This window comes from Python bivittatus, unplaced genomic scaffold (genome assembly GCF_059951505.1).
Source record: "Python bivittatus isolate LINGU-HERP-01145 unplaced genomic scaffold, Pbiv_v1 ctg000700_np1212, whole genome shotgun sequence".
NCBI classification, from domain to species: Eukaryota; Metazoa; Chordata; class Lepidosauria; order Squamata; family Pythonidae; genus Python; species Python bivittatus.
This window is the reverse complement of record NW_028277098.1, coordinates 59,230,652-59,361,641: the sequence shown is the minus strand read 5'-3', so window position 1 is coordinate 59,361,641 and position 130,990 is coordinate 59,230,652. Positions and strand designations below refer to the sequence as shown.

The following is a 130,990-nucleotide window of genomic DNA, read 5'->3' as shown; positions in this document are numbered from 1 at the left end:
TGGTGAAACAGTACTTGCCTGGATTTATTAGTTTATAAGGAAGTCCCTGAAAAAATATGGATTTAAAAAGATGTTTTGAAATGTAGAACATTTACTGTATAAATTGAAGCAAACAATATATCACCCCTGAAATGTGAAGAATAGTTACTCTAATAAGGAAAAAAATGGACTACATCTGCACCATTAATTGTTTGTTGTTTTCCTAGTATTCTTTAATACCTTTCCACCTTGCATATTTGTTATTTGTAGATACTATTAAAATAAGGTACAGTAATATTTGCAAGAAGATCCACAAGAATCTACACATCTACATATCTATGATTTAATGCTCATTTTTTCTCCTCCTATTGTTATATGTAGAAGAAGCTGTCCACAAAACATTGTGTTTCCAGCAAGATCACCAATTTCTCAAAGGCAAAACTCTGCCTTGATAGTAGGATAGCTACTAAGCAAACAGTATTCTATCCTGAAGGATTTTCTTAGGATTTAACTAAAGTGTTGGAAGCCAAAGAGGCTACAGGAGAAATTATGTACAATGTAAGACACAAACCTTTTGGCCACCTTATAACTACATAAATACAAAAATACCACATTGACTTGGATTTGAGTCTAGGTGTGCTGGGCATATAGCATTTCTCAAAGTATTTATTTTATTTGTTGCCTTCCAATTTTATTAAAGAGATTATTATACCATAGTCCTCATGTCTGGAAGTCAGTTCATACCTAGTGTGATATTCAGGGTATAACAGTTTAAGATTAACATAGTATGAGGTTTTGTGCATGTTGTGCATAATCAGAGCATTCAAACTAGATTTCACTCTGTGCACTGATCCCACATGTTCAACAAAACTGACATCCTTAGGAAAGATAATTTTTTTGAATGGATAGGATCAGATTACAAGCCTGAATACTATTGCATGCCATAGACTCTCTGTGCAATTTTAGGTTGGGCAATGGCTTCATTCATTCATTCATTCATTCATTCATTCATTCATTCATTCGTTTGTTTGTTCGTTCATTCACTCATTCATTGCAATTTCCTAAAAAGAGTAAAACTGTAAATAATAAATTAAACAATCTAAACAACAAATTAAGATGCCACAGAACAAAAGCAAATTATAGCCAACAGCATAAGGAAGTTAAAATAAGTCAATGGCAGAGCACTTCTGCTGAGAAAACTTCATGGACAGATTCACCAGAAGTTGAGTTCTGCCTGAGGGCATCTTTATTTTAAAACCAATAGTATATGAAAGCAACAATATATGAGAAAGTGTAAACACATTTTAAAAAGTGAAATGTGTTGAAAGGGCTACAGAAAGACAAGTCTTTCTGGTAAAGATATTCAAAAACTAAGTGTTACTACAGAAAGAGTACTCTCTCTAGAAGTTATCTGCCTCACATCATTTATCTGAAGAACAACTTTATAAGATGGAGAGCTAGGGAGATACATACAGAATATGATCTATATGTACAAGGCCACTCTTGGGCAGGTTTGTATGGCAAAAGTTTCCAAAACATTTTCATCCCTAGTTATTTAAAGATTTGGGGTTATCTGTTCTTGGATTTAGTTAAGTGATGGTAAGCAATATGATTTGTTGTTAATGTAGCCTAAGATCAGGATCATTAACAATAAACTTGTTCACTGGCTTCCCACTAGTACATAACTGACACACTGTACTGATTAGTTTTTATCTTAAATATTTTATACTGCTCTTCATTATATCAGGTTTCAGAGAACTGTATTATGTGTATACAGTGTAACTAATACAGTTATATATTGGTTAAATATTAATAGGTAAGAAATCCATAACATACAAATGAAAAGTTTGGAGGTCACAGTGGAGATTGGGGAGTTGAATCAGCATAAACTTGACTCAATAACTATGATTCACTCTATATTAAGAGAGTAGGTTTAGTTCCACAATACTGAGTCACTTTATAGAATTCCAGGGGTTAGATAATCTGCAAGGTGAAGTCTGTACATGGCCCTAATCTTACTTTCAAAAGTGGTCTGCAAGAAATTAGTTCAGATCCCTGGGAAGAACAATCTGTTCCGGTGGTGGTGATGGTGGTAGTGGTGAGATAGATAGATGATAGATAGATAGATAGATAGATAGATAGATAGATAGATAGATAGATAGATAGATAGATAGATAGATAGATAGATAGATAGATAGATAGATAGATAGATAGATAAAAAAAGAGGGGAAAGAATTTAAAAAGGAAGTCCTACCAAAATTTGTCTCTGTTCATACTGTGTCAGCTTTATGCATGCCTGCTGTAGCATCTGCTCCCACCTTGACATCTCAGCAGAACCAAGTTTCTTATTCCTGGGTTAGGTGGAAGGATTTTGAGTCATGTGTAACAGTGATTTCAGGCAAAATTAAACCCTAACTAAAGATGTAAAAGAATTCCTCACAGATTCTGTTGAGCATTCTGCTCCCAATGTTCTTTACATTGGTATGAACACTAACCTCAAATAAAGTTCACTAATGTTTGCCTTTTCTCAAAAGTCTGCAAAAAATTAAAATTAAAATTAAAGTAAACAAATCCATATCTGAAAAGAAGATATGCAATGGTTCCATATAAATAGGGGCAGTGCTTACTCTGGAGAAATAACATTTAAAAAGATCACATTTAAGATATTTCTATGTCAAAGAATGCAGGCAAAGTAATTTGCATTTTAGAAAAGGTATATACATAAATACCTTTCAAACTATTCCATAGAAGAAGAAATGTGAGATGTAGTGGACAAAAGAAATTAAAGACAAAAGAAAAGCATAAAGAAAATCTAAATAAATCTAGTTTACACCAACACCTTTCTCTATACTGTACCTTTAAAATTTTTCTGTCTTTGCAAACCAGTCCTTAATTCTACCATATCCATACACTTATTCATACATTGCCTTCACCTCTTTTTTCGAGGATCTCATCAACTCCATCTAACCACAACTTTCTCAGCCTTTTCCTTTTTTTGCCTTCATATATTTGTTTTCTGATTTCATCTTCATTTATTTTTTCTGGATGACCAAACTTCACTGTACTTCTTTGATACTGGTAACTCACTTTTGTATTCAATCCATTTAATCCATTACATATTCATTCCTAACTCTATCTTTTTGGTTTCATTCATTCATTCATTCATTCATTTTTCAAATTTGGACACCACCCATCTCATGAGGAGTGTATACGCTTTTTTAAAATGACTGATTCTCATTGCAATCAACTTATTTTTTTGTTTGTTTCTGCTGACATATCCAACCTTCATTTCTCATTACTGCTTTCTCTGAATCAATAAATGGGCAAGAAACTTTCTGTCTCACATTCATACATTTCTCAGTAACTTGATGGAAAGCAAAAATTGGGTCTACAAATCTTCTGATCAACATAAAGCTGCAGTGCAACTCCCAAATTTTACTCCTTGACACCTCTCAAATCCTTTGGTACAGAATTCTGTGAAATGTCTCTCAGGCATACATATCAACCAAATTCTCCTATAGATTTTGCATCTGTTCATTCCTTATGTATAGGGCAACAATAATGGCATTCTTCCAGTTGTCAGGCAAGCATGTTGTCTTACATACTTAACATACATAGTGTTAATATACATAATTAAGCAAGTTGCACAGTCACTCCATAAACAAATCATATTAATATTTTAACATTTCTCCAATTACATCTTCAGCATTACCATTTTGCAACATTCTCACAATATTTCTGACTTCCTTTTCATCCATTTCTTTCTTGGACACTAAGAAATATACCATCCATTTCATTTCCAGTCTTGATATATTAATATCATCCCAAAACAAATCTCTAAAATACTCCTTCCTGCATTCTAAACCCTTTATCATTTTACTCGTAATTCCATTCACTCTTCTGGAGGATCCTTGTTTAACACTTTTTACCTACTTTCAAAACAATTTTTTATTTCCATCAAAATTATTTTGCATTTTCTCTGCCTCTTTTAAACTTAATCATTCCTTGCTCTCTTTGATTGCAGTCTTTGCAGCTACCTTTTTTGTTCCACATATATACAGTATTATACAGTATCTTTCTTTCAACCTAATATTTAGTAGCAGCTGTTTTGTTACATGCACTTTTTCTCATCCACAAGCCTTGTCACTTCCTCACTCTACCAGGCATCATTTCTCATATTTCCCTTTCATACAAATTCATATACTTCTGTGGCACTCTGTAACATAGTTGTTTTACTCCACTCTACACAGTCTCATTATGTCCATTTTCCATTCATTCTCTTGGGAGACTAATTTATCTTCTAATAATTTTTTGTACAGAATTCATATTTTCTCTTTCTGCAACCATTCTGCTTTCACTCTAGTTTCTTTCATTCATTTCCTTTTCTTCCATGTCCATTTTTCCTCAAGATTTGTTAAAGATCATCCTAAAATGGTCTGTCTCACATTTCAAAACTTTGGATCCTTCACTAAGTCTCTCAGTCTTTCATCATAAAGAAATCAAGCATATTTTTGGATTTATACTCATTCCAAACTTGCGTTTAAGGCACATATTCAAAACAGACCTTTCCTAAGCAGAAAGCTACCAATCACCATTCTCATTCATTCTTGGATTACTGAAGGGGTAATTGCTTTTTTACTACTCTCCCATCTTGTTCCCACCCAGCAGACTAACCTTTTCCCCTTGGATTACATCCATTTGCATGTTGTGCAGTTTTTCTCAAAACTCACCCACAATTCTTTCATTATCACTGTTTGCCATACTGAAAGATACAGCTGCACCAACCTATGAATTCCCACAAAATCTAGACGGCAGAAATTCATACTTTCAGATAGAGATTTTAGCCCTTTCACTCATAATTAAACTTCCACCTTTACTTCCATACATACAGTCAACTGCACTCTACAAGATGACACTGCCTTCATTTACACGCTTCCCCTTTCTCTTATTTTCACAAAACACTCAACATATTTATTTTTCTTTAATTGTATTTTTAATCCACGTTCTTTAGCATTTACTTCTTTTACATAGCAAGTCACAATCTTCTATATGTCATGTTTGTCAGAAGATGGGAGCACTGATACTGACCTCCGTTGCTCATCATGGCTTTGGTCAATGATGACTTTCATGTAATGCTTTTTAGTAAGACGGAGTGGTAGTAGACTAGGTTACCAGTTTTAGATATACCTATTCCGCATGCAAGGTTCTCTGCTAACACTAAAAACAGTACTGTTCAGTTTGGGAATATTTTGGCACATTTTGGCCAGTATGCCAGAAGCATACCTAACACCCAGTCTTACTCCAAGCATGTTCATGCTATTAGGATCTCTAATCTAGAGACTAGCCTTGTAAGTGAAAATAAAATAAAATAAAATACAGATGCTTTTTAAATGCATAACTGATCAGACTTCCCAGTGAAAGCAAGTTAGCAGAGATGGACAATACTTTGGAAATATACTTATTTCATATTCAGAAGTCTACCTTTCTCCTTAGTCTCAACTCACACACAAAGGTACATGGATTTAAAATGTCTTGGATACTTCTGTATGTTTGCAGCTCCCTTTGTCAGGACTTAGGTGGTAACTTGTAGTCAAGATTAGATAGATGGTTTCTAGAGCTCCCAGTCAAAATGCAACATACAATTATCTCTCTCTCTTTTTTTTTTTTGTAGTAAGAAAAGAATGGAAGAAGCTGGTTGAAAATTAGAGAACTGAAAATGGAAAATAACAATATGTACTAGCTGCAAAATGCCATGATCGAGATAAGGCACCTTGGTAATAAAAGTATTTTCTGGAAGCATGTTTTACTGCAAGGAAAGTTACACAGTATGTTTTGCAATACTGCCACCTAATGGACTTTGGCCCTTTTGTTGGACCAGACGTTTGCATATATTATGTCTATGAACCTTTCCTCACTTGCATCTAATTACAGCACACACGTGCCCCTGCAATCTTTTTTTCCTGCTATGTCTCCATGACATTGCTGTCATCTATTCCCAAGCTCATATCCGGCACAGGCGTAAGTTGTCTTTAACTGTTCTGATGATAAAGTAGGGCTTTCCCTCTTAACCTATCACATATTTTGCCATGGATACTACCTGATACACTTCTTTGTCCATTGGTGGTATGGCCAGATGACATCTAAAGAGTGGGAGTGGTCCAGTTCCTATTGGCCGCCTTAGGCTGGTGCAGGCATGTCCCCTCTTCTCTAGCCCTGCACTCACCAGATGAAGGGGGGGGGGCGGATGCATAGTGGAATGGGACCATGTAACCCCCTCATCCAACTGACCTGTCAGCTGTTAAGTCAAGTTATTTTTAAACATGGGTTTTGAACATGGTTCAAAAGTAGGCCAACTAACAAGTGACAGGCATGGCGATAGTGGATGCAGTGAAGCAGGAATGCTATAGCACCTGTCACTCATTAGTTGGGCTACTTTGGAACTCAAGAGTATGAAACCTGTGCTATTCTGTCAAACCTGGAGTGACTTTTGACAGGTGGCTAAACCGGACACCCCTTCCCAGGCCCAGGATCATTCCACATTAAAGAAAGTAATTGGTGGATGTTTTCATACTGACTGGTAACTTTTGTGGGTTGGGAGAGAAACAAAGCCAAAGGAATCCACCAATCCTTTTCCTTAACATGTTCTGTACCCAGTAAATGAGAACACCACCATTTTCCAGCACTATCCCTATGGTGAGAAAGGGATAAGCAATGAGAACAACAAATGTTGTGCTGGCTCACACATGGGTGAATAGTACTTTAAATGAACAGTGAGGAAACCCCTTTGATGCAGATCCTTCATGATAATAAATATTCAGTATCTTTAAAAAAAATAGTGAAAGACGGGTCTATTGTTCTAATTACAATTGTGAAAATAGGTAGCATCCAAATATTTGCAGTAAATAAAGGGTAAGTTAATTGGCATGGGAGCATCCCTTATTACTTTATATGTTTCAATTATGAACCCTGGAGTTCAAGAGTGTGAGATTTAGCACTGAGAGAAATTAAGCACAAAGAATAATAATTCTTATCAGCTAGATGTTAATCCATTGGCCAGTTTCTGTATTAGACACATGCATCCTTTCCTGCTCCAATTTCTGGTGCTATATTATGGAGCTTCACATAACCCCTCGGGCCTCAGAAAACATAGGAGAGAGTTATAGAGACTCTTGGACTAGTTCTATTCTTCCCCCTTATGTCTGCGATAGAAACAGGTCTCTGTGCGATGAATTGATTTGTCAAATTTAATTTGCTCATTCAGAAAGTCCAACTTGGGTAAAGCAGATTAAAATGTGGACTAAAGGAATTTCTTTCCCATCCCCACCTCTCTGTGTTTCAACATGTCATGGGGCCCTTATGCATAGCTGTATGCATATACAGTATGGCTTTTCTGATCAAGGACAGATCTGGCCCAATAATGCTTCTACTTGTGCAGAGGCTTCATTATGGATGGAATGTCTTTCTTTGGATAAAAGGGATGCATTTTTGTCACAGATGTCACATAGCCATGAGAACAAGCTACCCTATATGTCCCACAGTTGCATTCAAGATTGTGGAGAGGGAGCTGACTCTGTTGAAGAAGTTGACAAGAGAGGCCTCCCATAGTTGCTATCCTGTCTTACACTACAGTATCAGTAAAAATCAATTTAAGAACAAATCTGATAATTGCAAAACAAAGGACAGATGGAAACAAGCCAGCTTGTTCAAAAGAAGGGTCAAATAGCCTAATAACTAGGTCAGAACAAAAAGTAAGAAGGTTTGAACCCATCTTTATAAATAGGACTAGTTCTTGAGTATTTGCAATTGCTGAAATTATTTTGGTAATATTTCTACATTCTTCATTTAATATTACTTATTCTCAGTTCTTTGATTTTCTTATTAGCTTACTTAAGTGGTTCCAGTCTGGCTTCCAGCTGGAGCCTGACACCTCCCATCTATATTTCTGTACATTATTTAAACAATGCCTGTAAAACACAGCAGGTGTGGCAAAATTTCTCCTGTGCTTCAGTAATTGGCACCTAGGAACTTTATGTACCTTAGACATTTTATTACAGACTACATTACTACACCTATTCATTAGCCTTTTGTTGCACTGGTACATGTTTTTGTAAATGGTGTTCAAAACTTTACTGCAATACATATAATAGAGGGCACCTATTAGAACAGCCACAGTACTGAGATATATTTTCATACATTCAACAAACTGCTTAACTGAGATCTTTCTTATTGGATCATCATCAGCTTGCTTATTCTGTTACTTTCCTGAAGTCCCGTGGGTGAATTATATACCAGCATGGTGATGGATGAACACATTTTTTAAATCAAATCATAATTGGTCAATCAGTATATTTTGAGTTAAATATATAACCATAGATCTGCCTATAGATTAAAAATAGTACTTCTGAACAGTGAAAAATATACTTCCCTTTTCTTAGATGATGTACTCATATGATATAGGAAGTGCTATCTCACTAGCATTTCCTCACTAGCAACTTAGAAAATCTTCTAGGGTAAATCCAACCATTGTTATGTCAAAATAATGCAATGAAGAAAGGCTTTCTCTCACTTCAACAACAGCTGGGTGATGCTATGAAAAGAGTACAAGTTTCTAGTTGAGAAATGTCCATTGAAGCAAAAAAAAAAAAATCAGTACATTTAAAACACACACACACACACACATATTATACTTGAAACATTTCTTTTTAATTTGCTGTCCAATTACTTGATGGGCACATTTAATGTTAAAAGATTTTAAAATTAACTGTTTAGCTTTTGCAGTCTAAATTATTGTTACAAATCTCATTTTATTATTGTACAACATATAACATTGGGCTTGATGCAGAGCAACTCATAGTTAAAACTATGAATATTGAAATGAATGGAACATAAGTAAGATTACTGTGCATCTGGATTTCCCTGGATATGATCTAATTTTACCTAAGCTGTGATGCATCTAGCCAGGAAAAAAAATTATTCTGAAATGTCTGGGACTGGAACCTTCAAATAGTGGGAGCATTGAACAGCATGTGCAGCATTGAGGGAGAAATGGAAATAACACTTCCCAGATATAATTCCTGGGAAAGAACATCACCCCTATTTTCCCTGCCTGATACATAAAAGAGAGAGGGAGTGATCAGACAGAGATGCTGCTAATAAGGAAGTGCTAGAAGATGTGATTTTGTTTGGTCTAGGGTTTCTTCTTGCTGTTGTTTCCTTTTAAGAGTGAGACTTGTTGAAAGGAGATTATTTACACTCTAGTTTAAGTGGCAGAGACTTGCTATTTCATATGGGAAACACTGGTTTACAGGTTCAGACTTCTGATTTCATTCCACAAACACTGGCTTAGTGGTTTAGACTTGCATGGTTAAATCGTAATCGTTGAGATTAAAGCAAGATCACCCACATAGTTAATGGAAGGTGTTATGGATTTACACAGTGAGGTTGGTGTACCACCCATGTGTTCTTCTACATGTATAGGTAAATCTTAAGGTAAGGACACTTCTACATAGCCATCAGCCTCATTCTTAGTGGCAAAGCTATCCTCCCATACAACCATGAAGGATGATTCAGATGGTAGCAAGGCATCATACGGCCTTTCCACCTAGCACGAAGGGGGAAATCCCAGGAACCTTGACAAAGCAGCTTCAGAGGAATTGCTGCAGAATAGTCATTGCAGTGTTTCTGCTGGAGCAGGAAGTGAACCAGTAGTTAATCGGCTCAGCTTCCTAAGTCCCCTGGAAGCCTCACAACATCATGGGGCTCAAGGGGTATTCCAAATCTGTTTTTGGCTCTTCCCTTTGCATATTGAAGGGGCTCACAGCAAGATCACCAGTTACTTAGGAGAAGGGGCTCATGATTCACAATGAGGTCATTATATGACCACCCATGTGTATGTAGGCATATTAAATCCCAATCCTCGAGATTAAAGGCTGGATTATTTAAGTGCTTTAGTGAAAGATGCTACTGATTCACAAGGAATTCATAAGCCACCTGCAGATTCAATACCATTTATGTGCATGCAAGTACATGACATGTCATAATAAACAGTTGTTGATAAGCATCAGAGACTTTTCATTCTGAAACACTGTATCAGCTCCCATTAGCTTTGGTGGGAATCATCAAAGGAACTGTTACTGATTTAATGAGCCATATATAGTTTTCCTGTTATAGAGGAACACAAGTAAACAAACAAACTTCTCTAGTGAGTGTAGCATGGTGCATTATATAAACAAGTTTGTCATAATTAATACACCCCATTGATTTCAGTGGGTTTGCTCCGATTACAATCAAAGCCTCAGTAATAACTTTCCCGTGTTACTGCACTAATTCTTATCCTTAACATCCTTGTGGTTAAGACATCCTGTTCCTATTTTTGTTTTGCTCCAATTTATTCTTATTAAAAGGAAAATCATGAGAACAACCCTCCCTTATTTGTTCAGAATCTCTCTTCCTTGATTTATCTAACCCTTAAGGGCTCTATGCCAATTTAGCTGGGAGTAATCCAGTTGAAATCAATGGGCATTTCTTCTGAGCATTCAAGTACAGGATTGCATTGTTAAATTAACCACCTTTTATTAGCTTTGGATCCAACTTATATATCTAGAAATGTTCTTATCTTTGGACCATTTTATGTATCAATATTCAGAATATCAACTTTCTTTCAGCAGCTTACATTCTCTGTCTTATGCCAGCCCCCCCCCCACCAGTTCTCCTTTCCCCGCCACAAGCCATTTCCAGTTTTTCAAACTCCTATCCATAATAAAAATAAGGTAAATATAACATGTAAAAAGTAAGTAATTTGAATATCTTTCTAATCTAAAAGCAAATGCCTAAGTTTGATGCCCCTTTAATCTTGAGGTCCAAGCCAAATAACATTTCTTGCTCCCCAGCCTCCCACATTAGCTCAGTGAACAGCCATTTCTAGTCCAAAGAAAAATATTGTATTTTAAACAATCTTATTTACCCTCTTATTTTAAGAATGCGAGTTTTTCCCGTTAAATAAATAATTACATTATGTTCTTTTAAGAGGGTGAAGACATAACATTTTAGCCTAGTATTTGGAACTGGCTATTTATTTAATTTCATTGTTTGTAAAATTGTGCAAGATGCTATTATTAAGACTATCCCATTATATGCAGAAAAGAACCAATAGTGGAAATTCTGAAAGATGCTTGGGAAACTGAAGAGGTGAATAAAAGAAAGCACACAAAAAATTCGCAATTTCTGTGAACTGTGCAATTTTAAGGCGGGAATTCTCGGAACTACATTTCCCAGCAGCCTATGCAAGAGGGGCGGAGCCAGAAATGGTTGAGTGCTGCCCTCTTTTGGGTATGCCTAGGAAGTTGAAGAACGAGAAGGTGACAGTAAATGAGGGGGACGGAGAGCTGTCTGTCAGGGGTCCCGGGACGGCGGTGAAAGTTGTAGAGGGAAGCTCCTGCAACAGGTGGACTATTGGCTGCCAAGAAGAGCGCCGAGGAGGAAACGACCGGGCAAGCAGGCGAGACCAAAGCCGAACTGAGTTCGCGAAGCGGCTTGGTAGTAGCGCGGGGTTACTTTTCTCCCTTAGAGATTACAGCGGTTTCCTGACCTTCACGGCAGGGTGAGTAAGGAAGGGCTGGAAACATTTTAGACGGGCCGGGCAGAAGTGCTGTAACATTTGCAGTGCCTCGAGCCGGTGCTACCGTGGCCGGCAGAAGTAACAGTAACCCTTGCCGCCCCCGCCCCCAAATCCGCCGGTTGGGGCGGCAGCGGTGGATCCAGCGCCTGGTTTGACCTGAAAGACGTTCGGGGTCCCTAAACCGAGCAGGTGGAAGAGGGCGAAGGGAAAGAAGATGCCGCGCAGGGCACAACCAGAGGCGGTTCGCGAGAGTCAGGGGAAGTCCCGGGGAGGGGGCGGCGGGCGAACCGGCAGACTAAGCGGAAAGGCTCAGCTCGGCGGAGGCGCCAGGCGGCTGGCCCCCTTCTCCCTCTCCTGCGAGGGGTGAGAGCGGCCCTCGAGCACCTTCAGGAAGGGCCGGCGGACCCCGGGCTGATGTCCTACCCCGGAGCACTTGTGATCACACGTGACGAAAGGGAGACGGAGTGGGAAGGAAGCGCGGGGAAGAAAAGTTCCTTGAGCCTGCCCCCGAGGCGGCGAGAGTAGCGCTTCCCAGCCGGTGGCAGAACCCGGAGCCGAGCAGCAGAGCAATTAAGGAGGAGCAAAGCGGCGAGCCGCTGACTTCGCCCGCTGCCAGGCGGAGGGGGCGAAGTGGAGAAAGGAGGAAGCGGGGCTTGGAGGTGGGGCTGGGCGGCCTCGCCTTCTCTGCAGCGCCGCCAGGAGATTACTGGGGATCCAGGGAAGCTTATATAACTCTTACTTCAGAAAGACGGGGAGCTTAAGCGGGGGCTTGTCGGCTCAGGAGGGGCTGGGGTCGGGCTAGTGGGTTCTGGCGGTTTTGCTGTTGATCCAGCAGGGAGGAGTAGGACATTCCTGTCTCCGTTTGCCCCTGGACTTCGTCCCGTTCGCTGCCGAAAGACAAATCCTGAAGAGACGAGTTTGTTTCATACTTGTAAAACGGAAGTTCCCGATGAGAAGTGCTGGAAGTCTCCTCATTAGCTTTAACTGACACTTATTATTGTTGATACAAAGTCTCGGGGAGTTCCCACGTGCGTTGGCATTAGAGGTGCGAAAAAAAATGCCGGCCGCGTCATCCACCGCCCGGCTTGCCTCCGGCGCTCTTTTGTAGTTACGCTACTTAGGTGTAATGTCTCGTGCCGGGGTGGCATCACCACGTGCCCTGCTCCCCAGACCTGTCGGGGATTAGACAGGATATAAATCTTTGCATTTTTGTAAGAAAGATGCCAGTTTCTCTTTTCGGCTCCTCTGCTCTAGTGCTTTTTAGCAGTGGTATCATATTAGAAATGTAGCTGCTGAAGGTTTTGTTTTAGCTTTCCTTGTACAAGGGAGAAAAAAATGATTGGGCTGGTAAACTTCTATCAGAACGCTGTTGTATCAGAAATGTCGCGGTAGGTTCAAAGGTTAGAACTAGGAGTAGCATACCTGGGCTGCAGAAATACAGATAATCACCAGCAAAGAAATACGGTATGCAGCAACTTAACACTTTATTGCCTTCTAGTGGTTTTCTGGATTTATGCAGCTCAGATATAATACATTAAAACCATTTCTACAAACTTAACAGCAGTAAATCTGAAGAGGGTGTGAATGTGTTTGTAGCACTGGTGCTAGTACAAGTTGTAATTCATTATTGATGCAATGCTTTAATGCTCTGCATAATCCTCAGATTTCTGAGAAGTGCTCAGAATATTTTGTTAATGCCTGTTGCTTTGAGGCCTGTATATTTTTTCTTAATGAACATGATAAGGGAAAAAACCCTGAACAGATGGTAGCTCTGTGGACATATCTTACTGTCCTTTGTGCTTTTAATTTCCTGTACCATATTTGTTTAACTTCATGCATGGCTACTTCTACCACCCGTATGGGGGCTGGGAAGACAGGTCTGTGCCTGATTTTTCTTGAGTCTATTGCTTTCCTTTCTGTTTACAGATGCTATATATGCAGGTCACGCTGTGCGGGATAAGCAGATGCAAGCAGCCTGTCCTTTCTTTGGAGAAGAGTTTGGTTTCATGGAATTAAAATGAAACATGGAGTATTGAGGATCCCCAAGGCTTGGTACCAAGTCTTGTGTCATATACACAGCCTCACAGTGGCCATAAAATCACTAGCTGAGGAATAGTAGGGGATTTTATGGCTACTATGGGCTTGTCTCAAGTTATATCTGGCTCAACACATGCAGCAGGAAACATGGTTGATCTGGTTTCTGTACTGGAGTAGGGAATATGACTTATGGGTGGAAGAGTTGAATAATTTTATTCTTGCAGCCATCGTTAATTAGTTTGGACCATAAACAGTCTCAAACCTCTGCAGAGTTGGGATGTTGATTGTTTTGGGCTGTCCCCTGATCGGACATCTTCATCCAGAAAATAAAGCCTCTTGGGGGTTTCCTTGTAGATTTTTCTGAGCAGTTGGCAAGGCTTACACTTAGAAAACATATCTGTTTTGGTCTGGATGGCATAGATTTTCAGAACTGGAGGTGAATATATTCAGTGTCTACTCTTGGTAGATATACTTTTCACCTTTTATAAGCAGGGAATGAAGACAAGTTCTTTCAAGAGCTAAGACCTACAGCCTGTTTTGGAATTGTGGTCTGTGAAATCACCTAGGGTTGGCTTCTCTGTGTGTATATTGGAAGTGATAAATGCTTCACCAAGGAATGAGGCTTTCCAAAGGCACTTTTAAAAAAGGCACTTATAAAACTAATTTTGAAAAAGTTAGGTTTACATTCTCTAGCTTTAGAAAATAATTGGCAGGATCATGATTCTTAAACAAGGTTCTAGTGATGGTTCATTAACATGCAAATTCAGGGATTTTAGATTTGGGTCAAGCATTCAATTAAGTCATAGTTTAACTATGGTTTATTGAATATATCACAGTGGCTGCCATCATGCAACATGTTGAGCCAAACAGCTTGCCAAGATGAACAACTTGCTAAACTGAACAGACTTCAGAAAATCCCATTCCTTAGTGAGGCTTAGCGTGATGTATGAATCCATTCTTAGATAGGTGGAATTGCCAAGTCCTAATATGGCTTTTGTATTTTTAAAACTTTCATTCAATGTACTAAGCAAAAAGCAGCCAAGCTATATTATTATGTAAAATATTAACACTTTAACCATGATTTGACATTGCATTTATTTAGTAAACTGTGTTTAAGCAGACTGTAGCTTAGCATGCTATGCTAACACTGCCCAGTTGTTGCACAGAAGAGAAATCCATCAGGTTTCCCTGTCATTTTGCTATATGACAGAAAAAGCTGCAGATGGTTTAAAACTGAAAGATGACTTATTTTTCCTCTTAGTCACAGTGTCTAGAAAAAGTGGTGCAAAATTGTGACCTTTCCTTTGTGCAGGTTGGAAGCATGTAGCATGAAATACTGCTAGAGTCAGCGTACCTTTCATCAGCTTTGCATTTAAGGTCTACTGAGATCCCCATAGGCAGCTAGGAAGTGTATTCAGCTAAACATGAATTGGATGGTTTAACAAGTAGATAACTGGTTTAAAAATCATGCTCAGTGTGCTCATCAGTTCTTGCTTGCTCATCAAACTGGAGAGAGCTGTCAGATTTGTATATGGCACAACATTGAGGGAAATAGTCAGTAGCTAAACAGTGAGAAATAAATCTCAGTTAGCTAGAAAATAGCAGAATTGAATTAACAGAGAGAAATGCAGAATTCTTCACTTAGGAGACAAAATTTACCTGAATATGGGGCAGAGTATCTTGCTTGGTAATAGCGCTTTTCAAAGGTCTTGGAATAATTAGTTGGTTTGCAAACTGAATATAAGCTAGCAATATGATATGATTACAGAAAAGACAAATGAAATTTTAGGCTGCATCAAGGGAAGTATAGTCTCCAAATTACAAGAAATAATCATATTATTTTATTCTGCATAGGTGAGATCCCATCTTGAGTATTCTGGCATCTCTGGGTAACATACTTTAAAAAATGTTCAGACTGGAACAGGTTCAGAAACAAGCAGTGAGAATGATTAGGAGACCAGAAATCAAATCCCATGAAGATATATTGAAAGAATTGACAAGAAATTTGATAGACCCCTTCAAATATCTAGAAAAATGTGGGTTTGGGTTGCTTTTTTTGGGGGGGGGGCTAGAGTCATATATGGACCAGTTGCAGAGGTTTGAAAAACTTGATTTGTGGCTTATTTCTTTGTTAGATTTATATCCCATCTTTCTTCTAGGAGTTCAAGGTGGCCTACATGAGGATCACTCTCCATTATTATTCCCACAACAGCAAACCTGTGTGGAAGGCTGGGCTGAGAGAGATTGATTGGCCCAAAGTAACCCAATGAATTTCCATGGGTGGGGTAGACTTGAATCTGGACCTTCTCTCCACAGTGGGTCTCTTATTATCTATGAATTGTGGTGTGACCAACAAAATGTTGAGTTGTCCAACAATCTATAGTTCAGGACAGTGTGTGAATTTAGTCATAGTATTGAAATAATTGTTTATAATTAATGTATCTTCCTCTTTTTAAACAATATAAGCAGTATTTCTCATATAACCTAAAATAACATGGGAGAGCTCAGTGGAATTTGAATGGATGCATTAATACGTTCATTTTTCATTATTTGGTGCTATTTCAGAGCTTGATATTGAATCCATACAGATCTTTCACAACAGCTATGAAAATACATATTATTGGACAACCTTGCTATTCTTTCTTGTTGACAGGGCTAATGTATATTTATTTTTATGTATATATAAAAAGCTACATGATTAATTAGCCAGATATTATGCAACTGAAGCAACTATTCATGCTATCTTGGTATCAAAGGAGAGATGCCAAATTATTACAAAGACCAAAAGGAGATGACTCTAAATGTTGACTCACTAAATGATAGGTAATTGGCAGAGCTAATTTGATCTCACAAAATAAAAACTTGCTATTGCTTGTTTTAAAGCTTCACTGTAATATGCCTAGGGGTATATTATCAATCCCAGAAGTATTCATTGTGCCACCAATATAATTTTACACAAGGATTATTCAAACACAGCACAAATGTTGTCACCACATGCTAGAACTTTGACTCATTCTGTCCCTTCTCCTATTATATCCAGTGAATTTCTCTTCCCTTGGTGCCAGGGTTTTTTATATTAGTTAATATTCTCTGCCATAGATATACTGCTTAAACTAATATTTTTAAAAGGAATGATTGAAGAGGTGTACTTATATTAAATTTAATATTACATTCTATTTTCAGAGTTCAGAGGTGAATCTTGCTTTTTATATATCCAAAATAGCACCCACTGACTAGAGAAAAACATTGACAGATTTGCAGGAGCAGATGATCTGAAGAAATAGAAAGAAATATTTAAGCAATAAATGCTGTTGGTGGGCAGGCCAGCCCAATAAGAACTGAACTTTGTCCATGGACAAGGAATACTCTCTGCTGGGGGAGCAGCAAATGGGAAAGAGAATGGAGTATTTTGGGGAAAAAAATTGCCTGATATTAAGTATTTATTACACTTTATTTTATTTTTTATTCTACATTTATGAGGCCTCTCAACTCCAGACAACTTAGAGTAGTGTGCAAGAATAAAAACAGGAAAGAAAACAAGCCAATTAGCAAAAAATGATTAGCCCAGAGGGGGAAACCCCACGTTCTTTTAACACAATGGCATCCTTGAGCCCCCCACCCATCTTAGACCAAAGTCTGGGAAAAGAGCCAGGTCTTAAGGGCTCATCTAAAGGACACAGGATGGGGGGGATATTGTTCCAGAGGGGAGGCACCATAACAGAGGAGGCACACTTTCTGAGTTATATCAGATTTTTGTGGATAGAACCTGGACTGACGACATAGGACAGGGAGAAACCAAAGAACCTATGGAGAACCTATAGTCCCTCAAATAAATGGGCCTTAAGCCACATAGGGCATTTTAGCACTTATATAACTAGCACTTTGAATTGTGCCTGGAAGTTTACTGGTAACCAGCACAGCTCACAGAGCCCAGGTGTTACATAGATATAAAAAGGCATATCCATTACTGCCTGCACTGTGGCATTCAGGACCAGTTGCAGCTTCTGAATAGTCTTCAGGGCAGCACCATGTAGACTGCATTGTAAAGTCTGTACACAAGGTGACCAAGGTGTGAGTGACCAGCTTCCCAATCCAGGAATGGGCTCATCAAGATGGATCTGTGCAAAGACCCTCCTGGCCACAGCTTCCATTGTTTTTTGAGCTGGAGCTGAAAGTTCAGGAGGACCCCCAGGTTATGTACCAGTCCCGAATGGGGAAGTGCAGTCCCATCCAGAATTAAAGTTTGAAAGTTCCAGACCCAAGTGGCCCCAATACCCCCAGCCACTCAGTCTTGCTAGGATTGAGCCTGAGTCTGTTCCTCCCCATCCAGACCTCAGTAGCCTCCTGGCATTGGGACAAGACTTTGACAGCATCACTTGGTCAACTTGGGATTGAGATGCATGGCTAGCTATCATTAGGGTACTGATGATACCTGGCCCTAAATTGACAAATGACCCTGAACTGAAGGGTGACCTCATCTGGTGGTTTTATGTAGATGTTAAGCAGGAGGGATAAGAGCAGATCAGGGGCTTTGGGCTTGATCTCTCCCCTCTTGTCAATACTGACTGCAACCTGTGACAAAGGAGGAGAACCACTGCAGAATAGTGTTCTCCACACCCAGTTCCCATAGACAGTCCAGTAGACAATCCAAAAGGAATAATAATAATAATAATAATAATAATAATAATAATAATAATAATAATTCCACCTGACTCCCAGCAACTCTATAACAAATTACAGTATAAAAAGCCAATAAGAGATCAAAAAGGAGCAGTACAGTTGCGTTACTTCTGTCCTAGCTCCACCAAAGGTTATCAAGAAGAACAATCAATGCCAACTCTACAGTATACTGTGCCCTGGCCTGAAACTCAACTGAAACGGGCTAGATAATCTTTTCTCCAGGGCCCACTGAAGATAAAGTCCAACCACCTTCTTGACAACCCTTCTCCTAAGAGGAGGGGTTGGAGATTTGATGAAAATTGTTGGGTGTGAAGACTTCTTGAGGAGCGGGTGAAGAACTACCTGTCCTTCAAAGAAGTCACTACTTGTATCCTGTCTTTCTGTAAGAGCTCATGGGTTTATCCAGGGTTCTCCTTTCGGTTTATCCCAACTGCAACAAGTTGTAAAATAAGTTGAACTAAGAGAGAATGACTGGCCCAAAGGCTGGCCCAAAGGCATCCAGTCAGTTCAAGGCCAACGGTGGACTTGAACCTGGGTCTCCCTGGTCCTAGTCTAACATCTTCACCACCGCACAAGACTGGCTCTCAACAACAAACAGAAACAATCCACATTGGAATGTTTTGCTGCAGCCCCCACTTTAACTTCTATTCCAGAAATGTACAGTTCCATAAAACACACCAGTCATTTCAGAATATCCTTTCTCTCTATTTTGTGAAACTATTTCCATTGTTTCACTGTAAATGTTGCTGTTTTTTAAAAATCTGATGTGCGTTCCTGGTACGTGCAGATATTTGCCTTCCACTTTCAATATATAGATATTGAGGATACTTTCCAAGTGACACTGGATGGCCCAAATCCAGGAATTCTTATCTGCAGGAAGCTGCAGGAGGGTGCAGATGTAATTTCATTTTCCCCCTTTCATTCCATGTGTCTTTATTTTCAATCTATAGTTATATCTTAATATGTGATGCTTAATATCCAGACTGGTTTCATTCTCCAGTGTGGATTTATGAAATAAATGTTGCTGTTCTCTGGAAACAAAAAGAACAGTCAAATCCTCTCATTTCCTTCCCAAAGGCCAGAGTGATTAGTCATCTGTGTTTGTATGTGAATGATACCCCTGGCTGTATTAACTAAAACTTTTTTTTAAAAATCCAATTTATAACAGTCAGTTGTAATATAAAATAGTACTGAAGAAGGGAGCATGAGATGATTTTCAAGAAGAAAACCTTTTTTTCCCCTCACTTTTGTTTTAAAATTCTCACTTTTGTTTTAACCTCTCCCATCAACACAACTACCATAATACTGTCTGATGGGAAGAAAATTCAAATGTTCCTGTGCAGTCAGGATTCAAGTATTGGATAACTGGCAATTTCCTTCAGTCATCTGACCTGGTGTGGTTTTGATCTCACCTTTGAATTTTGTAACAGATCATTCAGTCAAAAGATGTACAGTATATGTGCATACCAACAGGCCTAAATGGCATATGAGACTTTGTTTAACAAGCTGCTGTTGTCTAAATTTGTACAACTCACTAAGCCATAAATCAGGTTTACAAATTACAGTGCTGTGTTTACAAATGGAGCAAAGTAATTTAAACAGCCTACACAATATTGCTTGATGCAATGGACAATCCAGGATTGTTGTAATCCTATAATGTTGATATTGTAGCAGCATTTCTTAATACAGAATCCTTTTAAAATATCTGGTCAAGAACTAGGATGGCATTGCAATTTTCTCTCATTGCTCAGATTGTACAAACTTTAGAAATCTGTAATGCTGAACAGGCTTTGGTGAAACCTAATGATTTTTGTTCACTGCTTTAATGGCATTAGTTGAGTTTTCCAGAGTTGCCTAGCAGCTGTATAGTGCATTTGGCACAAAGCCTACTGGGTGAACGGCTGACAGAGATATGGACATCATGTTTTGGAGTAATTGACTCTAAGCTCTCTTTTAAATCGGACAGGCAGACTTTTTCTCAGGCAAAGCCTTGAATTGTTTATAGATATGGTAGTGAGGTTCCACCGGTATTTATTTATTTGATGTGATTTGGCACCACTCCATTCAAAAGCAACTTTGGATGGCTCAGAGTATATTTCCTCTGTGTGTGTGTAGGTGGGTCAGGAACAGGGATATTATAGTAATGATTTCTGTGATTTGGGTTTTCCAGTAGATTTTCCAGCTGTTTACTGAGAAACTATCAAAAGGCTTGCTTACAGAATTAAGGTTCAGAGGGAGTTCTTGCTGGATATTTATCCTGAGAAATGACATATGCTTTCCTTCACAGAAAGTTATTTCAGAGTATTTTAATCAGCAGAAAGATATACCTTTCTTAGATTCTACAGATTCTATGAAATGGTATATCTGTAAAATAATGAAAAATAGATACATCTTTCTGGCCAATAGCATGCTTGATTTCTCAACTGAAAAAAATGCAGGAAGGGGAGTAAACTTTCTATGAAAATATTCACATGTCTGAGACTCAGATTTCTTTTCATTTAATTTAAAGCTGTCCATATTTTAACATACAGAAGAGAATGTTTCGCATAGAAGAACAAATGTTTTGGCAGCCAATTTTTAGATGAACTATCAAAACTTAACTATTTTCAACAGATTATCAACTGATTTTAACCACTGTATTAGTTCTCCTTCTAATAGAGTGAGAGAGGGTGGGAAAGCATAGATGAGTAAGACTACTTACCTTCCTGTTTTTTACTGCTAACGTACAAAAGGAGAACTTAAGGATCTCTTGCATGTGAGGCAATCTGTAGAATCAAAATTCAGGAGGGGAATGGGTTTGTCCTACTGAGGAGACATCATCACATTTTCCTATGATTCTGTGTTGTAGATGTACAGTATACCATTTTAAATGAAAAGTATACCATTTTGTATTTTGAGCAGAGAAGAATGTCTTGGCAATTTTTCCCATTCACCATGCTTTTAATTGAGAGCCAGTTTGGTGTAGTGGTGAAAAGCACTGGGCTAGAAACTGGGAGGGGAGACAGTTGAGTTCCAGTCCTGCCTTATGCACAAAGCCAGTGGGTGACTTTGGGCCAGTCACTCTCAGCCCTAGGAAGAAGGCAATGGCTAACCATTTCCAAAAACATTGCCAAGAAAACTGCATGGACTTGTGCCTGACTTGACATACAAAAAAATTCTAATAAGGACCAGATATATATTTTTCCCCATGTGTTGAAAATGTGTTAGGAAATGGAGTTATGTCCACCTCTGGTCATCCTTCTAATCACAGAATTTTTCCTCAATTCTTCCTCCCTTTTTTTTCCTGCCTCCCCCCTCCCCCTGATATCTCTCTGTCTCACAACAAACTCTTCTGCTAACCCTAACCCCCTTTTTTTTGTTTTGGAAAGTTAGAATTGTTTAGCTCTTGCCAGTTGGTTACTTTTCACTCTTTAGCTGTTATATTTAATTTACCCACCTTTTAAAAAACTTCAGAATGTGTTTTAATTGTACTACAATCCCAGCAAGATAGACTAGCTTGAAAGATGATGACTGCTGTAAGTTTCATAGCTGAACACTAATTTGAACTTAGATCTTCCATATCCAGAATATGGCTAACTAATAGCCAAAACTTAAATTTCATTCTCTAATTTTTTCTCTCAATCCTAGTTTTTTTAAAAAAGGGCTGGGAATCCCAGCACAATCTTGAACGTAATTGCTCAGAAGTATGTTTCATTGTATATTGTATTTGGGCTTTCTTCTGGGCAAATATAAATGTATACAATTGCTAACTAGTGCCATTTCCAACCACTGTTGTGATGATATAAAGGTTGTCTGCATTACTGATATGTCAGCAGAGTGATGACTGAATGATACTGTAAGACCATCACCAGTGAGGAAATGGGCTAAATATGAGAACTGCCCCAAACTTTCCTTACTATTTGATAGTTACTCTTTAATATAACAGTGTCTTTCCCTGCAACCCTAATCAGTCCATGGAGGTTTTAAGCAAGTACAACTTAAGGAGTTGGCCATAGAAGTTATGATTATTTTGCTCGGTTGCAGAATTGACTCTGGCACAGGTCAGCAGCTCTGAAACCAGCTGAGTTTTGACGGTGCTTAGTAAGTTCCCCTCTTAAATTGCAGAGCAGGCCTGGGCATCAGTAGGTGGGACAAATGACATCACACAAATTGTGACATTTGCATCATGACATGACTGACACATGTCATGTAATTTGTGTCATTTCCATGATGACATTGTGATATGCATGATGTCATTGTGGATGCCACTAGATGGTATGGGAACTACTGAAACTGTGGGAGGAAGGCATTTTCAAGTTTACTTTTAGTGACTTGGGATATTTTTTGTATGCTCACCACTGAGCTACACTTTATATACAGTATAATACGTAGAAAGGTATATATTATGGTAATAAATGTTTCTGTCTGTCTTTTCAGCTTAAATGTGAACAATATTGATTTGTAATGTGGGCATTTTAAACATTCTTTGTGATTACACACTGCTCAGTCTTATGGTATTGTGCCCTTGTCATTACACTTTAGTGTCTTCCAGATTACTGCAAGCCTCAAATATGTGCAATGGTTGCACAAGATTCTGATACTTTCCTCCCAAGGATGAAGGTCTGTTTGAAACTTGGTATTATTCCATTATTCACATAATCAGTCTTCTACAGTGGCCCTGCTAGGCAATAATAAGTGTTGGAGGATGATACATCTAGAGGATGTACATCAGGTTGGGGAAGATTAATCTTGTATGATTGTAACAACGCATGTTTGACTTTTAAGTCTCCAGGACTGGATTACACCCCAAGGTGCTAAAGGAACTAGCAGGTGTGATCTCAGAAGAACCACTGTCAGTAACCTTTGATAATTCCTGGAGTACAAGGAAATTGCCAAAGATCAAGAAAGAGCTAATGTTGTTTCAATCTTTAAGAAAGGAAAAAAAGTGAACCCAGGAAACTACATACCACTCAGCTTGACATCAGTACCTGGGAAAATCCTAGACAATATCAAGCGATGTGTTTGCAAGCACTTAGAAAGGAACAAGGTGATTAATAGAAGCCAGCATAGGATTGTTAAAAATAGGTCATGCCAGACAACTCGTACTGCTTTTGGGGGGAACAAAGTACTAGATTAGTAGTCCAAGGGAATTCTGTGGGTGTAATGTACTTTGACTTCAGTAAGGCATTTGATAAAGCTGACAGCCTCCTTGATAAAATGGAACAAATGGATTTGCAGTTAGTTGAACAACTGTGCCCAACTCTTTGTCCTTAAATGTCTATATGGAGGGGAGTATGCAGTGGGATACCTTGGGGTTCTGTCCTGAGCCCAGTGCTCTTCAAGATTTTCATAAATGATTTAGATGAGGGGATGCTCATCAGATTTACAGGCAACACAAAACTTGGGAGATTGCTAAAACCTCAGAAGATAGGCAAAAGAATCTTGATAGACTTAAGCATTGGGCCTTATTGTATAATATGCAGGTCAGTAGTAAGAACTGCAAGGTTCAGCACTTAGGTGAGAAAGGCCAGATGCACATGTATGAAATATGGGGTGCCTGGCTCAGCACTACTACTTGTGATAAGGATTTGGTGTCCTGGTAGAACACTGATTAAGCATGAACTAGCAGTGTGCTGCAGCTGATAAAAGAGGCAATGTAATCTTGAGCTTCATCAACAGAGGTATAGTGGGAAGTGATAGTTCTAGGCTACACAGGTTCAGAGCATACCTGGAATATTGCATCCAGTTTCAGTTACCACAATTCAAGAACAATGCTGAGGAAGTGGAAAGAGTGCAGAAAAGAGCGGCAAAGATGATGAGGAGCTTGGAGGGTAAATCCTGTGAAGAACAGTTTAAATTTCTGGGCATGTGTAGCTTAAAGAAGAGAAGACTAAGGGGAGACATGATAGTGGTCTTCCAATACTTGAAGGGCTGTCACAGGGAAGAGGATTTATTCTCCATAGCGCTCAAGGATAGGACTAGAACCGATGAGTGGGAGTTTTACAGAGGGAGATCCAAACTCGAGGAATTTTCTGGCTGTTTGAGCTCTTAAGCAGTGGAACAGCTTACTTCCTGGAATCATGGGTGATCCATTACTTGAGGTTTTCAAGCAAAGAGTGGACAGCCATTTGTCTGTAGAAGGATTCCTGCTGTGGGCAGGGGGCTGTACTAGAAGACCTCCAAAGTCCCTCCCAACCCTATGATTCTGTGATTTCAGATGGCAGAGCCTCAAGCTATGATTCTGTATACTAAGCTAGGATTTAAGCATAATTTATATTAGGTAAGAACTGGGCCTGTGGCTGTTCTTAAAGAAGCACATGGTATGAAAGTATGTCCTTTCCATAGATATTGTTGAAACTCTGAGCCTCTTTCCAGAACACTGGGGTCAGAAAAATAACCAGTTGCCACAAAATAACTACTAGGGCCATTTTCTCACTTGAGACTTATAGCATCTTTCAGAGTTATCCAGCTATCATTGTTCCAATATAATAATAATGAGAAGATTCTTTCTATCACCTCAACAATGGCTAAGGGATGCTGGAAGATGTTATAAGTCACTAGATTTACGAAGTTTAATATAAACTTAGAATGGTGGGATAATAAGAAAAAAGTTAAGCTAAAATTAATGGAAAGGAAATAGAGGGAAGTTGTTTGAAGTTGTGTAGTAGTTCTGTGGTAGTGTTTGGAAAAGAATACAACTTTCTTGCATCTTTGGCCTTGTTTGCTTCACCACACTTTTTACTTGGTAGCATGAATTGGCATTTCACTTCAGAGACATGACTGAGTTTGGCTTTGTATGGTTTGTAGGCAGAGAAAGTGCAACCAAACTGGCTAATATTTTTTCCTGGCTATAATTCACATTGCATTTTGGGGAGTTGCACTTAGATCAGTCCCAACTGTCCTCTGGGGCTGGGAAACTTGTGGGGCACCTTACAGGTGCAGAATATGCCATGTTCATAATGAGATAGCATTATACTGCCGCTTAGGGATCAAGGACAGAACAAAATAGTGAGCTCCCATAACTGGAGTGTAGAGACTGGCAAAAATTAAGCAGGAAACATGATTATTTGCAGACCTAAACAGCTAATGAAGATTAAATAGGCCTTGGCTTTTTAAATTAATCCATATATTACTCTATTGCACTACACTTAGCCCATATTATCTAGATTATAATAATTCACAAGTGCTAAATTCTGTAGTATATAAATGCGTAACATGTAGCTCTTTTGTTGGTTTTTTTGTTCGCAAGTATCAACATATGTGGGTAATCCTGAAAGAGACATTGTGCCCTTAAACGTCCCTGATGCCAGCTGTGCAGGTGACCCTCCAAATGTCCCTTTTTAAAGGAAAGAAAGAAACCCCTGGTCCATCTAGTCCAGCAGTCTGTTCTCGCAGTGGCCAGCCAAGTGCACAAGGAAGCCCACTAGTCTCCTAGCAGATGGACTTCAGAGGCAGTCATGCTGCCATCCAGGCTAATAGCCATTAATTCCCATGACTTCCATGAATTGGTCCAACTCTTTTTTGAAGACAGCCAAGCTGATAGCTAGCACCACAACTTGTGGTAGTACATCCTATGGTCACGTAACACTCTTAACCACATCAACTAAACACCTAGCAGATGTATTTGCATCGCATCCCAAGCTTCATTTGTGTTAAACTTGATTAGGTTTTTTTGTCACTTAGCAGGTAGTGTGAGGCTAGCTTGTTTGTTATGATTAAAAAAAGTGTTAATTTGGTAGCCAGGTTAAGTATACTTTGTAAACACGGCAAGTGTGTAAACAAAATACAAAATTCTGTATAATAAAATACAGAAGAACAGCCACTTGCTTTGTGTTTCATGTAACATGTAGTTTAGCTCTGATATTGCTAACATTCAGGAAAAGCTTTGCTTTAAGTGAGCAACAGTGTAGGAGAAATTATATACACACAGTATATAAATAAGCAGGCCTGGGAATCCCAGATTGATACAGAACTCACCAAGTAGTTTGTTTGAATGTATAGTTGTCACCAGGGAAGTGGGGGTGTAGTGGGTTTGTATTTGTGGTTTTATTTCTGTAAGCTGCCTGGAATCACCGTGAGTGAGTTGGGCGGCCATATAAATTGCTATGAATAAATAAACAAACAGACTGATTTAGGATGAAAAAAATGTTTTCAAGTTGACAGTATCTGTTTTTCCATTTTTCTACCCACTCCTCTTCTTCTGATGTTTTGAACATCACCTGCTTGCTCAAGACTTGAGCATGAGACGATTTTCCTCATTTTGCTTGTGTGTTCCCAAGAAAAACATGCAAAATGCTTTTTTAAATGGTTACCTCCATTCTTTCAATTTTTTTTAAGGGTGTACAACATAGAACTAGAGGATTGCAGTTAGATTGGTAGGTAAACTAGGATACTTGGCTGTAAGTTTCAATAATTTGTCCTGAGAATCTGTGTTTTCAAATCAATTTCATGACATATTATTAGAGATTCCAATCCGGTAAATTTTATAAACCATTGTTTCCAGTTTCACTCTTAATAGAAAACCTGCTTGATTTGTGTTTATTGAACTTTGAATTGGATAAGCCTAAGTTTTCTTTGTCTGTGTTCATGGTACACCTGTGCTGGGAACTGGATTCCCCAAATGTCATGCTAGGTTTTTTTGGCCTCACAGCAGCTTTCAATACCATCAGCCATAGTATCTTTCTGACTGCCTAGTAGGGCTGGAGATTGGTGGCACTGCTTTTCAATGGCTGCAGTCCTTCCTATCAGACTATTTTCAGAAGAAGTTCCCATGGGACTAATATTTAACATCTAAGCCATTGGCCTGTGGTATCCCAGAGGGTCACATCTTGTCCCCTATTGTAGAGAATCAGGGAGATGATCTTGAGGGAAATAGATAAGAACTGTTACATAAGCAAAGAGAGCTGAAACATTCCTTAAGTCCTGGGAAACAAGATAGTCTTTGGAAGAAATTTGGGCAGGCTCCTCCCTGATTCTCTACACCTATGCTTTTCTGTAGCTACATGAAACAGGTGGGAGAAGTCATCCAGAGCTCTTGAGTGAGGTGTCAAGAACATGCTGATGACTCTTAGCATTACTGCTGCTTGCCATCTGACTCCAGAAAAGCAGGCATTTCCCTTGACAATAGCTAAGATGAACAAACTGACATTAAATCCAGACAAATGAAGCTATTATTGGTTGGGAAGCAGAGCTCTGGAATGACTGTTTCAAATAGAGTTGCAGTTTTCTTGAGACAGCAGGTATGGGAACAATCTTTGGCTTGTATTTGTGCATGGATTCCAGACAGCAAGAGTGGCAAGTAGTGCATTTGCCCAATTAAGTTTGGTGCAGCAGATGTGGCTGTCCCTGAGCCAGTTATCCATGCCTAAGTTGCATCCTGACTTTCAAGAAAAGGCATAGATGTCCAGAAACCACAATGTTTGAGGTGTCCTACAAAGCTCTTGGACATGTGCTTTGCATAAAGCTACAGTTGAGGAAAGTCCAGAAACTTAGCAAAATGTGAAAGCCAGGCTGCTAACTGATACAAAATAGTGAGAATACATTACACCTATGCTGAAATGCTCCTATCATTTAACAGTGAAATAAGAGCTGTTTTTAAAGAGGTCATCCAGTAAATATGGCAGCAGAAAAGCATCAAGGTAGGGTGTGAAGTGTTAGCGGCCTATTCTGCTCTGTGTTACTGTCTGCTGGCCTGACATACAGGGGATTTCCCCTTTCAGTCCATCTGTTTCCCCTTCAATCATTTGAGTTGAATGTAAAAGCACAATGAGAAGATGCTTCCGCTCTGCATCTAAGCTTGTGCTGTGAGAAGTAATATATAAATAAAAAGTTTTATTGCTATCATTCTGTTCTTTCCATCACTTCCTTCTGTGCCTCATAAAATTGCAAAATCTGAGGAATTGGTCACCATTTTATATTCTTCACAATATGCCAGTGTGTTTGCTGTTGCTGCCATTGCAGTAGTGACAAAATAAATAAATAAGAATTATGTTAAGTTAAATAAGCACACACAAACAAACAAAAACCCTTTGCTGATTGACCAAGGAATTGTTGAATGGTTCATCCTACCACTGGAGAATTTAGGGCAATTTTTTTTTTCCCTGCACAAGTAGGGTAGAACAATTTAGCATATTGAATAAATCCTAACTACTAATAGATCTTCAGCTCTTTCTGACTTGGCAGTTCTTTCTTATGAACCCAAGACCAGGAATTTCCTTCACAATCTGGAGTAGGGAAAACCAGTTTTGAATACCAAACCATGTAGGATAAATCACATTAATTTAAATATTAATGCATTCTTAAATATTTCTGTATATTCACCATCACCTTTCATTGTAAATTTATAGGAATTATAATTATAGGAAAAGGCATAGATTTCCAGAAACCATGACGTTTGAAGTGTCCTACAAAGCTCTTGGACATGTCCATTTCTGTAGTGTGTGAAACCTGACCTGAGCCATAAAAATATGAAATATTTGAACACTGTTTGCTGAATACTGTTGCAGAAAGAATTATTCTGGGAATGGTGGGCTTAGGCAATATTGTGGAATCCTTGGTGCTCTCTGAGCTTGGTTGTTTGCTTGCAGACATTTCATGACCAGGTAACAGTGCTGATGAGTGCGGGGTTGCCTCTCTGTTTATATACAGTAGCTTGCTCTTCCAGTGTGGGTGTGATTTTCTCCAACACTGACAGGGCAAGCTATTATATATAAACAGGGAGCAAACCCCACACTCACCAGCACTGATGATGTTACCTATTTGGGTAATGAAATGTTTGCAAGCAAACAGCCAAGCTCAGAGAGCACCAAGGACTCCACAGTTCAACCCTGAGCTAAATATATTCTCTTCTATTAGGCAATAATTATTAATAAAACATGAAATTGGGGTACAAAACTAATTTGTAATTTCATTTTCTTTTACGTCAGTTAGAGTGCAGAATCACTGCAGATGTTTTTTGTGATCTACCATTCAACAGAATACAAGCAAATTCAGAAAGCCCAAGGATCCTTTTTTTTTTTTTTTACACAAAGGCCTCAGGCTATTTTCCACAATATTTAAATCAATTACACCCAATTTCAGAATCTCAGGATTGATTTTATAAGTTGAAGAAAAGACTTTGAGAAGCAGATGTGCTCTACCACATTATCTAGCTGCGGGAATATAGACCTTCTCTTCCTCTGCTTCCATTCTCTCCTACAGGGTATTAGAAGACAGTTTTGGGCATCATCAGCAACTGAACCCATTGCCTCTTCTTTCTTTTCATACTTAAACTGGATGTTTGTGATTTGGAGGAGACAGAAGGGTGAAGTATCATACCAATAATAACACATTACACACATCCAGAGACAAAGAAATGCTGTAAGTAAGGCCTCAACCACAAATCCTTGTGGATCTATTTTCCTCCCATCCTTGAGGCAGGAGGAAAGTCTATTAATTTGAGAACTACTGTCTCCACAACATTCCTTTTGCTGCAACTCAGGAACGAGGCCAGTAGAATTGCTGCCTTCGCATTGGTGACATTTCGCTGCGCTGCTGCTGGCAGAGGACGAGTGAAAAGCAGGGAAAGGCTTTTCTTCTCTGCTGTCTGTCCCTCTCCACCTGTGGGGCAAGCATGGATCCTTTGCTTCTCCTGCACTTTCCCTTACCTCTGCACTTGCTGGAAAGCATGACTATGGCCCCAGGAGTAGCAGCAGCAGGTCACCACCACATAGGGGCTAAATGCAGATCCCTCCAAGGCTGGTGACTGACTGTAGCTGCTGCTGTTGAGGGCAATAGTAGCATTCTCCAGCAAGTGCAGAGGTAAGAGAAGCTGCAGTGAAGGGTAGAGGAGCAGGAAAAGCAATGGATCTACCACTGTGTTGGGAGACAGGGAGGCAGAAGAGACTGAGAAGAATCCCCTTCCCTGATCTTTGCTCCCCTGACAGCAGTAGTGGCTTGGCCTGGGTGCTTGTCTGTGGGGGAGAGAGGCAGATAGGCAAGCAGGAGAAGAAGGAGGTGAGATAGGAAGAAGGCTGAGATCGGTGTGGCGGGAGGTAGTGAACTGGGCAGAGGTTACTGAAGATTGCCAACATTGTGGAAGGTATTCTGTGAGGATGGTTTCTGAGCAAAAGAAAAAGAAAAAAGAATGGTTGCCAGAGGGTATTGGCTCTTTGGCAGCCCAGCCAAAAGTGGTTACGGAGGTATAGAGCTGCATGGTGGGATGAGAGGGTAGTATTCATATAGTGAGCCAACTGAAAGCCTGACTGTCCCCATCCTCCCGCCGATGACTCCTCTGCGCAGCACAGAAGGTTCACCTAGTGGGCTGACTTCTGTTTTCTGATGGAAAACACCACTTTCCATATTCTTTAAAAGTCAGTGGGCCATCTTAGAGTTGGGGCAAGGAAGCTGTGAGATGAGTCCTATGTCTAGGTTATGAATAGGAAAAACCAGGTGATGGTAGCAGAAATTAGCAAATTTGAAGCCCGCAGAACATTTTAAAAAGTCATGTGATTTGACTTTGTGCCTAAAAGTGAGTTTTGTGAATATCAAAACCTTGTGTGTGGTCAAAAATGTGCCTAGTATGTATTCATAATTTATTATAGTTTATTTTATTTTTTCACATTAATTGGAAAAAAATAGATCTGGTGATTGAATCATTTTACTGGGTTAAAGAATTGCCCAGCTTCCTAAAGCAATAAGAATAATAATAAAACCTTTTTTTTTCTCATTACTGTGTTGCTTAACTGTTTGGTTCAGGAAAATGGTTGACACAGGATAGGTGAAAGTGTTTTTCATATTGTGGGTGCTGAAAGGAAGCCCATTCTTTTGAAACAGTGTTTCTCAACCTTGGGAGCTTTAAGATGTGTGGACTTCTTGTGAAGTAAGAAGTCCACACATCTTAAAGTTCCCAAGGTTGAGAAACACTGCTTTGGAAGCTGATGCTGGTTTTCCAGTGCAAATGGCAATTGCTGATTGAATATTATCACTAGTAAACACTGAAATTAATAAAAAAAGTGCTATTGCGTTTGGGAAATGCATGTATAGGCAAAAAAGAGCAGGTTTTGTTTGTAAATACCATTACATTGTGGCAGTTTTTCTTTGAACTGCTTTTTTATGCCTTACTCAGTAATGCATTGTTAAGTAAACTATGTCTTTGTGCAGTGAGTAAACCAGATCAGTGAATATAAATGGATCACTCCAGTATTCATATTCCTATGTAGTAGCCTTCCAGCCCTGAAGACTTCCTGATATGTTGAACTCCAAGCCCATAATCCTCAGCCGGAATGACCATTGGCTTCCTAGAGGGTTATGGGAACAATAGTCCAGTATATCAGAGCAGCATGCAGTTGGGGAAAGCTTCTTATGGTATGGCATTAATACAAGGCAAGATTCACACATCGCACTGATCCATAATTTGATTTGTTTTTAATCTAACTTGCTGTGTGAACCCAGCCAATGTGGTTTATAAACCAGGTTTTATGGCTTATCATGATTTAAATCCAGATATAGTTAAAACTGGCTATAGTTTAGTTATATATAAGTCTTTTGCAACAAAAATAATCTTCACTCAGATCTTCACTTCTGTGCTCACATATGCACAAACTGCACCAAATCTTTATGTAACCCTTTGTAAATAGTAATAAATGTCACTTTGATTAACCTCCAGTTGTGTCTGGATCAGTTCCTATCTTTATTCACCCTCTGACATATACCTATAAATTTAGTATGCCATAGACTTTATGGAGCTGAATGTCATGTGAAATAAAGCTTTCCTTGATTTGCTGGGTTAAAATAAACCATTATTTTAGTCTTTGACCTATGTAAGACCCTCTTTCTTTTCCTTGATAAAGGATTATAATATAAATATTAGAAGAGAAAGCTGAGAATGGACTTTAGTTGCTCTGAAGCATGATAGTAACATATCTATAAAACTCACAGGCTTTTCTAGAAGGGCTAAATGTGTCAAAGTACTGATCTACGGAATTTTTCTTATATTGTTTTTATAAACATATTGACAATTGTTACTTGTAAATGTATAAGCATGAGAAGAGGTCATTAAGGGCAAAGGAGAAGCGTGTGAGTTTGATTTGAGCAACAGTTGAGGTCTTATTGGGAAGTTAAGTCACAGTCTGTCCTTTTCACTTGTTTATTATTGGGAATGAAGGACAGCTGCAGCCCCTGTACACAAGAGAGGCTAATACAACCACTGATATAATTATATAATGGTAGCCCTCCCAGCAGAGAACTGTATATTTATAAATATTCTGCCTAGAACTGTGTGGCATACTTGCTAAATAAACAAGGAAAAACAAAGAGACAGTCTATAATTTCAGGGAGACTGATTTCTCCCAAGTTAGGTTTTAAAATTGTTTGTATACTTGTGAATTTAGTATTGCTATAGAACTACTGTGAATGCTCTTTGAAGAAACCGAATGCAAGACAAAATTGTAAGTTGAGGAATATGCTATACTGCTAAACTCTTAAGGAAGTTTACATAGTGGTACATTATAAGAAATGATAATTTCAATTCATTTCTGATTATGATAATTTTGTGATAAGAGATTCTTATATTTTCAGTTCATTTTCTGGCTTGGGATGAGGTTGAAACCTGGAATCATTATTTCTAAATTCTGATGCTGCTTATAACTCCTTATTTTTTTAGCATGAAATAGTAATATCCTATATCTGATGAGTGGACACACATTTCATGGCATATGAATAGCTGGACACTATTTTCTCTTGCAGCTTTGCATACACAGGTAGTCCCCAGTTTAAGAACAAGTTCTGTTCCAAGGTCCATCCTTAAGTCAAATTTGTATGGAAGCCAGAACAATAATATTGTATAATACTGAATAAGTAGTATTGTGTAATGAACTTGAACCGTTGTGTATTTAACTTGAATCATTGTGTATTTAACTCAAATTTTGCTACAGTAGGTTCCATTCTTAACTGTGGGTTGTCTATAACCCAGTTGTTCTTAACCTGGGTACTCCCTGTACAGCAAAATTCAGCTATGCACTTTTGTATTACTTGTAAATTCTAGTCGTTTAAAGAAAGCCTTGTAAGAAAGGAGTTGTGTTTATATTTGAAGTTGCCCTAAAATCAAAAAGATTTTGCATGCAAAAAGAGGATATCAACTGCCAACTCAGTATTTGAATGGTAGCCTGCAAATGTCATTCCTCCCAGTTTTTTTCCTTTGTATTGCCTTTATGTCCTCAATTTTCTATTCCCTTCCTCCTCTAGTCTCCACTGTGACATACAGGTAGTCCCCAGTTTAAGAACAGTTCCATTCCAAAGGTCTGTCCTTAAGTCAAATTTGTATGTAAGCCAGAACAGTATTATTGTACAATACTGTATAAGTAGTATTGTGTAATTAACTTGAACTATTGTGTATATAACTCGAATCATTGTGTATTCTACTTGAATTTTGCTACAGTAGGCTCCGTTCTTAACTATGGATCATCCTTACACTGGGCATTCTTAACCCGGGGACTACCTGTAATTGTGATATTTACTTTCAGTTCCATCAAAACTAGAAGGCAAGGAAAACTTTGCTGCTTTACCACAATGAAAAAACAATATGATCATGCTTTTGCATATATTGATTGCAGAAACAGGAATGTTGAGCTGAATACAGTTCTCCCTGTTTTGCTTTCTTCTCACTGTCTGTATCTGCAAAATGACTTTGAGAACTGGGGGAATAAACAGCATTGTTCATGCTTTCCCAGTACCATCAAGGTCAAGAAGGAAACTAGGACTGAGGATGAAGAAAAATAAATGAACAAGTTCCCCACTCTATTGCATGATGCCACCTCCTCCAATAGGTGATAGCAAGTGTGACTTTGAAGCTGGGTTGATCATTTAACTGTGTCCAGCACCATTCCTGAGGCAACAGGCTAGACTAGTTACAGGGCAAGCTATTTTAGAGGGCACATATCAAGGGGTACTGCTTCCATCAGTAGCATCTATCATTTGAGGTATAGGTAGTCCTTGGGTTAGAACAGTAATTGGGGCTGGGATTGCTATTGCTAAGTGATGTGATCATAAAGTGCGATGTTACATGACTGCATCGCTTAGCAATGACAGTCCCGGTTGCTGTCGTAACCCCAGGACGCTCAGGTATTTTAGTGGGAAGAGGCGGGAGTCCCAAGTAAGGAGCATGGGCTGTGTGTGCAGGTGCTGTGAGGGGGGCAGTGCTGTAGGTGGGCCAGGGAGTGCAGGCAGGTCAGCAGGGGCTGCTGGAGGGCCAGCAGAGGCCTTAGGCAGGTGAGCGGAGGCCACACGAGGGCAAGGGTTGCTGCAAGCGGGGTTGCTACAGAGTATGAGTTGCCTGGGATCTCATACTATGTAGTAGGTTCCTCAGGAAAAAAAATGGTGGGAGTGACTTACGAGCAACTTGTAACCTTCTCTGTAGGCTTCCCCATTGACTTTGCTTGTAGGAAGCCAGCAGGGAAGGTTGCAAATGGCAATCATGTAATGCAGCTGACTGTGATGTGGTAATCATGATGTTGTAATCCCAGGTGACATTGTAATTGCCTGGATTGTTATCACATGACCACAGGGATGCTGTGACAGCTGGAACTTTGAGGAGCCGTCATAATTCCATTTTTTCAGTGTTGCCATAACTTTGAATGGTTGCTGAACGAATGGATGTCAGCTGAGGACTACCTGTAGCCTCTTATTTTGCTAATTGTAGGAACTGTTTCTGACATATAGTAATGCTATATTGCAATTGGATGACAGGAATAGCTAACCACTGTCTTTACTGTATGCAAATCAGAGGTTCTGTGCATGTGCACACACCAAGAAATGTTTTTTGTGTGGACAGGAGTACAAAAAGTTGCTGGAAACAACAGATTAAATCTGACAGGCTTCTGTCGTGTGTGGAAAATAATGTTCTTATGCTTTATCTACTGATTCTTTTTCTTAGATTAATTGTAATTTCTACACGCTGAAAGTAATCTTTAGTTGATGCATTTGCCACAAAGAAAGCATGAATGAATAAGTGAATGAATGAATGAATGAATGAATGAATGAATGAATGAATGAATGAATGAGGCAGTTGTAAAAATAAGCCTTCCATATGGGAAGGAGGAAACAATGTGGAAGTCATACAATTAATTGTACAGCACATTGATTAGAAAGTAAGGAGATATTAGGTTATATGCAGTGCTCAGCCCGATTAACACTACTATGTCACTGGAGGCCACAGGGTGGCTGTTGATAAAGCAGAGTAACCTGTGTAAGTCTGTTGTGGTCACTTCATCTATATACAGAAAATATTTTGTCGTAGTTTGACAGACAGGAAGGTTGTTATGGGCATTCCTGTAGAAATCCAGATGTAGGGTTCATACCCATCTTGTTCAAGGGCTCGCATCTTCATCCGAAATTGTCACCTTAGTGGAACTTTCAAATAAATGTGTGCTTAAAATTGGTTTGTCAGTGTTGATTTATTTATCTAGTTTTAATAATAAATAGAGAGACTTTTGCTACTTGTGCCAGCCTTTGCCAAAGAGGAAGCTAATAATAACTTTCACACACTCTTGTGTGCTTTGTGAGGTCTCAGATAATCTTTTTGTTAAGGATTCTGTCATTCAATTTGCTGAGGTTGCAGTTTACACAGATATTTCTGCACACAAGCTGTTTATTTGTATCACTAGAATAGTTTTAATTTCTGCTGCTAGAAAACTGACTATATTTTGTTTAATTACCTAATTGCTTCTTGAGTAATTTATTTCGTATTTATTGTTCTTTGAATCAGACTTTTGTCTAAATTAGAATTACCAAAGTGGCTAACAATAATGAAGTTAAATGATTAAAAAACATCAACTAAAGCATGTATTTTTTAAAAAAAGTAACAGGTCCTACCATATTTAAATTTATTTCAACAAGTTAACTTAAATGTCAAAAGCTTGCCTATGTAAAAACACCTTTACCTATGAGTAAAAGAACCAAACAGAGATGGAGGTAGTTAGGGTATGTATTCATTCACTCACTCACTCACTCACTCACTCACTCACTCACTCACTCATTCAGTTTATATAGCTGCCCATCTCAAACCAGTGACTCTGAGCAGCTAACAACAATAAAAACAATCAACATTAAAAACAGCACAAAAATTAAATATAATATAAATGCAGCCAAGAGATCTTAAAAACGATTGGTATCAACACAACCATGAAATGGGGCCCTTCACACACTTGGAGCCCCAGGCCCGGGCTTATTGTATTGTACAGTATTGGGGGGAGGATGGGGTTGTCAGAAAGTTCCAAAACCTGGGAGCAGTCATTGAGAAGGTCATCTGTTGGTTTTACCAAACATGGTTGGATAAAAGGAAGGTAATGTTTATAGTGTTGGAATGGTTCCAAGGAGCTGCAGGAAGGGGGTGTACTTCAGCATATGTACAGAGTGAGTTCACAATGAGTCACATTAATTTTTTCGTGTATTGGGGCTTTTGAAAAAGGACTTTGGATTTGGAATATGGGTTCAAGCTTCAGCTCTGGCATGTAAGTAAGCGAGTGTTTGTGTGTATAGGAGCCATACTGTACAGAGCTGCTGAAAGAATGGCTTAAACTGGCCTTCTCCAACCTTGGCACCTTCTAGTTCTGTGGACTAACTCCAAGAAGACTCAGCAATAGCCAGGCTGGCTGAAAAATTCTGGGAGTTGAAGTTTATAAATTGGGAAAACACCCAGGTTGAGAAAGACTATCCCTGAGAAAGGCAGACACTGAAAGTATATCTTATATAGCTAACATTAGTAGCCATTTTGCCCAGGCACCTCTGTTCCTGTGATCCCTCTACTCTCTACTCTGAGCCTTCGTCAACCTCAGTCTACATGTCCTGGCTGTATAATAATCCAAGTTGATCTCTTCTGACTTAGGGACGGTAGAGAAGGCATGGTGCAGGAAGAGATCTCTAGATAACATAGGCATCAAAACATATTTTACATATGTGATATTAAATATATTGCTTAGAAGCATGTCAAGGCATTAAAGAAACCAAATTAATAATAAACATGACAATTATGGGGAGGTGTTATAATTTAAATTAGGGCTGCAGTGTACTAGAAGAAAGGTATCACTGTTCCCTCCTGCAATAAGACAATAAAATAAAATAGAGAAAGGAAATGAATTGTGGCAAAATCCATGCTCTGTGCTAACCTTAGGAAAAACACTGCAGTTGGTGCTAGCTATTCCAATTCTTCGTGGCTTCATTGAACACCTTCCCTTAACACGGTGAGGAATATGAAGAGACACAGCAGTTAATTAAATTAGATTTCTGCTCTGGTAGTACATGTACTTGCATTTTTTAATAAGTGTACACAAGTAATGGGATTTTCCCCAGGTGGGTGATCAATATATGATAGGATTTATATAAACTTGGGATGTCCCCAACAAATCAGAAATAGTGGAACATAAACTCTGGTGCGACTGAGATGGGGGAATGTAAGTTTTTACCCGTTGGATCTCTTGACACCCCTGGTTTGATGAAGAATGTATTGTAGCCAGGATAAAGCTTATGGAATATTATTGGGTAAATAGACCCATATACTTTAGCATCTCTCAGGGCATTGTAGAGGGGCATGACCTGTAGAGATGCCCAGGGATGGACTTACACTGTTATCTGGGAACAGTTTGATCCTGTTGAACCCAAGAAAGTGGACAGGGTCCTATGGATTGTCAATGCCACCACTTGTCTACTAGATCCATGCCCCTCCTGGCTGGTTAAGGCTGCTCGGGAGGTGACACGTGGGTGGGTCCTGGTGATGGTGAATTCATCCTTGAGGGAGGGAGTGTTTCCAGATGTCTTTAAAGAGGCGTTGGTGTATCCCCTCCTCAAGAAACCATTGCTGGATCCCACTGTACTGGACAATTTTTGTCCAGTCTCCCACCTCCCCTTTTTAGGGAAGGTGGTCAAGAAGGTGGTGGTGTTGCAGCTCCAGACGATCCTGGATGAAACGGATTATCTGGACCCTTTTAAGTCAGGTTTCAGGCCCAGATATGGGAAACAACATTGGTCATGCTCATGGATGTTATCTGGTGGGAGCAGGATGGGGATAGTGCATCCATCCTTGCCCTTCTTGACCTCTCAGCGGCTTTGGATACCATTGACCATGGTATCCTTTTGGGTTGACTTGGGGAGTTGGGAGTGGGGGCACAGTTTGGTGCTGGTTCATCTCCTTCCTCAAAGGCTGGTCCCAATCAGTGTTGATTAGGAGTGAAAGGCCCAGCCCTTGGCCCCTCTATTGTGGGGTAGCGCAAAGTTCGGTACTCTCTTTTCTCCCTTATAACACCTACATGAATCTGCTGAGTGAGATCATCCATTACCATTGGATAAGGTATCATCAATATGCAGATGATACCCAGTTATACATCTCCATCCTGGGTGACTTCAGCAATGCTGTGACCACCCTTTCGGGGTGCCTGGAGGCTGTGGGGGTCTGGATGGGGTGCAACAGGCTTCAGTTGAACCCTGGAAGATGAAATGGCTGTGGATTGGAGGTCCCTCTATATCCAGGGGTGTGCCTTCTTTGGTTCTGGACAGAGTTGCACTACCCCAGGCAGACCTGGTGCGTAATCTGGGAGTCCTTCTGGACTCACAATTCCTGCTTGAAGAGCAGGTGGCAATCATGCCAGAAGGGTCTTTGCTCAACTTCATGTTGTGCACCAGTTACACCCCTTCCTGGATCAGGAGGCCTTCTGGTCAGTCACTCACACCCTGGTCATCTCTCATTTAGACTATTGCAATGCAGTCTACATGGGGCTACCCTTGAAGAGTATCTGGAAGCTACAGCTGGTTCAAAATGTAGCCGCATGGGCAATGTTACACCTTTGCTGCGGAAGCTGCTGTGGATGCGAGTTTGCTTCTGGGTCCAATTCAAGGTGTTGGTTATCACCTTTAAAACTTTACATGGCATGGGTCCAGGTTATCTGAGGGACCATCTCACCCCCATCACATCGACCCGTCCCACCCGGTCAGGCAGAGAGGGTACGTTGCAGACCTTGTCGGTGACACAATGTCGACTGGTGGGGCCCAGAAGGAGAACCTTCTCTGCTGTTGCCCCTGCCCTCTGGAATATTCTCCCTCCAGAGGTGAGGCGGGCCCCCACCCTCCCAGTTTTCCAGAAAGAACTGAAGACTTGGCTCTGCCAAGTCGAGTGGGGCGAGAAAAGGTATAACCAACCCAGGGGTGGCTGGTGCCTTATAGACACTCCTTGAGCCTAATAATTTTTAGTTCACCATCAATATCTTGGAAGATATTTATTATTTGTAGGAATATTGTTATAATGTATTTTAATTAATATTTATTCTTGTATTGTAAATTGCCCAGAGTCACTTCCAGTGAGATGGGCGGTGATAAATGTGAAATATAAATAAATAAATAAATTGTTTTTGAGAGGAAGAACCTATAGAAGGTTCTCCTTAAAAAGAAAAAGACTAAAGTTAGAAGGAAATTGTGAAAAACCTGCCTGTTATACAAAAAATTCCTCTGTATTCTGTTATTTTATTTTGATTACTTTCCCTAAAGGTCCTTCTGGAACATCTGTTCCCAACCCCCTTGGGGTATGGGTTGAATATTTTACTGTCTTATTCAGTGATAATGCTAACACCTTGTCAGAATTAGACATCTTTATCAGAATTGGACAATATTGGCCAAACTATACACACGCATTTACTGCATGCTTCAGACCCAAACAAGGGGTGCAATTCTATCACCATTCCATTACTTTCAAAAGAAGATTAAAAATAATCCATCAAATTATTGTCTAGTTCATCTGCTCGGTATTATAAGTAAATTATACACTGGACATCTCTATATTAAATTGATATACTGGAGGATACAAGTTAACTTCCTAGTGAATGAAATCCTAAGCTGGCTGTAAATCAAGTCTTGATCACAGTTTATGTTCCTATGGACAGGAATTCCAGCTTTTAGGAACAATTATATGCTGTTTTCATACATCTGAAGGCAGGTTTTGCCTCAATTCCAGAAATAAGTTATGGAAGAAAATGAACACTTTCTCCATTGATTGGTACCTACTCATTCCGATTATGAAACTTTATGAGAACACCACTAGGCAGGTCTTCTACAGCTCTCAAGGCCTTGCACACCCATCCAATACCAATTCTAAAAGGGGTGAAACAGGGCTTTTCTTATCCCTATTCTTTTCAATAACTATATGAATCCAATAGTACAAGCCATGTCCAGACGAGCCAGGATAGGCCTGCATTGGTTTTGCTTTATGTAGATGATACAGTTATCTTCTCCATGCCCTTAGTAGGTCTGAGAAGAATGATTAAGGCCCTTATCCTTTTCTGTGAACAAAATGAGCTTGTTACCAGCTATGAAAAAGTAATTCTGTTCCCAAGAAGACTTGTTACTCATCTTTGTTCATTAACAGCGTTGATTGGATCAGATCCTTTAAATATCTTGGGATTTCTTTTCATGCTTCAATCCTGGAAAGAACAAATAAAAACTGTACTTGCCAAGGCTCAAAGTCTTGCAAACACCATTTTGCACTACATGAACCAGAACCACAATAAGCATGTTCTAGTTAAGCACATGTTTGGGGCTACCTAATCTATGGATCACAGATATATAAAAACCACTCTACAGCCCTCCTTGAAACTGTTCAATCAGAGTTTCTAATGGCCTTGTGTGGTGCTTCCATTCGTGTTTCTAATTTTCTACTTACGCCAATGTCTAATGCCTCAAACATAGATGAGTCTTTATCCTGGCCAAATATGACATGTTACCATCAGCAGTTGCAATAGCATCTTTATCCGTGCCCGATGGGAGAAATTGAATCTGTTGGCCTTATCCTTTTGCATTGTCCTTTCTGTTCATCTTGGCCTAAGGGTTTAATTACACTGTTTTTATCTAATCACCATGGAAACCTAAATGACACATATTCTGTTCTTCTCCTTGAATATGTCAGTACTGTAATGACTTCTAGCAAATTTGCACAACTCTATGCAATTGGTATAGCAATTGGTTGTGAGATTGTTTAGTTTTGTACTGTGGATTGTGGTCTTTACATTTTCTGTTCATTTTTCATAACAATAGTATGCTAATATATAATTGGTAATTAACTATGATGGGGAGTGCATGCCACATTTTTATAGCTGTTTTGATTGTACAGGTAGTCCTTGTTTAGCCACAGTTGGGACTGGCGACTTGGTCATTAAACAAAGCAGTCTCTAAGTGAAACTGCAACTGTGCTTTCCTTTGCTTTACAGACCTGTAAAGGTTGTAAATGTGAGGATTGGTCATAAAATTACTTTTTCATTACCATCATAATTGCAAGTGGTCACTAAACAAGGACTACCTGTATTGTCCTGATTGTTTTGGTCAAGTCCATCTATTATTATTGTTATTATTGTTATTATTGTTATTATTATTATTCCCCCTCTTCCTCCTCCTCCTCTTCCTTGGCTAGCTATGAGGATTAGAAGTTGTGGGGCATTGTGTTGGAGTGGTTCTTCAGTTCCAATCAAGGAGGGAGAGGTTGAGCCCTTGGACATTCCAGTGTCACCTGTCACAGGTTTAATTCTTTCCCCCTACTGTTCAACATCTACATGAAGCCTCTGTGGGGTATCTTATGTCAGCATGGAGTAACGTCTCATCAATATGTGGATGATACCCAGTTATATATCTTTATCATGGATTTGCAGTACATGCAGTCTTGGTGCCTGGAAACTGTTAGGATAGGGAAAATTAGGCTTAGGCTCACTTGCAGCAAGATGGAATGGCTGTAGATTCAGCTGCTAACTCATTCTAGAGATAGTCTACCTTTAACTTTTGATTGAGTTATACTCCCTTGGATAGAGTTGATTCATAATCTGGGGGTTCTCTCAGACTCACTGTTCTTATTAGCATGGCAGATGGAGATTGTGATCAAATGGGCTTTTTACAATTGTGTTTTGTGCACTAGAATGGGAAGCATTGCTTATGGTCACATATGCCCTTGTCACTTTATGTCTGCTTTATTGCAACTTGAAAGCCATTTGAAAGAAGCAGCTGGCTTAGCATGTTATGGGTATGCCTAGGTTTGTCCATGTGATGCCTCTATCATAGAAGATGCATCTTTTGCCAGTTAGCTTCTAGATCCAGTTCAAGATACCAGTTGTCACTTTTAAAGTCCTATGTTGGTTAAGTCCTGGGGGATCTCTGAAACTGTCTGTTCCATCTGCCAGTCCAGATACACAAGGAAAAAGACTTTTTAAGAGTGTTAACTTAAATGCCTGCTTTTAAGCCTTTTCAATCCCCCCCCCTTCTCTTTAATAACTTCCCCCTGGATATTCAGTCTTCCTATTCTCTATTAAGTTTTTGAAGACCCTGAAACATGACTGTTTTTAACTCTGTTACTATATATAGTAATATATAGTACTATAATATGTAGGATTTTGTAAGCCTCTTAGAATCTTTAGATTGGAATGGCATATAAATTTATGGCATATAAATATAAATAAGTAAATTCTGGCAAGAGGTTGAGAGGTTAAAAACATCAATTGGGTCAAGTTTTTGTTTTTGTTTTAATTCAAGAATATCTTGTAGAATCCTCCTGTGCCATGACAGACATGCCAACATTCCTTAACATGTACAGTTGGAATTTTGGTGCTGGGAGTGGAACACAATGGGTGTCAGGAGACCAAGGGCTGGAGGGGCTGAAATGGTGGTACAGAATGAATACAGCTGGATCACATGTGGGTGAACTCAGGATTTTATGGATTTTGTTTTGTTTTGATTTTGGAACTGGAGTTTTAAATTCTGTTACATCTATTTTAGGTTTACTCTTCAGTTTTCATGCAGTGTATTCAAAGGAGACTCCATGAGCTGTAAAATGGTGTAAGGATAAAGTTTGGGCTTATAATCAGTAATGTAGAATGGTTTTCTTTCACTTCTTCTGTTCTTTCCTCACAGTATTCCCAAATGTTCCCTAGAATTCCCAAGTATTCCCTAGTACTCCAATTAAAAAACATTCATATAACTTGTATTACAGATTTGTTTGTTGTTATTGAAAAGCTCTTAAACTTTTTAAAGTTTGTTTGAAAAAAGCAAAAAAAGCTTTAAGAGAATATTTAGTATTGAACGGATGAAAATCTGATAAACACATGCCATGTAGGTAGTAATCAGGAATGTGCAGGACTTCATAGGATTAACCAATGCATCAGTTGTTTTATGTGGAAAAACATGTTGGAGGCCTCTCAAATAGGTCCTTCTGCTTTATTTGGGATTATCATTCAGGATCTGCCACCTACTCAGACTGGTAATGTTTTCACTGTACTAAATATCTCAGCTTCTTCAAACTCTGGTATTTCAGGCATGGAAGGGAAAACATTTGGCCTCTGACCCAATTACTTGTTAACAACACAACAGCCTACATCGCTGGAATGCCTGGGCCAAAACATTCTCACAATTGAGTTGCTTATGGGCTGTACCGTAGAACTCTTGCCATTATTTGCAGCCATTCTCTGGTCTACAAAACTGCAGAGCTGCTGCAGAATCTATTAATGGCTTTCTTCTCCTCTTTGAGCCACAGGGATCCATTTCTGTAAGTCATTGTTTCTAGTCATTATTGTATATTTCAAACTGGTTGAAACAGCAAGGACAGAATTCTATTGTGTGCTCTTGGACTTCATAAAGATGCCATCTGCCTCAGTTGCTCCATTAACTCTATTACTTTTAGAATGAGCTCTGGGAGAAGAAGATCAGGAACAGCTGAAAAATGCCTGTGAACAAGAATTAGTATGCCACTGCCACTCTCTTCTGCAATGTACAATGACAAGAGGGTTGAGAATGCACTGCATATTCTCCTTTCATGTGAGGTAACAATGAAGCTCAACAGGCTTGTCCAGCAGCTCACATGAATTTAGTGTTGGTTCTAAATCATCCCCCTTATCCTTAATGCTGCAGGCAAGTGAAGGGCAGAAAGTTAAAAAGCCACTGGGTTAATCTGATCCCATAGCTCAGTAGCTGTTCCACCTAAGACCTCACTGTTGTCCATTTTGCTATTTTATAGCAAGAATGGAGAGCAATTCAGAATTGCTCTAACTTACAGTAAACAGTTCTCCTAAAGCTATACTATTTCAGAATAATAGACTGCTTCACATATGGTGAGCCCATTCTCATTACTACCACTATTTTAATCTATTTTATTGAGAAAATTCATAAGATACATTTTAAACTAAACATTACAAATGAAATATAACAAAACATAGTCAAACAATGCCAAAACACTGCCCCCCCCCTAATTGTTAAAGCTACTGCTTTGTTAATAGAACACTTTGATTCAGCTTGCCCTGTTTGCTAATTTGTTAATTTATTACATTTACATCTGACACCTCCAGGTTTATAGGTGATTTCTCCCCTAATTTCTCCCCAGTTGTGGACTAAGAGAAAGTGAACCAAATTCACCCAAGTGAGGTTCATCATGTTCCAAATCTCACGCCTTAAGTGCTATACTGCGCTGATTCTCAATTTCTTTTTTTTCAGGAGGTTTGCATCTCTAACAGAGGAAGAGCTAAATAATTGCTTCAGCTAAGAGTTTGAAAAGAAGTACAGATAGCCCTGTAATGGTGTGCAGTAAGACCTTTAAATAGAAGGAAATTTATTAGTAAATAAAGCTGCATGCTGTTAAAAGGAGAGCTTCTTTTCGTTGTTAAAAATGAAGCAGCATTGGGTTGGTTTTTTATTAAAGTATTTGCTGGATTGAAGTATTCTCTTATCTGCTCCTCATAAGAAGATGAAACTACCATCTACAAGCCTGAAATAATTTGGTAATTCTTACTGTTCAGAGAGAATTCCAATGTGTATTAAGCTACAGTTGCAGTCCACAGGCTTAGTTCCATATCACTACAGCAGGTTTTTTTGTTTGAGGCTAATTTTTGGTAGAAGATTGTAGTTGATCACTCATATGAATTCTTCCAGGGACTAGTGATCTGGTACAATAGCTGCTTTCCATGAGGGAAGTACAGTACATTTTTGTAAATGAAACTGAGGACATAGAGTCCTTACCTAACAGAGTTTCTTTTCCATAAATACTGTATGTGCCTGTCCCAGTCATAAGGTGACATGGAGAAAAGAGAATACTTAGAGCTGCCCCCCATTCTCTCTTTCCCAGCCCCTGCCCACTTAGCCTGGCTAAGCACATCAGAGAAACCAGCCTGCTGTGACTAAATCCTGAGTCTTGGAATTCTTTTCTTGTGATGCAGGCTTCAGCAAGACCTGTCAGCATCTGAAAATAGCCTAAACGTCACCAGAAATCAACTTGGTGCCTTGCCTCTTAGCAAGTACTCATGGGACATTGTTTTCTGTTTGTTCCCCTAAGTAGGATTATGCAAAATCTGGAGTGTTTCAGATCTTTGGTTTCTGAGCATAGTTGTAGATGGTTGTCTGGCCTTTCATTGGTACTTATGCAGTATTAAACTGAAGTTCTCTCACCTTGTGGAGGGGTGACATGTTTGTTGCAATCTAGTACACTATGTAATTGAGTAAATACTGCAGTCTTTGGTCAAACAATGTAGTACTCTCATTATATGCAGATACTCTCATTATGAGTGTGAGCCTATAAAGGTGGCATACTACTACTAGTAGTACTACTACTAATAATAATTTCCCTGCATTTACAGCATAAACAATTCCTTCTTTAAGTGAACAAACAATTGATTCCATGTGGGATATTTAGGTTTGGTCTGTCTGTGGTTGATACTAATGAAAACCAGTTTCAGTATGCTCAAAGTTGGCATTTCAGGGGATGCCTTCTTGCTTAGGGCTGAGCTCTCTGAATTTAGTAACTGAAGCCTTCTGTATTTTCCATGGTTATTTAAAGCCTCCAATAAGGGAAGAGCTAAAGATAGGCTCTTCAGCTGGTCCTTGGAACATGTACAGTGAGAGGCATGTCGTGAGTGTCCTCTGAATCTCAAACACAAAGAAGAAAATGTGAGATGTGGCTAGTAGCTAGTAAATGTACTTCTCCTTGGCACTGGTACCAACCGGGCTAGCTGTTTTACAAATTTCTTGCATTTCTGGTTATGAACACGAGACTTCTGGCTAGTGACAGGAGAGTCCTATCCCATCTCCTTCATGCCAAAACTTTTGCTATCAGTGATTCAGTATATTTATGAGCCATGTACCCAGCACTGATGATTTTTGCAAATATGAGTATCTGGGAGTACATGTCTCTAAGAAACTTCCCCTACTTTGTTTCCTTGTTTACTGTTTCTGTATTTATTTAGAACATAATGTTTTCAAGCAGCAGTGTTATAATTAATCTTTAAAGACATGGCTGTATACCCCATTTTCGTTATATATGATTTACAACATTATTTAAAACATAAAAAGTAAAGTTCTTTGGAAGGGACATCACCCTCCATTGCAGCATATACTCACTTCTTACAAACATGGCTGTAGCTGAATGATCATGTGCCTAAATGGAATCATGTGTGGTTTTTGTACTGATATCTGAATGACAAACAGCACATCTTATACAGCTAACTGTCCAAAATGATTAGCTGTAATGTGGTGAAGCTGATATATCTATGTTATTGTAATTTACACATGAGTGACTAATCATGTTGAAAATTCTTCATGCAGCTGGGATTTTAGGTACCCACCATCTCTTTTGAGATTGAATTTTCTGTTTTTTTCAGCAAAACATCTTTGGAGCAACAGAAACATACACCTATAACTGCTGTTTTGGTACTGCTGGAACCTCACTAAATGTCTTTCCAAACAGAGCCTTCCAGATGCCTTTGATTGTGATTCCAGTCATTCCCAGTATTATGTTTATGAGAGATTTTCAGTGGCTTCAGCGTTAGATGTTTTGTACTACTTTGGAAAAAATAATTATCTCCTATATAAATATTGTTGTAGAAATATTACTATTTCAAAATGGTGGTAGAATATCTATCTTCTGCAACCCAGTGTGCTGTTATTGTTGTATTTGGTCCTGAATTGTTTTGTTTTGATTTGTTTAATGATGTTTTTAACACTTGAGTCATTTCTTCTCGCCTCCATCCTCCAGATGTGGTTTGACTGCATGGTAGTTCCTAATTCTGGGATTGCTGTTCCACCATATCTGGAGCAGGTCAGATTAGGGAAAACTGAGATAAGCAGTTATTGTTTCTATTATTATTCTTTATATATTCTTATTTATTTATGTAAAAGTTTTGTATGGCTGCCCATTTAAGAACTCAACTTTGCACAGCTCATAGATAATTATGCCCATTTGGCTCTTTGTCCTTGAGAGGATGTGTGTGAGACATATGGGACAATAAAAAGGGAGTTGCCAGCTGTATAGTGTGTTGCACAACTTATTTTTATTTTAGTTGTGTTGGAAACCATCTTGGAATAAATGTTAGGAAGGATGAATTATTTTAAAAAGTAGAGAGCAGATATATCAGTTTTGTAACCACTTGAGTATTCACAAACATGATACTTTAGCTGAAGTTGGCATTAGGGTTAGGCAGGTCTTTCAACAGGGAACTGAAAAAGACATATTCATTCTGCAAATAAGGGCCTTGCAGTATTCAAGGAAAGTTCCTGCAAAATAAGAGTCATGTGGTTATATTCCTCACAATATGATAATAATCAAAGTCTTCCTAGGTCGAGGAAAACTCAGAGAGAGAGAGAGAGAGAGAGAGAGAGAGAGAGAGAGTCTTGTGTCTGATAGAGGTGAATTAATATATCAATAAACCATTTGCTTGGATCTCTTCTGGTTGTGTTATTATGTCCTATCTAACTAGTATTCTTATTTTGCTTTTTCACTGTCAGAATATAATAGGATACTCAGAAGATGCTGAAAGTGTAGGCAGGGCAAGGTATTTCCATATAGAGATTTATTTATTGTGTTAAGTGTAAGGATTTGTCCATTCATTTTTAGGAGGAAAGATAAGATTTTGTATCATTCAAAGTCATGTGACTGGCAAATATTGCCACTGGACGCATTAACTCAACTCTGCTTTCTGGACTAGGTGAGAAACAGTGCAGCCCTTTGAAGCAGTATTCAGTTGTTGAATTTTCAGGGGCCTGTTTGCAAATGGAGATGACCTCTTCAGTCAAGGTCCCAAATGCTCGTCAGCTACTAAAGATCACATGGAAGTATGTCAGGGTACTGGTCAAATTCCAACATTGGTACTTACGTAGAAATACCATCAAACACTTAGCCAAGCCATTCACATTTAGGTTGCAGTGCTACCCATATTTACCTGGCAGTATGTCTCACTGAAATCAGCAGAGCTTATTTTGAGTAGATATGCATCAGAGCTGGTATTATTTAAAGTTCTCTTAATGTGAAGATCCAGAATAGTAGCAAATGCTTGACTACATTTGTTAAGTAGCTTCTATATGTTGCATCACTGGGTTAAAAGGAATTCCATCTGTATTAAACTAATGTGTCTTTGCCAGGTGTCTGCCTGAATTTCTTTTGAAAATCTGAAATGAAAAGAATTCCATCCACGTGTAGGTAGACTTTAATTATTCAGAAACCAAAACATACTTTAGGTTAAAATTATGTATTCAGTAGAGATTTTAAAAATATGAGAAGCCTGTTTTCTCAACATCAGAAAAGTTCATGTTTGGAAGGGGAGAGGAAAATGTGGGCAAGGGAGGAGGATTTGTAGGAAAGAAACAATGGGCAGGAGTAGGGGTCTTAATTCATTTCCCCAAGCCAAACATTCCCAAAGTGACAATTTCTCCTGTTGGAAAGGAAGTCTCAGGACTGCTTTACGTGAAGTTTCTAAGTAACTGTTCACTTATTGTAGGCATATGAGCTGTCATTGGGAAATAACTGGACACTGACTTGAATGCATGTTAAAGTGGTGATAATTAAAGTAAGGAGTACAGAAAGAAGTTAAATAATACTCTTATTTAAATTGCCTTTGTACCCTCTACTTAAACTAATGTGTTTCATAATTTAGTCCCAAAGAATAACCTATTTTGTACAAATGAACTCATTGAGTACCGAATAAGGAGACCCTTTTTAGTTGATCTTTATCTTTCCTGTAGTTGTCCCAAATTGATACTGGCATGTTGCTAAACTTCCTTAGGACTTTGGACTTGCTGTATGTTACACTGAGATTTTAAATCATTGTTATATTTAAATCCTTTACACGGTTAGAGTAGCTTTGCTAACCTGTGGAATGGAATGTATTACAATACTGATGGCTGGAACATTATTCCCCAGGACTCAAATGAATTTGCATTTAGTATAGTGCTCTAATTGTTAAAACAGAAAATATTAAAGGGGTGTAATTGAATACCTGAGTCATGCTTTTTTGGCAGAATGTGAGTGGGAGAAAGAATTTTAATAGAATTGTGAGAATCTCAGTTTACGTTCTAAAATGGAAAGTTTCTTGCATTCCATAGAGGCAGACTTGAAAATCTGATTTCAGTATGTTGAATGCTGTACAATTGAAACTATGAAAGTATGTGGAGAACCGCAGGGATAAAAATGGTTGTTTGAGTATTTTTGTTGCACTGACTTACTGAAATAGAGCAAATACAGGGTACCTATCTTCAATAGCGAAATAGAACTTAAATGTTTATTCCTACCTCTATACAGGCAGCATTTGGGAATGAAAGCAGCATTTTTGGCTTTATCTCTGTATTCCCTACAGACATATCAAATCCAGTGTAGCTGTAAGCACACATTTGGTAAGGAGGAAATTGTCTCTCTTCACTGAGTATCTACTGTAGACATTCTGGGGGAGGAGATAAGGAGACTTGCTAGGGACTCCTAACATAGTTTGTGGATGGTGGTTTTTATAGCCTTGTTGGTAATGTTTAGGTCACATTAAGATAATGAGCTAAGTAGCGATGTTGTGTTGCAACTTCCTGTCTCTATGGTTACTAAATTAAAAAAGAGTCCCTAAAAATGAGGAAATGCAGTTCTGGGTGAGAGCTACAGCAAAAGAGCTTGTTTGACGAAGAGGCAATACTACTGAGCCTCCCTTGCTTTGATTTTGTTCCCTTTTCTTTCTGATTACTAAGATAACTGAGTATCTTAAATATTAAATATTTATTTGAATTTGAGATCAGCTTGGGAGATGATCTGTGCTTTTGCTTGTTACTGATGAACTTGATGAGATAATTGTGTGACTACTCCCAAGATGCTTTCATGAAAGTCTAATTTTCCTCATAGAAGCAGTTTTCCTCTTCATTTTGGAAAGTATCAGACAGGAGTAAACTATAAGAGCAAAGCATTAGTTACTACATGTGAGCCATATTTGGCTGTATGAATGCCATTCCAAAACCTCATATCAAATTTTAAATACGCATTAAATAGAGGTTAATTTAATTTGGTCAATGCTGACATCCAAATTTGCAATCTTCAGTCACTTGTGTGGGTCAGGAACTTCAAACCTATTAAAGCCTTCTGTTTTGCTTTCACAAATTATAGTGCATTTGAATTAGTCAGCTAACCAAGAATCTGTACATCACTAATCCAGTCCTGAATTCATACTCCTGTGAATTATTAATTATTAACAATATGTGGAGAACTTCCAAGTACAACATTTGCAAGTGAAACAAGAATTTTGACTTATTATTATTTTATAGTTGAGAAATCATGTAATGTGGAGCAGCTTCTGACTGGTGTTAAAGGCATGAACTCTGCTTATGCCAATATTGCCTGGTAGCTATACTTCCTTTTTGTCCTGAGCTGGAGAACATTTCTCCTAGGGGGTGGAATAAATTCACAATACAGGTAGTCCCCGGGTTAAGAACGCCCAGTTTACAGATGTTCCATGATTAAGAACAAAGCCTATTGTATCAAAATTCAAGTTAAATACACAATGATTTGAGTTAAATACAAAATGGTTCAAGTTAATTGCACAATACTATTTATACAATATTATACAATAATACTATTCCGGCTTACATACAAATTTGGCTTAAGGACAGACATTGGGAATGGAACTTGTTCTTAAGCTGGGGATTTACCTCTATTCATACTGCAAAGCTTTAGGCTCTTTTGCTGTGTTTAAAAACAAAAATCTAAGTTATGCACTGCTAAAATAGCCTATTTGCTGTTATTTGCCAGATACATGACACAGAGTTGAGTGAGAACCTGATGAGTCTAATATTAGACATTCATAGCTGAAGTTATGAGAATTGTAAAAGGATTGGTCTTCCTCTTCCATTTGAAGTTCAATCAGCAGGTTATTCTTAAAGGAAAAGAAGCTCGTGATTGATTCATGCAATATAACTGTTGTGCCCGATAATTTGGCTAAGGTTGTGGAAATACTTCTAACACATCTTTTACTGTCTGTGAATCATGCAGTATGGCTGAAATCCTGTGTCTATATGCCTCGAATGAATCCTGCTGAGCGTAGTGAAGCTTCTTCTCAGTGACTGTATATAAAGTTTGAACTGCCAATTAGGATTTGTTGATTGGTGACGTACTGGCCATATCCTGATTGGAGGAATCTTGTATTTCTCCTAGTAACCCAACCTAGGTTTTTAAAGGTAAAAAAATACCAAGTTCTATATGTAAGGAGGACTCACTCCCAATATTAATAATCTTTTAAGGTTACATATGAATATATGTAGACATACATCTTTATATGTTTTTATGATCTGGAACTCTCTGCTTCAACAAGAAATTAACTTTATTATGCAGCTGGACCACTTATAAGGGAGAGTTACTTTCTCCAGTAATGTGCATTTCTGTGCTCAGACTATTGTTTCAAGTAAGAGAAAATGGATATCTCTCTGCTAAGGATATTCTGGAATCTGGATAGCTTGGCTTTTCTAGTGTTTCTTCACACTGCTTTTCTTGCTTTGAGAAGCTAGAGAATTTATTTATTTAATCACTGGGTTTCCACAGCAGAATTGGTTGTGTGTTGTGTCTGTTGGTTTTGGCATAACATTGGGAACGCTGCCCTCCAGGATGCTTTCTCTCTGCTTGCTTCTTAGTGGCACTTCGAGAAGGAAATATACAACAAAGAAGAAAAAACAACCACATAAGATTCTCTTCCCCAGTCCCCAACAAGTCATTCTTTTCACTCTTCCTTCCTGGGGCATTCTGTAATTACTGGGTTCCTGCTGGACCTTTGTGTTGGCAAAGAATTTTGAAATAGATCTGATTGTGAAATTGATTTTTTTCCATTCATAAAACATCTCTGTCAGCCTCAAAGCAAACACCCTCCAGAATCAGAAGTGTGGGGGAGAGACATGGTGTATGATGAAGTAATATTTTGCAACACTTGTTTTGTCTTGAGCACAAATGTAATAATAGCAACTAAAAGTTGAAGAGCTTCTCTGTAGCTTGGTTGAAATTTCAGTATGAATCCTGGGAATATTAGGACAGGAAGAGGCTATTGGAGAGAACTCTAAGCACATGCTCTCACTTAGACTGGATATCTCATCCTGTTCCTTTATCTGATTGTTTGCTGGACCAGTCTTTGTATAGATAATCATCATCTCATTCTCATCTCTGCTGTAATCAAGGGAATCTAAGAAGTGTAGCCACACATGAGCAATCTCTTGGAATATTGCAAAAGCTTTTCAATCTAGTTGATCCACATCCTCCTAGTCCTCTTAGTTTAGCTTAAGTGAACATCAGCTTGAGCTAAGCAGTATACACTCTTGAAGGGCAGGTAAGAGAGCAGCTGTGTTGCTCCTGCTCCGTCCAAGTTCAGAACTGTGAGGCTTCACTTTTTTTCCTCCAGCAGTTCTGAGCTAATTTTGTAAGCTACTATCTGTATCTGGGATCTCCATCAGCTGGTGAGAAGGGTATCTCTCTCATTTGCACATAGTCATAACTTATTAAATCTGTGGAAGGCAGAAGTCTTTTTTAGCTTCCCTTCACTATTTCCTGCAAAAAAGGAATCCCTTCAGAGCCTCTAACTTTGCATCCACAAAGTTCAGCACACTATTCTTGAGGGTTAGCAATGTATATAACTCTGAATTGAATTTCTCAAAGTGTTAAAATCCATATGCTTTATTATTTGAGATCGATATTGTCATATTGTCATGTGTTTTAACAGCAATGACAAAAAGTGCAATCAGGACAGCAGCTACAAATTATACCTCTTTTCTATCAGCTCCCAAAGAAGAATGATTTAATATCATAAGCCATGTTGCTTTCTTGAGTAGAGCGAGAGCTGTGTAATATAACCCATCCCTGAGTATTTTGAATGTGCTATATATAGTTCCAGTCTTCTTAGAAGTTTATTTTCATCTCTCTTCATAAAGATATTTTTATAGCCATTAGTCACTCCTTTTCCCCCACCTCACATCAAATGTCTGGAGAGTAGAAAATTCAAAATAGGTTTAATTTGGAACTGGTTGAGTTAATTGTTATTTGCTGTGTTGGAAAGAGTAATATGTATATTTATTGTCCTGTATAAATAACCTGTAGATATTACCCTATACAGTAATAGGGTGCAAGGATCTTCTTGAGGTCAGTAATCCTTGAACAAGCGCAACAGTTTCCACCACCAAATCAGCCTTATAAAGCATATTAGTTGCTGCTTTACCATGCAGTCAACCTAAAGCAATGGCAGATAAACTTTGTTGCAAGAGTTATGCATTATAGATAAATATGTTCTGCAAATGGTGGTGGCACTTGCTTCTTTGTGATACACTAATTTTTACTCAGGTAAGAATACAAGGAAAGGGAAACAACAAAGATTGTACTGTATATAACAGATGACCAAGCCAGGCAGAATATTTATTTTTCAGATTTGTTCTTGCACACCCTAGCAAATTCAGCTTAAAGTGGTTGAAAAATGATGTCCTCTTGGAGCATATTACAGAACTTTCAGGAAGAGAAACATACTAATAACGTTTAAACTATCCAGACATCTGTTGGAAAACCAACTCAGCCAAGACTGCAAGATCCCCAAAATTCCTCAGTGCTGTTTCATTTTCCAGAAGAAACAGAACAGTTTCTTGAAGAGACTCTTGAAGAGGAGACAGGAGAATCAACTGTCACTAGATCTGCTCCTAACCAAAGGGGAGAGCTATCTGAAGTATCAAAAGGAGTGGGAATCTTTTTAGGAAGTGACCATGTCATGTTGGAGTTCAAGATACCACAGAAAAAGAGAAATCAGAGTACAGTCATATATGCACTATGCACACTAGACTTCAGGACAGCTATTTTCAACACATTTAGAGAAATATTAGATGGGATCTCATGGACAGAAATTCTCAAAAGGAGCAGAGGAGCATTAGGAACTTCTAAAAAATAAGGTACTGAAAGTTCCTCTGCACATCATTCCAGTGAGAAAAAGAGGGGTGCAATTTAGTGAACCCTTGTGAATGCAACAGGAGCTTTCAGCTGAGATAAGAGTTAAAAGGGGCATGTATAGGGAAATGGATGGTGGCTATAATTTCCAAATAATTCATGCCCTTGGCAGGTTATAAATGCTAAAGCACAAAAGGCTCCAAGTTGGAAGAAATAAAAAGGGCTTTTTGGTTATGTCAATAGAAAAGGGAAGAGGTAGGCCTTAAAAATGGTTAAGCCTCTCTTGAAAAATGTAGACTCCACAACGTGTGATAATGACTGCCAAATAAAAGCAAGGCTCTTGAGACAGTAGTGGCATCTCCAATTCTGACATTCTTGTTGGATTCTGATTATTTTAATCTGTTCCAGTCTGTTTTAGACATGGTTTGTGGACTGAAATGGCTTAGGCCACCTTGGTGATGACTGATATTGGGAAATTCAACTTTCTTAGTTCTCTTGGATTCTCACTGACTTCTGATATCTTTTGCCATGACATTTTGTGGAGGCCTAGCTGGGTTGAGTGTAGGGAACATGGTTTTATGGCAGGTTGAAAGATGGTCTAGTGGATTATTATTCTAGCCAGTGGCCAGTGATTTCAAATGTTCCATTTTGCCTTTCATGGCATTTAACATTATTTTGCTATATTTTGTTATTGCATCTTACTGCATATTGTATTATATTTTGGAGTTGTGTGCTTTTGATTTGAGTGGCATATAAGCCTCAGAAGTTAAAGGAAAATAACTGTTGGGAAAATTTACCTGGAACTTTGGATTGACTGTAATATCAGCAAGATGAAGCTGAAACACATCTTTTTTCAGCTGCGTGTTTCAGTTTTCCAACTACAAATCCAAGGCAGCTGTGGAACTCCTGAGGTAGTTTGGAGGTGAGAAATGAATCAGCTGAAGTTTAATCTAGAGGGAAATCTTAGACAGAAAGATCCAATTGGTGTTTGGTGGGGCTGCGGTTTAGATAAACACCCAAGCATGCACTTCATATTTGTTTTTGGACTCATTACTTTCTGTAAAAATCTGTATGGTGGCAATAGCCAAAAGGGCTTTTCCAACTTTGGTTAGTATACCAGTTTCAATGAGAGGCAGATCTAGCCTCAGTTATGATTGCATTAGTTATCCACAATGTAGCTGCAATATTGTACATACAGTGTGTGTGTCTGGGGGAACTATATTTTAAAATGGCTCTGGAATTTTATCTGTTTGAGAATGAAATTACTCAACTCCTTGTTGAAGCTAGATGGATGGTTTATGTTACACCACTTCTGAATAGCTGATTGCCAATATGGTTTCAGGCCCAGTTCAAAATAATGGTTATTTGGAAGACTGCTGATATGAACTTGCTCTCTGTGTTAAAATCACATGCTAGCCAGTTATGAAAATAAGTGAATAGTACATCCTTTCCTTTTGAGACATATATAGCTGTCTATATTATTGCTGATTATATGTAAGTTCCTAAAACTTGTTTATTTTCTTCAATTTTACTACAAAGTTCCATCTGTTTGAACTGGATTGTTTTGAAATTCGTATAAAATAAATTAATAAATTTGAGTTATTTGTTTTAGATGAGAAGTAAAAACAAAAACAAAGGTGATGGCATTGCCAAGAATATTGCATGGATGTGTCTATGTGGTCACCAGGAATTAAGCTGAACTTGAAGGAATCTTTACTTTTTGTTTTTTTTAACTCAGGAACTGCAGTTTTGAAATTTGGCTTAGAAATGCATTTAAGTAAATAAAACCTACCAGCAAATAAGTACAGGTGAACAAACAGCTGATGGCTCTGTAAAAGCTTATCTCCCTTATTTGATTAGCTCTGTTATGAATATAGTGTGAGAAATCAATTTGCAAGTCAGATATTACAGATTCATGTGTTCTGGAATTACCACTGTTATTCTGACATATAGGTTTTTAATATATAGCATAGATAGAAATCTCTCACTGGATTTCCCTAACCACAAAAATTCCCTCCCATGTCCACTTACACTTCCTAACCATTGCATACATTCATTCTCATTGACTTGTTGCAAAGTTTATTGCTCCTTAGAAGTCAGTTGTATTGTAGTATACATTGATTTCAACTTTTTTTAATGATCGGGTCTAGGGGCAAATACTGCTGATCTTCCATGATTATCATGCTTTTGTAATAGGAAGAATGAATCTCCAGGATAAAGATATAATACTATGATTTCCCTACAGTATATGAATAGATAATAATATAATTTCTAGGTTTTTATACAAGGCTTGTTTCTTAAAAACATGCTGCAATGTGGTCAGCATTAATGATCCTGGTTTTCTCCCTATATGAATGTAGGAAGCCATATTGAAGAGAGATTTGAAGGAAAGAACACATCATCCCATATGTGCCTCCCCAATCCTTGAGGTCATCAGAAGAAGCCCTGTTGCAGGTGCCCCTTCCAACTGAGATTGGTGAGTAACTACTAGGGTGCTCCTCTGCAGGGAAACCTTTTATCTTTGGAGCTAGTGGTTGTCCAGATCTTGGGAATCCAGATGTGATAGTCCTACCAAAGAGGGATAGTCATTTTTCAGGATTTGAAAAAGAATGATAAAATGTTTTCCTTGTTTTTACTAAAGGCAATTTATATGTTACTTTATGGCAAGAACTGGCAAACTGTTTGTATACTGATAGATTCTTAACATAATTTGCTGGGTCCCATTTTTTCTCAAAGCATAAAAATAGCAGAAATCTCAAAGAGATTGTCAAAACCTTGTGAGATTTAATAATCTGACCTCAGATCTCATGCAAGAACACCAAAATCTTGTGATTTTGTATGTATGTATGTGTAAATATGCACACATATATGCACACACACAAAATTAATGGAGTTTCTTTTCTAGGTAAACTTTTCCTGGGCCATTTTTTTCTTTATAAATTTCTCTTTCTGTTGTGACTTACTTTGAAGTCTAATTTGGGAAACAATATAAAATATAAATATCACAGCTGCAGAATATTGACAAATTGTAATGTACTATAAGAGGTATGGCCTCTTGAAACGTGTCCAGAAACTACAACTGCTGTAAAACATTGTTATCTGTGAAGGACTGATGTGAGTGTAACAGTAATAAAGAAGTGATACTGGGGTTAATTTAAAAGCATGAGCTTCACCTTTTAAGGCTGTGGATAGGCAGACAGATCTGGGCATTTGAATGTCTTTTGTTCACACAAACCTGCCTATTACATAATATCTTAATCAGATATCTGCCCCACTTTCTAACCTTAGGCAGGTAGGTGGAGAAGATATTTGTAGTATGGCACCAAATTGTGAAACTTCCTCTTATCTTCACATGGTACCTAGGTTAGTGTGTTTTCAAATGCATATTTATTCATTTATTAAAAGCATTTTTCTATTTATCATTCAGAAAAGCTCTCAGAGTGACTTACATATACTCAGCAAAACAGCACAATACAAAAAGGAAAAGGGATGGGAGGAAAAAAAAATCAGAGGAAGGGGAAGAACAATAAATTCAGTCACTAATACTTCTTAAATAGTCCATATTATGACTATCTTGAATCTGCTCCCCGTTATAAATTATATGTTAATGTATAGCTTTTATTTATAATCTTTTTAATTTTTTTAAAAAATTCTGTTCACTTTGTTAGCTGCTTTGAGATATATGTTTTAAAGCGTTCACAAATAATATATTGCACTGATCACCATTTGCTTGAAATTTAACCCAAATCATTGTTACCTTGAAAGCTGTAAATCACTACTTTTCAAACTTGGCAAATTTATGTGGACTTTAACTCCCAGAATTCCCCAGCCAGCATCTCTAGCCAGCATTCCCCAGCTGGCAGGGGAATTCTGGGAGTTAAAGTCCACATATCTTAAAGTTGCCAAGTTTGAAAAACACTGTTCTAAATGGTTTGATGACTATGGACACCTTGTGAACTATCTCCTGCTATCTTGCACACTGTGTTCAACAAGAGATTCCGGTTTGGAACCCCTACTACAGGAAGACTAGGTAGAAAGCCAAAAACCAGGATCTTTTCAGCATGGTGTGAATGCTCTGAAATATCTTTCCTATGCCCTGTTACTAAGTCTCTTGGTTCCTAAAGATATATTTGGATAAGTTGAAGAAATAATGTATTCTCATCACTGGTTACATTATTATTATATTTTTATGGTTTTCAGTTTGGTCAGGATGACTCCTCAAGATCACTTTAAATCTCATTTCTAACTTTTCATTTTAAAACTTGACAGCTGGTTAATATTATGGTGTCTACTCAATAGGAGGAGATGGTCTAAGAAGTGTAGGGGGCAGAGTTGGGTCATCTTTTCCCTCCTAACTAGTCAGGGGAAGGTTCAAAGAAGGTCTTTATAGGTAACTGTGGTATATGGGCACAACAATATTTTTTTTTACACTGGTTGGTATTGTCTTTATCTAGCTGTTTATAACAGGTATTCTGTTAGCTGTTTAGAATTCTTCTGGAGGACAAAGCAGGATAATGAAATCTCATCTCTGTTTTGACATAGTTAGCTGGCTGTGATGTGAGGAAGAGCAGTATGCACTACTGTTAAGATTCCTGGTCTTAACCCATGCCTTGCTAGTTATATATAGCTACCTTTTATGTATAGCCCAAGGCAGCACACACTGGGTCTCATGGACTTATCTTTTCTTGATGAGTTGTTTTCTTAGTTCATACAAAATAAAATTTACATTTAACATTGATTTACCAAAAGGAAAAAGGCAGTGGCAAACCATGTCTAATACTGCTAAGAAAACTGCATGGAAGCATTCACCTGGAATCGAGGTCACCTTAAAGTTGTCTTTACCTTTACAAAGTCACTGTGTGGGAGAGATGGGCAGCATATAAATTTAATAAACAAACAAATAAATAAATGTGATTGAAACGATGCAGGAAAGAGGGGATAGGAGAGCTCTGTCCTCCTGTAGGTATGAGACTACCACAGAATTCCAGGGCTGTTGGCTAGACTGGAAAGTAGGGAAAAATATTCCAGAAGAAGGCATATGCTATCAAGCTGCTGAGAAATTAGTCATCATGAGCTGAGCTCAGCTCAAGAGTGACTTTACTCTTCATCCTTTCAACCATTTTTTATAAAGATAGAGGAAAAAGGTCACTAAACTGCCATTACTTCAAGAGGAATGGGATGAATTGCCTAGGTCTGCCCTCTCTTGTTGCTGAATGCACATTGATAAAGGAACATACTGCTAGAAATAAGTATATGGGTAGAAGGTGAAATTAACGCAAGCAGGTGACTGAGAGGATGCCATTCTCTGGTTGTCCTTCATAGCTCTGTAGTGCATATACTCACTTGTGAGGACTTTGAAATTCTGGGCAGGGAGTATCCTTGGTTAAAGAAGCTATCTGTTAGAGATACTCATCTCTACACAGGGATGGTGTCAAGAAGAGAACAAGGCTATTAGGACTAGAGATCCTAAGCATACTTACTTAGGAATAAGAGCCTCTGAACCCACTGGATCATTCTACAGAATAAGAGCACATGGGTTTCCTTGTATTTGTAATTCAACATAAAGACTTCAATCAACTCATTTCTTGTTATATACAAAAGGGGGAAAACAGCTCAATATTTAGAATAAATTCTCTAATTTCAATCTCAGTGCACATGGAGTAAGAGGGAAAAAGAGGGAAATGTTAGTCTATATCACTGGCTAATAATAACAATTAAAACATACATGGTGTATGTTATATCAAATGATAACACTGCAGTCAGCATGCAAAGGGAGTTTTTTAAAATTGTGGGAAATCAGCCATCCCTAGCATTTGCCATTATTTTTGGTGTAGATTTTGGTGTAGATTTTTCAAGAAATCTGAAAAAGCAGTAAAAAAATAAACTTCAGCTTCCACTCTCAAAACAGTTCTGTATTACTCTTCCCCAACCTGCAATAATGTAGGGAGAGCGACTCCTAGAATTTCCAACCACCTGCCTTCACTCATAAAGGTAAATATTTAGTTGAGTCCAATTCACCAGATGTCACCCACTTCTAGGATTTTTTTTTTTAACTTCCCAGTCTAATCTACAACCCTGGGATTTCCTGGGTAGTTTCCCACCAAGTACTATTCAGGTTCAACCCTGCTTAGTTTTTTTGTTTTGTTTTGTTTGTTTTTTTGAGATCATCAAAGTTGTCCAGAGACTGTGCCTGCTGTGACAGTTTTTACCCATTCTGTTTGAAAATTATGAGAATTGCAGTCCCATCACATCTAGAGGGTTCCAGAGTTGGGACAGGGTTGTGTACTGACCATTGTGTAAATGGTTGCCTGAATTCACATGTAGTGAAATGTTGAACAGATAGAACATTTCTTCAGACAACAGGGAGCTTCTATTCAAGATTAGAATTGCCAACTTTGATGTTGTACTCAAAGTGATGTTCGTGCAGGGTGTCTTCTTATACAGTGTCAAAAAGAATTGCATTACTAATTAAGGAAACATTTTCATGCAACTTGCACATGCAAATTTATATGTATAAATGCACATCCAAAAATAGTTACTAATTTTAAAGAAATACCTTACCACAGAAGTGCGTGTTCAGCCCAGTGTGGAGAGAGCAGCACTAGAAGATGAAGCAAGTGTATCCTGATGATGAATAGCAGCTACAAGTAGTCTTAGAGCCTCAAGCTGTTTACTTTTTTACTCAAGTCTTAGGGAAAAACAAAGAAACAAAAGCATAAATTCCAGTGTAATTTTTAGAAACCTTCTGAACAACTGTAAATGCCTTACAGGATGTCAGCCAACAGTGCTCTTTAACAATCTCTTATGAGCCTCCAGAAATCAATACAGCAGCGTACTAGGCACATTGATGAAGCAGTATAATAAACTTTAAATCACTCACTAGCTTCCTAATACTATACTTGCATTTAACTGTTTCTAGTATGATTAGCAACAGAATGTTGAAGCTGTATGCAGTTGCCAGATTCTGTTAATGTGTCCTTTTTCCAATTATATTAACATTAAAACCATGGAAAATCTTGGGGTGATTTTGGGCCAATCAGTCTCATACCAACGTTCTTCACAGAATTGCTGTTGTAGTAATAAAATGAGGAGAGATGTCAATGTAAAGGAGCTTGTGTTCTTGGAAGAAAGGCGGGCTATATATCTAAGAAACAAACATACCTAAACCCTGTGTTCTGGGACAAGGTTAGGAATAGGACATTCAGCTGCCTGACACTGTTTGGGAATATAAGAAAATTGATATCCAAAGAGTGCATATTATTTTAAGGGATTTTGGTGAAACTGTGCCTTAGTTTTACAGGTAGTCCTCATTTAGTAACCACAGTTGGGACTGGCAACTTGGTCATTAAATGAAGCGGTTGCTAACTGTGACTGCTTATGATCTTACTTCAGCTTCCCTTTGCTTTACAGACCTGTGAAGATCCTAAATGCAAGGATTGGTTGCAAAGTTACTTTTTCATCACCATGGTAACTGCGAGCAGTCGCTAAATGAGGCAGTTGCTAAATGAGGACTATCTGTGATCAGTTATCTAGGTAAAGAAGAGGGTATAATTCCCAGCCTGTAAGCATGGATAGAAGAGACATGATTTCCAAATTGCAATATTACTTCTCCCTGTGAGATACACAGAAACTACTGTTATTTCAATGAAATTTGGATGGAGTTTTCTGAACTCTACTCAAGGAAGCCTCTCAATTAAGATAGTCACTGTGATGTCTGTATACAAATGACAGGAGGTGGGAAGGATAAACATTTTGCACAATAAAGCCAGAATATCACAGCAGCCTTTATTTCAGTGTTGTTAAATATCTGACAACAAATTAGAACTGGGAAGTTTGTGGGTTACTACCAGCATCCTTTTTTGCAGCCTCAGAACTGCCCAAGAATCATGTAGTCAAATTGGAGGAACGTTTCCATGGAAAATGAGAACAACAATGAGTGTGCTAAGCCTTTGGATGGACTTAGTACATCTAAAACATCAAAAAGCAAAACACCAGCTTCCTGATATTGTTTTAAATAGCTTGTCCCTTAATTTATATAAAACTAGACATTTTAATATAAAGTGTGTTAATTTAATCTAAATAAATAAAAATATGGCATACTCACTGCCCTTTGTGGCACCCACTATAAAAAAAATATTTTCACTCCCAAAAATTGGTACAGATGAACTTGAAATGCAGGCAACTGGATAGAAGGAGCAGTAAGAGAGAAAGCATCTCAGCTTTAGGTATGATATCTGAGTTATTGTCCCCAGTAAAGATTTTCCAACTTTATTTCAACAACAACAGACATTGCATTGATTGAATCAAGTACAGTACTCTTGTGGGAGGTCATTTTAATGTTATATTCAGTTTAGGCTATGAATAGATTACTTGAATTAACTTCTGTATTTCCTCAACTATAGGCCTGTGTCCTAACAGAATTATAGGCTCTAATATGTGTTGTGGTGATATGCTAAAAGCAGGGCTTTCTAATCATGGTCAATAAATTAGGCAGCCTGTTGGAGCTAAGTAAAAGGTGAAAATCACCAACTAATAGCTGGAGTGTGAGCCAAAAAGTCAGAAGAATTTGCCTGAAAGACCTTGAAGTTAGAGAAACAGGCCTTGCTTTTCTTGAACTTCAGGATCCATCTCACCTCATGAATCATACAGTATTTACCATATTTACAATTTCAGTGGCAAATGGACAGTAATTGTTGATAATATTGAAGAATGTTGCCAATAGATTTCTGGCAATGTTCTCTTTCTTGAATGAATACCTTTTCAGTCTCCTTGATATTTTGCTCCTCTCTACAATAGTGCTACAGGACTATTTGATGAATTTCAAATAGTACTAGACAACCCATGACCCATTGGGTCATAATTTCAGACATATTACCTTACCTAATATTCCTCCCTCCCTTTATTTATTAATAAATAAATAAAGGCAGGAGTTTGACTGCATGGTAGTGGCCAACTTATTATTTTTTTTTACCTCTCCCTGCAGATATCCCTGCTTCAGAATGTGAATCTTCACCACCACATTCTTCTGACAGTCTTTTCCCTTTTCTCTACCTGCATATATATATATTGGGTTACCCTTTATTTTGTGTTCCCTCCTTCCCCTCCCTGCTTGTTCAGTTTAATTTTTCAAGGCACACTTCATTTTTTCATAGCACACTCCTGAGAGTGACAAGCTATCAGGTGATTTTTAATGAAAAGTTGGCCATATTTTGTAGATTATTTTTTAAAAAATAAAATAAATTCAGGAAGTACTAGACTCAGATTAAGACTAAAACTAGCAACCTTGAGACTTCCACGCCACCACCACTTTCCCTCCCCAAACTGTCAGAAGCAGTTTGAAAGCAATCTGTGATTGTTATCACTTCTGTTGGCTTGAAATGCTAAGAACAAGGAACAAAATCTTTGTCCAGCATCAACAAAAATCCCCTCACCCATACTCTGAACGAAAAGGAAAGACAGAATGAAAGACCCAGTAGCCTGCATCCTGTACAGAAGAGAAAGGGGAACTGATAAAACTCTTGTCAGTGTCATCCCTCCTGATACAGTCTAGCTACTGAGGTAGAGCTGCAAAATTGTCAAGCAGCATTTCCTTTACAGGACCTGAAGCTCAGGGGCCAGGAGAAAGAGTGGGGGAAATAGTGAGCCGCCCAGAGTCACCCACTGGGGGAGATGGGTGGCATACAAATTTAATAATAAATAAATAAGTAAGTAAGTAAGTAAGTTCCCTCCAATGGGGAAAGAGCCGCTATGTCTCAAAAATAAAAGCTAGTTTTGTAGTGGTTTCAGTTATTCTGCAGCTGAACAGGTCAGCTCGATTCTGCAACACTGAGGTTATAGAAATTCTGCTCTTAAACTGAGGTAGAATTCTTGTGTGGAAGTTCCTCTTGACTTATTTGTTTGGATAAGAACTGCTTGAGGGGCTGGGGAGGTGATTAATAGATCACGATGTGTAGTACTTTGAATTCCAAAGGAAAAATATACTTCGGAGAGATAGTGTGTGTACATGCAGCATCTGTCAGCAACCCATCTTTTCCTGGGATTATGCTGCGGCTGAGGAGGGTAGTTGTGCCATCCCAAGAAAATACATACAGGTAGTCCCCATTTAGCAACCACAGTTGGGACCAGTAACTCAGTCATTAAGCGAAGTGGTCACTAAGTGAAATTGCGACTGTGCTTATGATCTTACTTCAGCTTTCCTTTGCTTTACAGACTTGTGAAGGTCGTAAATATGAGAATTAGTCGCAAAGTTACTTTTTCATCTCTATTGTAACTAGGAACGGTCACTAAATGAGGCAGTAGCTAAGTGAGGATTACCAGGAGTTGCTTTGAGGAGTTGCTTATAGGTGCTACATAAGCATCCCAGCACTTAGAATCTAAAATAATGCACAGCCTGAATGCATATTTTATTCACTTTCTTCTTCTCTTCCTTCTCTTTTTTATTTGTTTTAAAATGCATATTTTTTATTGTAGGAGTCAAGAAAATATTTGTAAAAAACAGCCAAAATTTCCCAATGTAATCTTTCCACTGATGTCAAAAACGCACAGGAATTCATAATGGAACAAGGAGAAATCAAGAATACTCTTATTCAAAGTGTTAACATTATATGAAAGGAAGTACAACTCCTTAAAGGCCAATTTACAGTGACAATTTCTAGCTATTCTTTTATCCATTTGCATTTTGGATGAATCTTAAAATCTTTTGCTTTTGTTTATTCCTGAACCATAGTTCTGACAATACTGAACACATTTCTGGGTAATCATGCATAGGATTTCTCTGCTTTCTGTATTTCTACTGGTTTATTCATTTATTTATTGATTTATTTCTTGCCTTTCCTCCAAGAGAAATTCAAGTCCACTTACATGGGGATCTTCATTTTGTCCACATAACAGCAACCCTGTGAAGTAGCTTGGGTGACTGGCCTAAATTCACCCAGTGAGTTTCCATGGCTAAGGGGAAACTTGAACCTGGGTCTCCCTGGTCCTAGTTGAATACCTTAATGACTGCACCACACTGATTTTCACTGCCCTTCCTTCAGACCTCCTATCCTATCTTCTCCCCCTCCCTGTCCATCCTGTGAGTCAGAGTGAAAGCAGAAGCTGGTGAATATTACATAGGGTGAAGCCAAGCAGAGCCAGAGGGGCTATTTAAAACATATCTTGGTTTGCAGTTCTCCTTGTCTTTTAAACAGCTCCTTTTGCTCTAGATCAAAATCTTGTGATATAAAGGAACTTCCTAAAGGGAAAAACCTGGTAAATTTTTGACCTATGATACTGGTGATTCTGCTTTTTATAATAAACAACATGGGAAGAGACATTTAGCAGTGGAAGGAAACTATTTTTTGTTGAAAATTCACTAAGTAGTTAATTCAGATAGTTTTGAAGGTAATCTGTCAGTAGGAGTTCGGCCAAACTCTGGATTTAGGGATGAAGGAAAAGTACTGTTCATTCTATTAGTGACTAAAGCATTAGTCTTTTATGGCTGGTAATTACTTTTGATTCATGGTATAGTTTTAGATGGTTCATGAGACTGAAACAAAAATGAATGACAGATTATGAGAATACTACTGTGAGCAACAAGCAGAGTTTTTATAGGAATAACATTGCCAGTCTGTATATCCCCGACACATATAAAAATAAAGAGAAAAGGGGAGATGGTTTTTATGCAAAGCTAAAATATCTATAAGATATGCATAGAAATCTGATAGATTTCCTACATTTCACCGTCTTTTGGCTGCTCTGCTTACTTTTTTCCATTCCCTCTGAATTTTTGTGTGCCTTTATGTCCATATACTTCTCCAGATAAAATATATCTAATGAAGTGAACACTAATCCATGAAAGTTTATGTTGCATCAAAACTGAAAGCAAATTAATACTATGAGGAGAACAGAGAAGAAGCCCTCTCAGTTCTTTCAGTGCAATGAAATGTCCCCAGTGCTTCACTAGCTGAACTGGTTACTGGTTGATTTCTGGATGCAATTCAAGATGCTGGTTACTAAGCCCTTCATGGCATAGGGCCTGGCTGCTTGAGGGATGGCTTGTCTCCGAATGCTTCTACCTGTCAGGTAAGATCAGGCAGAATGGGGCATGCTTTAGATCCCATTGATTAAACAATGTCCTTTGTTGTGGTGTCTGCCCTCTGGAAAGACATTGTCCCAAGAGATCCTTATAACTCCCAGCCTAATGACTTTCAAGAAACTATTACAAACATGGTGGTTCTCTCACACCTTGGGATAGGGTGGTTGTGGAATCCCTGTGGTTTTGGTTCTTTTGGTATTGAGCTAGCTTTCTGGTTGGCTGTAGTTTCTTCTAATATGTTGTTTTTTTCTCTTTTAATTGTAAGCTGCCCAGAGTTGTTAAGGAGTTGAGTAGCCTCCAAATCAAATTAAATAAAAATAAATAAATAAATAATAAAGTATTCTGAATCTCCTATCAATTAGAGCCATTCCTGAGATAATGGTCATAAGTCATTGTGAGAGAGGGGGGGAAAAAGCTTTTTTTCCATACCAAAGAAAATGTTATGCATTCTATAATTTCTCTCATCTTATTGTTTTTTAAGCTGAAAAGTCCCACTGTAACCTTTCCTTATGGGGAGCTACTCTTGCCTTTGATTGTTTGTGTAGCCCTTTTTCTCCATCTTTTCCAATTATGTATACAGCACCATTTTTAAGGACAATGATTAATATAGCATATGGAATTCCAAGAGTGGTTATACTATAAGACATAATATTGGCCATTTTATATCCCTTGAAGTTTTTGTCAACACAAAGAATTGGGCATTGGTTTAGAATCTTGAAATGCTCTCATTCAGGTAGTCTTCTGTATGCCTTAATTATTTTGCGAGATGTTGGGTTGTAGGCAGAAAATAATGGACAAGAAAGGTGCCCTAAAAGTGATTTGGGATAGTTTTCTGGAGTCTTTTATTATGCAGTAAAGGACATTTTCTTTCTCTTGCAATTTCTGAACAAGGTTGTTCAGCCTGTGAACAAACTCTTTATCCTTTTGCATGGCAGTTGCTATGTATTGCCTGTGTTATGACAGCAAGAAATATGACAGCTTAATCTCCCCAGATAGGGTTTGTAAGCGCTTCACACTTCATGACTGAAGAAGGCAGCTTGTGAAAGAGTTGAGGCACTTTAAGGACATCAGCTTCACCACCCGGGTGTAAACTCTTGCATGCATATTTAGGAATCCAAATAAGCAGCTGCATTCATTCTTAGAAGTGCTGAACAGGTCTGAAAAATCCATGAGGAAGCTTATTCACTGTAAGAATTTTCCTACTACAAATTATTACTGCCATACCTAAATCTTAAGCCCGACTTCCCTGACCCGACATTCTCCAAACACTTTCTCAGGCCAGTACAAGAAATGGCCATGCAGGTTGAGAGTAAGAGAGAGTAAGAGAGTAAACCATTGCATCAGAGAGCATTGGTGTGGGAAAGATTGGTGCAAGGCATATGACGGTTTAGCACAATTAGAAGACTCATGGGATGTACCCTGAATGGCAAGAAATCCAACTGCTTACCTTAAATGCTAGAAATTAATGTTAGGCACGGGCATCTGAAAATTATGTGTGTAGAAAAGGCATAAGAAAGAACAGTTCCTAGCTCCAATGCCATCTCTCTTGTGAACTTGCTAAGCCACTGATTCTCATCCTCTGTCACTCATCTGTTAATAGGAGCATAACAATCTAGACTTTTTAAATGTTTAATTTAACCATCATAACTCTGAAGTATGTTATTTGATAGCCAAAACACTCACTACAATATGAGGCAAACTTTCAGGAAGGAGATAATCAGCAACTTGTTCTAGGTCATCTACCCTTTCTAGACCTTTTAAAAAGAATTTCCAAATATATCATGTTCTTCTTTTTTCATGGGCCTCTTGAATTCCATTTTATCACGTGCCAGAGCTTTTTGTCACCTGCCCAGAGATGATATAGAAACAGAAAATGGGCAGGGAGTTTTATTCCCTACATGACAAACATTACTATAGAGGGAAGTAAGATTGTTACTTAACTTTGGTCTGAAATTCTTTTTTCCCCTTCCTTTTAAAATGAAAGTAAGTAATTAAGAAAAGGTTATAGTCTTTGGGGTGTTGGATTAGCAGCCGAGAGACAAAGGTTCAAGTCCACTCTTAGTCATAGAAATTCCCTGGGTGACTTTGGGCCACTCACTCTCTTCCAGCCCAACCTACTTCATAGAATTGTTGTTGTGGGGAAAAAATGGAAGGAGGAAGGTACACTGTCTTGAACTCTTTAACAAAAGGTAGTTATAAATCTGACAAATAAGTATGATTTCTTAAGAGGAGAACAAAAATAATAATAAATGAAAAGTATGTGTACTTAAAAAAGCAAAAAGAAAAAGAAAAGCAAGTTATCATGCTGTCATAAAACTGAACCAGTCTTTGGGCTGGAGGAGAAATTTGAAATACATTATTTATAGAAATGTGCCCTTTCAAAGCTGCTTGTGAACTGGGAGTCATTTCTGTACCAGCATTTGCACTTTTTAGATTTTTATGATGCTGCTTGTAACTCAAAAAGTACACACAGGAATATGTATATTTTGGGAAAATATGCACAAAACCTCACACAAATATTAATGAACAATCACTTGCTAAAAACTACACGCTTGAGAAATAAATACAAAAAGCATATGATCAAGCATATGTACATATTTTCATACATATTTCTGTTTTGCCTTTTTTCCCTTAATTTGAAAATTGATGCAATGAAGGTTTAGGAAAGTGAGAAAATGAACAAAAGTGTTTTTGTTTTTTAACATTTGGGAAATATTGATGAAAACAAATCGTAATTTGTGGTGGATAGTTTATGTCAATTTCAAAAGCAACATCATGCAGATATATTGCAACTCCAACTTCCATCTTGCTAATTGAGAGTTCAGGGAACTGGAGATCCAACACATCCAGAGCTGGGAAGGCTGAACTAAATGTAAAAAAAGGTGTGCAAAACAACAGGTTGCAAGTCATCTATTCTAATGGACTGAGTATAGAATGAGGTTAACGTCGAGAGATCTGCTGCTGTTGGATCAATTTTAATAACTGGTGCAAGTGATCAAAGGCTAGCCTTTAATGCTAAATCCATGAGCCTCAACCCTTCTATTTTCTTCTTAGGGTTTTAGGTATCCCCTAGTAAGCTTTGACAGATCACAAATATCAGCCATGGCATCTCGCATTGGCTTACGGATGCAGCTTATGCGAGAACAAGTACAACAGGAGGAACAACGGGAGCGCATGCAGCAGCAGACAATGATGCATTACATGCAGCAACAGCAGCAAATGCCAATGGCTCCAACCCCAGCCATCAACACCCCAGTTCATTTCCAGTCACCACCATCTGTGCCTGGAGAAGTCTTAAAGGTACATTCCCATGAATAAACTTTGGTAACGGAGAATGAGGGAGACAAATAGAATAGCCGTTAAAATTGAGATGTTGTAAGAAATGAATGGCTTATAGTGAAGAACCAACAAGTTCCTTCATTTCAATTAAGCATTTGTGGATGTTTAAGTGGGGAGGGGGGGAGAGAATCTATGTAGAAGTTTTCTTTCAAATGGTTTTGCTTTAGTTTTAAAAATTGCTCGGAAAAACACAAGTGATCAGCTGCTAATCAGCCCTGTATTTTTCCAGTTTATATCTTGAACTCCTGTAGTTTTTCCTTGAGCAATCTACCAAATTTTATCCCTTGCTATAATTGTTGTAAAGTTTGAAGCTGTTTCATCATTACAGGATGATCTGTGATTAATTTTCTATGTACAATTGACTTTGTTTAGTGCTGGGCTGATTTAGTCCAGTACATTATTTTTAAGTGTCATGAGAGTCTTATAAGTATTAAATGGAATAAACTTTTTTTTCTTTCTTTTATCTTGCCTTAAAAAAACAACAAATCATTGTTTAATATGGCAAGGTTTACCTGTGGATGTAGTACCATCAGCATATCTGGGGTCTTATAGTTATATAAGCATCATAGGTCCATGGCTCCTAAGAGTCTGCAGTCTATATCTGATATATAATATGAAAAAATCAAGATAAGGAGAAATGAGGCTGAGTGCAATTTTATCAGCTTTAAAAGTGACTCATACCCAATTAGAGGCTTAAGGGACCATATCAAAGGTTTGTGACATCCATTTTATAGCTGGGCTCACAGTCACTCATCAATTGAATTACTGCAACACACTCTACATGGGGCTGCCCTTGAAGAGTATTTGGAAGCTTCAGCTGGTTATAAAATGCACTTTAAACAGAGTGGGCAGTTATGGATGCTGGTCATTTGGCACATGTGACACCTCTGCTGTGCGAGCTGTGTGAGTGTTGTCTACCAGTATGCTTCCAGGTGCAATTCAAGGTGCAGTGGTTACCTTAAAAGCCCTTCATGGCTTGGGGCTGGGCTACTTATGTGACCATCTCTCCCCAGTGGTGTCTAGCTATCCTGTTAGATCCGGCAGGAGGGGCATGCTCTGCATCCCATTTGTGAGGCAGTGAGGAGAGACTGTGAGGAGGAGAGTCCATGGCACCTGCCTTTTGGAACATCATCCACTCTAGAAATCAAGATTTTTGTAAGGCAGTAAAAATCTGGCTTTGCCATCAAGTCTGGGGCCCTGATAGTATGGGTGAGCCCATTTTGTGGTTAGTTTGAGTGTTATGAGTGTTTTCGGCTGCTATTTTATGCTATTTCTGTTGTTTTTAATTTTGGTTTTTTAAAATGTTTTTAGTCTGTTTTAATTGTTAGCTGTCCAGAGTTATGTACTGTATATGAGACAGGCAGCTGAGTGAGAGAGGGAGGGAGGGAGGGAGGGAAGGAAGGCAGGAAGGAAGGAAGGAAGGAAGGAAGGAAGGAAGGAAGGAAGGAAGGAAGGAAGGAAGGAAGGAAGGAAGGAAGGAAGGAAGGAAGGATAAATACGGGGTGGCTAGTTTGCAGTCCAGTATGTTGTAGGAACCTAGGCATTATCTAGTGCATTCTTTGCACCTGCTCATAAGCCATAACATGGTTTACCTGTTTTGGCATGTTATGTTATGTGAACCCAGCAATTGTGCTTGGTTAATCTATTTCTAAGGTTTAGCAGTGTAAACTCAGCCTATTTCTTTCTGAAGATGTATATAATCTAAAATTTATGATTACCTTTATGTGATAGCTGCTCTCCTGTTTTTCCAATCTTTTTAGGTTCAGTCCTTCCTAGAGAATCCTACCACATATCACCTGCAAAGGTCACGAGACAAGAAGGTCCAAGAATACCTGTCTGAAACTTATGGGAACAAGTTTGCACCACTGCTTGGTGCTCCTTCTCCCAAGCCTCCTCCTTCTGCCTCACCTGGAGTGAGGCCATGCCATGCCATGCCCTCTTCTGCGGGCAACAGCACTCCCAACAGTCCAATGGCAATGCTCAATATCAGCTCCAATCCAGAGAGAGAGGTTCGTAAGTTCCTTGGGAACCCAAAAATTGTTGGAGACGCTAGGTTAAAACTGTGTTTAGGAGGTGTTCAAGTTCTGTCTCCTCATCCTGTAATCTGAAGTGGGAAAGTCCAGCTGTAACTGAACCACATGATTCTCTGGTTATGTAATATGGTTTTTAGGAGGGGGTGGCTACAAAATGAAAGGTGACATTTTGCATCATTGTTATATTGCAGGAAACTATCATCTCCATTCTTTCTGCAGGAGATCCTATAGAAGCATGTATTGACAATTCTTATTTTCTTATGAGTTGTTGGGGCTTTGTTTGGGAACTTGTGTGGTGGGTGGGGGAGAGATTATATGTGCACCTTGGTCTGGGAGAGGGGAGCAGGTGGGTGGAGTGAGATGTGGGGAGCTGAGAGGGTAGGCAGGAACATAGGACAATAATGGGCAAAGGGAGATATGTCAGGAATCTGGGATCAGGCCAACTCAGGAACACCAGGTCTGCTATTTGAAAGTGGTATCTCTTTCTGTTCCTTGGCTTCCTCCCTCAGTGCCTGGCTATTGGATCCTCAGTGGCCCTAGGCTGCAGTTGTTGCTTTTGAACACCAGGTCAATATATAACACAGCTGTCCTCATTTATGAACTTATCATGGATGAGGATGCTGACTTGGTATGCTTAACCAATACCTGCTTGGGCCCAGAGGAGGGGGGTACCCATCTTGGAATTGTGTTCACTTAGGTTTCAGGTTTTGCAGCAGCTGAGACCCCAGGAGAAGGGAGGAGGGGTGGCTGTCAGAAGCTCTGCTCTACAGATAATCAGATATGAGGCACTCCAGTTGAAGTTAGAGTTAAAGGAACAGTTAGGATTGCTGCTGATGTACTGCCCTCCCTGCTGCCCAGTATCATCCTTGCCTGAGCTGCTGGATTCTGCCCCTGGGCTGGTAATAGAACTCCAAGGCTATTAATGCTCAGGGATTTCAATCTGCTGTCTAGTAGCGTTGAGTCCAGGATGGCTCAGGATTTCATGGCCTCCATGGCAACAATGGAGCTGCCCCAAATCATCAAATGGCTCAACATACTGATGGCTGCATTGGTCTTTGTTTTGAGGTGATTGCAACATGAACTGGTAGTGGAGGACCTTAAGGTCTGTTCATTCAGCCCGCCCCAATGGGTGTGGGGTTTAGGTGATTCAGCTGAAGCCTTAGTCACTGCCTGGAATGGGCAGGTGGCTGGAATCTTGGACTGTATCACCCCTATGCAGTCTCTCCCTGTATGCCAATCCTTGGGTGCGTATTGGTTTTCTGAGGAGTTCTGGGGGATGAAGCACCAGTAGAGATGCCTGGAACACTGTTGGAGGAAGACTCAGAGTGAGTCTGATTGAACATGGTGAGAGCCCACATTACAGATTACCTCATGATGATGAGGGCAGAAAAATGTCAATATTTTTCTGCCCTTATTGCATCCACTGATAGCTGTCCAGTGGCCTTATTTAGGTGACCTGATCCCTGCTGGGTAGGGAAGAGCCCCAGGGTCATCTGGAGAGCTGCTATGAGAAATATTCTGGCTATCTGGCAGATAAAGTTGCTCAAATAAGAACAACAACCACAACAACCACCACCACAACAAATCTGCTCTGATTTGGATTCTGACTGAGCAGGTCAGGCAGGGGTGCCTGGGGCCTGGTCTTATGGTGTGATCTGGGATGTGTTCGAAGTGGTGACTCTGGGGGGAGTGGACAGGGTTCTTTGTGCTGTCAGTTCAGCCATCTATATATTGGACATAAGCCCCTTGTGAAAGCGGCTAGGGAGGTAACGTGTGGTTGGGTCCATGCTGTGGTGTTGACTTCTTTGAGGGAGGGGGTAGTAATCCTTGGACCCAATGATTTTAGATATAGTCGTGTGAAAAAGAAAGTACACCCTCTTTGAGTTCTATGGTTTTATGTATCAGGACATAATAAAAATCATCTGGTCCTTAGCAGTTCTCAAAAATAGGTAAATACAACCTCAGATGAAGAACAACAAATGACATATTACACCATGTCATCATTTATTTTACAAAAAGAAAGCCAAAATGGAGAAGCCATGTGTGAAAAACTAAGTACACTTTATGATTCAATAGCTTGTAGAACCACCTTTAGCAGCAATAACTTGAAGTAATCATTTTCTGTATGAGTATCAGTCTTTCACATCATTGTGGAGGAATTTTGGCCCACTCTTTTTTACAATATTGCTTCAGTTCATTGAGGTTTGCGAGCATTTGTTTATCCACAGCTCTCTTGAGGTCCCGCCACAGCATTTCAGTCAGGTTGAGGTCTGGACTTTGACTGGACCATTGCAACACCTTGATTCTTTTCTTTTTCAGCCATTCCGTTGTAGATTTGCTGGTGTGCTTGGGATCATTGTCCTGTTGCATGACCCAATGTCGGCCAAGCTTTAGCTGTCGAACAGATGGCCTCACATTTGACTCTAGAATACTTTGGTATACAGAGGAGTGCATGGCTGACTCAATGATTGCAAGGTGCCCAGGTCCTGCAGCTGCAAAACAAGCCCAAATCATCACCCCTCCACCACTGTGCTTGACGGTTGGTATGAGATGTTTGTGCTGATATGCTGTGTTTGGTTTTCGCCAAATGTGGCGCTGTGCATTATGGCCAAACATCTCCACTTTGGTCTTGTCTGTCCAAAGGACAGTGTTCCAGAAGTCTTGTGATTTGTTCAGATGCAACTTGGCAAACCTAAGCTGTGCTGCCATGTTCTTTTTAGAGAGAAGAGGCTTTCTCCTGGCAACCCTTCCAAACAAACCATGCTTGTTCAGTCTTTTTCTAATTGTACTGTCATGAACTTTAACATTTAACATGCTAACTGAGGCCTGTAGAGTCTGAGATGTAACTCTTGGATTTTTTGCAATTTCTCTGAGCATTGCAGAGTCTGACCTTGGGGTGAATTTGCTGGGATGTCCACTCCTGGGAAGATTGGCAACTGTCTTGAATGTTTTCCACTTGTGAATAATCTTCCTCACTGTAGAATGATGGACTTTAAATTGCTTGGAAATGGCCTTATAACCCTTCCCAGATTGATGGGCAGCAACAATTGCTTTTCTAAGATCATTGCTGATGTCTTTACTCTTTGGCATTGTGTTAACACAATCCTCAACACTCAAGACCAGCAAACTCCTAAAACTTCAGCTTTTATAGAGGTAGTCACAGTTGCTGATGATCAATTGACCAAGGGCATTGGATTAGCAGCACCTGGCTGCTACTTAGCTTCTTCATACCTATGGAAGCAGTAAGGGTTTACTTAGTTTTTCACACATGGCTTCTCCATTTTGGCTTTCTTTTTGTAAAATAAATGATGACATGGTGTAATGTGTCATGTGTTGTTGTTCATCTGAGGTTGTATTTATCTACTTTTGAGAACTGCTAAGGACCAGATGATTTTTATTATGTCCTGATACATAAAACCATAGAACTCAAAGAGTGTGTACTTTCTTTTTCACATGACTGTAACTATTGTCTCCAACTTCCCTTTTTAGTCAGTTGTTGAGAACTCTGGAGGACCCATCTAGACCCATTTCAGTCAGGTTTCAGACTGGGATGTAGTAAAAGACAACCTTGGTCGCACTTGTAAATGACCTGTGACAGAGCTGGGATGGAGGTGGTACATTCATCCTTGTGTTCCTTGATCTGTCAGTGGCTTTTCATACCGTCAACCACAGTATCCTTCTGGGATGGCTCTGGAAGTTAGGAATCAGGGGCACCATTTTACGGTGGTTCTCTTCCTTCCTTTGTGGCCAGCTCCAGTCAGTGTTGGCAGAGGGAGAGAGCTCATTCCTTAGGCCTCTTTTTTGTGGGGTGCACAGGGTTCAGTGCTGTGTCTCCTCCTATTTAATATTTTCATGAAGCCGCTGGATGAAGTCATCTACCTGTTTGGGATTTGGTATCATCAATATGCCGATGATACCCAATTATACCCCAGGCTGGCCAAGTGAGGCTGTCCGTGTCCTGTCCCATGGATCCAGGGATTTTCCATCTATACTCCCGAATGGAGTGGCAGTTCCCCATTTAAGAGTGTATGCAATCTGAGGGCCCTCTTGGACTCACAGTTCCTGCTTCATGAGCAGAGACAGTTGTGGCCAAAAGGGCTTTGTGCAGCTCCATTTTGTGCACCAGTTGTGCCCCTTCCTGGATCTGGAGGCTGTTCAGACAATTTCTCATGCCTTAGTCATCACATGGTTTGATTACTGCAATGCACTCTACATGGGACTGCCCTTGAAAACCACTTGGAAACTTCCACTGTTCAGCCTGCAGTGGAGCAGGTAAGTGATAGGCATGCCTCATATGCCTTTGTGATACCCCTGCTTCACAAGCTGCTCTGGTTGCTTCCAGGTGCAATTCATGATACTGCTTATGATATATAAAGCCCTACATGGTATAGGGCCTGCTTACTTAAGGGACTGCTATCTTCTGTAGTGTTGGCCCAGCCAGTTTAATCCACCAGGGTTGGTGTATTCCAAGTTCCTTTGATTAAGCGGTGCCATCTGTCAGGATTCCAGAAGCATGCCTCCTCTGTTGTGTTGCTTGCTGTCTGGAATGAGGTTTCCTCTAAGATCTGGGTGGTTTCCCACTGTGATGGTGTTCTGGGGGACCTGAAAAATCTGGCTCTTCTCCCAGGCTTTGAGCTAGGATGGTTGGAGCCCCTTGTTGGGTATATGATATGTTGGTTGTTGTTGACCAGATCTGCCATCTTGTTACATTATATGCTCTATTTTTTTATTATATTTGTTTTGTTTTTTATGCTGTGAGCAGTCCAGAGTCAATTGGAGACAAGCATCTTCAAAGTCAAATCAAACAGTCAAACACTGTCATGTTTCCCATGTCTGTTAATGTATATGCTTTTTTTTTTTAAATCAAAATGCATTTTAAAAAGGGCTATAACTGACAGCCTTTTTGTCCCTATTTCAGATAGATGATGTCATTGAAGATATCATGCAACTGACAACCACTGTGGGGTGTCTTAATCCAGAAATTCATATGCCCAATACTGTGAGTATCTCTGTTTCTGTTGTTTTTTTTAAAACCTCTGGCTTCTAGACAAGGAAGCGGTCATGGGAGACCAATCAAGTAACTGAGATAAAGTGGTTGCATCTGCCTTTTGTTTTTTTTCCAGATGAACAATTTGGAGTCACTGTTTTGTAGGAAACTAATGGAAATACTTATTCATGCAAACATTTTAAAATAGTAAAACCTATTTTCATGTGGCAAGATCTAACATTGTTAGATGGCACAAGTGTAAATACTTGAGCCACTTGCATATAATGAATGGGAGATACATGGCTAGGAAGAATGGGGAAGTTCTGCAAGCCATAGAATATTCTTGTAGAGAATCAGCTCCTCAACCTCTTATGGACTTTTTGCGTAAAAATGGGGGGAAAATGAATTTGTGATTTATGGCTTTGGTGATTAGATAGGATAGATTATAGAAGGAAGAGTATTATGATGTAACTTTAGAGAGAGAGATTAAATATAATTGTATTTATAACTGCTATAAAGAATATTGGAAGTCACTTCTTTGTATCTTTTTTCTTTTAACTTTTTTTTCCTTCTCTTGCATTTTTTGCTTTCTCTTTGCTTGCTTTTTCTTTTTTCTTCCTTACTTTATATTAGTTTGTATTAGTTTTTATCTTCCTTTTTAAATGTTTCAATAAAAATCAGAGAGAGAGAACGAGAGAGAAAGAGAATGAATCAACTCCTCCATTGGCTGGTACTTTCTTATCCTCCATTTTCTGTGTTAAAATAAATGTGTATTTGTCTCCCTTCGTTTTCCAGTTGCCCCTATCCAGCAGCCATATGAATGTCTATAACAGTGACCTTCAGATGACTCCTTCTGTGGTGGGCATTACTAGCAGCTCCTGCCCTGCTGATCTTACCCAAAAGAGAGAGCTTACAGGTAACATGGCAGGTTGTATAGCCAGTGGGTATATGCCCAAATGGCCAGGGCGATTTTTAGTCCTCGCTTTGCCTCAGACTGTAGGTCAGCAGTGAATCTATTTATACACGTGCATGCATATGTGTATAAAATGAAACTTTGTTCTGGTTGGCCCACTGTTTTCATGACAGCTTGTTGTGTTATCTCTAGATGCCGAGAGCCGTGCCTTGGCTAAGGAGCGCCAGAAGAAGGACAATCACAATCTAAGTAAGTGGTGACTGGTTAAAATCATGTGGCTGAAATGCATTCTGCTGTATCTCATTAGCCCTCCGGGGTCTGATTTGTGGGCAGTGATTCAGAAACAGTGTTTTCATGCGCAAGCATGACTGTTCTTCGTTTAGTTATTCTGATGCAGAGAATGTAAAGAGATCAGCTACACTTAATGGCCATTCAATGCACATACAGCTGATTTGCTTTCCTCTGGGCCTCTTGTGTTTTTACCCTGTGCATGATCATGTTTTCGTATAAATATTTTTATCATTTGATTGCTTCACCATCTGACTGGTTCATAGATTTTTTCTTAAAATGTCCTTCTTGGATTTTTTCTCCTTCAGGGGCAGGGAGGGCTATTTTCATGTAATGCATGAATTCATGTAATAGTGCTGCCTTGATCAGGAAAAAATGCAGTTACATATAAAACATATAAAAACCATCCTCTTGTTTGGGGATAATATAATTAAAAAATATGGAAAAAACAACAACAACAACACCCTGTAGTATACTGCTGCTCTTGGATTAAATGAAGAACCCTTCCCTTCTTTTCTGATTGCGTGTGGGGAAGTGACTTAGCTTCTGCTGTGATTCCTTATTATATTACCAGCAGGTAATTTTTTGCAGCAAAAATCCTACTTGGTTTTTATTTGGAGGAGGAATCCCTGGCTGTTTATTATGATGGTTTTGTAATATTTGGCATTTACAAATTTACCAGCAGAGCAGAAGTGAGAGCAATTAGCATACCCATTCCAGTCAGGCTGCAGATACACTATTTTACACAGAGCTCCAGAAAGATGCACTCCACACCCCAAGGCACTTCCATTTCTTTTGCTAATGCTTGGCCTCCCCCCACTTTTCTCTTTCTCTCCCCTGTGATACCAAAATGCATGATACATTTAGAGACACACGCACACATACATTGATACATGCCCGTTACACCTACACATGCAAACATTCAGACCTCCTCTTATCTGTTCATGTGCACCCAGACAAGCACATAGGATGTACCCTAATGAAAATGGGAACCAATGAGTATTATAGTTCTATTGCACAAATGATCTTAATATGCTGCCTGCTTCTTTTTAAGATTTCGTTTGTTGCCTCTTTAATTAGACTAACACATGAAACATTTTGATTATTTAAAAGAGGCAATTAAGTCTTTTGTTAGCAAACATTTCATTTTTAAACATGTAATTGAACAGAGAATTCAGGATAGATAACTAGAAATCAGTTGGTACAAGGTGTTTGTACCATCTCTAGTTCTTTAACTCATATTTGCAGACATACTGCAGAGCCTGACTAAGTAGCGTGTAGGTTTTATAGTACTGAGTTTTAATGCTATGCTGTTGGAAGATCAACACTGTGGAAATGACCTCACTTAAGCATGACTTTTATTAGAGAGCTAGTGAAAAAACTGAATTGATCCTTGCTGTTAAACATGTCTTGAGGAGCATAATACTAGCGTCACTTAGAAGCTTGCATTATATTTAAATGTAGTATCAAAAATCTAAGTTGTTTGTAAATAATAATTTTACTTTGTATCCTTTTATGATTAAATGGCCAGTTATTTCTGCATATGTTGAAAGCATATACTTACATTTTTATCTCTGCATGTAAATTATTCTTAATGCAAAGTTTTTAAAACTACATGAATCATTTTAAAAGAGAATCCTATATTAGAATATACAGAAAATGCCTCTTTTGGGATGATATCTATCATAAAACATCATATATACATGTATTATTTTATATTGTATATATTGGGTACGTTTTTAAATGTTTTGTAGTTTATTTTTTGTTTTATTGTTTGTTTTTGCTGTACATCACCCAGACTCACATTGTTTCAGTTGGGTGGCCTTATAAATTCAATCAGACAATCAATTAATCATTCCTATGCAAACATATTTTCTTTAGACTGAAGTTTTGCATATTGTAATTTATTCTGATTTGATTAAAATTAAAAATAGAGATGAAGGACAGACTAGAGTGTGCATATTCGTTTTTAAATACTTCTTGAATCAAGGCAGAAAGGAGGCAGATTAAATTGTTGGAAGGGAGTGGGGTCTTCTATCAAGAATGCTTTGTTCCTGGTAAGTTCCAGGTTGGCCCCCTTTCTGGTGAGGACACACAATAATTTTTTAGTTGAAGTTTGTAGTTCCAGGGAGAATTTGTAGATATCTAGGAATTTATATGTACTAACAAGCAACTTGATTTTAATTAGGAAGCCTAATGGAAACTGTATTACTTAGCCAGAACAGGTGTTTCATGCTTCCATCAGGAGGGACTTGACATAAGCCTAGCCACCATGATCTGGACGAATTGCAATTTCTATATTGCTTTGCATCCTCACAGAAAGTGCATTGCAGTAATCTAAATGGAAGACAAGCAATATGTGGATTATAATAGCCAAATGAGACCTCCCCAACAAGGGACAGAAATGATAGGTTGTACTGGAACTGCCGAGCTGTGTGAGCATCCAGATGGATTTGCTGTTGTTCCTGTATTGGGATAATGCAAAAGGAGGTCTAAGGAAATTCATCAGTATAGGTCAGGCCCCTCAAACAGAGTTGTTCTCCCTTCTGTCATTGGTTGTCCATTGCTCAAATATTTTATAACTTCTTTAAAATAAGAAACAGCCAGTTATTTATTTCATCATCTTTATACTTGTTTTTTGTTTAACAAAGTTGGTATGTTTTTTAAAATTCTCGATATCTCACACGGGATTTTTTTTCTCTTTCTGCTCTAAGTTGAAAGAAGACGAAGATTCAACATTAATGATCGCATTAAGGAATTAGGGATGCTGATTCCAAAAGCTAGTGATCTGTAAGTTCTAGTAAATGGTTCATGTTTTCCCATTGCCTCTTAGAGAGACAGAAAAGTCCAAATTGAGAAAGAGACAACCAGAATAAAAGTTGGATGGGAGATTATGTTCCTGTGTCTACTGTGTTGAAAACTATATTTTATTTCTGCCTTTAAAAACCACAAACACACCAAACTTCTTTAAATTTCAAATGGAAAATTCTCCAAATCAAAGGAAACTGTGCATAATGACATGAATGTAACTTAAACCACAGTAGCTTACTTTGGTCCCATTTGAAATAGAGGGTTATTTAAAACTTCCAGAAAAATATATGCCTGTTTTACAGCTTTAATTATTGTTAATTGTTTTAAGAGTAAAATATATTGTAAATAGCAATTTACTGTTCCTGGAGACTAAATATAGTATCTGTCAATCCCTGAAAGCAGAGGAGGGGAGGGAAGAGGGGTTGGCAGGGGGTTCCACAGGGGAGTCAAAAAGTCAAGATGGTGACTGACCTTGCAAAAAAAAAAAAAAAGCCCTGCCTTTTTAAATGTGCATTGCATGCTTTAATCACATTGTCTTGGCCTCCATCTTAACTGTTTTTTCATCTTTCCTGTCAATATGCCTGGGGGTTAGTATACATGGGAAGGCTGACCTTATACCTTATAGGTACTCTTTCTTCTGGAGGTGGGGGTGGGGGTGAAACCTACCCTGTTTCTAAAGCTGTTTTACTCCAGTAGGCTTCTGTACGGAGTAACTGTAGCGGGGGGTTGGAGAGAAACCAAATGCAAAAGAGGGAAACAATGGATATGGTTTAGACTTAGCTGTTTTTCCCTTATGCCTGCTCACCCTGTGTTTTGAATTTTCTTCATTTTGTAGTGAGAAAGGCTTTTCAGGTATAAGCCTGTATTTGCACTGAGTGTAGCTAGAATGAGTTCTGAGTAACAATGCCGTAATTGCCAAGAGAACACCAAGCGGTGCAAGGCCGTGTAAGAATAGCACCAGAAAGGAGCTGCAGTGTAGCACTCCCTTAAATAGCCATTGGCTGAGTGAGGAGTTCTTCATACTTCACACACCAGAGCTCTTTGCTATGGAAAGCTTTATAAACAAACTAACACAACAGGCTACATTCAGATTTCAACAAGATGGCTTGTCAAAAACAGCATGTGATCAAGATGACACCTCATATGAGGTTTAGATAAAAGGAACGTTAGTCCTTCACACACATTAGTCCTGTCATACATCAGCTGTATGGAACAGCTTTATTTAATTTCTTCAGTGTAATATTATACCCAAAATGTGAACTATAATCTTTGAAACTTCTGTGCTGTTCTGAATGGGATTTGTTAACCTGTCAGGACTTTTGACTGATTTTTAAAAAACAGACCAGCAAGCTTTAGTAGGTGGTTGCAATTATTATTGTTAGGTTTTTAAAATATGTATAAAATGCATGTACCAGATTTGGAACTGTGATTCCAAAGACATTGTTGTAGTAGAAAAATAATATAGCTTATAAATTGCAGGTGATTGCAAATGAATGAGTGAATATGGAAGCATTTTAAACATGGCTGAAATCTTGCAAGACTGCCACATTTTACAAAATCTCCTGCCAGAACAGGCAATTTTACAGTGTTTTAAAAATATTTTTTATTTAACTTCCACAGGTGCTATCTAGGTGCCTTGTGTGCGTCATGCCAGCCATAACTGCTGTATCCCTGCAGTGTCCACTGATGGAGAAAAAAAATGTTCTGTGACTCACATAAGCACTCATAAGCATGCAATATGGCTGGCTATTGGCGCAGGTTAATTTATTCTATGGAAGTTAGTGCTAGGACATTGTTTTATTGGTTCCTGATGGCTCCCTCCCTATGGAATATTCCCCCAGAGATAAGACTGGTCCCCACCTTGATACTTTTCTGAAAGGCCCTAATGAGGTGGTTTTGTCAGTCGGCCTGGGGACCCCAGGCTGATAGGAAGCCAGTCAAAGGGTTAATTTGAATGTGTTTGTTGCTGCCGGGGGGTAGGGGGTTTATTATTTTTTTCTATTTGGGTTTAATTCTGTAAGCTGCCTGGAATCACTGTGTGTGAGTTGGGCGGCCATATAAATTTGTTTAATAAATAAATCTACAGTGTTCCATCATAGTTGGATACATCTTTTTTGGTACCAATCTTATTTTGTTTTCTGAGAGATTGCTTCACCCACCCAAGCTGGTAAAGCAGCTTAAAAGTCCAGCAATTTTTTTTCGGGGGGGGAGGCAAAATTCTCTATCTGACCCAGAGAAGTCAAGTCATTTGGCCTTAAAAAGTATAATGAATTTTATATATTGTCTCAAATTGTTGGCTGCTCTCTCCATTTGCTTGAAAACTTTCAAGATTATTTTTTTAAATAAATTTTATTAAGTTTTAAAAAGAATATAAAAACTAACACCAACTAATACCAAATAGAGAGAACAAAGAAAAAAAGGAAGAAAAAATCAAAAGCAAAAGTGCAGTGAGGAAGAATGAAAAGAAATAGAAAGAAGAATTTTCCGATTTTTTCTCTAGCAAATATATGCATAATTACAAAATTATCTCTTACTCTATGATTACAAAAAAAGCTAACTTTTTTCTATTATCCATTTTTTTTCTAATCATCAAAGCCACAAGTCATGTGCATTTTTTTCTGTTTCATGCAAAAAGTCTATAAGGGGTCATAAATGTAGTTATTGTCCTTTTTCTCATTCAGGACATTAATTTAGCCATCTTTGCAAGTTCCATCATCCTCACCGACCAGTCCTCCATTGTGGGGAGTGCCGAGCCTTTCCACTTTTGAGCATATAATAGTCTCTCTGCAGTTGTCATATATATAAATAAAATTCCACGAATTTTTTCTAGTTGCCTGTCCATTAGTCCCAAAAGAAAAGTCTCTGATTTCCGTTGTACTTTAACCTTTAAAATCTTCTGAATTATGCATGTATTTGTATCCAATTTTTTTTGGCTTTTTTACATGTCCACCAAACATGATAGAATGTCCCTTCATGTTGTTCACATTTCCAGCAAAAATTTGAAATACCTTTATATATTCTCAACAATTTCTCTGGTGACAAATACCAATGATACATCGTTTTATAAAAATTCTCTTTAAGACTAGAGCATAATGTAAATTCCAGTCCTTTCAACCAAGTACTTTTCCACTGATCCATTTGTATATTATAGCCAAAATTTTTAGCCCATTTTATCGAACATCCTTTCACTTGTTCTTCTGCTGTCTCATATTTCACCAAAAATTTATGTTTTAGCAATAACATGTTCATCAAAACTCAGTCTTACTTTGTTCAAAACCAGAAAATCTTTTATCCACTTTAAACCTTTCTGATAATTATACATAAGAAAACCATTGACAAGTACAGTATATCCTTCTATTGTCAAATCTTCTTTTGATTTTATTTTATAATCCCCTTGAAAGAATTCTAGTACATCACTCTAAATTAACCGTTTATGTTTACTGATCATTTCTCATCTATAAAATGCTTCTTATGTTGAAAGCCACAAAGATATTTTTGGGCAGAACCTAAATTTATATTTATTCCATACTCTAAGGGTGCCTGACATAATGATTTTTGAAGTCTACATTAACCTTAGCTTTGTCATACCATAGATATCCATGCCATCCAAGTCTCAAATCATGTCCTTCTAACTCCAATAGCCTTCTATTTCATAACAGCACCCACTCTTTCACCCAAACTATACAATAGGCAGCAAAGTATAATTTTAAATCTAGTAGAACCAATCCTCCTCTTTCTTTTGCAATACCTTATATTTGACTTGGGTTTTTTTCCCTTGTCATAGAAATTTAGATATATTCTTCTGCCATTGTTTAAATGGTACATCAGTTGTCAAAACAAGTATTGTCTGAAACAAAAATAACATTCTATGTAAAACATTCATCTTAATCACAGAGATTCTATCCAACAGTGACAATTATAGTTTGTCCCATCTTAACATATCTTTTTTAACTTCATTCCATGTCTTAATGTAGTTATTATGAAATAACAATTCATATTTGTCATAGTTATACCCAAGTATTCTATCTTCTTCTTAGTCTTAAAACCCATTTTATTTATCAATTTTGTTTGATCTTGTATCTTCATGTTTTTTGTTAACATCTTTGTCTTCCATTTATTAATCTTGAAACCTGCTAAGGTCCCAAATTCTTTTAATTTATTCATTAAAACTTCAATTTCCTTTAAGGGGTCTACCAAAACCAAGTCATCTGCAAAAGCTCTTAACTTGTATGACTGTTTTTTCATCTTTACGCCTACGATCCTCTAATCTTGTCTTATATTTCAATTCACTATTTCAAGAACTAAAATAAACAAAAGAGGAGACAGTGGGCAATCTTGTCTTGTTCCTTTTTGTATCTCACATGGTTTAGGTAAATATCCATTAACAAATATTTGTGCTGTCTGTGAAATATAAATCCACCCATTTTATAAAATTATCTCCAAAATTCATATCTTCCAAAACCTCAAACAAGAAAGTCCAGTTCAAATTATCAAAAGCCTTCTCTGCATCTAAAAAGAGTAATGCGGTTTGTTTTTCATTATGTTGTTCCAAATATTCCAAATTATCCAACACAGTTCTAACATTGTCTTTCAACTGTCTTTTAGGTAAAAACCCACACTGATCCTCATGAATCAATTCTCACAAAATTATTTTCAGTCTTTCAGCTAAAATCATTGTAAATAATTTATAGTCATTATTCAACAATGATATTGGTCTGTAATTCCTTGCTAAAGTCAAGTTTTGTCCTTCTTTAGGTATTAATGTTATATTAGCCTCTTTCCAAGTTTCTTGTATGTTTCCACCCTGTAAAATAGAATTCATCGAATTTTGTAACGGTTGGAAAAAATCATTTTCAAAGCATTTATAATACAAACTCAGTAATCCACCTGGCCCAGGTACCTTCCCTGGTTCACTCTTCCCTTATCATTATAGGTCCATTCATAATTTGTCTTTGTTCTTCTGTAATCCTTGGTAAATTTTGTTTTCTCAGATATTCATATATTTTCTCCAACGGAATGTCATGTCCTTTATACATACTAGAGTAGTATTGATAAAATGTTTTTTGTATGGCCATGTTATCCGTTAATACAGTGTCTCCCTCTTGTAGTTTCAATATCATTCTCTTTTCTTTTTCTTTTCAGTCTGTAAACCAACCATTTCCCTGGTTTATTCACAAATTCAAAATTTCTTTGCTTTGCATAGTTCAATTTTATTTTCATTTCTCTTATTGTTAACATAGATGACTGTTGCTGTAAAATCTTAATTTGTTGGGAGATATTTGTATTCCCAGGGGAATTCTTTAATTCTACTTTTCCTTTAATCTCATCCAAAATATTTTGTATTTTCTCTTGCCTCTTCTTCTTAAGTTCAGAGTTATATTGTATCAGATAACCCCTAATAAAGGCTTTGCTTGCATCCCAAACCATTCTCATGTCAGTACCTTTATTTAAATTGTTTTCAAAAAATTGTTTTAATTTCTTTTTGCAGTCCTCAACAATTTCATCTTTCTGTAACAACACTTCATTTAATCTCCATTTGAAAGAGTTAAATTTTCTGTCATAAACCAAACTCATAGGATTATGGTCTGAGAAAGTCTTTGGTAAAATCTCTACCTTAGAAATTTTGGTAGACAAGTATCTTGAAATCCAAATCATTATCTATTATTGAAAAAGTTCTCTGTCTTTTTGAAAAATAGTTGTACTGTCTTGAACTACCATTCTTCTGTCTCCATACATCAACTAGCTCTAAATTGCCCATCAAATCAAAGAAAACTTTTGGTAATTTACCTTGAGTAATTTTAATATTTTTCTCAGAAATCCTGTCCAGTTAGGGGGAAACCACTCCATTCCAATCCCCCATAAGAAAAGTCCATTAATCTCTCCATAAATTGTTTATAAAGTCATTTTATCTTCATTTGGAGCATAAACTTCTAAGACCATGGTTTTAACCCCATATAATGTAAATTCTACTCCAACAAATCTACCGTGTTCATCAGTTAATACAAGTTCTGGGTTTAGCTGAGGATTAATATACAAAACAACTCCATTTCTCTTCTTAATATCCACTGAGATAAATTCTTCACTCAAAGTTTTATAGGTCAAATATTTTATATCTTTTTTCCTGGTATGAGTCTCTTGTAAGCAAATAATATCTTGTTTTAATTTTTTTCAAATAATATTTTTTTTCTTCTGAGGAGCATTTGCTCCATTTATATTCCATGTTAAACATTTGTAATCTATAGTCGGGCCAAAAATTTAGAAACAAAAAAAACCAAAAACCCTTTCAAGATTAAACAGATTATGAGCAAAAACGTTTCTGAATCTAGAAGTAATCTTTTGGAAGGGTAACAGTCTTTTCCTTTGCTTTATTCCAGAGATGTGCGCTGGAACAAAGGGACAATCCTGAAAGCCTCTGTTGATTATATCAGGAGGATGCAGAAAGACTTGCAGAGATCACGAGATCTTGAGAATCATTCTCGGCGTCTGGAAATGGCCAACAAGCAGCTTTGGCTTCGTATACAGGTAAACCCCATGTCTTGTTCTTGTACTGCCTAAGGTATTTTTATGTGCTTGTAGAAACTGCCTTTTTTAAAATTACCTCATTAAAAATAGTTTAGCTGAATTCTTCTATTTGAAAGTCTTGATTCATGTTGTCATGCCAGGAAAAAGCATAAAAGAGATTCATAACACAGCTGCAAAGCCAATTCTTATAGTGATAGTCATTTCTGTGTGACCCCTGATGGAATTCAGTGATTGCCTGAAAATCATACCATGTGTTCTTTTTCAATCCAACATTGCTCTTACGTGGTGATGGGGCATCCAAGGAGCAGAAACAGCTAAGATTGCTTGTCAATTTTGGAAAGACATGCCCTTGTTTATGGAAATGTTTCATTTTCGATCTCTTTTTCCACCCTGAACTTCTCTGGGCTACATGTGGTTCCCATGGCCTATTTGCAGCTCCCCAGCTCCTGATTTTGCTGCTGAAAAGTATGACTGCTTCTGTTTTGACTGGAAATGGGACAATTTGTCATTCAGAGGTCCCATCCCACATTCAAAACTTAGGAAAACACCAAAAAAATGACTGAAAAAAAAATCAGCCACTCCCCTTTTGGTGCTTTCACCTGTGACTGTCTAGCTCAGTGTTTCTCAACCTTGGCAACTTTAAGAGATGTGGACTTCAACTTTCAGAATTCCCCAGCCAGCCATGTTGGCTGGGGAATTCTGGGAGTTGAGGTCCATACCTCTTAAAGTTGCCAAGGTTGAGAAACATTGGTCTAGCTAGTTGGGAAGTGAGTTAATGGCTTCTGAATTTAGAAAGTTGCCTATCAACGCTGTGCTCTACTTGGTGCAGGAAAACATTTAAAACTATTAAAGCCTTTATAAACTCAAATACAAAATGAAACCAGGTAAGGAGAACATACAGAGCATGGTTTCTGAATTTTTTTCCAGCCCCTGAACAGCACCTTTACCCTGGTTCATGTAATCAGGAGGGAGGGGGACTTAAAAATGTATAAGTTGGCAAAATACTTGATTGCTGCCCAACTGCCTCTTCCATAGGGATACACTGAGGAATTTTTTTTCTGGATTTTTTTTCTCCACAACCCTAAGCTAGATCTGGCAGTCTAAATTTGGTTTTGTTCCATTCTGGTTTTGGAGAGCTATCCTGCTGACAGACTGAGCCTTGGACCCTTTACATCAATTCTTTTCAATATTTTCTTAGATTGAAAAAAATGAAAAAAAAATTGGAAAAGATAATGTAGCTGTATACAAGGTTTTACATGTATAAACTTTGCCCTCTGGATTCAAAGACTGCTGTTTATTGAGCATACTATACCTGTCCAATGTGGAAGGCCCCCAAGCATGTATCATACAGTTGTTATTTGTTGCACATTGTTGTCTATTCATGGTTGATTAGAGCAGGGGCGGTGGTGGCTGTGCTTATATATCTTATGCTTTTCTTTTGTAAGAATTCTTTATCTTGGTGCTTTGTCCTCAAGGAGCTGGAGATGCAGGCTCGAGTCCATGGGTTACCAACCATTTCACCCTCTGGCATGAACATGGCTGAACTAGCTCAGCAGGTGGTGAAGCAAGAAACCTCTGGAGAGGAGGGGACAACAGAGATCTTACAACAGCCACAACTCCATGCTGAACAGGAAGCTCAGCACCAGCCTCACTTTGCTCCTCCTCCACAGTCCCCTTATCATCAGCTGGACTTTACCCATAGCCTGAGCTTTGATGACAGTTGTAGAGGCTTTCATGACCCACTGGACCCCAGCCAAAATGTCTCTTTCCCCTCCTTGTCCAAGAAGGAGCTAGACTTGATGCTAATGGAGGATACTATGCTTCCTGTGGCTTCTGACCCCTTGTTTTCCACTGTGTCCCCAGAAGCTTCCAAGGCTAGCAGTCGCAGAAGCAGCTTCAGCATGGAAGACACTGATATGTTGTGAAGCCCTCTAGGCAGATTAGGAATTTGATATTGTTTATTTGTGAAAATTCTTCATTTGACTTATCTCTTTAGACTTCCTCAAAGACTTATGAGGTTAATAAGAAATGCATCCTGAATCAGAGATGGTTTGTGTACTGGAGGGAATGGGAGAATCCTTAGCACAAAGGTTTGTCCACAGTTCGTGAAATCTCCTCTGCCTTGATTTGCCAAAATTGAACAATCCGGCCTCATCTTCCATGATTACATGATTAATGTGGTCAATCTGATTCCTGCAGATCTCTCAGGTGCCCTGTGCCCTTCATACTCTAGCCCCACAAAGCCAGTTAGAATATTTTCATAACAATATGATTTTGGTATGGACATCCAGGCAGCAGAGTGCCCTGTTTGACAAGCAGTGTTAATCAAGGCTTGGCATTCATTTGACCAGTGAATAGCTTAAGATCAACTGTACCTGTCGCCACCTTTTGATTTGTTATCACCAGGCCAGTGGGAATAATGTTTTCTTCAGGTGTGCTTCATACTGGAGCTCTTTTTTATATTGGACAGGAACACTCAATATGCTCTGTAGAGGGCTGGGGGATGTCACTAGCTGACCCTGTGTAGTGATGGATGGTGATTTTTAATCCTTTGAGAGTGGAAGAGACTATAACAACATTCATAGAACCTTTTTAATATTTTAAACCTAAGTGGAATACAACAGCCTTAATCAATGACTTGCACTTTGTTAGAACTTGATAGTTTTTAGCCTAAATTTTGGGTTAGGCCTCTCCTCTGCTTTCCTGAATCTTTTTGGCATCAGTCCTTGACAGCTTAATGGCCATGCAGGAGTAGAAATGTATGAGCACCTGGGGGCATTTCAAAGGCTTTTACTGTCACCAGTCATCCAAGAGAATGGGCAAATTGTTTTGCTAATTTGAACTAGATTTTACTTTTCATTCTTTTCTGCTTCTCAATGGAAGAAGTGATTGGTCTGATGAGAGTAAGGCTGGGTAGTGTTTTTGTATTTGAGAAGCATCAAATGATATTATTTGATTTATATTAAGCTTGTTAGTCTATATTGTTCCTCTTGAACTTCCAACTTGTATGATTTAGAGTCCTGTTAATTTGTTTCTGAATTTAGGGCTGTGGAGATACATAGATGAATGTATACTTTAAGTCTAATTCCACTTACTATGATTATTGAAGGGGTTTAAAGTAGAGCAGTCATAGCTCAGTAGTAAAACACAAAGGACACATGCATCAAGACCCAGGTTTCATCATCACTATTTCCAACTAAATATATCTTGTAACAGATAGTAAGACTGGAGACCCAGTATAAATCAGAGCAGGTGAGACCTAGGCTACATCCACACAGCTGTTTTGCCCTTTCTTCTCTTGTACCAAAGCCAGCAGGAAATCATATTGCCTTAAATCTTGCTGTCCCCACAGCATCCCTTTATACTGCACACAGAACAGTTCGGTGCTGAGCTGCTGATGTACAGCAGTTCATTCGAAGGGCTGTGATTGATGGTTCTCTTGGCTGATATTCCAGCCCTGACCAACTTCATCACATGAAAAACCTCCTCCAGTTGGCATGCACAATACTCTGATTACTCCATGTACTGCATTTTTTTTTCTTTTCTGTTTCTCATCACACTCTTGACTGATTGAACTCTTTTTTTTTTATTATTTCTTGAAATTATGGGAGGATGGTTCAACCTATCAACCACTAGATGACGGTAGTAAAGAGTTTTTGTATCACCTGGCTGCCATCTAGTGGTTGCCCAGATTGTGCAGCTACTGAATCAATGCTGTTGAAGAACTAGGTTTCAGAAAGGTGTTTTGTTGTAGAGATTGTATAGGAGCTATAAACTACCCAAATAACATTATGTGAGAAGCCAGGGCTCCTGAGACCAACACCCACTGGAAACAGAATTCTTTGCCAGGCAGGGTACAGAAGTATAAGTGACGAATCCTTTCAGTTGCACTTCTAAGATGTCATGTGCATCATGCACCCTATATAACTTGCACATAGCATCCAGAGGCATGATAAGAGAGAAAACACCACTTTCAGGATGGAGCAACTAAAGCCATCTTCAGGTTGCCTCACCTTCAGGTGGACAATGAGATCCAGGTAGTAGCATATGGACATGTTCTATGGAATCAGGGATGGGTTTAGCCTAAGGCCAAAAAGGCACTGGCCCAGGGCGCCAAAGCTTAGGAGACACCAGCGTTGCCCTTCTGTCCCAATCATTCTGAAAACGCAAATCTTTATATTGGTGGGATGTGCCATCAGTCAGTGTCATCTTGGGGTGCCATATACCCTTGAGCTGACACTGTCTGGGAATGATTAGTGAGGGCATAGGGAATGGCCTTGAAGGAAAGGAGGAAGAGCTGACCAAAGGCAATGGTCAGATAAGAGGGGCTTGAGCCCTGGCCAAGAAAATAACTTGATAAAAGATCTCAGACAAGCCCCTCCTTAATTCACATAAAGATAAAGTGAGGGAAGGGGAAGCACATTCAGACTTGCAAGATTCTGTTGTTATAGCTATTAAAATAGAAGTAATCCTGACCTATATGGCGCTGGTTTCTTAGTCTGGTCTGTCTTATTGGGCTGACACCATCCTTGCACCAAGACAAGGATACTGTGTGGATTTGCTCTTAGAAGAACTGCTAGTCTAACTTGGCATACATCAACTTTTAACTTTTGTTAAAACAAAATGTTTTAACATTTTAAAGAACCCCTTTCTCGAATGGATAGTTCATAAAATTCTGAATCATTTAGCAAAGAATATTCCAACAGCAAATACATTTCAGACAAACCAGTGTGTTCTGTACCCTAGAATGTGGTGTTTGTAGCTTTTTAGTACACTTTTTGCACAGTCAAAGCAGTTTTTCACTGAACTTTTAGTCATTGCAACTCTTGCAATTCTTTTGTTTCTTAATAGCAATGATGTGTTTGCACTTAATAAAGAGAGTGGATACTTCGATTCAAGAAGGAACAGTATGATCAGAAAGCCAAGTTTTTGAAAAAAAAACTTTTTAGGGATGGATTATTACTATACACAACTGTGTAATCACAGGTGCCAATTATTATTATGGTTGGTTGCACAGTCAGCCAGATATTTAGACTGGATTTGGCATTTTTACCTACCTATTTCGTTGTTGTTGTTGTTATTTCATTCTTTGGAGGTTGTACACTCTCCTGTTCTGCATCTCTACCACATGCATACTCATCTAAATATCTATCTCTGGCCTTTTAGAGATGGATGGAGAGAGAGATATCAGTAGATCAGTACACAAATGCAGCATGAGAGTTCCATAGCCTCCAAATAATGAAATCATCATCATCTTGGAAGTTAGCCAAATGCTATCAGCTAGGAAAGGACATTGCAACATCAGTTGTCACTAATCCTACTGTAAACAAAATCTAATACATGCTTGTGTGGTGGTTGCATGCATATTTCATGTAGCAGTCACAAACCCATTACGTGCAATGGAGGGGAGATTAGAGAGGAAAGCCTATCATTTTAACTAAAGGATACCTGCTGAATTTTGCCAATAGCACAATTCAGGAGAGGGCTCGATGACCCATGTAACTGGAACATTTTCAGTTCTGTGGGTTTGGATAATGCCAAGTGACCATATTGCATTAAGATATCTGTGTTGTGAAAATATTTAAGCCTTTTGTGCCAAAGGATCTTGTGTAAAGTGCAAGGTTGCCATTTGCTCCATTTATTTCTTTTCTAATTTACTTCAGTTTTAATCCAGAATATATAAGGCTAGGAAGCCCATGATTTTATGTGGCCTTATGTGAAATACTGTATGTGTAGTTTTGGAATCTTTGGTAACTGAGAAAGCAATGAATGGGATACACTTAGAACTTCAGAGACTTTGAGCAACAGATTTTAGATAAGGTGCAACTTTCCTCTGTGGAGGAATCGTTCTTTAGAACATTGTGGCAGTTGTGCAACCTTCCTCAATGTGAGGTCTTCAGGTTGTGCAGGGATAACAAACCCCCCAATTCTCATCCAGTATGAGTACAGCAAGCAGTTTGCAGAAGCCTGCACACATATTATAGGCATCTCTTGGCAGTATATAAACATCCTCTTCCTATCTGTACCTCATTGTTATTTCTCATTTTAGTATATTTTTCTTTCTTAAGGTCTGCACACCAATTTGCAACTACCCCATCTTCTAAAAAATATTTAAATTATTCTGTACAGTAAGACTACTTCTTCCTCTTTCCATTAAGTGAGGAAGGAGTTTAGGGGCTTGTACTTGTAATGACTAGCAGTTTTAGTCATATAGGAAGGCGCATATTCAGCCTTGTGGCACCAAACCCAATTTGATTTTAGTTTTTGATTTTTGCACCATGATATCAGTTGCACAATTTGAAATTCATTACTGTGTAAGGAAATATATGTATTTGATTGTGTGTGTGTGCATGCACACACATGCACACACGCAAATGACTTACTGAGAAGGAATTTGTTGGAACCATAAAACCAGATGGCACTCCAGGCTTTCAGTGCCAGGATCTCTAGGTTCCACTATCCTGTACTAACAGATTCAGGTATTTAAAAGCATGTCTCATAAAAATTCTGCTATACATTTATATGAAATGTCCATGGAAGGATTGTGGTCATTCTCCAAATCCACTGTAGGCCCTCTGAGACGCTGTGTTTGTATACTCTTGAGCTAGAGAGGGAATATTGTGAACCTCTGTCAAATAGCTACTGTGCCATATTTGCAACAACATGTATGGCAGATTGGATGAATCTGTTTAGTGCCTGTGTACAGTGCATGACATCCTTGGGGTCTTGTGCCTTCTGCCTGTGAAAGTAAGTTAAATTACACAGAATAACAGAAGTTTAGAATTGGTTGGTGTTATGCAATAATCTAATGCAACCTTGTTCAATGGGTATCTTCAGTCACCTCAATTGTCATAAACAACACTGAATGTGTGAATTTGTACTAGAATATCTTTTGATACGAGGAATGTACTAAAAGATACGTTGCACCTGTAATTCATATCAGAAAGTATTTTTTTAAAAAAATGAGAGAAAGAAGTGAATAACTTATTGAAAGTGATTTGGGGGTTTTTTGGTCCACTGTAAGTATTCCATTTTAGAATGCTATGTTATGAGGTGTTTCTGCAGATATATAATGTAATTATTTACATGTATTGTGCAGTGTGTATGACTGATTTTCAAGGTATGGCATGGGAACTGAATGTGAATATATTTGCTCAGAAAGCCTTGAACCACTTGTTTTCCTCAGGATTAAAAACTGTCTTTGTGATTCCTCCTTGTACAAGTCATAAAAATGATGTAATCTGTGAAGCTAAACGTTGAAACCTAGGTCAAAGATTTGTATATGTTCTCTTCCCATACCACTAGGCTAGCATGCACCATAAGAAAGTATATATTTTGAGTATATACTGTTGTATTACAAATCACAAGGGCAAAATATAAATGGATGACATGCATATTGTGTGTAGATCCTAACTGGAGTGGAGACAATCTTTCAGTTTGAGAATTTGGCGGGGGGGGGGGAATCCTTATATGAGAATTAATCATACTTTTTGTTGTTAAAAAAAGTTACTTTAAGAAAAAGGAAAAGAAAAATGCACTATGCTCTGATTCTGAAATGTTACTACTGTTTTATAAATAAATGTTTAAAGTAATGGACTGGAACAGAGGAAAAAAAATCATTAAATTTATTTATTTAATATCAGTTGATATATTATTTGCCTGTTTTGGAATAGGAGGAGCTCACTAATGCATTAATACCACTAACATTGTAAAAAATTTTTACAGGGCTTCCTAGCGCTGAATGATAATGTCCCAAGTAGTTTGAGGAAAATGGTACCTTTTGTAAACATCTTTTTTTCCAATGATTTCAGTTTTCTTTGCTTGTCACAAAAATAATGTGGAAGAGAAAGATGGTATTATTTGTAATAAATCCTGAAAAGAACCATATTGTTATCCCTAAATTATGCTATTTTAGGAAAAAATAGTACTTGAAAAATGAGCTCATTTTGGTCTGAGAAAAGGTGTAAGACAACCTCCTTTACTGTGGAAACCTGAGTAAAGAATGTTCCAAGTACAGCAAGCATCTTTTGCTAGCATCTTTTGTGCATCTTTTGCTTTGAAATACTGTACTTCTACTCCCCTTTGTTGACACTTGTCAAACTACAGACTTCGCGTAATGAAAAAAGCCATGCAAATATTCTGTTCTGCTTTCAGTTTTTTTCAGCTGGAAAATATTTCAACATTATGTCAAACCTAAGGAGAAGGGAAGATTAGATTTTGCTTCAAAGATTTAGGTTAACTGTATCATATCCAGTTCCATTAACCACATCCTATTGCTGTACATCTCTTTGTCTCCTCATTTTAGTTAGTGGCAATGTGAATTTGAAAATAATTTAAAACATTATATAAGGAAAAAGGGTCCTTTATACTTGTAACTGGTGTAGTGGTTTAAAAGTTGGGCCTGGACTGGGGAAACCCTGATTCAAGTCCAGCCACAGTCATGGAAACTTGATGATTTTGAACTAATCACTCTCTCAGCCCAATCTCACAGGGTGGTTGCTGTAGAGATAAAATGAGTGAAGATCCTCATTTTAAATCCAACAAATAAACAAACATGGTAAATCTATGCTCAGTCACCTCCAAAATGCAATCTGATCAGTTGGTGATCTTGGGAGCTCCCCTTCCCATTTTCCAGGACCACCAACTGATCAGCCTGACTCAGCTCACTGTTAATAGTAGGAGGAAACCAATAATCTGCAATGAGCCTTCAGGGAGAAGGAGCCTTAGGATTTTCCTCTCTCTGTCTACACTATAGCTACACTATTGATAGCTACACTATTTATATTAATATTAATAGCTACATTATTGAGCGAAATGCTTGTGTTTCCCTCCCAGTGTTTGACTTATAATTGGTGGAGTAGCAGGAAGCCAACAATTGACAAGGCCCTCCTCAGGGAAGAAGAGGGTAAAGACGGAGGGTGGGGTGTCTGATTGTGAAGTAGGTGAATGAGCACAAGTGTGTCCAGCTTCCCTCACCACACCTGTATTCCTGAACCATAAACCTTATCTAACACTATGATAAAAAGCTGCAAAAGGATCTTTCTAAATTGAGTGAATGCGCTTTAAAATGGCAAGTGCAGTTCAATGCAATCAAGTACAAATGAATACTTATTTGTGCGCACACATACATGTGCTCACAAATCTAGGCATCATGTATACTTTAATGGAATCTGAACTTGTAGTGACCAATCAGAAAAGGGAGCTTGGGGTCATTGTAAATAGCTCAATGAAAATGTCAACACAGTTTGCAGCTTCTATTTTAAAAAGTCAAATTCCATGTTTGAAATCATTAGGAAGGGAATTACAAATCAGCAGCCAATATAGAATTACTCTTTTATAGAACTATGATGGTACTGTATTGAAAGTACTGTTTACAGTGCTGGTAAAAAGATGGGGGCAGACAAAATGATTAGGGTGCTGAAGCAGCTTTTCCATAAAAAAAGACTACATCACCTGGGAATTTTGAGCTTGAAATGAAAGTGGATAAATTGAAATAAGATTGAGGCATAGAAAATCATGCATGTATGGAAACTACATAAAGAGAAGTTTTAAAACTTAAATCTAGATACAAGACATTAATTTGAATACCCATTAAAACTAAATGTGCAGAAATTCAGAACTGATAAGGTATTTCTTCACACAATGCATAATTAAACTGTGGACTTTACTGTCATCAGATATGGCGATGCCCACCAATTTAGATGGGTTTAAAAAGCAACTGTAGAAATTCATAGAGGATTGGACTATCTTGTCAGGATATTTGACCTTTGTTAACTTAAGTGCTCTTCCAATTTCAAGATTTCTATCCACTTTTTATCACTTTATTGATTTATAACTTTTTAGCCTGGTTTTGCTGAAAGATAAATCAGGGTACAATAAAACAAACCAATAAAATCATTCAAAATTAAAATAGTTAAAACTCTAAAATAGGACCATTATAACAACAAAAGAAGTACATAAAATGAAACAATAATGTAAACTAAGTCAAAAATCCAGGCAGACAGACATATTTGTGTAGACACTAAAAGATACTTCAACTTGGTTCCCATCATAACTGGACAGGAAGGGAATTCCACAATCAGGACATTTGCACTGAAAATATGCTTTCTTGGGTTACTGCATAATAAAAAAATGGCAAATATAATAACTTCAAGGGTACACCAGGTACACCCTATGGTATACTAGGGTGGTGCCTTAAACAAGGCATCTTTACATACATAAATCCCCTGAGTCTTCACCATTGTCAGTTTATGCATGATGCTAATCCACTTGGCATATGTTTGTTCTTCATAAAAAAAACCAAAAAATACCTGCTTTTGGACCTTGTTTGTGGTCTCTAATTAATTAATTAAATAAATTTGTATGCTACCCATCTCCCCTGAAGAGTAACTCTTACTTTGTTAGCATTTATAGCATCAAGTTTTCCTTTGTGCCCATGCTTCAGTTTCACAAATCCTCCATGCTGCATATGTTAGTTTACATAAAGGTAATAGGCAGGTGTATGTATAAATAAGAAGACATGTTAACAAGAAAAATCCCTTCCTGCTACTTCATCAGATGAGGAGACGGGGAAAAAATTGCAAGCCTGTGATAGGGTGGGAGGGACAAGCAGATCTGCAATGTGAAACTATTTGGAAAGAGTTGCTGTCTTTACTGATGCTGGAACTGAATATTTTTTTCTCAGGAAATCCTGAAATTAGCATGGGTTTATACACTTTAAGCAAATTGTGGTTATGGATTAAGAGCACAAGATGGTGCTGTTGGCATGGCATCCAGGAGTTTTTAACTGCCATCTGGTTTCAAGCTGAGAATTTTCCTTCATCCACATTCCAATATAACTTTTCTGTACTGTACTTTCTGTATGGTATATGAAATTGACATACTAGTACTTACCATTCCTTGCACTTTCAAAATAGCAAGAAGTGGAAACAAGTATTGAAAACTGCTTTATTTTAGGTTGGTTATTTAGCATATGGTTTTCTATTTCCCCCTTTTTTAAAATTCTTATAGATATGCCCAAATCCCATGGAAGTTAATATAAGGGTCAGAATGGAGAAGCAACTGTCAGAACTATCAATAATTAACCAACTACAACCTTAAGAAAAACAGCATAAGGGTGATTTAGGTTAATAATTCCATATATGTTTACTCAAAAGTAAGTCCTACTGGATTTAATTATCCTGCTTCCAGGGAAGTATCTAGAGGCTTGCAGTCAGACTTTGGTGTTTTGCAATATTATATTGATTGATTTAATTTATAAGCTACCTCACCCCATTATGAATGAATGAATGAATGAATGAATCTGAATATCATATTTCAGATGAAGTGACCAAGCTGTGGCTAAAAGCCTATAGGTACTTTTCTTGGAGTAAGCTGATTAAAGCTAATTGCCTTACTGAAGCCTTCCTTATCCTGTTTCTCTCTAGAGCTGTTCAATCAAGTATAATCTAAAATATGGACCAGGAGGCACTAGTTTAGGAAACACTGATTGGCATGATTGATTGTGAGGACTCTTTGAAAGCATCATATCAATGTTAAGTAGTATGTCAGTTTAAGGATGAATTCCGGGCTATAATAAAGCCCTGGAGCATTTCCAGACAACCAGCTGAAATCTTGTGATCTTACAGTTGAAATGAACCAGGCTTGAAGATCTGATTCTTTAAATTATGAGGATCCTATGGACCTCATAACCTATGACCATGTTTAATTCTTCAAGTTCGCAGTACGAGCAAAAAACTGGTAGCCAATCATAATTTCTACTTATTGATCAACAAGTTAGCACAGAGATGTCTGAGCTAATTATTGCTCAGCTATTGGTGGAAAAACTAGGATGCATCACCCTGTCCCACAGAGTTATGTTGTTATACAAATCTCCCTCCTCAAAAAAGGTAAAAGAAACTACATTTCAAGCATTTTTTCTGCCTGCTCCTAATGTTAAGGCTCTGTACCTCAGTGCTTATTCAGTGATGAACTCAGCCTGTCACACTAGTATAGCAGGAACTGCAAGGCAATGAAAGTGTGGCATCGCTACAAATAGCCACACATTATCCATACAACAGGACACAGCAAAACGCAACTGCAAAGCCACTCACTGCTTGCAGATAGAAGTTTCCCATTTGTACAAAACGTTGCAGCTTCAGCAGCAGGAAACTGGGACAAAGCACAGGGAGAAGCACTCAATAATGGTCCATCCCACTGGGGGCTTAATCTACTTCATGAGTAAATTAGAACCCTGGGTCCAGTAATGCCCCTAAGTGATAGCCCGTGTCAGCATCCCATGATGAGGATTATGACAGGGTCATGTGAACGGTGCCACTTGCAGGTAATCTAGCACATGGGCCACGATGTCATCTCACAATCCACATCACCCATTAGCTAACATAAGTATATAAAAAGAGCCCTGCTAAATAAGACCAAAGACTTACAATTTTGCCCCAAGATTTGTGAAGAAGCTCACAAGGATATACAGTAATTACATTAGTATCCCTCTTGTGTTCCCTAGTATCTTTTATTTAGAACAGGGCTCCTCAATCTTGGCGACTTGAAGATGTGTGGACTTCAACTCCCAGAATTCCCCAGCCAGCCATGCTGGCTGGGGAATTCTGGGAGTTGAAGTCCACACATCTTCAAATTGCCAAGGTTGAGGAACCCTGATTTAGAGGAACAATGTCTTGGATACTGGTAGTTATATATAGCTTTCAAGTCCAGTAGCCATTGATGATCTTATTATCTCTGAACCTGGTGGAAAATAAGGATGGGATTGAGTGAACTGCTCAGCAGAGGACAGGGATCCCAGCTGCTGACTCAGCTAATTACGTAAAGCAGTTGTTAACAGCAGAGATAGAAGCAAGCATGGGGGGGAAAAAACCAAATATTAGATAATAAAGAAGAAAAGCTGGAAAGCCCAAAAGGCAAGGCAACATACCAAAAATAAAGAATGGAAACAACAAAAAACTGAGAAAGGGGGCATTCATTAATTTAAGAAGAAACTTAAATTAAAATTAAGAAAAAATAATTTAGATTAATTTAATTAATATAAATGTATTTCTGTATTAGGTTGTTGTATTAGTTTTACTTGTTTCATATAATCCTCAGTAAAATTATTATAAAAAACAAACAAAAGGAATGAGTGTGTGTGTGTGTGTGTGTGTGTGTGTGTGTATATATATATATATATATATATATATATATACACACACACATACATACATACATACATACACATACACATACACATACACATACACATACACATACACATACACATACACACATACATACTCCATATATATATTCCATATACTCCATATATATGGAATGTCCATTCCTTTTGCAAGAGGAAAGTGTTTTATAGGAAAGTATAGTTCTATCAAATTGATCAAGTTCAATTTTAAATTGACAGAACATGCAAGCAAGATGTGCTGCTTGTGATTGGAGACTAAAATGCCAAAGTTGGAAATATTAGGGAGGAAATTGTAGTTTGATTGTATGGCTTAGGAAACCAAAATAAAGTGAGAGAACCACTTCATAGCTAACACTGTCTTCAGATTCATGCCCATATACATGGACATCACCAGATGGATTGCACAGAAATCAAATTGACTATATTATTGCTAAAAGGAGATGAAAAAGCGCATTTATAGCACCAAAGACATGGTCAGATGCTGACTATGGAACAGATCACAAAATGCTCATGTGCAAGTTCCAGGATAAGCTAAAAAAAAAATAAGAAAGCCAACCAGTTCCCACAATATGAGCATTATACCCATCATTTTCAAGGAAAACATCAGGAAATTCTTTGAAGTCCTGAACCTCATTGATAGAGAACCAGAGGAACTGTGGATTGAATTTAAAGAAGTTGTTAAGGATGAATGTGAAAAGAGACTGCCAAAAATGAAGAAATGGAAGAATGCAAACTGGATGTCAGTACATACCGTGGAAATTTCCAAGAAGAGAGGAGAAGCAAAAGTATGAAAGACAAAAGAGAAATGTCTCAGGAAGGAATTTAAAGAGTTTCAGAGAGCTGTTAAAAAAGACAAGAAGTAGCATTACACTTCTTGTCTTTATAGAGTGTCTATAAAGACACTGAAGGTGGAAACAGGCATGGAAAAACAAGGAAAGTCTTTCAAAAGATTTCTGAATTCAAAAGGTGGTTGCAACCTCAAATTGGTATGCAACCACCTTTGGATGGAAGGAGTATACTAAAATACTGTACAGTAGAGATGTCAATGTCCAAGATACCTTAGAAGATATTCCCTTCTTACAAGAACCTCTAGTAGTAGAAGATGAAGTTAGATCAGCATTCCAGAAGATTACAGGGACTGATGGAATACCCACAGAAATATGGCAAGCAGCAGAAGAATCAGTAAAGGTTCTAACCTAGTTATGCCAGCAAATCTGGAGAATTACATAGTGGCCAATAGATTGGAAGAGGTCAATCTACATTCCAATATCGAAAAAAGGAGACTTGATAGAGCGTCCAAACTATTGTACAATATACTAGCAAAATAATGCTTGCGATCATCCAATGCAGATTAGAGTCCACATGGAAAAAGAGATGCCAGATGTTCAAGCTGGCTTCAGAAAAAGTTGAGAAACATGAGACATTATTGCTGATGCATGCTAGATAATTAAGAAAGCCAAAGAATACCAAAAGAAGTCACTATATGCTTCATTCATTATAGAAAGGCCCTCAATTGTGTTGACTACATCAAGCTGTGGAATGTGCTTAGAAAAATGGGAATCTGAGAACATCTCATTGTCCTCATGTGAAAACTACATAGAGATCAAGAAACCATGGTACAAAAAAAAAAAAAAAGGTGAAACAGACTGGCTCCAGGTTTTCAAAGGGGTGAAACAAGGCTGCGTACTCTTCCCTTACTTATTCAACTTATATACTGACTGGAAGAAGATGAGTGTGGTTGTAAAACCTGGAGGAAGAAACGTCAATAACCTGTGCTATGCTGATGACACTACTACGATAGTCGAAAATGCAAAGCTCTACGAATAAAAGTCAAGGAGCACAGTGAAAAAATTAGACTATGTTTAAATATAAAGAAGACTTAACAAATGGCAACAGGTACAAAAAGCAGCCTTAGAATTACCAATGAAAATATAGAAGCCTTTTAGGATCAACCATCAACAGTAAAGGAACAAATAGTCAAGGATTAAGCCACAGACTAGCATGTGGTAGAGCAGTCATGAAGGCCTTGGAAAAAATATTCAGATGCTCTGATCTGTCTACGTCTACAAAGATCAGAATAATGCAAGCAATGATATTCCCTCTGACACACTATGAAAATCAAAGTTAGACTTTGAAGAAGTAGGATAAGAAGAGTATTGATGCCTTTGAACTTTGGTGTTGGAGAAGACTTCTGAAAATACCATGGACAACCAAGAAAACAAACAAATGGATCACTGAACAAATCAACTCAGAGTGCTTACTCAAGGCACAAATGATCAGGCTCAAATTATACTACTTTGGACATATTATGTGAACACCTAGCTCTCTCAAGAAGGCTCTAATGCTGGGAAAAGAGGAAAGAAAGAGAAGAAGAGGACGACCATAGCAAGATGGATGGACTCAGTTACACTGGTGAAGGGTGTACCATTGGAAGACCTGAAGGACCAGGTTAGGGACAGATCATTATGGAGAAAATCTATGTGGCTGCTAAGAGCTGACACCAATTTGATGGCACATAATTAATCAATCAATAATTCTATCAAAGAATTCAGAATCCTGGAGAAACTGTTGAGTCCTTTGTCAGGATAATTTGTTGATCAAAAGACAGAGTGTTTTCTGAAATGCAGCTAATACAAATTCACTCTTTACAAAGCCACAGAGATGGTAAGGCAATCTGAATTGATCAAATACCAAAATAGGTTCAGAATATCTTGGAGAATATTTATTAATATTTATTTCATAAACTCTAGATGCTATTGCTGCAAATATTTAAAAGGGCCAGTTTAATCTGGTTATCTCTGTAAAAACAGATTCCCACCTAGCAGATTTATACATGAATGCTTCACTAACTTGGGGAATGTTTTTTTTTCAAAAAGGATTACCTGTATTGCTGCAGGGACAGTCATACATTACGAGAAACTGTTAGGTCAGTTGAGCACACACATTCACACATAATGGGGAGGAATTAGTCACTTCCCTTTGCAGGATACACAGATGGCCAGCTTTCTTCAGACATCTCCACAATCGGAGCCACTGTCTGTTAGAGCAAACTTTTCACATATATGAGTGCTCTGGCTTCTGTGTGATCAAATGTCTTCCTCTATTAAGATTCTGACTCGTGGAAGCCAAGATGCATGCAAACTGCACAAGAAAAGCTTTCTTCTTGTAGTCATCTGGATTGTACATATGGATGCATGCAGGTGGCTGATGTCGCTGGAATGATGTCAGCAGGGGTAATGCTTAACTGGAGCATACTTATGGTGACTAATCCCTATTTTGTAATATCTGAATAAGACTAATGATTAGCTGATCTAATCATTAGATTAGAAGGTTCTAGTCAAGCTCTCTAGAGAAACAGGGAATGAGTCTGTTCCATCTTCTGAGGACAGCTTTCAGTATTTGAAGACTGCTATGATATTTCCCTTAATTTTCCTCTTCAGGTAGAACATATCCAATTCTTCCAAATATTCCCAAAGATATAATTTTAGATTTTTATTTTTTTTTAAGGTAAGGTGATTTCACTGTGGGAGAGACAGAGAGAAGATTCTCATAAAAGATACAATGCATGCTTCCGGATATACTGACAGTTAAATTATGGGGGTGGGATTGAACAGTGTGTATTAAGAGCATTACTTTAAACTATCTTACAATAATCACAGATACAGGTGTTCCTGAGGAATAATTATAAATGATTTTAAATGCAACGGAAGCTTTGACTATTGTAACTCTAAATGGCACTGCTAGGCATTCCCTCTTGCCAAAACCTTCTGAATATTGTAGGAAGCCATTCAAATCATACAGACTTCTGCTGAGACAGGATGAATATTCCAGTTCCTCCTTTTCTAATTAAGGGGATATTCAGCACGCTGCCATGCACAGGGTTTCAAAATGGGGAAGGGTTTGACAGTTAAGGAGGGAAGTATTCAAAAACATTCTGCTTTATAATCAGACTTCCTTCAGCCTAAACCAAGAGGCTGTGTATGGATGTTTTTCTCATTGTCCTGGAATCCCCACACCCACCCTTTCCAGGAGAAGTAAGATCTTGCCACAATAATTCATGTTCAGGGCCAGTGAGAAAGAAGGTCAGGAGGACTGTTTGTCCTGGATTTCAGACTCAGGTAGGTCTCATATTAGACACATCCTTTATTTTAAAGCATGGAGAAATTACGTTTGCCTCTCTTTTTGATTTCTTATGTTGTTCTGTGTGTGGCCTTTTTTTTTTTTTTAAAGATATGGTTAGGGACCTCAAAACCTGGAATTGGGCTAAGCTTCTCTGAAGTTCTGAAAGGGCCTATTTGTGCCCTAATCATTTGTCATCTAGATTACTATAACACTATATATATGTATTCAAGGAAGAAATAACATCAGCATAAGATGGTGATGTCTGGACTAGCTATACCCTTTTGTGAATATGGAAGGTGAATAAAAAGTTAAAGCTGAAGTCCCCATGGTTATAGCTTCACAGAGATATCTGTAGCTACGGCTTGAGAAAGTATCTGTATTCTCCATAAATAACATTATATGTCTGCTAACTTAAAAAAAAAGAGATCAAAATAGCTATGTAGACTTATCTAGTGTTGCAGATTTAAAGCAGTGATTCTTAACACCCCTAGGCCCTAGTTTATTTTCCATCTTGAAACTCATTGATGATTAATGATATTCCACCTGGCCAGTCAATACCTGCTTCATAAGTTTTGCAATTTGCTATTTTGCATAAGAAAAGCATTTGGTTAACACCTTTTTAGAGTTCTGGCAGACTGGAGAAATATATGGAAATATATTGTGGAGAGGACAGAATTACTTCCACTTCAAAACACGAATAAGTGTTTCTAAGCTTTGCATGGCAAATGAGAGTCCCTATAAAAGAATTATCATGAGAGATAGTTGGACCATAACATTGACTGCTGACATGCTCTAAGAAAGGAGTGGGGCTGCAAAGCTCCTCTTTAAATTTTAAGTTCTGTAACTAGAGGAAAACATCATTTGTTTTCATATACTAACCCTAAAAAAGGAAAATAGCATGCACTGAATATTTTTCTTTTTTATATAACTTACATACACACTTGATTTGAGAATATCAAAAGGACTGTGTGCTAGATTAGGCCAAAGGTGATAATGGGAAACCCATAGGTAGGACATAATAGGTGAACAATTGGCTGTGTGTGTGATAACGACATTGAAATAACATAAACATGGTAGGGCTGTTCCTGCACATTCCCTGGTATAAGTTTTTTTTTCCTTTATTGTGTTGTATTTATATCCTGCCTTTCCTCCAGGAGCTCAAGGTAGCACCCATGGCACATTCCTCCAGTTTTTACCCATAACAACCCTGTGAGGTAGGTTGGGCTGAGTGTCCCAAAGTCACCCAGTGAGCTTCTGTGGCTAAGGCTGGCCTTGAATCTGGGAACTCCTGGATCCTAACCTAATATGATAACTACTACATCACATTATTTGACTTGGGATTCAAAATATTGACACCACTCTGCTAAGTGGACTTTGAAGAAGCAGAATAGGAAGAGAATTCATAGTATTCTGAGAATACTATGGATAACCAAGAAAACAAACAAATTAATCTTTGAACAAATCCAGGCTCAAATTATCCTACTTTGGATACATTATGCAAAGACCTAGCTTTTGGAGAAGTCTATAATACTAGAAAAGATGGAAGGAAAGAGAAGAAGAGCAGCAGCAAAGGGGATACAGTCAATTACAGTTGCAACGGGTGCACTGTTGGAAGAGCTGAAGGACCTGGTTGGGGACAGATCCTCCTGGAGAAAATCTGTGGTAGCTAAGAGTTGACACTGACTTGATGGCACATAATCAATTAATCACCTTGCTGTTGCAATTGCTTTCACTTGAGCAGAATATATGAGGCTGCTAATCTGCAAAGGACATTGGAATATTCTCATCAGCACCCTTCTGTTCACATGACATTATTCTCATGTCCTTAGCTTGATATACTTGTCTCATCACCACATTTATTAGAATAGAAGCAAATCACATCACACTTCCTGTACATCAGAACTGGCAGCTCAAGTATCTGTTGAGTGAAGAATTGAGTGAGGACCCTTCTCAAGGCTGGGCAGAACTGACTAAACACTCCTTGATTATCCTCTTTGTAACTGAGATTTGGCAGTGGACATTGGGGAAGTTACTGTGAAGGGTAATTTGACAGCTATTTAAGATGGCCATTTATACATAGACAAACAAGGGGGAAAAAGACAACTTGGGTTGGCATAACATTTGCACATGCTAGTTTATATGTATGCATGTCAACTTAGAAATAATTACTGTAATTTACTTAGAAATACAATAATCTCAATGCAAGGAAGATGATTAATATGCCTATTCCACCTGCCATTCATGTCTGCTGTTTGTGTAGCAATTGTTGATGCGCAACTTCAAGCCTTCTACCTTCTAGTTCATGATTTTGTGAAACTCTCTTATGGATATCAAGTGCTAATCCTCTACCTGGACATCTACCTTGCCAGGGATAGCCAACACTTGAGGGTCAAAGGATGCAATTTAGCCACCCAACTTTCCACAGAGATGCAGGAAGTCATTCAGGATTATGATTACATCATTGGAAGGTTACAGGATTAAACTCTGATTTTTTTTTTTTCTGTAGAAATTTCCTCTTTTTTCCCCAGAGCTTTAAGGGAGAAGATGGGAGTGGGCTTCCATTCCTACCCTTAACACCGCAACTCTTGAATATAGGGGGGGAAATGCTATTTTGGGGACTGATTTCAGGGCAATTTTGGAGGTTTGGGTGGGTTGAAATAATTACTTCAGTTCTTGGGGTAGTGTGCTGAGGTGTGAAGCTGATCCCATTCCTATCTTTAATTCTGAGAGGAAAATGCACTGTAAAATTCAGCTATTTTAGTACTTAGTTTAGGCAATATGATGCCAAGGTGCTAGATGCCATATATGTATGCCACCCACACTTTATCTGAAGGGTTGTCTGGTTGTTCAGATGGTGGACTTTTCTGTATAGAACATTACACATATCCACTCTACAGCTATTTCAGAACCTTGGACCTGTTTCCCCAGATGTTCACCATGGTAAGGCTTCAATGAAATTAAACATGTCCCAGAGGACTTTCCTTTTATAAGACATTCCTGAATTCTATTCAGCATATTCATACTAAACTGGAATAAGATATATGTTGAATGGGAAAATACTATCAGCATCACATCTTGAATAGTACATGATAGCATCACATGTCCTAGTCTACTAATTTGTTTTCTGCCTCATCTGCTATGCAAATTAGTAAGTTGATAGCTAAAAATTTATTTCAATCAAAGGCCAGTATAGAACAAAACAATCAACAAACTGTTTAAAAATAGAAGAGGAAGACCAGATATAAAATATAAGGTAAAAGGACAGAATATTATTACCATTATTGTTACCAGTATAAACTGTGTCTTTAAAGCTAGGAAACAGATTGTTATTTGTCTTAGGTACTTAATTTAGCAACATAAAACTAAGATTATAAGACAGAAGAAAGCAAAAAGTAAAATCTCTTTATTCATGTATATACTTATTCAGAGTTGTTCACGTTTTAGCCACTGTTGTGCTATATTAAGGAATGTGAGGGTTAGTCAACTTTGATCTTACCTTGCTGGCGGCATAAAAAAATTTGGCAAAGTCCAGGGAAGTAGAGTCCCTTTGATACATAGAAGGCATCAGAGTAACTTGGATTTTAATATCCCTAAAAAAATAGCAATTCAATAAAATATGGGCAATAGATTCTATGGTGCCTGTGTCACATGGTTATTGTCAAGAGCATATTGAATTTTTTGTATCTGCTTTCCAGAATAGCTGAAGGCAGAACATTAAATCAAGCCACTATTAAAGCTCTTCTTAACTTGGGTACCATGATAGAATTTAAGTATCTCTCCAGTCTGAAAATATAAGACTGCTCAGGAAAATGTTCCTGGGCAGGAGAGATGGATCTTATTGTCTTTCCATGTCCAGAACACATTGTGTGAGAATTGTCCTGGCTTGTTCATATCCCAAAGGGAAGAGGGCTTCCTGTGACAAGCCATAAAATGCAATTTATTTAGATGATATCTCTTCCACTTACTATTAAAATTATCAGCTAGTGTCAGGGGGTCAGCAAATGAATAAGGAATCTATTCAATAGGGCACTGAGAATCCAACCATTTGTGGCATTGAGGGAATTAAAAAGATTGTATAACATCTTTTACATTTATAAGGTCCCAAAATGAAAAGTTACATTTTTTTCCTTTATTGAAGATATAATTGTACATAGAAATATGTGTTTACATATTAAAACAATATTAAAAAGTAACTTAATGCCTTAGTTTAATTCTATTTTTTTAATGTAATTCATCCCTGATTCACTGTTTTGAAACTTAAAAATTTAAAAATCACACACTACTGATCTACTGCAGTGTTGGTTTTGACCTAACTCCTGCGAGCAAAGTGTCCCCTCTCTCTCTTTTTAGATTTCCCTTTCGTTTTGCTTTTTCTGTCCCACTTCTCTGTTTGTGTCTCATCCTGGAGCCTAGCAGAAGGTACCTAGGCCTAGCCTAGCCTAGCTCCTAGGTGAACTTCCTTTTCCTTCCTTCCTTCCTTCCTTCCTTCCTTCCTTCCTTCCTTCCTTCCTTCCTTCCTTCCTTCCTTCCTTCCTTCCTCTCTCTCTCTCTCTCTCTCTCTCTCCTTTCTTTGCCTACTGTTTTGCAAAAAAACAAAAAAAAACACAAAAAACACAAAAAACACAAAACCACTTTCTTAGTGGATCATCTGTGACAGGGAGCAGGAGTCCAAATCTTGTGTGCAGGCATGTGATGGCTGCTGGGTGTATGCATGTAGCTCGGAGGGAACATTGGTCCATGAATATGGTTTAAATCTGTAGTCTGTTGAACACAGCTTAGTCAATATTTGGTCTTCTAAGAATTTTCTTGCATTTTTTATCTGGCTTGTTCTAAAACTTATACTGTTTTCCAGTTGAAATTATGTCCCTGGTTCTCTATGTGGAGGAAGATGAATGAAGAAGCATCTTTTGATGATAGCTGGTGCTTGTGGATACATTCTGCTCCTCTTCTGCCTGCTTGACCTGTGTACTCTAGAAGTTATAATCCAAGCATATCCGGAGGTGGCTAGAATGAAGAAGGCAGCCATATGAACAAGGCTTATAATGGGAACTGCAGGAGTTTAAATGCCTGGTTTTAAGCATGACTGAGCATGTTATACTTTAAGGTAAACATAAATCAAATCCAAAGTATAATCTAGCTAAAACCTGGAGTAGCACATCTGACTGAACCAAGGATGGATGGATGGATGGATGGATGGATGGATGGATGGATGGATGGATAGATAGATATAGAATTCCAGACTTTTTCCTTTCTTTATTACCCATTTCCATTTAGGCCCCATCCAACATGATGCTATGATGCTCAAAGAGTTTGAGAGTCTAGGCACACTGCTTCCTTCCTTCCTTCCTTCCTTCCTTCCTTCCTTCCTTCCTTCCTTCCTTCCTTCCTTCCTTCCTTCCTTCCTTCCTTCCTTCCTTCCTTCCTTCCTTCCTTCCCACCCCCCTCAATTTATTATAGCTGCCAATCTAGCAGACTCTGGGCAGCTGTAATAATTATTCAGCACCAGTCTGAAAGCAGACCCGTAACTCTGTATTTCCACAACATCAGCAATATTATCAGCAGTAAGAGCTGAGCTGATTTATTTCTGGATCAGCTACAGTATAGCTGAAACTGCTGCAATGTTAGATTTGGGATTGCTGTTGTTTGTTTTGGAGACACTGTGTTTCAGTTTCCCCACTGGAGGGAACTCTTGCTTCTCTTCCTGATCTCTTGGTCCTCTTCCTGTTCCTATAGTTTCAGCTCCTATAAGGGAAATGCTTGCTTGACAGCTTTGCAGCTCCCCTTAGTAGTTCAGACCAAAAGAGCAGGGATGAAATTGACAAGTGTTTTGTTAGTTTCTCCCTTCTCTTTCCTGGAGGAGCAACCACCTCCAAAGTGCCATATGGTTCCCTCCTCTTTTTCTTCGCCTTTTGTGTAAAGCTGGGGGATCTTTGTTACTGCAAAATCTACAGCAACTCAGGGCAGGGCAGGGATTTCTCGCTCCTTGTTCTCAGCCTTTCAAGGCCACCAAAGTGAAAACTGTAACAGATCGCCTTCAAAGTGTTTCTGATAATTTGGGGAATGAAAATGCTGGTGGTGTGGAAGTGCCCTGGGTGCTGTAGCCATGACAACAACTTTTTTCAGTAACAATACTCTAATTAATTGCTCAGCATTGTAATTAAACCCTCAGGGAATGTGCTGGGTTTATGTCTGACACAAACAGTTCAGGAAAATAGCAGTGAAGCCTTGTATGGATCTCATACCTTCACAATATTTCTAAGCAGGGAAGGAGAGAGAACAGAAGTCCTGTGGCCAATTATTTCAGTTGGGATAATAACATTCAAGAATGACTGGCATAAAGTGCAATGACTACACTTTATCTTCACAACAATTGTGTTTTTGCTGTAGAGGCTTTTCAACAGAGCCGTGGGTTAAATTAATACCCTTTCTAGGCTAAATGTTGTCTTTAGTCATCTATGAAGCAATCAATATTTGTTTCTTCACCTTTTAATTTGGGGATAACAGGAGTGTAATCCACGCATCAGGTTTTAGGAGGTAAACAGTTTCAGTAGTTTTAGTTTGATGGAATATTATTGAGATGAAAGGTTCCTTGTTTTTTATTGAAGCTACCATGGAACTCTGGCTAAATTTCCTATCTATTAAAGATTTCGTTGGAGGGAAAATCATATATGGGAAGTGCATTATATTATATTAGTTGATGACCACATATTAGGTTTCTATTTTAATGGGAATACAGTGAACAGCTGTTGAAAATCATAGGCTAAAACTTATTCTTTTTGTTTTTTCACTCTTTTTGCTTTTGTTTTCACAAAATTGTCACTATGGAATATTCTGATGTGGCTGTGCCACATCTTACCATTAGGGAAAAGCAGAAAATGTTCAGTGAACTGTGTCTGTCTTTTTCTTATGAAAAGTCAGTAAGCTTCCTTCCAAAACAGATTCACTAGGATGAGGGTAAAAAAAATTACCCAGACTATCTTGGAAACTTTATTAAAGAAAAAGAGAGCGAAAGAAAGAGAGTGTGTGTTCAGACACTTAAAAAAACCCCTCATCCTGATTTGATTTATCTGGGGAGTGTGAACACTAAATAGAGAACAACGCCTGAAGTGTGAATTATTTCCTATATTAACACAGAGGAAAAACTGATAGCCTTTTCATGTCAGGAGAATAGTAAGAAGGGGAGGAGGGGAAGAATGACATTGTTCAATCTCAGGGTTTGCTCACTCTTTATCAGGCAGAGATCAAAATTTATTCCCAGGATGAGGCCTGCGGCCTGGCTGAGGCCCTAGAGATTTTTAAGGGCCTAATTAAGAAAACAGGATGAAAATGGTAAAATAAGAGGCCAATTTACTTCTTGCAGAATGGGGAGATCAAATCAACTTATGAGCAATTAATGTGCACAAGGAGAGAATAAAAGAATGCTGGGAGATGGTAGAGGGCCTCATTTTAATGACATGCTCTGGTGTGGGTATAAAGGATTACTCTGAAGGTCAGATGTAGATTGAAACGACCTTGCAAATTCTTAACCCTCCTTCCAATTAATAGAACCAACTCAGAAATGCAAAAGACCAGTCTAACGGTGCTGGCGTTCCTTTGCGATCAGAAGGGAGAAACAGAGGACGAAAGGGGGTTTCCTTTGGTTCAACAGTGGTCACAAATGATGGGGCTTGGAAAGGGCTGTTGATTACAGAATACAAGCCTCCCAAGGAGGGGAAATTTGTGTCAAAGCCCTAAGTGGGATATAAAAAGGCTACCTGGGGTTGAGTTCATTATTAACTCTGCAGAATCTGCCAACAACCTATGACACTAAGAATTGCTACATGGGAATCTTCATCCCCAGGTATATATATGAGAACAATGAAGTTGTCAACTAAATTAATATTTATAACTTTTAAATAGGATGTTCAGGAATTTCACCCACTGCCCGTGGCCATATCATATTGGATACTGTTCAAACAATTAATAATGTTGGATGACCCCAATTTATAAAAAGCATTTTAGTTGGATTGTAGGTATTTCCCCATGCATTAAATCCTCTTTTTTTGTCACTTTATAGGGAAAGAGAGAGAGAGTACATTTGCAAATCTTATTGAGGTATATGCTGTTGAATTTTCATATTAAATGTATGTGACATGAATGTATGAGAATTTTTTTTTAGAAAAACATGGTTATACATAATCTTTCTGAAGGTCGCCCTTCAGAATACAAATCTTAAATTGATTTGTTCCTAAATGTTACCCTCAGAATAATTTACTGTTAACATTTGATTTCCAGTACAGTAAACCATTTAATAGATTAACTAGGGGAAGCGGGTGTATGTTACTTCTCAATGTCCGTTAAATCTAAAAATGCATCATTCGTGGGGATTGGTGACATTTGTGCAATGATGTTGTTATACAAAGGATGCAAATTATGTCACTTGCATCAAATCATATCACGGGGGTAATTACATCAGTATGCAAATGATTTACATTTACACTGACACCAATGACATCACACAATTTAAATTTAAGTGCCTCATGCAGACTACTCTGTGTGCAATAGACATGCCACCTCATCTGTGGACTATTGCAATATGCTGCACATGAGATTGCCACTTGGAAGCTGCAGCTGGTTCAGAATGCATCCATGCAAACATTTATGGGTATACCTTGGAATGCCCATGTAACACCTCTGCTATGCGAGTTCACTCGATACCAGTAAGTTTTTGGGTGCAATTCAAGGTGCAGGCTATCACCTATAAATTTACATGGTATAGGGCATTTCAAGAAGTCTAAGATATTCTTATTCTAAAGTCAAAGTTTCATATTCAAAATCTTCAGATTCCACTTCTGTTAGCTTTTGTTAAGGTTAAGTATTATTCTAGTTAATATTCCAAGTTAACTATATGCAAACATATGCAAGAGAATCCCAAATATCCTTTTAAAACTGGAAGAGCCTCTTAGGGAGTGAATTATAAAGATCAGAAAAATGGGGGCATGTAGCTTTCTTCTCTTAAATCCAAATCCTCCTTTTGGTAACATTCCTCCATGTGAGGTGATCACAATGGAACTAGATTAAAATTTAAATGTATATTGGACTTTCCCAAAGAAAATCAGCTGCATGATGTATCAATTACAAATTAAAACACATTATTTAAAATGGCTACACACAAAGAAGTCCTGTGAAAGATTTAATGCAATTAAGAACAAGTGGAAATATTACTTCTCTATGTGAGTCTTCCACTTCCAAAACCCTCTTTTAAAGTTTTATCAGTTTTCAAAAGTCCTTCGGGTTACTTTTACACATTTTGTATGCAACTGGTTGTCACTGCTTAACTCAATGAGATAAGATTACCCAGTTAGGCATGACTAGATGAAGTTAACAGAGATGACCATATCAGCCAGCTGTGATTCAAGCAAAACTTGTGAGAAAGGTTATTAACTTAATCAAGTCATTTTATTATGATCATAGTCTCAAATAGGATTGCTTCTTTTCTGCAAGGATCAGCTCCAACTGTTACACAAAGGAACATCATAGTAAAATGATGAAGAAATAGATTGGGCCTGTTTTCTTACAGGGTAATCATTCTACTTATCCTACCCCTGGCTCCCAAGGCAAGTCGATGATAAAGGGGAAGCTTGTATGGAACTTCCATGGCCACAAGAGAGAGCCAGATAGTTACTAGAAAAATAAAGTGTGGACACTCAGTGTCTTGACTGATTCTTAACTAAGTAACTGCTATCACAGCTGAACTAAATGGTTGCTGAGACATTTGTATCTGACAGATTTAGTGGATTTGCATTAGTGGCAATCTGGACATGGTTCTTAATTATATGAATTTCAATTACAAAATGTGAATGATTAATAATTTTAAAGAGTAGGTCAGAAAAAACAGCCAGAATTTTCCATTTACTTAGTGAATTTAGACAAATTTATTGGAATGAAGGCTTTCATGTATAACAAAAAGTAGATTCAGTCCAACATTGAACCTACTTCATTATTGGCCTGGGACAGTATCTTCTACTGTGCCCAAGGGGCACAGCTAATTTTGAGGGTGTAGGATAAGCTGAATGATTCCCATAGCTCTGCCCTCCAATACTTACTTACTAGTCCCTGTCTCAGCATTTGCTCCAGGTAGCTGCCTTATTCTGTCTAATGATGGGCCTAGCCCTTTCTGAGGGTTGTAGTGAGAGAAGAAGGTTGCCTTACATAGCGTAAGACCATTTGTGTGACTTTGAATTTCCTCCAGATTCCAGCTTGGTATAGCAGGTTCCCATATTTGTAGGTAATCAGTTAATGGGGAACATTCATCTGACTTCTGTCAGTGAAAAAGTGCCATTTTTAAGTTTCAAGTAATTTTCTTCAAAGAAGCTCTGAGGATCTTGAGGGCTTGAAGATTTTCAGTAAATGCAACTAATTGCCAAATTATATTTGGGAGTGAGGAAGACAGGAATCCTGTGATAGGGTGAAGCATAGCAAAGAACTATTTTTTTACTCAAGGAATGTAATGCCCCAGACTCTTATTTACTCTGCATTCTGTAAAGAAACAAGCTTCACTCTGTATTCTATGTCATGGACTACTGTAGACGCCAGGCAGGACACATTTTTGTTTCTAAAATAGCCTGACAGGTTCTCTAAAAGACCTAGATGGAAACTAGAACATCCTGATGAAGGAACAGTGTCCCATACAGGCAGTCTTTCCAACTCTTACTTCCCTTTACATTTAAAAAGATGTCTTAATATCTCAGTACAGTATAATAAAAATGACACATTCCAAAAGTCAGTAGTGATGTTGGGTATATATATTCTGGGAAAAATAAACACAGATATGTTTACTTGCACTATTTCATGTTGGATAGATGATATGCTGATTATATTTTAAAAAGGAAAGTTCCCTTGTCCTTGGTTAGTTTTAGTTATTGTGGTACCTAGATTTCTCCTAGAATGACAACCTGAGTACAGAACCATGGCAAAAAAGTTTGTAAGATCGGGTGTAGTCACGTGATGCCTCACTTAATGACAGCACTGCTTAACAATGAATTTTCTGGTCCCTATTGTGGTCGTAAGTCAAGGACTACCTGTACAGTGTATCTGTAATTTAAAGGGCATGACCTATCTTTATAGGAGAAACTGCTGAAAGATCTGCAGTTAGAATAATGATATTCCTAGAAGAGTATTTGGAAGAGACCAAATGGCTTAATTTAGATGGGAGAACAAGATGGAAGAAAGTTATAGAGTGCCTTCTTCCTCACACTTTCTCTTTCCCTCTCTCACTTAACAATTTTCTTCACTCTTTCCCTTATAGCCAGTTTAGGCCAAGCATGATTCCTGATAACCAAGAATGCCCTTCAAGCCATGATTTGTAACCATGACTTGCAGTAGATCTTCAGACCAAGGCTTGGAAACAGTCCCAGATAGTTCTAATAATACATTAGCTGATACTGATGTTGGCCAACTACAATCAGGCATAACAAGAATAGGTGGAACTAATCTGATACTCTATAATTCATTTTGAATTCTGTACATAATACAGTTGGAAGGATTAGAAACTGGATATCTGGATTGTCTCTGGGTGTTGGTGGCCTGTGGAAATGGGGATTAAGTAATGAGCTGTAAGATTTGGCTCCATAGATGCTCAAGCAGTGACTTATTTGTACTCCATAGCTTCTTTTGTTCTGATAAGCAAATGTCCTTGATTCTATCTTTTGATTGATTTGAGAAATATATAATCCTCCATTAGTTCTAAAACTGTTGTGGAAACAGCAGAGTTCACCAACTGGAGATTACAGGTTCCTATGTGGAATATAGAATGAGGCCAGTTCAAAATTTAAAAGGCGGAAAAATATATTTTCATGTAAATCTAACTGATAGAGATGTATCTAAAAATAACAAGGCTAGATCCATTTCTTGTGATAATTCTTTCACTTTTGCAGAAGTTATGCCAAAAAAAAAAAAAAACAACTTACCATATGGTTTTCCACCTTTGGTATTTAAAAGCATTTTCTGATAGAGATCTTATAAACACTTCACTGAAAATCAGAATGATTGGGAGAGACTGGGGCTCCAAATAGTATCCAATGTCATCCAAATGAGAAATGCTAAAAGTTGTCAGTCATTAGATATCTCTACCTGATCTGGCTGGAGAAAGGTTTGGATGGTTCAGATCTCAGATTTCAAGCTGAAGAACTACAATATTGGGCAAATATGTGCAAAGCAGATGCACAAATGCAATATTATACAGATACTGAAATGTTTATTTGAAAAGTTGAGATGGATATTTCTGGTCTTCTCTATCTTTCATTTCTTTAAAACAGGATGTCTGGATAAAAATGGACCTTGATGGGTGGGCTAGTATTCAGACACATCAATTTTAATGTAATTAGTATGGGTTATCTTACTGGCTCCTGATGCTAATTTTACTATTTAAAGGAAAAAGTTGAAAGCACCAGATGAACAAATGAGTTTGTTCACTTAAATATATTATCTTCTTTCTCCACCTGTTTAACGTGCCTCTTGAATCCATTAAAATAAATAAATTATCAGAAAAAAATAAATAAAAACAAGCATTAAAGAGCTGTATTACAATTATTTAACAAACAATCTAAGGAGAAACTTGTTATATATGCTAGAGAAAGTGTAATTACTCAAAATGAGTTCAAATCTCAACATCAAAGACAAATAGAAGGTAGGAAATGTGTGAGAAGAACAGTAGATGATTACATTACATAGTTCTCAAAATGGGTGGGGGTATAGCTGTTCATCTGGAACATGGGATTGTCATATTTTTATTTATGTGAAGATCCTGGCAACAATACAATGTCACATGCTGTAGCATTCTCCCCAGAGACATCAGTTGTCCCATCTCATAGCATGCAGGCAATAAATGCATATTACTGAATACATTGTAAATTAAATTTTAAACAAGGTTTGTCTTAAATTTAAAGAGGAAATCAAATTTCTACTTTATGAATATTTTTATAAAGTGAAGGCTTACATTTAGAAATATTGGACTTTGATCTTCCAGTAGGTCCCTTGGGTGGCTTTCTTGATTACTGGATGGATTTAATAGTCAACTACATATTGAATTACTAAGTTACAGGATTCTCATAATAATATTTGGGGAGGGGGGGAGTGGAGTTTGAACGAGTGCTTTCTAGAGATTTTTTTTTAAAAAGGATTTGTTAGTTTTTGCAAAACTAACATACTGTAACAACATAGTATCATATCATTTTTACAATACTTTTTTGGCTAGGGTCATTAACATGCTAGTTTTATCTGTAACATGCTACAAAGCATGGACTTCAGTTATCTGCAGAACTACATTTTCCCATATCAGCTTATCCAGTCTCCCCTCTGTCCTATCACCATTGGAGACATACTGGTGGAATGTGAGAGACAAGGAATTTTTCAGGGGTGTGTTTTTAGACTATGGAACTTCCTAACAAGGGAAACAAAACCAGCTACACCTAAATTGTCCTTCTGATGACAGGCAGCAATATTTTCATATTTCATATTTTTGAGGTTTAGAATTAAGATATAATTGGGGGATACTAGATATTTCTATGGTTATTGTTAGGATTTAACTGCTATAAATTAAGTATAACTAATTGTAGGTATAGTCAGTATATATTTTCACTTGAGATTTTACTTGATTTTGTATTAATTATTGTTTGATTCTGTATTTTTAATTAGCTGCTCTGTGCACTGTTTTTAACTGAAATGCTGATACACATTTAATAAATAAATACCAGTGAAGCAAGAGAAGAAAAGGCAGATATGGGGCAAATTTGTAGAAAACTATTATGTTTTACTGACTTTAATAATATTAATGCACATTACATTTAAACATACACTTTTGCTTTCTTTTAAATACTTTGTCTTACTTAAATTTTATAAAACATATGCATATAAAAGGAAGATAGCATCATTTATTCCTTTTTTCATGTTGCTACCTATGAAACATACAATTTAAAACATATCTACAGACACTATACATACATCTGGAAGTTTCCATATACTTCTTTGATAAGCAGGATATTTGTATTTGTTAAAACAAGTGCAGAATTATACATGCTGTGAAGAAAATAAAGACATTTTCTCCTCTATCATCAGCCAATGAAGTTGAATAGTGAGAGAATCTGCCAAAACAAACAGAAATACTTTTACCTCATGCATTTTGTGGAAAGGAATTCCAGATTGGCTTTTTAAAAAGCTATTTTTTCTCCCCATAGCTACACAACTATGCAGCTGTAAATAACCCATGAGCTTTATTCTTTTTAAATATTGATTGATTGATTGATTGATTGATTGATTGAATGTATATGGCTACCCAACTGAGTGTGAGTCTAGGGGGCAGCTAACATTTCACTAGAAGTGACAAACAAAAAACATCAGAACAAAACCTAAAAACACATCCCATCTGAGGCTGCCCAACTAAACCCCTTTAAAATATTATTTTTTCAAACATGCCCAGCTGTGGAGGTGGGGTGGGCATTTAGGATGTTTTGAAAAAAAAGAAACAATGTGAAATGGAAGCATAACGAAGAGGAAAGAATCATTGCATTCCACCGAGGAAGAGGAATAACACTGCCCATCAGAAAGCAGCCTGTATCCCCTAGAAACCCACAGTTCTCCCACTTCTCTTTAAGTCATCTATAGCTCTTCAGGTACATGAAGCAATGGTGCTCTTTCAAGTTGCCTTTGTATTTTTGAAAGAAAAATCTTGTGCTTATGTGATCCTATCATGTGCTGTTAATTTTAGAGCAATGAGAAATATGAAAAATCTGGAATATTCATCCTGAACAACAACAGCAACAACAATCAAGCAGGGGGTGGGGGAGGAAGTAGGAAGAAGGAATTGATGGAGCTTCAGGTCACCTATGGTTTTGCCGTATTAGCCCTATGAAGATGTTCCTCTTTTGAGCCATCATGTTCTTAAAAACTTTGAAACCGGGCCTAGAAAATTCATTTTAGCTTTAGGTAATTTGGGTTTCAATGTTCTGGGAATTCTTTCTCTGTCTTTTTATCCTTGATATATATGTTGGAGTTCACAGTTCACACCTCTCTCCTTCTCTCTCCTTATATATAATCTCAGTTTGAACTCAAATCCTCCCCTATTCAAGAGCCATTTTAGACCTCTCAGAGTTTTCATTTCATGCCTCTCTCTTTCTCTCTCTCTCTCTCTCCCCTTTTTAAGGGGGCACTGAAATTTATACAATATTTAAGTAGCATAGCGGAGTCCTGGAAGATATTATTAATGTAAAAGGGACAGGCTGGAAATGCACTTGAACCTGGTTACAATTAGAGGGTGATTTTTCTAAAGGTCAATGAATTCAGATAATATCCACGGGGGGAAAAGAAATTTAATACCTTTTTAGTGAATTAATTAATTATAATATTATATCGGCTTGGGGTTCTTTTCCAGAGTGATTAAGGGAGCGATCTGTCTTCGGAGAGGCTGGGGGAGTCAGCAAGTGAGCGAGAGACTGACAGAGAGAGGGAGGGGGAGAGAGGCACTTTAATGCAAGAATAATGGAGCCTTTTCTTTCCTTTAAAAACTTACTGTATTTCAAGGCCACACACTCCCTGCCTTCCTGGATCTATTTCTTTCTGCACTTTGGCAAGGTATTATGATTATTCTTGCACCAAAGCCCATGCAAAGCAAAGGCCATTGTTTCTATCACTATGTGAGTCACAAGCAGATTATGGAATGTGTGTGTGCACACTTATCCTTAAATCAGAAATGGATACTGTATATAGATATTTACATGCATACATGCACGTGTGTAGGTTCATACACATGTGGTAGACAAAGCTCAAGGAAAGGAGAGCCTTGACTAATCTTTTAGGCTTCCTGACCAGCACAGGACTTAAACTTTTATAGAAGATTTAGTTCATTAAACCTCTCCCTTTTAACTGATTACACTGGAATCAATTTGCATAGAATCCCAATATAGGCATTTTTTTGAGCTGTAGAAAGCAATAACTTACAAAAAGCAAAAGCCATCATCCACTATTAGAATTAAAGCCCACTTTGAGACTGTCTCCATTTATTAGGTTCAACAACAGACAATTATATATATAATTCTTAGACCTACAGATTAACATCTGCTTTCTCTGATTATTAACAAAGGTTGCAGTCCTTACATCTACATATATCTACAAAGCAGGGATTTCAAAGCAATAAATATGCATATGTGTAATTGATAAATCCAACAACTGGACCAATTAAGGTACACATTACTAAGGAATATACATTAAATCAGCAGAATTGAATCCTGAGTAAACATATTTGATTGCACTTTGATTGTAAACTTTGCAGTCCAAAATCTATTTTTCCAATATTGTAGTATCTTACTAATGTCTTCTCTTCATATCTATGATGCTTTACAGTATCTCCATGTGTTCTGCTTGATCTTACTTTGCCCTCTCATGACCACAAGACAGGTGAGGCTGAGAGTCTTCCAGATCCAACTCTCTCTAATTGCTAACATCCTCTTTGAAACAACAACAACATCCTGAAGTTTAAAGAGAAATTCCACTTTGCAACTTGCCAATTTATACATGAAGCTTAATGCTTCTGGGACTATTGAGGTAGACCCTTGAAGTATGCAGGTCTGCCCTGAAATTAATGGTTTCAGGATTGTATTCAGAATGCTATGATCTCAGTGGGCATGGAATAACTGAAGTAGAGTAGCTAATTCAGGTTGTTGCTCCTTCAATCCAGCATCTTCAGCTGACTAGAAGCCAAACAGTATGGCCAACAGGGCCAATGAAACTGGCAGCCTGGGACTGTCTGTTGCATTTACATTTTAGCAGTTTATACCCTGAGATCATAATGCAATGATGCTTGACATTCTTGAGCAACATTTTACTGAAATCTCTGCATCCCCCTCACTTCCTCTCTGACCATGGCTTCTGAGATTGAGCTTTGATGGGAAATCCTTTGCATTTATTGGATATATTATTTATATCCTCACATGTTTTTCTCTTTAAAAAAGAGAGACAAAAATATTTTACAGAAGGATATCATACGTGCAGTTAGTATGTTCACCATTAATTATGATTTTATTATCTCTAGCATACCACAGCTCTAAACATCCATATACTGTAAGCCTAGCAAAATGCTTAAAACCAAAGTGCCTTATGCCATGATGTTTCCTGGCATTAAGTTGTGCTTTGCCCAAGCCAGACTGAAATTTGCAGGCTCAGTTAATCCACACAGCCAGTGAAATTAATTATAGCTTGTATACTAAAACTTAACATAACCTTTCTAGATATATATACTTATAAGCAGAGGAGCATGCTGGAATCCCTCAGCTACTGTGATTGGAGTTGCTTTTTCCTAAAGCTTTCCCCCTGCTTAAAAAAAAGAAAGAAAAAGATTTCGATATTTGAACTCATTAATCACGAATCCCTGGAAGCTGGTAAAAGTTTAAGAGCTTGTAATTGTACTCTGTCCTGAAGGTGTTGGTCTGTGGGGATGAAACAGAGGTGTGTCTTGTAATTCATGAATATTCAAATATTCATAGAAGGGGGGGCTTAGGCGATTTATCAGTTGCCTCATTAGAAAACCACCTATCAAATAGAAGCTTAATACTGTATATAGATGGCACAATATTTAAGGACTACAGATGACTACAGCACACAATTTCACACTTTTCAGTGAAGCACTTATCAACTACCTAGCTGCATCACATTCAACATGCACAGAGGAATGCCCATGATGGGTCTTGTTAGTAATCTAATGGTTGCTTATTCTTCACAAATGGTTTGCCATTAAAGCCTTAGGAAGAGCTTTCCCAACTTAGCTCACCACCCTAGCAATAAATGGTAGAGCATCCTGGGCACTAAACCATCAAATTATTTCTTCACACAGGGTAGTCATATTCAGTAAGGTAAATTCTCCTTTAAGATGAAGTTATCTTCTGATGGCTTGATGGAGACATCCTTGGGCAACAACATGGAAGTGGCTTATCACTGCTTTCCCCTGGGATGTTTATCAGCTTCCAAGTCCAGCCTATGGCCTTGGAATTTCTTGGTAGTCTTCCATCCAGATACTAAGTTGATCTGACCTTGGTTAGTTTTTCAAGATCAGCCAAGGACTGTTAGGTGTTCACATTTTAATAGTAATTTTCATATATATATATGTGTGTGTGTGTGTGTGTGTGTGTAATTTTTATCAAAACTTTTGAACAAGGAGATAAAAACTAACACAGACTAATATAAAGTAGGTAAAAGAAAGAAAAAGAAAGGAATCAAAGAAAAAGCAAAAAGTGCAAGAAAAAAAAGTTGAATAAAAGTAGAAAAGAAAGAAAAAATATATAAAGAAATGGCTTCTGATATTCTTCACAGCAGTTATAAGCACAAATATATTTTACATTTTAATGGTAATTTTCTAGCAGCATTTCCTCATGAATATTTTTCATGTACATGCTTGAAAAGGAAAGAAATGTGCATCAGGAGATATTGCTCTCCCAAGAATCCACCAATGTGTGAGAATGTTGTAGAGATGTACAATGCACCTTGTCTTTCTTTGAAATATCTACTGGCATTCCTCTTTATTAAAAAGGAAAAAAAACAATTTTACAAGAAGAATATTAAAGGAAAATAGATATGACCCTTAGCCATTTTTAAATGCAAGATAGGCACAAATTGACAAGAACTGTTTTGTGTCTCACAGCAAAGGTGATTGCTGATTGGAGGCCTTGAAGCTGTGAAGACCGCTATGTAAAATACTGTCTGGAGATGGAAATGGCATCGTCATAAGAATGAGTGAAATCTCCCTCCCAATTTGTAATACTTTCAACACACCCTCTCTTTCTGTATTCTGTCTAGCAATATTACCTACACTGTCCTTTTTTCTTTCATTCCATCCTTCTAGGTTTTTTTTTTAATGGTATGCAGTTTCTTTTCCTTATATAACAGAGACACATAAAGGTAATTAGTTGTTTATAACAGCAACCTTCCATTTCCTTCTTGCACCTTTCATGGGACAAAGACTGAGCTGCAAAATTACTTTGCAGAAGTAACTCAATCATTCTATATTTCTACTTAGAAGTATATCCTATTGAATTCAATATAACTTTGTGAATTAGTTTAAAAGTTGATTGTAACTAGATACTGAGTTAAGAAACAAACCCTGTAAGAAGATACAATGTGGCCAAAAGCTTATTTTGGACATTTATACAACTCAATTTCAGGTAACAGGCTATATAGATGGAAAGTCACACTAATAACATAAATTCTTCTTGATTCTGCCCTCATACTCAGTGAGTTTCAACTCTAAAGTTTCAGTTTATTGACTTAATTACATATGATTCTTAAATATGCACTATATTAGTATTAAAGTTTCATTCCTTAACTACACTTTTCACTTCAAAGTGAGTGTAATGGGAGGAGTGAAAAAGTACTGCAAGATAACTAATGTGAATGATGTTGAACTTTCTTCCTCAACCTGATTCCCTCCGGATATGTTGGGACTACAATTCTTATAGTGTGACTAAGAATTTTGGAAGCTATAGCCTAAGCACATCTGGGGGATACTAGGTTATAGGACGGTTAATCTTGAAGATGCATCCATAAAGTGCTCTCTCAGCACTGGTTTTGACTTCTATGTTCTATAATATAGTAAATGTCTTATGTTTCCTAGTCCTCTGGGTGAAATTAATAACAACATTCAATGAGGCTGCTCTGGTAGCCTCCATGCTCACTCAAATGAATAAGACTGGAATCCAAAATGACAAGGAGATATCTTTTGCTAACTGGACCAGAGAGAGACAGTACAAGAATTCTGATGGAACAATTCTGATGATCAGAAAATAATTTTTGTTGTCTACCTGAATGTAGGCATTTATTAAACATGGTAGGTGCATATCAAAAGGAGAAGTGGTTAACAAAACCAGGTTGGGTTTTTACAGTATTACTCTTTTAAAAATTCATGGTGGGGAAAAAAAGCTTTTTGAATTGAAAATTATTACATCAAAACAATTTCAGATGGTGAGGAATCTTGGGCACGTGTGCTTCATGAAGTGAGAGAATCAGGCACAGAGCATTAGAACACAGTTGCCAATCCCTTTGAGATGGCTTGTGTCAATCTTCTGATATTTAAGGACTACCTTGATCCCTTGAGCTTCATCTACAAAGTTTTATGCAAAATATGAGCTGCAGGGTGTGACGGCACACAACTGCAGTGCCTTATGAGTTTCTTTCTGTGTTGGGATAGACAACACCTTCACCTGGGTCACTTTAACTATCCTTCCTTCATTTTATCCTCTCCAGACAAAGCCCACCATCTTTCTGCACACAATCCTGTTCTTCCTTCCCAGCCCCTGGCCTCTCCCTCCTCCTGCCTGCATGGCTGTGAAAGAGAGAGCTTGCTTGCTCCCATTGTGCTATCTTTGGGTCCTAAATTAAAATTTATGACATCTTGAAATGAGCAGTGAGGGTAATTTTGCTTCTGAGTGAAGATGCTAATGAGTCTCCTTAATGGCGTGAATAAGGAGTTGACGGGTCGTGTGTCACTTTGCGCAGCCCGTGCCGGTGGTGTAATGGCCACAGTAAGTGTCTGTAATTATACCCTGTCTTGCTGTATTTTGGCAGCTGTTGTGGGAGAACAGGCGGCTCAGTCACATACATGGGAGGAGGGGGAAAGAGGGGGAACAAATCCGTTGTTCTATGGCATCTTGGACCAGCCCTTGTTCCTTTCTACACCCCTTAAGCAGCAGGTTTCCTGGACTTGACCCATACAGTGAGTCAGCTTTGGAACTCGACCTTGACTTCTCATCCAAGTGGTCTTCTGGCTTCACAGAAATAGGATTCTGCATGAATATTCCATAACATCTGTTGCCCTCTTCTTTCACTCTACATTTCCTAAGAATATCTAGTTTTGGGTACTGAAAGACCAGAAGTCACAAAAAAGTAACCTGAAAAGTTACTCTTAGTTCAGAGATAGAAAAATGATGCAAGGGAGGGAAAGAATCCTTGATTATAACAGAGAGAGGCTGAAACTATTGAACAAAAGCTGAAAGTCCACTTGTTTGCTTTGGTTACTCTTTTCTCTTCCCTGTCCTATACAATGAACAACTGTGGTAACAGCATTTCCTTTGCACTCCAGCTACCACGCTAGAGCCTTTTTTTAGTTATCTCCAATATAATTTACCCTTAATCCATTTGTTGTTAATTGCTGTTTGCATTTTTGTTCTCTTTATAGCAAATGAAAAGATAGATTGACTACAGTGCATATAGTGGTTTAGTAAAATGGTGTTTTCCACTTTTTATTTTTGCCTGAACAACTTTCAGACAATACTTATTCTAGGCTAATGTGTTACCACTGGGAAAAAAGCAAAAATTGTTCCATGTTTCACCTAAACCAATACATAACTATTCTAAGCCATTGTTATAGATGGTATTGTGTTCCACCTAACTCAATTTCTTGACTAATCTATACTCATCCTTCTGGGAGAGATTTTCTGCAACTATAACTCACTGACAGGGCCCAGTTTTTCTGCAGGCCAATTTTGGAGAACTTATGACTATACAACTGAAGGTGCTGATCTCCCTGATGAGTTTCACGCTTCTAATATATTTAAGAATGCTTATTGTTTTCTTTTACTTGCTTTGCTTTGCCTTGCATTAACTAGTAATTCCCAATCATGCTTTCATTTTTTAATGTCTTTTCCAGAGTACTTCCCCTATATGAAGGTTTGCATATTTATTGGGAGAAAAAGAGGAGCTGGAAATGGCTTAACTAGGGGTTGGAAGGAATATATTGTTGCTCCTTAATGCTCAGAAGTCACTATTGGAAGGTGGATGGCATGACAATGTGTCTTGAGGGAAATGATACAACTATTTACGCACTTGTGTCAGACATCATGACTGAAGTACATAATTGCATAATTGTTACAATGACATCATGACACGCATGTTATCATTTTGACATCACCATGGCTTGCTATGGACACCCATGTTGGGGCAATAGAAACTAAAACTAGCTTTTTCACAGAGAAAAATGAAACATGCTTTGAGTAGCAATTTCTAGACAGGATACTACTTCCCTATCTTTAATGTCTCTCTCAGGTAACAATACAAATTTAGCTGAGATAGTTTGTCAGGTTCAAGATGTCCAGGGCAAGTATTGATAAAAGAAAGGGAAGATCTTCCTATTTTTGCCCTTTGTGTAGTTATGATATGGAACTAAATGTGACTATGCAGGTACATAAGCCGGGACAGATGGAAAGGTGGGACTCAAGGTGCTTAAAATGCATTTAAGGCCCAATGCATTTTGGACCAGAAGGTCTTTTTGCAAAGCCTGACACTAAACTAAAACAATTAAGCTTATTTTAGATTATGTCGGAAGCACTGAATAAGCAAGCTGAAAATAGTTATTTCAAGCATTTGTGCCTTTAAAATAAGATCTACAGGTGTGCAGTATGTCAGAAGATGCAAGTTTATAGAAAAGATGAATCTGCAAAACTGCCATCTTTCACCAGATATGATTATTTGAGACTTTGCAACACATGGTGGCAACAGATGCTGCTCTAAGTGCTTCCTATTGCTACCAGTCATTGACAGAATCATTGACTGAATTGCAATTGATTGTCCACACTTCAAAGGTCTACTGCCTTTTGAGGAGGAGGGGATCTCACTATGTTTTATGCAGAGGGCATGACATAAAAGTGAAGGTTTGTCCATCCCTGATCAGTCATCACACATATCCTTTCCTCAGCATTTAGAATGGGTGACTCCCAAGCACCACTTTAGCGGCTTATTTTGTATCTGTATGTTATCACAGTTTTTAAAGTTACACAGGTGCAGTTTCAATAAGAATTTCTGCAGCATCAACAGGGAGATTGAAGATGAAGTTACTTCTAAGTAAACTCCACTAACCAAAAACATCTAAATAAATTCTGAAGTTACTATACTTTTAGTCCAGATTTTTGTTCTATGTTTACTTATAAGTCCCAACATTTTCACCCAAGAAAATCCAATCTTTAATTTAGTCCATTTCACAACCAGAACTAATGAAATCAAAGCCATCTGGTCTGGTTCAGTACCAGATTGGAAACTGCAGGTTTAATTTTTTCAGCAATGCACAGCAAGCATTAGAAAAAGAGGATCCCCAGTAAGGCAGCCATCACGTACAGGATATGCTAGAACTGAATTTTCATATCTCTGTCTTCAAAAAGATTGCATTTCTCTTCTTGTTTAATGGATTTTCTATGGACAAAGAACTTGAACATAAACATTCCCTCTTTCAGAAAATAACAAATTGTCTCAGGGAATCACAAGACATGGACTAAGTGCTGAATCAGTACATTGATCTTCCTTTTCTCCCTTCCTCCCCCTCGTACTCTACAACACCAACAACCACAAAGCCCCCAGCTTTTTCCATTACAGAAACAAGAATGCTATCATACAGGGATTCCTGTCAACATGAGCTACAACAGGGCCTGCCTCAACTTATGTAGCACCATCCCTTAGCTGCTACACACTCTTTTGATGTCAGTCTTGGGCATGCCTCCAATTGTCTTGGCATGTTGTCAGCCAGAGCTTTCTGAGAAGCAAAATTTGGACAACCCTCTGTTTCCCCTGCCCCACCTCCACGCTCTGCAAACCAAGACTGTATCAGAACAATTACCCCATGAAAACCTCTTTCTACTAATGCCATCTGTCGTGGGAAAATGAATGTGTCAGTGGAATTATGCCTAGAATATTCAGCACATCAGAGAGCAGGCTTCTTGCAGAATCAATAAAAGTGTCTGTTACAGAGATACAAGCAGCGGTTTTAGAGGACAATATCAATAAACTCTGGAGAGCTGCTCATATACTCAAATCAGAGGTTAGCCAGCAGATTGTTTCCCCGCGCCAGGGAGATCATGGCCATTGAAATATTGAAGTACTTGTATATAAACTGCTCTTTCAAGTATTTTTGACAAGGGTACTAATTAAATCTTAATTGACACTGCACTAATTAGCTTCTTAATTACACGGAACCACATAATTAGCAGCACACTCTGTGCTAATTGTTAATTAGGAAAACCAGGCTTCTCCCGCCCTGCTCCTCCTGTTGCCTTTTTAACTGAAGGGCCTCTTGTAGCAGAGAGGCTCTCAGAACAATAGGACTGGTAAATCCCTCTTCAGAAAAGCACTGCCCTGGCTGTTGCTGCTCCTCCTCTCCCCATCAAGCACTCACCAGCTCTGCTACTGTTGGTTGGAAGGTTTACATTCAGAAAGATGAGCTCTAGCTCAGGAGACTCCCTGATTCTACAGAGCTGGTTGGCAGCCTACCAGGGAAGGTGTTTAGACTGCTAGGAACACTTTCCAGCTGCTAATTAATTATTACAGGATTATGATTTAGCAACATAACAAAGTAAGTCTATCATTTGGCAAGCTGGCCAATTAATCCCTCCTGAGGTGTTCTCTGTACAGTCCAGATACTACCTCATTTTGATTAACTCTTTCTAAATCCAACTGACCTCAACTACTATGTTCCAGATTTCATGCTTTCTTTAAATTTCTGATCTGGGGTAGAATTAACTGTTTGATCAAATGCAGGATGATGATGATGATGATAATTGATTGATTGATTTTCTATTTCTACCCTCCTTTTTCCTACTCATTGCCATGCAGGCCTATGTGTTCATGTTCCACATCACTCAGTGCAATGCCTACATATGTGTGTTTTATGCCAGTTACATAACTCCTTGTATACCATAGATTTTTATTTGTCACAAAGTTGTATATAAGGCTTTTGAGGCAGGGCAAATCCTAGCAACCAACTCTGGTAGCTGATTTTGGAGGTGGAGAACCATGGCAAGATGGGGAGGATTAAACTACACTTTGCCATGAGACAGGACACTTCCACATGGGACTTTATCACCATTCCTGCAGTGGCTCCATTCTCTTCCTCTGTTCCCATCCTAGCATCCCTGCTGAGCAGCCAAGTGGATTCTTATCTGGCTCAACTGCCTGAAATCTCAGGTGGCAAATTTTCCATTTTGCAATTTAAGATAATGGAGCTCCTTCAATTTCCAAGTGGTATGGACTCCTACCAATCCTAGCTCCTTGGCATTCCCTCCTTCTCAAAGCTGATAGCCATCTTAGTATCTCAGTGCACTTGGTTTTTACCTTGCTGATAACATAAGTGTGTCAAGGCAAGGATGGGGAAGGGGCTACACATTATCAGTCTGTTTAGACTTTGGAAATTTGGAGGGAATGCTAGGAGTACTAGTCAGCTCTGGTTAATCTTCCTGGCAGCTGTGATGGGGATGCCATTGCGAGACTGGATCTGAGGATTTGGGGAGGGATTGGAAAGTAGAAGCATTGGTAGAATAGAATATCCATAGTATAGTGGGCAGAGGTAAGAGAATTCCACACTTTCTTAATATCTTGAATCAATAATGGTATACTATATAATTATACTTCAATATCACTATATATGTATATGTGCTATATCACTTTTTAATATTAGCAATATTTTGATGATCCAAGGCTATGCTCCAAATCACAGAAATTGAACAGTTCTGTGCAAACTTATAACAGCTTGTTGACATGAAACTAAAAAAAAAAAAAAAAAGACAACACAATAATAGGAGCCTGGAACATTAAAGTTGGAAGTAAAACAACATCTGGAATAGTAAGAAAATTTGGCCTTGATGTATAAAATAAAGCAGGAGATAAACAGAGTTTCTGCCAAGAAAATTCAATATTTACAAAAAAATACCTTCTTCCAACAACCTAAAAGAGCCCTTTACACAGGGAATCACCAGTTTGCACAGATAGACAATGCCAGTGTCACATTGACTGTATACTCTGCATGAGAAGACAGAGGAGTTCCTTTCAGTTAGCAAAATATGACCTGACGCGGACTGCAGGCTTAGATCATGGACTCATTCTTGCAAAATTACAATTTAAACTAGAGAAAACAAAGTAATCACACCAACAGGACTTAAGTAGGATTATAAAGTATAGATTTAATGAATTAGATTTGATAATTAGAGTGCCTGAAGATTCTGGACTGAAATTGTGACATCATTAAAGATGAAGCAAACTAAAATACCCCCAAAAACCAAAAAAAAAAGGGGGGGGGAAAGGAAATGGAGATTGCTGACATGTTGAAAATAGCTGAAGAATGGCATATAAAAAGCTAGAGAGAGGGAAAAAAAATTGTCCAACTAAAAACTGAGATCCAGAGAAGAGCAAGTATAGACAAGGATTGCTATTTAAATAATATAAAGAAATTGAGGATAACAAATTGTATAGAAAGGAAA

The 130,990-nt window shown here is 38.1% G+C and overlaps 1 protein-coding gene across 1 annotated transcript; it reads left to right on the top strand.

Moving 5' to 3' along the window:
• The first annotated feature begins 11,056 nt into the window (after positions 1-11,056).
• Positions 11,057-95,562, top strand: TFEB (transcription factor EB). The gene is made up of 10 exons (XM_007431189.4): positions 11,057-11,578; positions 56,825-56,940; positions 69,595-69,840; positions 71,640-71,888; positions 76,831-76,911; positions 77,695-77,815; positions 78,005-78,061; positions 80,815-80,890; positions 87,286-87,433; positions 88,909-95,562. The coding sequence occupies exons 3-10, from the start codon at positions 69,643-69,645 to the stop codon at positions 89,356-89,358; spliced, it is 1,380 nt and encodes a 459-aa protein (XP_007431251.1). The 5' UTR covers positions 11,057-11,578; positions 56,825-56,940; positions 69,595-69,642; the 3' UTR covers positions 89,359-95,562.
• The last annotated feature ends 35,428 nt before the right edge of the window (positions 95,563-130,990 follow it).

What these genes read in the sequence shown, in the direction of transcription:
- TFEB (XM_007431189.4), top strand. Translation starts at nt 69,643, where the DNA reads ATGGCATCTCGCATTGGCTTACGGATGCAGCTTATGCGAGAACAAGTA. An exon ending in AAATTCATATGCCCAATACT is followed by an intron (nt 76,912 to 77,694) that starts GTGAGTATCTCT and finishes TTCGTTTTCCAG; the next exon opens with TTGCCCCTATCCAGCAGCCA. An exon ending in ATTCCAAAAGCTAGTGATCT is followed by an intron (nt 80,891 to 87,285) that starts GTAAGTTCTAGT and finishes GCTTTATTCCAG; the next exon opens with AGATGTGCGCTGGAACAAAG.